This window comes from Blennius ocellaris, assembly GCF_963422515.1.
Source record: "Blennius ocellaris genome assembly, chromosome: 15".
NCBI classification, from domain to species: domain Eukaryota; kingdom Metazoa; phylum Chordata; class Actinopteri; order Blenniiformes; family Blenniidae; genus Blennius; species Blennius ocellaris.
Window position 1 is genome coordinate 12,221,603 of NC_137664.1, and position 113,710 is coordinate 12,335,312.

The 113,710-nt window shown below is 40.2% G+C and overlaps 6 protein-coding genes across 6 annotated transcripts; 5 read left to right on the forward strand and 1 right to left on the reverse strand.

Annotated features, from left to right (window-relative positions):
- The first annotated feature begins 1,304 nt into the window (after window positions 1-1,304).
- LOC308140365 (ER degradation-enhancing alpha-mannosidase-like protein 3) lies at window positions 1,305-10,550 on the forward strand. Its single transcript, XM_080510116.1, has 20 exons — window positions 1,305-1,632; window positions 1,745-1,790; window positions 2,958-3,058; window positions 3,966-4,005; window positions 4,116-4,228; window positions 4,363-4,516; window positions 4,748-4,882; window positions 4,985-5,090; window positions 5,212-5,309; window positions 5,491-5,616; window positions 5,884-5,967; window positions 6,268-6,351; window positions 6,492-6,616; window positions 6,703-6,868; window positions 7,049-7,206; window positions 7,313-7,430; window positions 7,852-8,025; window positions 8,374-8,539; window positions 8,652-8,843; window positions 9,450-10,550. Exons 1-20 carry the CDS (start codon window positions 1,514-1,516, stop codon window positions 9,710-9,712), a joined length of 2,568 nt encoding a protein of 855 aa, XP_080366242.1. The 5' UTR covers window positions 1,305-1,513; the 3' UTR covers window positions 9,713-10,550.
- A 3,486-nt stretch (window positions 10,551-14,036) lies between these two features.
- On the forward strand, window positions 14,037-40,641 carry LOC308140431 (neural proliferation differentiation and control protein 1-like). The gene is made up of 9 exons (XM_080510225.1): window positions 14,037-14,301; window positions 27,139-27,279; window positions 36,062-36,172; window positions 36,808-37,032; window positions 37,351-37,417; window positions 38,940-39,030; window positions 39,206-39,285; window positions 39,411-39,510; window positions 39,595-40,641. Exons 1-9 carry the CDS (start codon window positions 14,178-14,180, stop codon window positions 39,664-39,666), a joined length of 1,011 nt encoding a protein of 336 aa, XP_080366351.1. The 5' UTR covers window positions 14,037-14,177; the 3' UTR covers window positions 39,667-40,641.
- Window positions 40,642-47,674: 7,033 nt separating this feature from the next.
- Window positions 47,675-50,139, forward strand: pou5f3 (POU domain, class 5, transcription factor 3; the record flags this gene model as incomplete). Its single annotated transcript, XM_080509920.1, has 5 exons — window positions 47,675-48,418; window positions 48,539-48,650; window positions 48,842-48,972; window positions 49,735-49,899; window positions 49,978-50,139. 5 exons carry the CDS (start codon window positions 47,675-47,677, stop codon window positions 50,137-50,139), a joined length of 1,314 nt encoding a protein of 437 aa, XP_080366046.1.
- Window positions 50,140-51,754: 1,615 nt separating this feature from the next.
- fut7 (fucosyltransferase 7 (alpha (1,3) fucosyltransferase)) lies at window positions 51,755-52,819 on the reverse strand (the record flags this gene model as incomplete). The annotated part of the gene is made up of 1 exon (XM_080509921.1): window positions 51,755-52,819. One exon carries the CDS (start codon window positions 52,817-52,819, stop codon window positions 51,755-51,757), a length of 1,065 nt encoding a protein of 354 aa, XP_080366047.1.
- Window positions 52,820-58,336: 5,517 nt separating this feature from the next.
- clic3 (chloride intracellular channel 3) lies at window positions 58,337-63,282 on the forward strand. Its single transcript, XM_080510226.1, has 7 exons — window positions 58,337-58,468; window positions 58,551-58,666; window positions 59,686-59,795; window positions 61,526-61,651; window positions 62,020-62,114; window positions 62,212-62,387; window positions 62,510-63,282. The coding sequence occupies exons 2-7, from the start codon at window positions 58,631-58,633 to the stop codon at window positions 62,672-62,674; spliced, it is 708 nt and encodes a 235-aa protein (XP_080366352.1). The 5' UTR covers window positions 58,337-58,468; window positions 58,551-58,630; the 3' UTR covers window positions 62,675-63,282.
- Window positions 63,283-65,583: 2,301 nt separating this feature from the next.
- pnpla7a (patatin-like phospholipase domain containing 7a) lies at window positions 65,584-95,093 on the forward strand. The gene is made up of 36 exons (XM_080510459.1): window positions 65,584-65,670; window positions 66,109-66,163; window positions 66,900-66,974; window positions 67,292-67,379; window positions 67,531-67,613; window positions 68,012-68,112; window positions 68,236-68,376; window positions 68,473-68,632; window positions 69,146-69,226; window positions 70,537-70,665; window positions 70,844-70,924; window positions 71,615-71,747; window positions 71,877-71,948; window positions 72,091-72,167; window positions 72,318-72,473; window positions 72,622-72,699; window positions 73,470-73,675; window positions 73,780-73,911; window positions 74,091-74,214; window positions 76,228-76,341; window positions 76,653-76,719; window positions 76,894-77,043; window positions 77,635-77,698; window positions 77,972-78,140; window positions 81,282-81,464; window positions 81,728-81,846; window positions 82,042-82,198; window positions 82,956-83,072; window positions 83,259-83,328; window positions 83,526-83,642; window positions 83,790-83,938; window positions 84,061-84,213; window positions 84,648-84,767; window positions 88,059-88,143; window positions 89,073-89,188; window positions 90,599-95,093. The coding sequence occupies exons 1-36, from the start codon at window positions 65,663-65,665 to the stop codon at window positions 90,719-90,721; spliced, it is 4,053 nt and encodes a 1,350-aa protein (XP_080366585.1). The 5' UTR covers window positions 65,584-65,662; the 3' UTR covers window positions 90,722-95,093.
- Window positions 95,094-113,710: the final 18,617 nt, after the last annotated feature.

The window sequence follows — 113,710 nt, forward strand, 5'->3', positions numbered from 1 at the left end:
CGATATTTCTTCTGACCAAAGTTTGTTTAGCCAACTAACTTACTTTACTGACTGATTCCCCACCAGGCCTGCATGTCCTGGTACCCACATAAAGGTAATATGCACACCACGTTGAACAAGTCCTGAATATAGCCTTGATGACTTTCAAATTTGTGATATTTCTTTTTCTTTTTATATTTACACTCTAACCTCTAACAATGAATAAAAAGCCTCAGATTTCTGGTGATTTATTTGAGAATGCCACCCATACTATCTATCTATCTATCTATCTATCTATCTATCTATCTATCTATCTATCTATCTATCTATTTATCTATCTATCTATTTGAAAGGATTATCTTGTTACATGATACTTAATAGCCAATTAGATGAATTGTACTTAATGTTATTTTATGTTTTATGTTATTTTATAAACAGTTTATTTTATAAACAGTATATTTTACAAACAGTTTATAAAATAACATTTACAAAACACAAACCATCAAAAACAACAAGTGACGTTACAACTCTGTGACGTAAAACGGGGTATTTTTAATTCCTGAGTATTGTCTGTAAGGAATCTATCCTAGATAAAAGACCTACAGTCTACCCTTTAACATGTCTGGAACCCCAAATATAACATTAATATAACATTTGTACCAAATTAATAATCATAAGGTGTGTTTACGGAGGTGTTGAGTGGAGGGTTTGCCAGACATATATCTCGGTTGTACCTTACGTGGCATGAAACGCGCCTGTGAGAATACACTGAGGGTGTTAAATACCCGGTGATCAGCCGGTGAGCAACAAAGCCTGTCCCCGCTGACAGCTCGCTGCTCCACCGCACGGAAATGCACCGACACCCGGCGACGTGTCAGCGACATTCTTACTTTGTGACTGTAAGCTCACACGGGGAGCGACTTTCGGCTTTGACCTGGCTTACTGTCTTTATTTAGCGCGTAAGCCCGGGAGCTAACCAACTAGCCTCCGTAACGGAGGGCGGAACAAGTTGATAGCGGGTTAGCCACCGGGACGCTCCCAGCACTGGTAGCGTTAGCTGCTCTGCTCCGTCTGTTGTGAACCTGGTGACTACCGACTATTATTTTTCTTTTGCACATCTAAACACACGCGTGTGTGTTTAACCTATTCTGGTTGACTCCAGCCAGCCGGCGCTAAGTGTTAAGTTTTGTTTTGTTTCCCCGGAAAGCTAACCGCGTTGCTGCTATTGTTTACATGGACCGCAGCGAGTTGAAGCTGCTGTCTGGGGACATGTGGTGGTCCTAACACGACCCTCGCTGCAACAACATGGAACCGGGAGGCAGCTAACCACCACCAAGCACCTCCACTGACATGAGGACGATTTGGTCTCTGGAGGAGCACAGCTGTGCCTGCAGGACTGTTTGATCCTTATTTTTTAAATTAATTTTTTACTTTTGCGTGCGCGCTGGAGAAACGACAGGGGGTCTATTTCGACACATTGATCTGATGTGAGGACACACCGGGGGAGCGGGGCTTGACGTTTACCGGAAGATAGATGGAGCACCCCGCTGGGACAGGGATGATGCTGAAGTCTCTGCTGATGATCAGCGTTCTTGGCTGGGCAGCCTGTCAGGAGAGTCCGACCATGACAAAAGAGGAGAAGACTGTTATCAGGTGACGACTGTCTGCACACACATAAACATTGTTTACATGGAGCAGCACGGTGACAAATGTGTGACCACAGTTTCAATGCGTATAATTTGTGTTTCGTCATTTGTTTTTGCAGGCACCAGGTTATTGAAATGTTTGATCATGCTTATGGCAGTTACATGGTAAGCAAGAGTCCATCCATCCATCCATCCATAATATTTGACTTGGTTGTGCCACAGCAGATCCCAGTTGAACATGGGTGTACTTTGGGAGGAAAGACATGTTAGTGATTGTTGGATGCAGGAAGTAATCTGATATTGTTTGTGTGAGGCAGGACTGTAAGCGTTGGAAAATACTTGCATGTTTGATTTCTGTGAGAAATTCAAATAGCAGCATCCCCTACAAATCATTAAATAAAGACTGATCTTTTTTCAGTTAGTATTTATGAAAAAGTAGCCTTGCATCTATCAGATTCTTGAACTCTATGCATGTTGTCCGTCCTTAAAGTAGCTGGAGGCGGCTGGTTAACTTGGTAACTTTAGTAGCATACACACATAAACATCATTAAATGACACCAGGACTGTGGGGTTTTTTTTGTGGCTCAAAATGTAATTGTAAAAAAACACTACATGTTGTGCATTATTTGGTGTAATTATTTCTAATGTGTATTTGGAGAATATCAATTTCGTAGCTTATTGTGTGCACTCGGGTCGGACAGTAGATGCAGCTCCGACCTCAAGACTTTTCCAATGAACATTTTGGGATTCATGATGGGTGTTACTGTGGCATGAAATTTGAAAGCAGGTGGACATGAGGGCTTGTCCGCCTCTGAGCGCTTTATAAATGTTGCCGAGCCAGATGTTATGGTCTTTATTCAGGCCCAGCAGGTATACCTGCCATAGGACTGTACATTGGCTCAACTGATACACAAAAATAATCACGAGGCCAGTGATGTCTGAGGAGGAGAACTGTTATGGAGTGGAAATGTTGATGAGACTTGCAAGCGAGTAAAACATTGTGCAGCAGGATTTTGTTTTTGTTTTTTTTGATCATCAGGAGAGAGGGGTTGTTGATTGGTGGATGCTGGGTAGAAGACAACTTGCTGTTCCAATTATTACAAGCGAATATAACCAAATACCTCCTCCAGTTATATAGATAGATAGATAGATAGATAGATAGATAGATAGATAGATAGATGTGTGTGTGTGTAATGTCAAATCAAATGGGAAATTTGGTTGGGCAGGTCTGCAGAGTATTGATTGAAATACAAAAGGCTTCCTTTTCTGATTCAGAAGTGGTGTGTATTGTTTAGTAAGACCTGAAGATGATTGCAGGCGTTTCTGTTGCAGAAATATGCCTACCCGGCAGATGAGCTGATGCCTCTGAGCTGCAGAGGCAGAGTCCGTGGTCAGGAGCCCAACAGAGGGGACATAGATGACTCTTTGGGGAAGTAAGTGCATCAGTTGTTGACACAAACCTGAGATAAATCTAGTGAGGACGTCCCACTCCTCCTTCTGGCTTGTGTATTTTTAACTCCTGAAGACCCGAAGCGATAATTGTGCACATGCCCCTGGGACAAAGTGCAATGTTTATGCGCGTCTCCCTGTACAGCTGGACGAAGCGTGATTCTCCCATGTGAATTTAAATTATTTTTGTTTTTATGCGACACATTTCATTGGTCAAACGGCTTCAAAGCAAAGCCTCCATTTAAAATATGCCCACCGCCTTTGTTTAGTAAGTAGGAAGATAGAAATGATGCCCCTGCTGTTAAAGGAATTATAATTGTAGATTCAGTGCAAGTCCCTTTAGAACAAATACATTTTCAGTGTGCAGGTGTACAATGTTGCATCCTACCAGAGCATCTCTTGATAGAGTAACGCCTCAGTTTTAGAAAGTCGTGGCTTTCTGACCACACACAGAAAAGTAATTAACAACAGTGTACTAACAACACGTCATACTGAAGCCAAATGTACCTTTCTATTAATATTAGAAATTGCTCTGGATTAAACAAACAGCATTATGTAGAAGGATATCCACATCTCTGGAGCTGAAAGACGCTTTCAAATTTTGTTCTACCTTTCAAACCTCATTTGAATTCCGAGTGGATGCCCCAGTTTCTTCATACTTAAATTAGATGCTAATTCCAGTCAATAAAATCCTCCGGATGGCGATAAATCATGGACCATCACAGCAGTGAATCCGATTAAGCATCACACATGTTGCATAATGTGATTTCGCTGCCAATTAAACCGATCGGATATTTAACAGCCTGCTTCTCAATATGAATTTAAATGCATCAGTAGAAAAGTGAGACACCCGTCTACTATATGATTTAAATTTTGCCAATTTTGCCGTAGGTTTTCTCTCACTCTGATTGACACCCTTGATACTCTGGTGGTAAGTATTACACCTTGTTTACAAGCTAAACTTGCAGTTTTCTTTGCTCTTATCCCTGCACCGATTTTCTGACTGTCCTCCCTTTTCTTGGCGTAAATATGTGACTCTAGGTGTTGAACAAACTCGACGAGTTTGAGGATGCTGTGCGGAAGGCTGTGCAGGATGTTCGGCTTGACAATGATGTTGTGGTGTCGGTGTTTGAGACGAACATTCGAGTCTTGGGGTGAGGGGCTCGTCTGAGATTTGCCGGGTTAAAGTAAAAGCAGGATGTCTTTTTACTTGGATCTATATTTGAATCAGTAGGACATAGGTTCTCGTGTCTGATTATTCAAACCCACCATTTCCGTGTCTTCACAGTGGGCTTTTGGGCGGCCACGTGATGGCCGACCTTTTACGGCAGCGTGGCGAGAGGATGCAGTGGTATCGTGACGAACTCCTGCACATGGCCAAAGAGCTGGGCCATCGACTGCTGCCTGCTTTTAACACCACAAGTGGCCTTCCATACCCAAAGGTACTTTTTTTTTTTTTTTTTTAAACATTACAGGTTTTATTTTATGTTCTTCATGCAGATGGCGCCGACAGTCCGCTGTCTCGTCCTCTAAGCTTTCTCAAATGGCCCTTAAGCCTGTCTCAGTGGGTTGATGAAAAGAGATTCCTCAACATGTCCAATTCTGTTAAATCGCTGTAGAATTTTTGCCTGAGTTTAGTAACAACCAGTCATTACTCTTTGTTGTTTTTCCAGGTGAACCTGCGGTATGGCGTTCTTAACCCACTCTCGCGCACAGGAACAGAATCGGACACGTGCACCGCGTGTGCAGGGACAATGATCCTGGAGTTTGCTGCTCTCAGCAGACTGTCAGGAAATTCTGTGTTTGAGGTATTCTCTTCCTCTAAAAACAGGACTTTTGTGTTCTTTATGTCCTATAATATTAATTTAGGATGAAATAATGTACGAATGGTGTGGTGATGTTTTCAACAGGAACATGCCAGGAAGGCTCTGGATGTTCTTTGGGAGAGGAGACAGAGAGGAAGTGATTTGGTGGGGACTGTTATCAATATCCATAATGGAGAATGGGTCCGGAGGGGTGAGGCAATGCGCGCATAGTACATGCACTGTGTAAAAACATAAAACTGTCATCATTCCCAGCAATAAATACTGTATTCTCACTCAGATATGATGCCTGATCCTCTCTTGTGTGTTTGCAGATAGTGGAGTTGGTGCTGGTATCGACTCGTACTATGAATATCTGATGAAGGCCTACATTCTGCTTGGGGACAATGTTTTTCTGGACAGGTTCAACATTGTAAGTCATTCCCCCATTTAAACATGCATACTAAACCCTTGTATTTAGCACCAGCTTTGATATACTGCGTTCCTCTTGTGCTGTTGGCACATGTTAAGTCATTCTGTTCATATTGTTTGAGTTGGATAAGGTGTGATATGTGGATATATTATGTATTTTTAATGATGTTTATCTGCAACAGCACTACAGTGCTATTATGAAGTACATCAGTCAACCTCCCCTGCTCCTCAACGTGCACATGCACAACCCCACTGTGAGCGTGCGGAGCTGGATGGACTCCCTCCTGGCATTTTTCCCTGGCTTACAGGTGCTTGACACTGTCCTCTGGGCTCATTATAATAAGGATCCTAATTAATTTCAACCTGCTGTGTTTTGCATTAATGTGTATGTTGTAGCTTGGAAAAATAGTGAAATTGTCCCACAATTCCTGCACAACCTGCTGTATGCAGCGAGCACAAAGTTATTTGCAGCTTCTGAAGTAGATGAAAGTTAACATCAATTTTAGAGTACAATATACAGTATGAAACTGAGAAACTGCACAGTAGGGTAAATATGGTACTTTGTGTCGATCCAGGTTCTGAGAGGCGATCTGAAGCCAGCCATAGAAACGCATGAGATGCTTTACCAAGTCACTAAACAGCACAAGTTTCTTCCAGAGGTAAGGTCTTCTTTTTAAGTTCAGTGTCATCCAGTAGGAAAAGAATCTCCAAGCTGGACTACATGTGGACACTTTTCTATCACTGCATTTTATGATTTCCTAATGCGATTATGTGATATTCTTGATTTAAACTTTGATATACCGATTTATATAATGTGTGTTTTGGATACTTGAAGCTATAGAAGGAGCTATGTTTGTAAATTTTGTGTTTTTGAGAAAATGTACTCTTCGTTTGATGTGATTTCTTCATTACTATGCGTTGAGGCATTACTCACCTGTCTTTCTTTCTTTTCTTTACAGGCATTCACCACAGAGTTCAGAGTTCATTGGGGCCAACACCTACTGAGACCAGAGTTTGCAGAGAGCACCTACTACCTCTATAAGGTGACAAACCTGACAGGACACTGTGTTTCAGAGAAATAAAATGCCCAATAGAAAGTGGATAACAACCAGGCAAATTAATTTGACTCTATACAGAAAGCATTTAAAAAAAATTTTTCAAGATGACTTATGTTTCCCCGCAGGCCACTGGCGACCCGTACTACCTCAGAGTGGGGCAATCCATAGTGGAGAAGCTCAACGCCTACGCCAGGGTGCCTTGCGGGTTTGCCGCTGTGCAGGATGTTCGCACAGGGACGCATGAAGACAGGTACTCTCTGAGACGAACAGGTCTTAAATGCTGTGTTGTCAGAAGTTGTTGTCTGGTAAACGGAGCTGTTGTTTGTGGTTGTGTAGGATGGACTCCTTCTTCCTGGCGGAGATGTTTAAATACCTGTACCTGCTGTTCTCGGAGAAGAGCCAGCTGCCCATTGATATCGACGACTACATCTTCACCACCGAGGCTCATCTCCTGCCCGTCTCTCTGTCCACCACTCAGCCGGCCTGTCAGGGCAACACAACAGTAAGATCATATTTGAATGATCTTGTCGTCATCGTCATGTGTTGCCGTGTATTTCGGCACGTCGATGTTTTCGTTTTGCTTCGTGGTGCCTCATTGAGAAGTATTCCTCGAAAATGCCAAGTGGCTTTAGTGGATTTACAACTTTTTTTTTTCTTTTTTTTTTTTTAAACTGTGCTTCAGGAGGTGTTTCCTGTTCCACAAGAAGAAGACCTGTTCACACACTCTTGTCCCAGCACTGAGACACTTTTCCCGAACAATCCTTCCTTTGCCAAAACCATCCGGGACAGCTATAAGTATCTGACCGGGGTGGGACGAGCCTTCCACCCACTACCCATCAGGTGGGTCGAGTTGCACGGCCCTTTTGACTTTTGAGTACAATTTCTGGTCCCGTTGAGTAAAATGACACACGCGGAGAGTTAAGTTGAAGGTGTTTGTGCTTTACAGGGAAATAGAATTGCCGCTCCATGATAACGGCATGGAGCCAGTGGAGTTCCTGAAGAGCATGGGCATTTCTCTCACTCCGCTCAGAGAGGTCACGGGAGGAGTCGGTGGAAATCATGGGGTATGTTATCCACTTTTACTCTGCATTAAGCTGCAGTCGATCAATGCTTCAAGTCCCAATATGTTTTCCTGACATCTCTACCAATGCAAAGTCGTCACAACCATTAATGCCACAATAATGAGAAATAATGCAAACATCTTCCATTAAACTTTTTTTTTTGAAATTATTTTTCAGATACATTTGTGAGGATTTTCTTGCGTGATGCATTGTATCTCGGCCTGAAAATGGATTTCAAATATTGAAATATTGTGCATTTCTGCATTTGCTTTTCATGGAAATCCTTTTTTCCCTTCAGTTTGCCTTGCATTTCAATCCAGATGGAGGATTAAATGTGTGGAGAAAAAAAGTTATTTGTAGCCGTTTCATCATTTTAGTGGTGGACAATAGTGACAAGGCATCGTTTCCGTATGAATCCCGACAGGAACATAAAGGCGTGTACCGAGTGAAACTGGTTGCAGAAGTAAGTCAGACGCCAGAGGAGGAGGTGGTGGTGCCTCATGCTGTCCAGCTCATATCGCCCCCCTTTCTGGGCAGGACCGTCCTCATGGCTGGACCTGCCAAGTTTGGCATGGACCTGACCAAGCAGGAGCATGGGGTGAGAGAGAGTGCATGTAGTGCACCAACATCAAGGCTCCATGAAGCACACATCCACAGCTTTTGTCTTCATTTGTCTTTTGATATGCGCCAAATCACAGCTTGGCTTGCGATTGGCCAGGGAAAAAAATTGTCAATCAAATCAAGTGTTCTCAGCAGTTTGATCATTTGGAAATCATTTAACACGGTCTTCAACTTTCATTTGAAAAACGTTATTTTTTTTTTAGACTCGTTATACCTGCATGTATACGGTTTTCAAATGTGTTCTTGTGTTAATTTTCTTGAAACGTTGCTGTATTTTCCTCTCCTTGATTTTCGAAACGACATTAAACAAACTCCTGTGCTCCAGGTGAAGGGCAGCATCGTGAAAGCTTCCCCCTACACTGCATGCGGCCCAATAGATAACGCAGTGGAACTTAAAGGTCGTGTCGCTCTGGCTCTGCGTGGTGACTGCATGTTCGCCGCAAAGGCCCGCTGGCTGCAGGAGGCCGGGGCCATCGGAGTCATCTTCATAGGTACGGGTTATTTCTATGTGTACTGACGTTTCATCTGCACTACGTTTATAGTTAAATAGTCTAATTAAGTCTGTCTGTTCATCCACGTATTTATTTAATTTGTTGCTTGTAGACCACCGCGAGGGAAGCAACAGCGAGGAAACGCCCCTTTTCCAGATGGTCGGCGACGGCGACTCGACCGAGGACATCACTCTGCCTATGGTCTTTGTGTTCAGCCGTGAGGGCGCCGTGCTCACAGCGGCTCTGGAGGAACATCACAATGTGGATGTGCTGATGCTGCCGAAGGAGCGGCAGTTTGGGCAAGGTGAGGCTGAGAACAGATGGACGTGACTTAAATTGAGCAACTCCAAGCACAGGACGGATTTTTGCGAGTTGGAAGTTAATGTCGCTGGTAAACAAAATTTCCAATCGAATGCTGTTATTTGACATGCTTCCACAGAAGAATGTCATTATGACGTAAATAACCCTGATTGTAGGGTGGCCGGTCAGCATTTTCTTCAAATTTAATGGCTTGACAGGGCAAAGCAAAAAAAAACAAACTTGCGTAATGTTATGGCTGATTCGTGTAAATCTCTCTCTTTACAGCAGCTCACACAAAATTTACACAGGAATTTGCCAGATTGAACTGTGCATTTAGTTTCGTTTAGTTCCATATACATTTTTTTTTCTTGACAAATGAACCCTTTGTGGTATTACAAGATACATTTCTTGTTTGTACCATTTTATTTCCTTCTATTGCCACTGGCATTGTTCGGCATGTGTTGTTCTCAGAACCATAATTCACACACTGTTTGTGATATTTAGTAAATTCAAATAGTATCATAAAGCAGGAAAACCCATTTTTGTGGCTTTCCCTCAGGACTTCGGCAGCACTGCTCACCGAATGTAATTTCCTCTCCTCGCTCTCCAGATAAATCAGAAAAATCCATCAGCATGAACATAAAGCTCCGCCTGGCGGAGGAGGGGGAGCTGGAGGACGGAGTGGCCCGAGGCCCCACCCTGGAGTTTGTGTTGGAAAACGATGAGGTGCTCCTCAAAGAAGTGGAGGAATTCGAACCCGTCGAGACGAGACGGTTGCAACAGCATCAGAGGCTCTGCGGAGAAACGACGGAGACCGACGGAACCGGATCTGAAGATTCGTCTCAGACACAGAACTCCGACTCAAATCCTTGACCACTGCTGATCCCCGAGCAGCCGGGTTCCCCCGAACACTGTTCCTGTGTCGGCATCCGAGTGGCGCGTACCTCAGAGCCCCTCACTGCCCGGCAGCACCCGGAGCCCTCGCAGCCCGCACGTTTACACCCGACAGAGGCGAGACAAGGAGGGTGGTGCCCCCCCTCCCCATATCCTTCCCTCACTTTGATAACTCAAGGTGGTTCTTAATTTATTAGTGGAGTTGTGTGCGGTGCAGGAACGGAGGGGGATTGTGATGTGGTGACGTTAAACAAGACCTTGGACCAAAGTCTACAGGTTCAGAAGGACGAAATGTAGCTGCCTAAATCTAGACTTAAACCTAAACCTTGCCTTGTAGAGTTTCTGTCGTAGGCACGTGTGAGGTATTAATGGTGATATAAATAATGGACTGAAAACGGCACCTGAACAAACAGTTGAGGCAGCGAAAAGAAAAAGAAAATCAACCCTCAGCTGTGGTTTTTTTATGCAATCACGATTCACTTCAAGTCTAGATTTAACCTTTCACCTCTTCTGTTTCGACATCAAGTGGATGGCCAATAGGTGGTGCTAGCTGGCCAAACTACTCAGTAATATTATGAATGAAGGTTGAAAACTTAGTCTGGATCTTTCTAATGAGCACTTCAGGGAATTTCAAGAGTGAATGCAGTTTGCTAGTTAGACCCATTTGAATAAATCTGTGTGTGTTTTGCATTTGCTTCTTTGCTATAGTGTGTGTGTGTGTGTGTGTGTGTGTGTGTGTGTGTGTGTGTGTGTGTGTGTGTGTGTGTGTGTGTGTGTGTGTGTGTGTGTGTGTGTGTGTGTGTGTGTGTGTGTGTGTGTCATAATACCTAAGAAATAATCAAAATTGAAATATCATGTTTTTCAGATGAAACTTTCCCATTTTTGAAAGTTATAGGGGGAAAAAACCTGTCCTTTAACGTAATCCCAATAGGGATTACTTGAAGGGGGATAAGAAATTCAAGCAGAGAAGCTTGGGAATAAAACTGGTGCGGCTCTTTTTTCGAGTTTGTTCTGAAAATGTATCATTAGAAGAAAAAAAAAAACATCTTCTGTGGAGTTCCCCCTTTTGGTATTCTAATTCACTGTCTTACTATCATTATGTCATCTTTAAAAAACATAACAAAATGGGAGAACATGACACAAGTTGTGTCCCTGCGATTGAGTTTCAGTCAGTTTCCAGCCTGTGGTTCAACTTAACTTGACATTCAAGCAGAATGTCCACCAACTCATTTAAACTGCCAAAACTCCTCCTTTGGTGCACTGTGTGAGTGTCTGATGTTTAGTCTCGAGAGTAAATGTGGGCAAGTTGAATCAGATCAAGTGGAATTGGTCATAAGTGTTGGAAGATGTTTTGCCTCTTATCCACGTGGCTTCATCGCTCGCAATTGTTACGAGCCATCTTTTCGAGTTACCACACCATTTTTGTGGATGTTCGTCCTGAAATTGTCCGAAATATGTGGACTTAGGGTAGAACTAATGACGCCACTTGGATAAAGGACCAAAACACATTCCAAGATTGCAAGGGACACGTCGGGGTCCGGCTTGCTGGCTGCACTTTGCTTTGAGATGCCTCGTATTTGGATGAATTGAGAATATGCACGGACATAGGAGAGGCACGTTTATTTAATCAGCACCTTTCATACGGAAGGGAAGTCAGTGCTTTACAAGAACTTAGAAATACAATGAATTAAAGGTACATTACAGATTTGAGAGCAAGACAATAAATAGTAAAAAGAAATGCTATTTGAAAAGCAACAGTAGTAAACTCTTGCAGTCAACAGGAGTGTTTTAAGGTTTGATAGTTTCTACAAAGGGCTTGTCCAAACAAGCCGACTCGTGATATTTCGTAGATTTGCCGGGGTCCAGCATTGTGTTTGTATCCTTTGAAGTTGAATAATGAACTTATCTGGCAAAGCATTATCTATTTTATAAAAACGTAAGTGTGTTCATGAGGCTCTCACCACAAACAGACCATTTCACTGACATCAACATGTTTTCTTTTTGTTTTGTTTTTTTCAGCACTTACTTTATTCGCGTTATGTTGTGCAATTTTTTATTTTTTATTAGTTTTTCCGGTACAGGGAAATGCACCTTTTGTTTTCCTTCTCATGATGCTCATGAGCAAATATAAAAATCATCATCCAACTGGATGTTTTCTTTTTATTTAGTCTTTGTATAAGGCTTTGCCAACCCTTACACCTCAGGACTGTTTGTCACTGTTCATGCAATTGAGAGGACCATGTACAAAAAAGAAAAAAACTGATGATTTAGATTTTTTTTTTTCCTGTGTAATTATTTTTCATGGTGTTAAATAACCTGTTCTCTGGATCTCTGATGGTGGCTGCAATTCAAAAAGTGCCAAAAGAGACGAATGCCTCTGTGTCGTGATGGTTTACTGGAACGAGCTGAGGCGATCTTGACAATAAAGCCCAAATCAGATTTTCCACCACTTTCTCTATTTCATTTGTCTATTTGTTAATTTATTTCTGCAGGCATTGCACTGCAGGCACACTGACAGGCAGAGGTTTATCAAGTACAGCAGGTTTTAGAATTTACACCGTCGGTGCCAACTGGTTATGAAGAAGCACAATTACTTATAGGCTTTTGGTTAAGAAAAAAAAATTGTATGAAACATAGAAATCAATACAATGAAGCGCCACTTCTGTTTACATGATCACATGCATTATATTTTAAAAGAAACCCAGGCAAAAAGGAACGACCCTATTTTTCTAAGACTGTTACAAGCCTGTATTGTTGTCCAATGGAAAATTAGTTTTAAAAACTGAAGTGATCGGCTGGTTTATTCAGTGTAAACTCATCAGCAGAGGTCTGTGCACGGTTGTAACGTCATGACGCTCAACGTTCTATTATACCTGTCATCCCCGTCATCACATTACGCACGTCCTCCTTCGTTTCCAGTCCCTCGGTAAACTGTTGCCTTCACGTACCGTGGGACGTTCGGCGATTTAATAGTAAACAGAAAACGCTATCTCTTAAAAACAAAATAGGTTTTTGTGTTCTTGTTTTATTACGTTCGTTACTGTACGGGTTTTACAACGCAATTTGAAAATCTACCATAATTATATTTGTTTATTGCCATCTTATTTGTTGTAAACCTGCTCTTGCTAAAATTGTTTTAACCTCAAATATGATATGAAATTATCTCTCGATGGTTGGATGTTTTTGTCCTTCTTTTTCCTCATCATTGCAAAATTGGCTTGTTTAAAGGTTATTCTGATATGTGTTATTTGAATTAACATCCATCCATCTTCTACACCTCTTATCCTGTTCAGGATCGCAGGGTGCTCGAACCGATCCCAGCTTACAGGGCTATTAAGTTTTGACCGAAAACGGCTTTTAAAAATGGTTTGAGTAAAATTGGGAAAAATGTGGAACCACAAGAAAAGCAAAAAAATAAAATAGAATAGTATTAAAATGAAGAAGAGGGGAACCTACATAACATTGTTAAAATGGCTAAAATGTCATATTTGTGTGAAACATGTTGGAAAAAATGGTCAGACTTCTAAAATCACGTAAAAACAATTGAAAATTTCATGAAATTTTACCATCCTGAATTGTAAATGAAACTTCACAAATGCAACATAACATTTCATACGACATATGGAACTTTATATGTGTTCTATATATCTTTATTTGTTTTGTGTGTTTTTATTTAATTTTGTTGTTGTTGTTTTGAATAGTTTCATTTGTGCCCACATGTTGGAAATAAACTTTTTCAATCAATCAATCATAGCCAGACGGCTCGGGACTGAAATATATACAACTTTTGGAAAGGAGAAATTACATACGTTACATTGTGGATGACGCACCAATGTGAACCCTGACATGTAGAATGAATGGAATCATGTGTGAATGTCTGCGTGAAAGTCAAATGGAAAGTATGATTAGCCCGTAAAGGTTGCCGACCCTTGGGGCGAGACTGAATACAAATTTGATATGATGGTGACTCATTACTGCCATCTAATGCACAAAGATGACATTTGTTGAATTTTACATGCTGCCCCTTTAAAGCATCATAGCAACAGAGTAAAGAAAATACGATTCAGTCAACATTTCAAATGTGATGGGTTTATTTTTTGGTGCTCTTGTCTTCATTTCAACAACAACAACAACAAAGATTGTATATACAACTCGGAATATCATCGGATTGAAGAATGTTTTGAAACGTGACGGCAGTGTTGTTGTTTCCGAGGTGTCCCTGAACGCAGCCGCTCACTCATAGTCCCAGCCCTCCTCTTGGAGCTCCGCCGCTATCTTTAGCCCCGCCGCGGATTAACAGCGCGCCGCCGCTCGCTGCTCATCTCCGTCCTCATCCTCCGCTCGATCGCCCTCGGTATTCGACAAGCCGACGCGTACAAGCGCGCGGACATGGGGGAATGACAACGACACCTGCCGGTTCTCCGTCCCCCGAGAAGACCCGAGGATGCCGCCGCTGCTGCGCTCCAGCCCGCGATCCGGACCCCTGCGCCGGGCCTCGGTACCTCAGCTGCTGCCGCTGATCGCCGCCGTGCTGCTCTGCCTGGTCCCGGCCACCAGCAGCTTCCCAGGTAAACACCAGCCACGCACAAAGCAGTCAGACCTGTTAACCAGGGAGCTCGTGCCCGGTGATCCCGGACTGTCAGTTAGCTGGAGCGGCTTCTTGTCCAGAGCAGTCTTTCAATAACACACGTGTTTATTTATTCACTTTTTTTGTTTTAATTGTTCTTTCAGTGTCACGTTGTAGACGTTGCTTGTATGGGACGTCCTGCGAGTTTCGGACCTTTAACAAGTGGGGTTGGGACGTGAATAAAATAATAACAATAATAATAATAATAATTTAAAGAAAAAAAGATTCCTTTTTCTGGTGAGATTTCCCCCCTAATTTAGTTTTTGTGCTGACAGCGTTGGCTCGACCAAGATTTCTATGACACTCCTAAATATTAAATCTGGAAAGAGTACAAAAAATGAAAAAAACATTGCCCGGACTGCATTAATGTAGAATGAAGTCTCAAGTAATAATACTCGTATCAAAAAGTACCAAGAAGTAGTTTAAAACAAATTTATTTCACAGTATTTGTCAGACAAATGTTAAAGTATTAACATTGTCCAATGCATGTAAATGGAAAATAAAAGATTTTGTGTGAGAATAAAACACAATTTCCTGCAAAAGTCCAGTACAGAGCTTTAGATATTATTTCAACTTGATGTCAAACTCAATAGAGAATTCTGGAATAAAGAAATGTATAAAATTATAATGTATTTCTACCATATCTGCTTAATATAGAAAGGTATACAGATTTACTGGACATGGATGATCAGGAATGGAAGTGACAAATTACAAATGCTCACATTTCCTGATATAAACTATATCATCTACAATGGGCAGACATAATCAAGTATGGAAATATTGAATTACAGAGTTCTGTTAATTCATTAATGATGGACTGGGTGTACATTCACTCCTCTTCAACTTAGATACAATTTTTAAGAGCTGTATAGCATTTAGTTGTTTCTAATTGCATCTACAATAGTCAAACCTTTTAATATGCATTGCTGTTGCCAGTAGATTCATTCTTATGTAAAGAGAAATTTGGTTGTTCACAACTCAAATTGTAATGATTTTGGGGTTTGTTTTTTGTTTTGCATTTTGTCTGACAAATGTGCTTTACAGGTACTCGTTTAATACTTTCACATTGAATGCAATTCATTGGAAATGTAAATGAATGTGGTTAAATAGTTTGATTCTCTTTTAAGAGAAATACCTTTTGGTTTTACTTTAGTATTTCCTTTGACACCAGCACTTTTAATTGTAATGGAGTTCACTTTAAACAATTTAACAGTAACTGTACTTGGGTACATCTTTTTGTACGCTTTGTTTTCGGGAAGGAAGTATTTGTGATTTTTCACAAAATAATCCATCATTTTGTTAGTTTGTCATTTATACCAACTGGAGACACTTGATTTTTGCAATTTATAATTTTAACTGTAATGTTTGTGTGGGCGCGTGTGTGAGTCAGGTCTTTTTGCTGCGATGACCGCTGCTGATGTGTGCAGGAGAGATAATCTTCTCAGCTTTTAACAGAAAAAAAGAAAAACCCTGTGGGAGAGCCACCAGCTGGACACTCGCATGTAATCTGTAGCCTTTATCTAAAGCACACCGCCCTCGCTGTGTGCCGCACTGCACACCGACTGCATCGCTGGACATTTGGCTGAATCTATCGTTGTTACTGAGAAACGCATTCCCCACAGTCGTCCTGAGCACGGGCCACTTTGCAGCAGTCGTGGCTCAAGTGGAGCCTCAAGAGGTTGTTGGTGTTGGCCATGTCATTTGGGCAAGGCACTAAACCAAAGGTTGCACCCAGTTGGAGGGTGAGCACCTCGTATTGCAGGCTGGTGTGATTTATATAGAAGAGTCTCAAGTGGTGTAGCCAGCTGTGTCTGTTTGTAACACAGAACAAGTGAAGTCATGATGTGCGATTTTCATTGTGATCATACAGGATGGAAAGACTGATGCAGGTTTTTTTTTCATATCTAAATCAAGTCTAGATAATATTTGAAAAAAGTCCCACGTTGTCGTGTTCAGAACATATGTGACAAATTTGCAGAAACTAACTTGCGGTTATCGTTGCTGACGCGTTTGCTGGAAGCCAACAATAGCGTCTGCTCTCAAGTCGAAAATGACTCATATTTCAGTTTAAATCAAAAAATAATACCAAAACTAGATTAAAATCCAAGTCTGGTCTAATGTGCTTCATGTATGCAGAGGTGGACTCCCGGTAGTGCTTATGCAGTTTTGCTGTGAACCGTGCAATGAATGTGATTTTGTTTTTCAATCCATGAACAAAAAGTAAAGTCGATATGATGAAGTGTGAGCTATCACGACTCACTGTCTGTCTCCCACAAGTCTTTGCGTGTCCATTATTTGCTTAAATTATTACCTTGTTGATGAGACTCAATCTTCTTTCATGTAACATGATACTGTGACAATCAAAGTTACGGAAAGTAATTTACACTCCCGCAATAATGAAGGCTGTGTACTATAATGATGTGCTTTCAGTGATGTACTTTGGAAAATTTGCTTTGAATGAAAATTGGCCTCAAACTGTCACGGTGCAAAGCATTGTGGGATTGAATGGGATGATGGTCTGAATTTGGTGGAAGTGTATTTGCGCACCACTTCATTAAAAAAAAACCCAAACAGATTGATGAAGAAAAGTGTCCATGATTGATCTCTTATCACAATACAAATTTGACATTTGGATTCTGACTGTTGGAAAAATACATTTAAAACACTGAAATTCTATTCTATTCTGTCAGTATTAAAAATAGAGACGGCTGACGTTTCCAACAACGCACGTCTCCTGTTTAACATGTTCTACTAAGGAATATGCTCGGTGCTATCAACAGTCAGGGGAGTTGAAATGTTTTAACAAATGTTTTCAACACAGCACCTGTTACATTGGAGCGCAGCTCGTCGGTGCTGCGGTGCGACCGTGCCCGGCAAGTCTGTGGGCGATTGTTTGCGTATGTTGTGTTGGAATCACAAGACAAAGTGAAGTTAACGCCTCCTCCTCCTCACTCCAGTGTTTTGACAGAGATGCGTTGAGATTAAAGGTTTGTGAAAATGTATGGTATCGCTGCAGCAGGTTCCAGTGGATCCAGGATAGACTGACGCGTCCTCATGAGTAAATACGCCAGGAAGCTTTTACTGAACATTGAGTTCTTGGGATGGAACTAATCCAAAATCTCCATTTAAACGATTGACTCCCAAAAAGGATCTCTTTTCTGGCTGCCATGCAGAAATAATTACACAAACATGGAAGATTTGTTAAATAATTCGTCCTTGGCCACTTTTTTTTTTTTTTTACTCACCAGTTCTCGCCAATTTAATTTTGAGCTTTCCCACCTCATCTTTGCTGCTCGGTGTGATTATTGGAGCCTGATCATTGTCGGGGTCGTCACATTTAAATGCCAAGTTTATTATTCGTGGAGCTGACCAAGTACTGGTGTGATTGTTATTCAGGGGGGCCTCTGCCTCGCGCCGTTTCCTTCACTTGGATTAAGCTTTAACGATTCATATCTTCAGTGTCACACTTGATCTACACACACACACACAGCTACACACAGCTACTGGCCCTCGTGTTTCCCAATCACTGTATCCACGCAGCAGCGAAGGTAGTCATCTGTGTCATGGTGGCTATTAGCAGCCATGAAAAGTCAGGTGTGTTCACTCGTGTGCACCACCGAAGGGAGGGACGTGGAAACCGGTAGACGATCAGGTCCGCATAATGATGGCTATCTTTTAACAGAGTCGAGATGATTATAGCTGACGAGCGGGCACGTAAGATGTGATTTGATTTTCAAGTAAAGAAATGGGCTGTGAACAGGTGGTTTCTCCAAGCGTCTAAAAGGCCGTGATGGAAAAATCACTAAAAGTCTCCTGGAATGAGGAACCCACAAACACACAAACGAATAAAATATATAAGGGAGCGCAGCGATAACGTGAGTTAACAACTCGCCATCGACAGTGACTCACATGATCGTCTTCAACACGAGGCCAAATGGAAATGGCACATTTACATGGAAATACTTAAGAGTCCCGAGAGATCAGTTGGAAAGCGGCTCATTGTTGAAATTATTTTTCTTCAGGTTTACTTCAGGTTTTTTTTTTTACTATTGTTTGGTTTTTTTTATATACAAAATTCATATCTGCATTTCATTTTTGTATTGTAATTGTGTAAATAATTTTTTCCACCTGATTATCAAGTATTGGGTGAGATCTCACCATGCCTATGAGGCAAGGTGTTATGAATTACCGTAGTAACTATTTTAAAAAAGGGGCAGTGAAATAAACTATTGTTGCACTTTTGTCTTAATAGCAAGTTTGTATTGAGATAGTTGATTGGGGGGAAAAAAAATCTTCAAAAATAGAATATTACAATCAAGTACTTGCTAGTCCTCATTCCTCCTCTGCTGCTCGGCTAAATGTGCTGCTCACACCATGATTGGTGACAAAACAAGGCTTAGGTCGTTCATCATTGTCGGACACCGAGGAAACGACCGTTCTTGAAATGTTGAAAACGTGATTTCATCCATATTTATGAGGGATCTGACATATTCCAAGCTTTCCAGTTGTTTTTGCACTTATTATAGGAAGAATATCTGATTTTGTCTTGTTTTTTTTGACAACCAGCAAACTTTGAGAGGACAGATTTGTGAGGTAAACAGTTTTGTTGCATAATTTGTGTCTTGGCTTGCTTAGTGGTATAGTGGTTCGGGGATGGGGGGGGGATGTTAGTTGATAGGGGGAAACCCCTGGTTAGGTGAGCTCAGCACTTACATGAACTACTTTAGAAAACATGTCAGCAACCACCACTCATTTCGGTTTCAAATGGACCCGTTATGTCGCTGATGTGGTCTGTGAAGTGACGTTTACATTAGCAGTGCTTCTCGTGTCTGAAAGGAAGACGATTACTGCTCTTACGTGGTTGGCCACCAATGTGCAGGTTTTAAGAAACCACCAGGAAACCGGTCTATATCACTGATTGGTCGTCATTGTTGTCTCGCATTGAACATCTGAAAAAAGATCGAGGTCAACCAAGACTTTGCTGCTGCCACCTCCTCACATCTTTTTTTTTTTTTTGTCATCCAGCCTTCCTATTTGTTAGAGAGGACACTATTTTGGCCTGTAACTGCTCACTTCCTGCGGAGGTCAACAGAGTTGACACCGCTTCATCTGGAATGATTCGTACTCGACTACCTCATCATGAGCCACGTCGAGTTTTCTGTGTCGAGCCGTTTTGCGCGTGTCGGTTTGCAGTGGTGTGAAGCCACATCCTCGCTGAGATCTGGTGCACCGGCATCAATGCTGCCAAACACTGTGCAGTGTTTTATAAGAAGAAATAGGTCTCTTGGCATCACAGCAAGTTGAAACCTAATTGTGAGCCAAAGCAGCCCAAACACTGCAGGGTGACAGTGTCGGTGACACTCACAGAATCAGCGACTCTTCCAATAACTCGTCCAGCCGGAGGTCAGCAAATATGCTGACCATAGAAAATAAAAATGAACAAAGACTGAAGCAAGCAGCTTTTATTTGCGCGCCTCGCCATGGATCCCTTTAACCTTTGTTCTGTTTGCTTCACTGCTTCGCCCTAATAATAAGCATCCCCCGTGGAATGGCTTCGACTCGTCATTGTCTGACGTGACAGATGTTATTGCAGCACAAAAGACAAACGACTGACTGCGGGGGAGACGAAGCGTTACGGCGTCATACGAGTACAACGCGAAACCTTGTTCCACCTCCATTCTTCTGTTATCTGACATGCTGTTAAGAAAGAATTTCATTATAATCTTTCTTCCGTCTCACTTTTTTCCACCACCTGTAGGTTACTTCCTGCTCCTTACAGGTATAACTGTGTGTGTGTGTGTGTGTGTGTGTGTGTGTGTGTGTGTGTGTGTGTGTGTGTGTGTGTGTGTGTGTGTGTGTGTGTGTGTGTGTGTGTGTGTGTGTGTGTGTGTGTGTGTGTGTGGGGTGGGGGTGGGGGTGTGGGTGTGGGTGTGTGTGGGTGTGTGGGTGGGTGCGCGCGCGCGCGTGCGTGCGTGCTGAGAAACAGGTGCAAAGTCATGCCCCGTTTTCCACACAAAGTTTTACGTGTCAGACATCGCAGCAGATTACGGTGGGAAAAACCAACACTAGCGTACTAAATCTGATAAGACGCAGTTTCCATGTGTTGAATAGTTAAATTTATGTTTGAGTGCCGTTTTCTGAGAAGTGATGCAGTTGCTGTGTTTATTCCTGTCAACTATTTCCAGATCGCATTTCCGTTTACAACTACAGGTGGTTTTGATATTTTTACTGCTCGCAGCCGAGGAACAGGGAAATTCTATAATGTTCCTAAAACATGCTCATTCTTGTCATGTTGTCTAGTTCTTTTATAGTAATGTGCAACCCACTGAAAGGTAATACCTTATTACAACTAGTAGTTACCCCCTTTTAAAATGAACAAAATTTACCAGTTACTGGAAAAGTGAAATATGTGTTCGTCTGTAAAGGTAACTTACTTTACATTTGATTGCCGTTCTCATCTTGGATGGTTCACTGTTGGACCATTTAGCTGTATTATTGCAGTGTTTCTGTGGAATATTAGCTGAGCTGTCATCACTGTGTTCACTCATTAAGTTCCCCTCAAGTGTCAAGTTATTTGTGATTCAGATGTTTTATTTTGGTTTCATTTATTCAGTCCGTATGAAAGTCTGGTGATTTCCACAGCAAGCGCTTCCTCAAAATCGACACAACATTCAGCGATCATGCAGAAATGGCTTTGAAACTTGTTATTGAGAGTGTTGGATTAATAAAATAACGAGAGGAAGCAGCGAAAAAAACAAAACGAACAGAAACTTCAGTAAGTTATTCACTTATTAAAGAGTGAGTTGCTGCCAAAAGTAATTACGGTCATGCCCTAAATCCCACCGTATCAAGCAGTGACCATGTAATTCTTTCAATAAAACCCCTTAGTATTCTTCACCGATGCTTTTTCAGTGTTAGTTTCATGTTGCTTTCTCTGTTAACTTAATGTGCGATCAGAATATATATCATCAATTTTATTTCTGACTTAGTATTGCTCAATGTTCATGGATGGAAACATGCTATTGATCTCCACAAGCTAATCAGTTGCGAGACAAACTCATAAAAAGTCACTGGATTAAAACACAAGAAGAAACACATTTGTCCCTTCAGGAGATGAACACGCAATACAAAACAAATGGATGTGAGAACAGCAATGTCTTTTAGCGGTTACGACGTGTCCACGTCTGGTCTGCATTACAGTGAAAGTCTCTGTATCCCGCAGCACTATGCTCAGTTTACCAGGAATGGGCCGTCTTTTTAATGAACGCAGAAACTGCTGACTGTCCAGAATGCGGTCGGCGACCTTTTTAACGCGATGCGCTGGTTTGACATCCTCTTGTCGGTGAGTGTGCCATAACCGCTACGAGCTAAAACAAAATAAACTACAATACGACGTAAAAAAAACCCACTCTTCTCGGCGCACCTGAGAACGTTCCTCGCATAAATAAATCCTAAATTAGCATAGTTTCATGTTTATGAGAAATAGTTGTGACGACAAATCTGCAAGTGCGAACGTAATCCGGGCACATGGAATGAACCGTGCACGCATGGTGCAAATACTTTGGTGGGGATGATGACTGACTATACACAATGTTCAGACCAAGACTGACTAATTTGGGGTGTGTCGAGTCACACACCCTTGCCTGGGTGCCAATCCCTGATTTCGGACATGTGCCACTTCGCCACCACACCCCTCTGCCTATGAGGACCTGCATGAGGCTCCACACAAATATTTTTATATTTTCTGACTTTCACAAATGGCAACAGCACAGTTCAACTGGTTGAGTTCCAATGCTTTGAAATGAGGAGAAAGTACGATACAGAATCTTTACCCCTCTTTATATGATGTAATTGAACTTATGACGGTAACAATTCTATGTTGGCTCGCCCAACATGCGTAATCGATCTATCATTAATTCCCTGTCTGGTACAGTACATTCATTAACAGGGCTCGTTCGGGGTGTAGCTACTTTAACCTGGATGACGACAAACTGTTTTCTTTGTCTGTCCATTGTGTTTTCTGTCCATTTCTACATTTTAGGGATGGGGCATTGTGGTTCTACAGGATCCCATGAAAAGCACCACACTAATGACGCAGGCTCACTCGCACACACGGCCACATAATAAGTGAAGCACACCAACCATAGCTCTTTAATGTTTCCACTTGATTTGGAGTGTTTGGCTTACTTCCTGCCTTTTATCAGAGGGTGGGGAAGTGAACACAATGGGAGCGAGTGACCCCCACCATCTCTTGCTGTACCCATTTCCTCCTTCCTGTAAATTTCAATCTCTCCATCTTTCCCTCACTGGCACACATCCATCTACATATATGCACCTATAAAGGAACAGTTACAGATCAGGGGGACGTGTTATTTTGTATTTGTAGAGCAGCTTGATGGCGCACAAGTGAGCAGTGCCTTGAAACCGTCCAGCCGCTCTGTGCATGTACGTGTGCGTATGTGTCGGTCGGTGAGTGTAGGTGTGAGCTACCAGGCTGCTTGAGAGTGCCTCTGTTGCATTTCTTCTTGGCAAATTTGCTGCTGCTGCAGAGCGCACCTCCTGGAAACAGCAGCAGCAGATGGTTGGTCAAGTCACGTTTCATTCTATCCAAGGGACTACTTTCTGAGTCGCCGAGTTACACAATGTTTTCTGACGCATCCCCCGTCTTCACGTTTACCAAACATTCTGATTTAGCACCGGGAGTGAGTTTGTTTTCAAAAGGTTTGTCTTCTGTTTCTGTCTCCCCCTCTATTTTGTTTGTCTCCTTGATTGGACTCTCTAATTAGCACATGCGGTGTGTGGGAGGCACGCTGATGCAAGGACACCTCTTGTGGCAACTTGACATTCACTTGTTTGACTCCTTTGTTTATGCTGCTAAATATACTCACTGGTCACTTCATTACACAGCCTTGCTTTTTTCTCTCTCTCCCTCTTCAACTTCACACGTTTGTACTGAAACGGATGCAGGAGGTGTGTGTGTGTGTGTGTGTGTGTGTGTGTGTGTGTGTGTGTGTGTGTGTGTGTGTGTGTGTGTGTGTGTGTGTGTGTGTGTGTGTGTGTGTGTGTGTGTGTGTGTGTGTGTGTGTGTGTGTGTGTGTGTGTGTGTGTGTGTGTGTGTGTGTGTGTGTGTGTGTGTGTGTGTGTGTGTGTGTGTGAATAATAATTATCTGCATTCATGTGACTGCAATAGGTTTCAGCACATTAACTTCCCACATAATGAATAACAGATGGAAGTGGCGGTCAAAGGTGTTTGGATTCTTCCTGCATTGAAATAATCAAGACTGCAGATACTTTTCTCCAAAATAGCCAATGCTGCTTTCTCAGTTTCATGATGGGAATATTTTTTCTTTCTTGTTTTTGCAAAAATAGGATTCACGCTAATACTTGAGCACTGTACAACCAGTTTCAAATGTAGAATAACAGGTAGAATTTAGTTTCCTTCACACACAATCAATGCAAAGAAACAAGCTTTTGCTATTAAATTAAATGTACTAGCATTTTAATCCTCTCATGTCATGATATAAATGACAAAATGAATGTCTGGAATAACGGGACATGTAAAGAATGTTCATATAGCTACTTTGAGCTTGCTGGGACAAGTCGTTCCATCTCGTTCCACATATACGAACACAAATATGCTCTACAGACATAAATTCACCTCATATGCTTACATACACACTCCTACCAAGCCAGAAATTGAACTGTGAAATTTCTTCGCGTGAGGCGAAGGTGCCAACCACCACATTACCATCACTTTCATCCTCCACATTCAGTGTGATTGTCTCTAAAAAAGAACATCTACAAAAATGTTTGTCCTTCAAGTACTTCTCGAAATCCATCCCTCTGGATCAAAGTAGTATCTTGATGTCTGCTGAGAGGTTGTTTGATCTGTTCCATGATCTGGCATTTGCGCCTGATATCTGGCTTCTAAGAGGCCTTGATCAAAGAGTTGTTAAATAACGAAAAGGAAAAAAGAACAGAGGGATAATTTGATAGAAGGAGTTGTGGGTAATTTGAGAGAAATTAAATAGGAGCAGAAAAGATGAATGTTTTCACTGAAGGAGGTGTGTTTGGAAAGTAACCAGTAGTTTGGGATCATAAATATGTTGACGTGAGCTTCGTTTACAGATGTCCGGGTTGCTTCCAACATTCAACACTTCGACTGAACATCATTTTTCTCCTTTTCATTCAACAGTATCGCACTATTTTCCTTGACTTGCACAGTTCCAACTGTATAATTTCAACAATTGGTCTTCGACTTTAAAAATGTTACAAGGACGGCAATCTGCTCTTATGCTGCGTTGTAGAGGAAGAATTAAGATGAACGGTCAAATCAATCCTGCAGCGCGTTTGAAGCAAGCAAAATCCATGCTTCTGTCTAAAGTGAATATCAACTCACTCAATGACACGACACAAATTTGTCTGCTTGTATAAAGTAACGCAAGGACAAACCAGCTTGTTGTATTGACTGTTTTCTTCCAGTAAGTTCACGGGTTGACGGAAATCAATAGGAAAAATGTAAGCCTTGATGTCTGTAGGGAAAAGAAAAGCAGACCTGCAGCAGGTTAAATCAGAGGTCTAAGTGGGAGAAATAAAATGTACATAAAGAACATGTTATCTTGTGACTTGATCATATTTCACACACATGACTTTTTGATTAACAGTGTGAATGAAGCAGGCAATAAATGTGTTGGTAATGAAGTTGTTCCTCCTCTGTGGGAACAGAAACAAGCAGCACTCGTCAGGGAGTTAACTACCTGCTTGTTGGTTTTATGATTCAAGGCGCTTTGTTAAATATTTACTTTGCGTCTCACAAAATGGCAATACATTAATAAATCTTTCACTATCAGCTGCTGATACTTACCTCAAAAATTTGAAAAACTCTTGATCGCCTGCCCCGAACTAATATGTCCTGGAGATATTGATCAATCATGGAATTTGGTGTCTGGTGTTTTCCTTTCTTGTTCATATTGTTGTAGTTTTTTTTATCATTCATAATTTTCAGTCATTTGAGGGAAAAAAGTTAGAAATGTGTCAAGAGAAATGCATTCCATTTGTATGAAACCTTATTTACAGATTCGAATTTATTCAAAAGCCATGCTTGACTATGAATATTGAGCTTTAGTGTCTGCTTTCCTCCGCTCTATAAAATATAACAAAGATCTTCCATCTTTTAATGCTTTATATGTAGCTTTACAATATATATCCTTTAGTATTTGTTGTTGCATTTATGACATGAACATCTATTATTCAGGATCCCTCAAAGAGATTGTTTACTTTAAAATAAAATCCAAATAAGAATCTGAATACTTGTTTGTTTCATATGACATTTTGGGAAAGCTGCAAGGAGTCATGACAGGACGAGGTGAGAGTTAGAAAGAAATATAAGTGGCAGAGCCCTGGTCCAGCTAATATATGTAAAAAGGGATTTATTTGTGTTGTTTGACACAACCGACACAAAACAAAAAAGTTCTCACGTTACACATGCGTCACTCGGCCGCTGAGTACCTGGCATGTGGACGAGAGCCGGTTGTGTCACCGAGTGTGTCATCATGTGTAGGTTGTACTATTGGCTTTGTTTTCTGTTATTTGTGCAACTAAACAGAGGGAGTTTGGTTGTTTTCAGTGACGGAGTCCCAGTTTTATTTTATATTTCTTTGTTGTATGATACAGATATATTTTTTTAAATGTTAGGTTGTTTGAATTCAGCTTCACAGTGCATCAATAGCCATGTATTGTCAACCCTTGAAAAGGCAGTATTTATGTAGTCAATGTAAAATACAGCTGACGGTCTTCTGCTCCTGCTTTATCCACCTTTACCTCGCCAGCCTTCCTTGAAAACGTCACATCTTTTCTGCCCCCTTTGTCACTGTAGAAATCACAAAAATATCTGTATTCATCTGATATGTGTAATTCAGTACTCGGTGGAGGTAAAAATAATGCCACAGACCTTTTTTTTTTTTTTAGGGATTTTGAATACATTATGATTGTTAATATTCGCATTGAGCCTGTAGATATTTTATCTCTCATAACATCATTTTCACTCTGACGGTCTGTCACCATGACGCTTGACCAGCCCCTGACCTTTTATCCTTCAAAAACACTGGGTCATCCTGTCTCATCCCAGCTCGCATTAGTCTGTTACTGTCAGGATCACCCTCTGCCCCCCGCGGTGCTGTTCACCTTTAGCCAGCCCGCCGAGCAGCACTGCTGGGTTCATTATCCGCTTCGACGCGCCACCTGCCCCCCTACTCCCAGACACACCTGCTCTGGCTGTGTGACCCACTACCCTCCCTTTGCGTTACCGAAGCTGTGTCTGTCTATGTGTTTGTGCGTTGTGTTGGTGCATTATTCAGCTCTGTCCTTAATGGGGTCAGGAGATTATCCAACCTGATTGTGAAAGAACTGTGGTAGATCTCTCTTTACTTAGGTTTAACATGACTTTGGACAGAGGGACAGGGTGAGGCTGATGCAAAAAGGTGACCTGAAATGTGCATTTCATATGGTCAGTCACTTTAAAAAAAAAAAAGTCTGGACATAAGCTTGATTTCTCAGTAGATGCACATCTAATAAAAGAGGTGTCCCACTTATTCAAGGTGAAATGCAGCTTATTCTTCTCGCATTAATGTCCTTCACTCCGCATAAAGAGTGACATTTAACTGCCTCATTAAAAGCTCCCTTACTGCATCACATCAGCGGGATGAGAAATTGATGAATCTCTGATTCTCTCCCTCCCTCTCTCCCTCTCGCTCTCCCTCCCCCTCTCTCTCTCTCACAGCTCACAATAGATGCCCTCAAGACTGTGCCAAACAGAGACGCCAAAACTGTCGGCTTGGCTCTTCGTACTGTGGTCCCTGCTACCGTCTATTTGAGGAGGATATACAAGGACGCTGCGTACTGAAGAGCCGCGATAAACACGGTACGGAAGAAACAGAAGGCCACATTACACACACAAACAGTTCCACCTTGTAGGCTTTGTATCTTTCTTTTTTTCAAATTCAGCTTGCTTGCCAAGGTCCAAGCATTAATCTTAACTGGTGAGAAGAGACGTATGGCGCCAGACTCGGCGAGAAGCTGATTTCTATGCGGGTTCCCATCATAAAACCCCACAATACCATAAAATGTGTCGGAAAAAAAGCACAGTAGTTGACTTTTAAACAGTGTCCCGGTAAATTTATTTTAGACTTAATTAAAATAGATCCCCTTACTGTGCCCCTTTTATACAGCCGGCTCAAGTCAATTCCACCTGGCTCGGTGGAAAAATGACTTCTCTTCTGGCTCAGAGGAACTTCAGCAACTTCAAATGTATTATTTTACCCTTGAAGGGTGATTTGTTATGCAGCAATTACAAGAATGTAAAAAAGAAAAAAACAGTAAAAACTGTTTGAAAAATAAACGACAACAAATAAATAGTATAAACACAGTAAAACTGTAGGATCACAAAAACCAACATTATAGACTTTATTGCTGTTCTTGAACTGCTTTTGGTCTCATTTTTGAGTCTGTCTCAGCTTTGTTGGTCCAATTCCCATTATATTATTAATACAGTGTATAGTTGGGGTGAGCAGGTGTGTTTTAAATTTTTTTACCTGCTTCTGTTTCTCAGCAAAATCCCAAATCCACCCAGTCATAGTCCCGTCTTTCTTTGCGTGAGACTATTTACAACTGTGCCCCTCCTTTACGTCTTTTGTTCTTTTTAACAAGTTTCAGTACACATTCCATGTACAGCACAGATAGTGGTGTTAATATGTCTCAGCCTTGTCAGGACTGTGAACACTTGACTGGCAAACAAAGTTCATTGTTCCGTGGCAAACAGGGTTTTTAATCTCTGACTTGTGTCTATATGTATATCTAGTTTAAGACAGAAAGCTCAGGACAAAATCACTCACCGGGGATTTGTCATCTTTACTTAGTGTAAAACAAAATGTTTAGGGATGGCTCCTTATCGTGGTGCTGCATCAAACTGCGTCGAAGGGGTTTCTTCCTGGTTTGGTTGCGAGTTGCCCTCTAGTCCACCTATCTTCTCTTTTGCGGAATTAATTTGTCCATTGAGGGAGTTCAAATTGAGCTCTCCTTCATGGTGATTGTTGATACTTCACCCGGCAAACAAACATAAACGCCTCTTGCGGTCTGAATAAAGCAGGATCTATGTTCATGTGGCTCTTACAGTAAAACTCAACCAATTATCTCCAAATTCACCCACCAGTCTTCACTTATTCCAACCCCCCCCCCCCCCCTCAATAATTGCAAAGAATAAGTCGTCCTTGAAAAACGTCCACAGTCACTTCCACCTCCTCCTCTGAGTTTTGTCACAAATGGCACATTGTGCACAATATCGCCGAAAGCGAGTCCAGCCACCACGATCCTAACTTGAGCAGGTGTAGAATATGGATGAATGCGTAAAACTATGGTCTCATATTGTTGAGCTGAAAATTGTAATTGCGCAGGTAGAGTTTGATTTCAATTGTGAAACATGATCGTTTAATACATCAGTCTACAGGAGCGACTTTTAAGACGCTGATGACAGAAAGCCGTCATGTTGTTTCCTTTACCTCAGTGTACTTAACACTCGTACGGTAATGACTTCTGAAGTGACTGCACAGCCTTCACTGGTGATTCAAACGCAGCAGGAGGATGAAAACGTGTCACTGACAGTGTGTCTCCTGCAATTTCTTTTTTTTTTATCTTGCATTATGCCCATTGACTTCTACATTGTTCTGTTTGTAATACTTCAAATAAAAGGACTGCAGGATTAGTCCTCTTTGTGTTACTCGTTTCTGCCAAAGGTGGAAAATTGTGTCTTCAATGAAACACAATATTATCTCTTTAACCCACGGAGACTTGAGGCAATACTCTGGTTTATTGCTTTTATTATTTTTTGCCACTTCCGTGCAATTCTTCCTCCGAATATTGTCTTTCCTCAGAGTTCTCTGCTGGTCATTAAAATGTGATCGATAATGTATATAGTAGCACAGTAACATGATATAGACGCATTCTTCATGTGGCATTCAGCTCCACAGGGAGGATTGTATATGGGCTACTGCTCCAAGTCTCGGTGTGTCTAAAGAAGCCTTATTTGGTTCATTTTTCTGATAGAGATGGATACCCCTTATATATTGTGTAGTGATTAGCACTCTCATGTTCCCTGGTTTGTCTAGAACGTGCTTGGGATATTTTATGTGTGGCTTTCTCTAGAGTACACTTCCTCCAGTAGTTTAAAAACATATAATACATTTTTTTTTAAATGTTTCTGAGCCTCATGGACCGGTGACCTTACCAGGGATCGGTTCCAGGGCCCCGGGACTCTGAGCGCTATAGAAAGTGGATGAATGGAGAGATTTTTTTCACTCTTCGTGATAAATGATGCAAACACGTAGTGCTTGACCAGAGTGAATTAAAATTTCATGAGTTCCCAGATTGTGCTTATTGTAATTAAACCTCTACTTTCCGAAAAATAACCTGGAATAAGGTGGAAAAGATACAGAAGCTGCTTCTCAACTACTACACTGCATGTTTTCATGCTGCCTGACTCACTGTTTTTATTCCTTTGCTCCGGATGCTAATAACTTCATTTCACATTCATTTTTGTTCAGTGCCTCTTTTCTCCCACAGTCTTATGGTCTTTGCTCTCTCTTCTGTATCTCTCCCATCCCTTTTCTTTTTTCTTTTTTAATCCCCCCCTTGCCCCTGTCGAGTTTGCAACACACACACACACACACACACACACACACACACACACACACACACACACACACACACACACACACACACACACACACACACACACACACACACACACACACACACACACACACACACCGCCCCCGCACTGACGGCCTTAATCACAGAGATGACATGCACACCCCCCACCCCCTTTCTGTTTCCCTTCATCTCCGTCACTGAATCTAATATCAGTCAATGAAAAGGCGAAGCGGTGAAAATAAATCTTATTTCTCTGATTTCCGTGACATTGCACTGCTGGCCATGTTTCAAGAACGTCCTGCTGAATTGGGAGAGAAAATTAAACATCTTTCCTCTGCTCTAATGTGTGCGTGTGTGTGTGTTTGTCTGTTGGTGTGCTCATGTGGATCTTTGCAAGATTAATAATTGAGATGGCATTACGGTAGCCAAGGATCCAGCACAAACTTGGCTCGGAGTATTGACGCCGGCAAAGTAAACGTGATGGGGAGATGCTTGTCAGGGTTGTTTTGTAGAGGAAGGTCACATCATGCAGGAGAAGAGGATTTGTTGCAGTGCTCTCAGGATGATAAAGTCTGTTCAGTTTTTAATGTCGCAGAGTGTTTCTGCATGCGCACGTGCATGTGGCGTTTTAAATCTGGTACATCGTAGGTCCCTAAGCTCACTGGAGTGGTTATATAAACCCGAGAGCATGAAAATCCACATGAGGGACGGATTCAGTCCCATTTTCACACATTATAGACTCAAACCTGCATGAACTGATGGCAGTATGAAGATGTCATTCATTTGCAGAGTCGATGCCCAACATTTAATTTGTCAGGGACGGCACGAGGCTCTTCATGTATTCAAATAAATTCACTGTCGTCCGATGTGTTGTTGTGGTAGTTCCTCTGAAGTCACTTGTTGCCGTCTCACTACAGCAATGATGGCTACATTTTCAGGGACGAATCAATATTAATGTAAATTTGAATTGTTCAAGAGACACATTTTCCGAACTGAGTTTCTTTTGTGCGTTTTGAGTCGGTCGTTTGTTCAGCCTCTCCGCTCCTCTGTAAGATGATCGCAGTCGATGCAGCATTGACATGTTGTGTTTTGTTGTGCACATGCATGAAGGAAATGCACAATTCAGCTCAGTGGCCTGGATTTCTTTATCGCTATACTAAAGATGACAACGACGCTTTGGAGTTGATGCGAGACTTCATCCTCATTTTATAACATTCAGGGTTCAAGCTTCGGCCTCGAACGCCTGCAGCAGTTTGCATCAAATACAAACACTGTAAGTAGCACATAGTCTGGCCTTGTGCTTCAGTCAACTAAATATCACAGTCTGGATTGACCATAGAGTTCTTCCTACGATTGTTTGACATGCAAATATATCTTCAACATAATAGAAATCATTGTATGTATTGATGAATATTCGTTTGTATCTATACCCACAAAAAATATTTGTACAAGTATTCATTCACTGGTCGCATCGACATAATTTTTTTTATATTCATTTTATTTTATTCCAGAAATTGTATGATGACGGTAATGATATTCCATTCAGCTGCTTCCTATTACACAACTCACCACAACAGGTTATTGCAATTTCCTCACTTGGCAAGTTTTTACTCTGGATGACTTTCCTACTGCAAACAGTTTAACTTTTTCTTCTTTTTTGTTTAACTATGTTTTTTCTTTTCACATTACTATAATGTTCTGATATGATGAGGTGAATTGATGGTCTTCTTCCTATAAAATAGTTATCAAATTATCAAAAATTACCTTGGTGCTTAGTCAAATATATTATTTATATCACACACACCCAGAACAATACAGTTTGGTTAAAACAAAGGCACAATAGATCAATGCTTTTTCTATTGCGAAACTAGAATTCAAAGGATTAATATTAATCACTGAATCCCTTTGTCAACAAGCTCATATTCACTGCATTTCTTTGCCCTGCAGCTGTTTTGGTTTTCATAAATTGAGGTTTACTGGGTTTTCTATGAAAACTGTTGAGCATGATCAGCCCATGGTGAATGAGTCGGTTCAGTAAGGGGAAGAGCAGCTTGTCCTGTAAGTGGAAACCTGCATGTATTTGACATGGAGGTGTGCGCTGCCATCAGTAAACAGAGTGTTTCCTTGAAGGCATGCGCTCAGATTAGAAGATTACAAACAGTCGCGGTACGTCTTCTTCCTATGCGGTCACGTTGCTCGTGTGCTGAAAGCGCTGTTCATCTCGAGATGTCTTCCTCTTTTTGTAGCTTTCCCGGCCGCTCTCGCTCATGCATCCATATAGCAACCTGTTTGTCTTCTCTCCGAAAGCACACATGCGTACATATGCATCACACAAGGAAATAAAGCAGTCGACAACAAAACGAGAACAGCTGTTGAAGCAACGCGCGACCTGATCAAATATCCTGCAGCAGTTTACTTTGGTTACATGATGCATGGAAAGCACACAAGTGGAGGATCAAATTCCCCTTGCATTTTAAAAACTAATCAAACTGCCTCAGTTTAAGTCTTTTTATATATATATATACAATACATAGCCACACTATTAAAAATGTTTGTAGATTTTAGCAAGTATACTGTGATGAGGACATAGGTGTGTTTTCTCATAATGAACATATGATATGAAAAAACGTATTTTTAAATTCAAGGTAAGAGATGAAGGTGAAGAAAAAAATGATAGAAATAAGTTTTTCTTAAAATGACACTTTTTTTTTTTATTATTCATTGACTTTATGAAAGTTAGATTTGTCCTCACCAGAAATGGTCTTAAAATTGTGCATAATACTAACATGTTGACAAGTTGGAACACCAGAGTGAGCTTTTACTATGACATGCAAATTAGAAATGAAGCAGGTGAATTTAAGAAGATTGAGATTAGCATGCACAAAATGGGGGTCCACACTGACTGTGATTATTATCTTGAATATTCATAGGTTCAGTTCTCTTACTAACTCCGACAGAAACAAAGAGGCTGACACGCCACGAGGAGATACTGAGAACTAATGGATTTCTAAGAGGCAAAAAAAAAAAAAAGAGAGAGACCATTCAGTCTCGACTGTTTTATTACAGCTTCTGAGACTTTTATTGCTTTTTTTTTTTTTTTTTTTTGCCCTCGTTCCTATTGGTGGGTGTGTTCGCTCTCTAAACCAGCAGATGAAAGACAGGTGGGGATGTTTATTGGGCTTAAATATTGCTGCTCAGATTTCATGTACTGGCTGAAAGCTGTGCTCTCAGCTGTGACTTTCTCTATAGCAGCTGGGAGAGTGACTCACGGCTTCGGTTATAAGGTAACTAACCTGAGAAATAAATTGGCCGGATGGCATTTGTGCACCTCCCCCTCTCTCTGACAAATACCTTGTAAAATGGATACAAGTTTCTGGGTTTGTGGTGACCTTTTTTTTTGTGCTTTTGGCCAAACTTTACTGCCTTGTAGATATTTTCCTGCAGATACTGGGGAAAAAACCCTGCAGCATCCTGCAATTCAGAAAGATGTTAAAGTCTCCACTAGGGGGCAGCAAACACAGTTAATTATGAGCTTTTTCTGGGGTGAAGTATCAGCTCTTTTTTTAAGGCACTTTTGAGGCAAAATGACAGAAGATTGGTAGATTTACTTTTTCTGACCTTGTTTATATCAGGACTTTAATGGATGTGTATTTAAATTAATTCAAGTGGTATTTCTTGTGGCTGCGCAGAATAAATATATCTGAATGCAGATGCTTTTTCAGTTATCCATTTTCTTTTCTTGGGGTCCTGAAGGGGTTTCAGCTGACTATGAGTAAAGGTGGGGACAGGGCATGGGGGGCATCACACAGCCCAAAAGCCATACATTTCAGGTTAATTGGTGTGAAAATCCACACATGCAGAGGGAGAACATGCATAATCCACAAAGAAAGACTCCACCCCACCCCACCCCCCCCAGCCCTGACCACAACCGGGAATTTACTCACTGTTATCCGAGTGCAAGCAACACCATGCAGCTTCTATTATCCCTTATTTAAAGTAGGGTTTCCCAGTAGAAATGTCTAGAATTTACTCTAAATGTACTAAAATGCTGCATTTCGCTTCAAACCAATTGCATATGAAAACTTCAACTAATTTCTACAGATACATTTCAATTTTACTTTAATTATACATTATTAATGTCCAATGTTTCAACATTTACAAATATTAAACAATGTATTTCATCTAATTGTTTTTAATCAAATGCATCTTCAGTTTTATCATAAATATATTTCAGACCTGTTTAAGTAAAGCACACTGAGATATAATCTACAAAACTTCAGATTTATTCTGTACACCGTGTTGCATGCTTTCGTGTTTCTTTGTTTTTAATCTCTATTGTCATTAAATTTACTGTAAAATATCATCTTTTTTTTTTAGATACAGGCCACTTGGTTACACAAAACCACTCGGATGAAGTGATGTGATTTAGATTTTATTTTAAGGGTGAAGGGAGGGGAGGAAGTGTGTGTTTGTACGTGTACACGTGTGCTTTGGGGGAGGAAGAGACAGTGAATGGTTTTTAAGTGGGAAAAGAAAACAGCACAGATGTGTGTTACCCTCAGTCCCTGTTGAGATGTTTAGTGTTTGTTTGTTTGTACCCGGCTGCCCCCCCTGGGTGCTTTCAAGAGGTTATGGGTCATTATCAAGCCAGTGACAAACCTCTTGTTATATGAGGAGAGGTGAGTGTGCTTAGTGAGCCGTCATCTGCACTTTTTTTTTAAACTTTATTTAGGTGAAGTAACTTTTGAGTGACGTGGTCTTTTGAGGAAATCTCAACAATTTGCAGTAAAGGTGCACTTTTGATTGTACCAAAGAATCTCCTGTCTCCTCTGTCTGGCCAGCACACCGGCACAGTTGGCGCTCTCAGCCACCTGCAAAGTACAGATGGTGCGTCCCGCCTCCACAGGCACCTGCTATGGAGTGCACTAAATGGCCATTAGTGGAGGGGGGCAACGGAAAAACAAAGCAGCCAGTGAAAGTACCGGCATGTCATATCATACAGATTAGCTCAGCCAGATGGCCATCCTTCTGGAGTGTAAAGGGACACAGTAATCATTAATGTAATGTAGGTACGTCAACACATTTCTTTAGGTTGACTGCTCTTTTTTTTTTGTTTGTTTTTTCAAATGTATCCACACTGATTCTCCAAAACATTATCTTTGATATATAGCAGAGAGACTTTACAGAGGGAAATAACAGTGTGATGACCTCCATTAGCAGTGAGCTCAGAGGTCTATTGTGATCGTCGTGTCTGAAGCCCAGCGAGGATGAGGTCCGGCTGATTGCTCCTGGTCCCCCCCTGCAGAGCTTCCTCTCTGCGGCCACACACACACTGCCAGGTTGCCCCCGTCGCCCCGGAGACCTCGGCCTCCTGCAGCAATGTGGCTCTCTGTCTGGCCTGAAGTGTTGTTAACACCAGTTTAGTATTGTCTCCGTTCTTTATCAGTCCTCCAAACAAACAACGTGCGCGGGCACACTCCCCGAAGCAGGAGCCTGAAAACACATGCGACTTCATGTACGCCTGCCGAAAACATATGCACACGCTCTTCTTCCCTTCATCTTCATGAATGCTTTATCCTACTCGGAGACAAGAGGAGCTGCAGCCAATGAGAGCTGACTATATGCTGGGTTCACACTCCAGAAAGATCCATTACAGGGAAAACTAAAGAGTCAAACGCATATAGTCAATTTAGAGAAACTCCAACAGCAAACTCCACATAGGAAGACACTCGAGCTTGAAATGAAACCGGAGATATTCTTAGTTTGACGTGACCGTGTTAACTACTGCACCATCTTGCAGTCCACCATCATAAACAAGTGGATTTTGACTCCTGCATATGATCATGGCCAACCATGATGTAATGTGTGTATATATATATATATATGTTTATTCCACTGCTCTGTAATCGGGTATCATATGTATACATATATGAATATCTTCTGTTCTGTTTGTCTTGTTAAAGTCTGTTTAATTTGATGTGGTTGTGTCTCTTCTGTAGGAAAAATCATATATACTGACCTGGAAGAAGAAATTGATTTCCTTCACTCTGTCATTGCAAAACAAGAAAGCTCAATAGTGAACGCTCTCAAAAAGGAGTCCAAACATCCTGGTAAGAAACCTGCTGCAGAAAGCATGTCAGCTTTTTGAAATGTGTTTTCTAGACAATCACATTACTGTTTGGCACTTTACCAACTATAGCTCCACCAGTAAGTTCTAGCATTAGACAATGCAGTAGAAATATTAAGTTTTGACATGACATAAAACAGGGTGACATTGGCTAAAAGAATGTGTAATGCAATTTTTCATCCTAAAATAAGTAACGCGAGTAGATCATGAGAATATGAGGGGATATTATTTTCAATCAAAAGCCTAAAATGTGGACTTGATTTTAATGGTTTAAAGTTCAACCTTGAATTTAATGACGGGCTTAACTTCCTCTATTCTCAATAATCACAACCGAGTTCTTCACCCTTCTACAGTGATAAAACAAACACCATATACAGCATTGTGCAAAGACATTGAGTCATTTAACACCAGCACGAAGGTGTTGCATTCGATACAAATTTATTCTAAAGAAAAAGCCCAAAAATACACCCACAGTTTTAGAACTATCTTCAGTGTAAAGCAGAACAAGGCTGGAGTATCTTCCTGTTGATACGTCGAATACATTTTGCACAGTTCTGCATGTTTTTAGACTTCTTTTATTTACGTGTACATGATCTACGCGTTCTGTTGTCTGTTCAGCCGTCATCAATTTCCAAGCCGACGTTGGCAGCAGGAGGACAGACGACTCCAAACATTCCCAGAGGACCCAGGATAGAGTCTCAAATGAATCCCTGCGTTCCACCACTGCAGCCCCTCAACCTGCAGCCTCCTCCCTCCCAAGCACCCCCACCCCTCAGCCCCGGGCCACCGGCCGAATGGGCCCCATCGCTGTGCCAGCACCCAGTAACGACAACATCATCGTCAGTGAGTAGGCTCTGAGTGTCTGTTTGAAAACCAGGATGAGGGCGTTAGCGGAGTGTCTCATGTCTTATCAGGTACTTTGATGTACAATGGCTGCAGATTTTATCAGGGATTTTTTTTTTTTTTTTTTAACACATCCCAAGATAAGGCTTAATCATTTTTGACCCCTTTCGTCTCTTCTTCTTAAATACCCAATCAGCCTGAAGACTACAGGAACTCCTCCTGAGCAAATCAACCTAAATTAAATTAAATGTAACGCCAAGCCTGAATGTCTGATTGGGTAATCAATGACACTGTTTTGTCTTTTCTGTCCATCTGCAGTTATAATCTCACTGTGTGTGGTGGTCGGCTCTGTGGCTGTCATCATGGCGACAATCTGTGTCATCAAGTAAGTATGGGCGGAGAAGGGAAGATCAAATGTGAGACAGAAAACAAGAAAAACTACAAATTTCACTCATGTTTATTGTTCTCTCTACCTCACAAATTAATACTGTATCAGTGGATTGGCAAGGAATGTTTCTAAACACCACTTGGATATTGATAATATTTGGTTCTGTGTTTCATTCCATTGAATTATTCTAATGGAAGGAGAATAAACATACAGACAGACAAACCCCATAAAGAAAAAACACTAGATTTATTCTTTTATCAATGGCTATATATATATATATATATATATATATATATATATATATATATATATATATATATATAATTATTATTATTATGCTTACTAAAAAAATTGTATTCCCGTAAAACCTCCCCTAAAATGCCTGCACTCGATGGTGTTCATTAAAATGTGCAGCTGGTATAAATTCATCATGTAGCTGCAGACATGTCTCCTCTGCAGCGTTGGTTTCAGTTTGATTGGTTGGAGCTGTGCAGCGCATGTGCATCAGTGAGTCAAACATGTTTAATTGAAAAATTAGGAAACCTGAGCCACTTTCATGAATATGTTGCATATATCTTAAGCCGTGTGCAGCACATCACTTAAATGCATTACCTTCCCATCACTCTCAGGCTTTATATTAAGATATCTTGTAACACCATGAGCAGGAAATTGGGCTGGGTGTAAATAAACGCCCTCAATGAGCTTGTCCTAGTTTGACATCTCGTTCTCTTTTTTTTAATTGTGTCTTATCTCTTGTCATCAAAAAGGAATTTACATCACCCCCTTCACTTTTCTTATTTCACTATTATCTCACTTTTTCTGCTTTGAGTTTTACAAAATTCTCCTCCGAGAAACTATTAGTCTATATCAAACTAAAAGGTTTGTGACACAGCTAGCGTATACATTTTGTTTTACTGACAGTTTAAAAAAAAAAAGTCCCCTTTTGTTTATCCCCCATCACCTGGTTGTTATCTGCTTATTAGATTTGCACATGTTCTCTGCAAGCCTCAGGTCTGAAGTGAGGCTACAAGCCAAATGTCCTTATTTCCCTACCATTTGCATTTGAACAGTGTTGATCTGTGATGCATTGGAAGATAATCTGACATGCATTTGGGCGACTGTTTGCTTTGTGTCTTTTTATGATTGTAGTTGATTTTGTGACGCATTAAGATGAAGCTAATTTAATAAAAGGTTGCCTTTCACTGTGAGAGGAGTACAAGAGGCTTAAGCACATTAGCTGCACTGCATGGTGGGAAAAGTGAAAGTTACAGCAGCTTAGCAGATATAATCGGAGTGGGGGAAATGAAAGGTTTCTTCAGCTTGTTTAATATATACTCACAATCTTAGTTTGTCATGAATTCTGAGCATAAACCAGATTTTTTATTTTTATTTTTTTAAATGTATGTATTTACCAAACAGTTGAGGCGCGATCTGGAAGCCGTGTGGCTGTTTGGGTCTGTAATGTAGCCTCAGGCATTTGTAATGCAGAGCAGACTGATACTGGGGTTGTGCTCCGCAGGATGCAGAAACATTCCCATCTTGCTGAAAAGGTGGATTACCCTGCTTTTAAAGGGACAGATGCTCCCGCTCCCGCAGCCAACGGCACTTCGGTAAGCGTTCCTTTCCATCTGCTAGCGTTACAGCCTGTTTGCTTCCTCTGCAACAGAGAACAAGATGCTGCCCTGTGCCCCCCCCCCCCCCCCGCCCATAACCTCACCCCGTCCCCCACCCCCCGGGGTTCTTCTGCTTTCAAACATGTCCTCCACACTTCTGCTCTTTCCTCAGATGGGAGATAAGACTCTAGCACAGAGTGCTCAAATGTATCACTATCAACATCAGAAACAGCAGATGATCTCCATGGGAAGGTGAGTTGTGTTATTTACTCCGCCTTTCTCGGCTCTCCCTGTCGAGCGTTCCCTTTTCCCCCAACGCGTCACGTCGCTTTTCAGCTCCATCCTTATCTCTGATGTCTGTTTTTTTCCCCCTGCAGTCACAAGCCTGAAGTGAAAGTCCCCGACACCGATGTCACATCGGACGAAGAAGAGGTGGGAGGGGACTTCACAGTGTACGAGTGCCCCGGACTGGCACCGGTGGGGAGACACACCCTCGCATATCGCACAGCAGTCTTTTGTGATGCATGTTTTTGTGACTAACGATCTGCTTTCCCTTCACAGACGGGAGAGATGGAGGTGAAGAACCCACTGTTTGATGATTCAACCATACAATACCAGGGGAATAACAAGTGAATGTTGAATACTTCACGCACACAATCCACTTATCCGGAGAATAAATCTCATTGCATGCATTAAAATGAAGGATTTTGTCCGAGGATGAGCTGATGAAAATGACGATTCTCTCTTTTGCCCTTTACTTACCTCTCCCCCAGTATGACTTTTAATACTTGTGATGTATATTGGGTTCCTTGTTAATTTATTTCTGTCTTTTAATGTAAGGTTTTTAAGTCCTGCGAGCTTGCTAGATGCAGTATGACTTTTATAGCTGTTGTCCTCTTCAGACTCCTCGTTCCACCTCTCTGTTACTTTCCTACATTTCTGCAGCTGTTTCCAAAGAATGTGATACAATCGACCACACAGATACATTTCCGTCAAGTAAAGAAAGACAAATAGGTTCCCTTCCTTGTTTTGGCTTGCAAAACAAGTTTCAAAATCACATTCCTCAGATCCCCAGGAACTCTTTAAGGTATTCACCTCTTGTTACACCTCTGTTCCCCAACACAACACAAGGTTTAGCATTAAAAATATTATCACTGGTGTTGCTGATTTTTTTCTTTTCTTTCCTCAAATCATATATAAGCTACACAAGAAGATTAAAGATTATTGAATGTAGATATCTTAATTATTGATGGAAATGAAGTATTCGGTGGCGTCCGTTGCATGGTTTGACTGTCCCGTGTTTGAATCATGGCAATGCTTGGATAAATTATCCTGTTTGTATGCATTTTATTGCTGCAGTAGCAGTGTACAGCAAAAAAGAAGTAACTTCTGAGTACTCGGAGTGAGATCTTTAGAGGCGGGCTGGACTGGCGGATGCGCAGGTGGTGAACGCCACCATCGTGCAAGGTCTCTCTTCCTGGCCCTAGTCACCATCCCAAGTTTATCTTGTGCTGCAAAATGTACATACAAAGAGTGGCAGTGTTCACTTTTTATAGATATTTGTACATGCAGACTAAGGATTGGAAATTAAAGATTTTTACCACATGAAAAAAAGGTTTGGGTGTGGGGTTTTTTTTGTTTTGTTTTGTTTTGTTTTTATTTCTGTGGTAAAACAAATTGTTTGCTCAAGAAATGTCTGGGGAAAAAGGGGCGATACTGTATTTTCAAAGGGTTTTATTGCTTTGTAAAATTACTGTTTAATATACGTTTAAGTAATACAAAATTTGACTTACCATTTAAGTTTATGCTTACTATTTTACTTATCTGATCTAGCTGAGATCAAAATGTATATGTGGTACCAGGATGAAATTGAGTTCAATATGCCTGAACTCGCGGGTCGCAGCAACATGCTGGGTAATTTACATTGTGATCCTGAAGTCAAGTTGAACCCCAAATACTTAGTTGTTGATTCCATATTTATATTTATATTATATTTATGATCATTTAAAGCTATTTTCTAGTAAGCTTTCCTCATATTGGACTTGCTCAAAAAGACAGTCAGTTGCTTTCCAGTCCTAATAGAGATTTAAGCAGCCATTTCACCCTGTCCAGTATGTCAAAGTGTCCTCGAGTGTAAAGCTGTTTGAGACTGTTTTTGCGGTGAACTTTTGTTATACTATCAGTGAAGTACATTCATCATTAGAGCCACAAAGTTAATTGTATCAGAAACAAGATTTGCAGTCATGCAAGGATATTCCAATATTGACATAACTCTAAAATAACGCAGATCTAAAATATTTTAAATGGGTAAAAAAAAACAACTTTACTTTCACTCAAACTGTATTCTACATGTGCAGTACACACAGCCCTTTGGCATACATCGCTTATATATTCTAAAGGTGGCAGCTCTGTTTTTCTATGAGTACTCGTTGCTGAACCTTTAATAATCTTTGTCATATTGAGGGATTTCAGTTTGAACCACCATTATTAGAATAAAAACATTATTACCGGTACAAGAATTTGACTAGTGCAGAGTAAGAATTATAGCTTATCAAAACAAGGTAAGCTCAGGTCATTTTGAGCAGAACTGAATTGTTTTATTGTGCAGCGACCACAGCAAAGTTCATTGATCCGCTTCAAAAGAAGATAAAGGACAGCTCACTTTACTGTTTGAAACCCTCATTTAAAAAAAGCAACTAATTATAAACCAACAAGAAAAAATTGACCTGATAAAACTGACAAAAGGACAAAACTACAGTTTCCTGTGCATGGTCTGGATTTCGTGAGGTTTTTCTGTATTATGATCCAGACATGGTTCAAACACAAAATTATTTAACATTTAATTAAAGAAAGATATGTTTGAAGAGGCCAAACACCGGAGGAAGGTCTCTGTAAAATGGTGTTAAAAAAAACAAAACCTGTTGATCCAAGTTTTTAAAGATTGTTTTTTTTTTTTTTTTTTTTTTTTTTTTTTTTTTTAAAGTAAACTTGTAGTTTCAGATAAAATGTTTACCCCATGTTTAAAGGATATTTTGTTTTTAAGTTGTCTTCTCTCCATGTAGTTGGATTATTTCCTCTGCCTCAAACTTTTACTAACTTTGACACCATGAAGTGTCCCTTTTGGTTTCAAGACAAAACCCACTTCAAGTGTTTTGTAGATACCGGTGTATCTTTAATGCTCGGTTGGGAGGGGGTGGGATGGCCCCCGTCCCTACTGGAGCCCTACGTGAAAGGCAATCAAAAGCTCTTTGTGCCGCTGGAGGACAGTGGTGGGAGGCAGGTCAAAGGCAGTGTCATCAAAAATGGCTTCAAAAAGCCACCAGACTGGTTTGTGGGGGACAATTGGGCCGCTCACCAGGAGCCGCAACGTTAAGATTCCTGTAGAAGCGCATACTTATCAGATCAGTAAAAGTGTGGATTACCCAATCATGGTTTCAGTTGCAACTCAATATTTCAAGTCCATCAGGTTTTTTTGAGGTTGTTTTTTTTTTTTTATTTCTTCGGTTGAGCTGAGTGAGTGTAAGAATTTGAAGTAGCTCCTAGCCTTAACTCATCTATACTTTTTGACCCTGACAACACAATAACTAAAAACTGTGTACATTTGTTGTCCTATCATCTTTTGTGCAATCCTCCACTTGAAAAGCAAGCAAAGCTGTTAAATCAGTGTAATAAAGTGGAAGTAGTTAAAAGGAGACACTAAAGTAAACTAAAGCAGTTATGGTCCTCATTTGTTTCCCGCTGATGGATTGCAGCATCTTAAATTATCTGATGTCACTCCACACACGGCCAACTCCAACAGTTTAAAAAATTCTGGAAAAAATTAAAAAACGTTTAAAGCCATGATTTGACAGAGAAAATATTTTTGTATGTCGACATCTACCAGCATTTGTTGACTCTGGTCACCTCTGGTAAAATAGTTACAGTTAGTAGATTCCCTTGTTTTTAAAGGTTTTGAAACATTCAGATGAATTTGAAATTTAATGATCAAGCTGTTAATTACCGGCAACAAATCGACATTTCAAGTCGCACAAACTTATTTTCTAGTTGTAGCACATGCAAACGACTATTATAAAGAAATTGTTTTCACATCTTTTGTAGATGAGCATGCAGAAAAATTCTGTATTACGCTAAGCTATATGACTTTTCTCATGAGCAGCTTGTTTACCAGATCTGGGTTTTTTTTGCTGATCTGGTTTAGAAAGAGCTTCTGAGTCACGGTGTTATTTTTAGAGCAGTCATGGATGTAAACAATCATACATGTTCTAGAACAGAAGTAAGAAATATGACGGGAAAGAACAACTGAAATGACAAGAGTAAATGTTAATAAATTAAAATGTATTATATATTTTTAGAAATGGAAATGATTTAAGTGACACTTTATTTTGCTACTTTTATATTGAAATCCCAAATGCAGACTGAGATCTCTTATGTGAGAGCTCAGCAAGATTTTTTGCCTTTGGCGAAGGTCAGCCATTAGACTGTAAGGAATCCCCTCTGTGATTTTGATTGCCACGTGAACTTATTCTCAGTGTTGCGGCCTTTTACATCTACAGAACTTAGTGGTGCAAGAAATAGTCTCAGCAAAATGTTGTTCTGAGCAACAGATAGACTCTCTTGAGGTAAACCCAACAATAAAAGGATCGTTTTCTGCGGTGCCGTGACCTGCTGAGGACTTCAACACATTCACACTTCCACTGTATCAACAGGCCAGGTCTTTTGTCTCTCACTCCCTTTCTTTGTTTGGCCAGTTTTAGCTGGAGAGACTTGAGTACTGAAGAGAGAGAGAGAGAGAGAGAGAGAGAGAGAGAGAGAGAGAGCGGAAAAAAAAAAGACAAGTTCTAACACATCTGAGGGAGGTGGGAAGGTTCGGCTAATGCCTCAGAGACCTCCCCTCCCCTCCCCTCCCCTCCACCTCCCCACACACATCACCTCAACACTGTACCAAACCATTTAACACCCCCCCCCCCCCCTCCCCCAACTCCCCCCTTTCCTTTGGACACCCAGAGAGCGGCCTGCTCTCTTGTTCTTTTCTCTAACAGAGCCAGTCTGAATCTATCTCTCTCGCCTTTTGTCTTTTGCATTACAATTAGCCTCCCAAGTCCACAGCCCATAACAATCAGAGGAGCTCCTTTAAGCCATTGACCCTTGGTGCTTGTTACCGCTCCCAAGTTGCCGACTTGTGAAAGCTTATGTGCTGCTAACAGTGTGATACGGCCGTCTCTCACAGGGCAGACTTATGCCTACGTTCTCAAACCTTCACCTTCCTCTCAATTTCATCATGACCAGTGGTAATAATAGAAAATACATATGACTCAAACCATCATTTTAAACAACTATTAAATTGCTGTATGAAGAGGAAGCAGCAGATAATTGTAAAAGTAGTGTATAAAACAAACTCCCACAGTATATTTAAAATCCTGATTCAGTCACTGTTACTGGGCATAATACAGTTAAAGGGATTTTTAAAGGCCCTACAAAATGAGAGTTTTATGAGGTGAGTAATAGAAAAACAAAAAGCAATGTCCCAGAAACAATCACATTTCTAGTTTCTGAAGGTTTGGATTTTTGACTACAATCATTAACGTGACGTTACGAAGCACGTTGCATGTGAATAATGTGTTGCACTTGGAAAAGGAAATAATCACTTGGTCATCTGAAAAGTAGCTTGAACACAGTCCTGAAGCAAAGATGTACTCCATTAAGATTTACAATAGACGTGCTAAACATATGGCCTGTGAGCAAAAACTGGCAAAAATGGTAAGCGGTCATTTTAGCTTTAATGTTCCAATAAAAGCTGTTTCTAATTTATTAATTTGAGATTGCACTGTTTTAGTCACGGACGTTTGTAACCAAACCGAGAGACCAGTGATGATGCTGCAGGGAGAGTGAAATAGAATTAGCATCAAACCCATACAGAGAGTGAATATATGAAAACATGCAGGCTAAGGACTGCAGAAGATGTGTATCAAGAGAAACAACGATGGACATCAAGTCCAAGGAGAAGCACTTTGTCAGGATTTCAGATGATTTGGACACCGAATGAAACACAAATTCAAGCCATCTGTTTCATGATTGACGCAAATGTGGGAAATGTTTTGACTTTTCAGGATATTTTATTGTGGGTTGATATTTTTCATTCTGTAATTCTTCTGTAATTTAAAAAATTTACAATAAATACATTTTTTATAAATCATTATGCTATAATCTACTGCCCTGGACTACAGAGCAGTAGATTATATGAACTGAATTTCACACCACTGATTTATTGTGTCCTACCGTATCAGGCTTTCGTTAATTGAGAAAGAAAGATCAAAATATGATGCATAATATTTATCTGACTCCTCCCTTTTGACAGCAGCCAAAACAGCAAGTCATTGCAACTTACACAGTAGTACTTTCACACTGGATGCCAAAACGTGGGTGACCCTCATTCAAGGTCATGACTTAGCCAGTGCATCACCACTTAATTAAATAAACAACTACTAAAAGGTCTAAGTTAAATATTATTAGGTTACAGTGACATTATTCACAAAGATGCTTGTTTCGTATGATGAAAGAAACTGAACTTTTAATCAAAACAGGTATTATTTTTTTTACATACACAACACACATTAAAGCAGCACAGAGAGTTTTATGAGTTTAGAGACACTGTAAAAGCTGAACCAGTTTATTGACCTTAAAGTAATCAATTACATGGCTGTTTTAAAATGCCATTAGTTTGTACACACAGGCAGGTTTCTTAGACGTAAAGTAATACGTGTGAAGTAGGGGCTGAGATGGTCACCATGAAAGCTTTTTTTTTTTTTTTTTTAAAGGTTTCATACAGAAGATTTAGTGATAATAAAGAAATTCAAGCTGCATAACCCACATTTAAATGTTTCACAACAAAAAACAGACAAACAGTAGTTTAATTTAAAAGTCACTGAAACACTTGGTTGTTAACCTGAACTTGAGGGTAACCAAGTAACTGTCTTATTAAATCAGCTTATCCTTTTAAGGCAGAGAGATTACCTGTTTGGGAAGTTTATTTTGTTGAAGGACACCTTGATATGCCAAGTACAAAGCACTAACTTTGTAAGATTTTTGAAATACATCACTTGCCATCACAACATACACAACTTTGTAAAATTAGAGAATAGAGGTGTATTACATTAATAAGTGGAAAGTTGGATTAGCTGCTGATTGTTCCGACTAAATATCACACATTAAAAAGCCGTCAGGCAGGCGCATCATCCTGACCGGATTATTTGACCGATACCGACAGGTTTCATGTCTGCAGGACATCAAGCAGGATGTAAAGGTGGGACGTGCAGGACACAGCTCAACTCTGGCCGGGTTTAGATGATCAACAAGAGGGGGGGCTGTGCGGCTGAATCAAAGGCTTGAAACTTATTGTTCTCACGTGAAAAGGAGCCAATGGCCGACCATCGCAACCCGGGATCTGGAATCCACAGGGTGCCCCGGGGCCAGGTCGCACAATGGCACCCCCCCTCCTCCTCCCCCGCAGTGCGTCTTCCTGCTGCAATCTGCGGCCCTCGATTCTCACCGGGGGAGCGCATCTGTAGGTGCTCCACGCCTATGAATGGCCTCCGATCAAGGCTGAATAGGAAGAGTTCACCTGAAAACGGGGAATTTTCCACTTCGGGGGAAGTTTGAAAAAGTGATAGATAGATAGATAGATAGATAGATAGATAGATAGATAGATAGATAGATAGATAGATAGATAGATAGATAGATAGATAGATAGTATGGGTGGCATTCTCAAATAAATCACCAGAAATCTGAGGCTTTTTATTCATTGTTAGAGGTTAGAGTGTAAATATAAATATATAGAACATGCAATAAAGCATTAGATGCCAAATTTTACGTTTTCGCTTAATAAAGGGTCCAGTTGTTGAAATCTAAAGGCAATACTTCTCCTGTTATATATGTATTACCAGGTCTGTGAGCTATCACAATATTTGCAAAACATGAAAGTCCCCTCACACTAACTCTTGATTTTAATGTGCCTTTTTAATGATGGATTTTAATATCAAAGCCGTCTACTTAGTGACAAATTATCCAAACAAACACATCATATATAATTCATGTAGTAGATGCCTAGATTGACTTGAGCAGAGATGACTCCCTGTTTAGCATTGTAAATATGCCATCCGCGGAAAAACTGTTCCAACTTGACAAACTTTAAGTTTCTTTTAGCTGCCTTGATACTTAAATTCGGCTAAGATGGAGAGTGTGGCATCAAAATGGCCTTAAAGTTTAGGTGAAAACACGCCCATCATCTTTTAAAAGAATCAAGGTCATTCACAAAATCGCGATCAGCCGTGCGTAATTTTACGCGCCGGCCAATGGGAGACGAGATGCGTTGGTGGTCACACCCACGTGTTAACGTTGAAACTCGTGGCGCCTTTGCTGCGGTTCAACAGTTCAGCGTGAAGACGATCTAGCGGGGAGGCCTCTTGAGATTCGGAGGAAACCAATGCTTTGGTTGAGGCCAACACAAGCAGCCGTTCTGATCGGACTGGATCGTTTTTCCAAAGAAGCGTCTTTGGTTTGAACTCGTTTCTTGAGTGAATTTTTCTTCCCAGAAAAAGGACTTTTTTTTTTTTGTTTGTTTGTTTGTTTCTACAACTTGTGAGATATGGCTGAGAAGTCTCCGCACCACCTGGAGGGCCAAAGCATGCCCTATGACTTCAGCATGCCCAGCGTCTCCGGCCAGGGTTTGGGTCAGGAGGCCGGCGCGCATTACCAGTTGTCTCACGGTGGTCTGACAGACCCAAGTCTTCTTTACAACAAGGCCTCCTACAGTCTGTCGTCGGCCCAGGCCTTCTTTCCATTCCCACACGTTACTGGCGATTACAGAGCACCCGACATGCAGGCTGGTGATTTTGGCCAATCCAAGCCTTGGTATCCATTCGCTGCGTCCGAGTACACGGGCCAGATACCCGGCGCGGCAGCCGCTGTCCAGCCAACCAACCCGAGTCCCCCGATAGGGGAAACCCGTGAACAGATCTGCCTACCTGAAGTTAAGATCGAGAGGCCCGACGCCGGTGAATACTCGGCAGAGATGAGGGCTCTGCACGCCTACCAAAACCAGCAGACTTCCACCGCCATGCCCCACGGAGTCTTCTACCCTGCGCCCTGGAACCCGCCCTTCTGGCCCAGTATCTCTCACATGCCAACAGCCGGCGTTGATCACCAGAGTCCTTCAACATCCTCGTCTTCCCCGTCCATGTCTCCTTCACCTCCGAACAACGGGCTTCCGGGAGCCGCGTTCAGCGCAGCGGGCAGCTCTCAGGCCGCTGCCGGGTCCCAGCAGCAGAACCCGCTGGCCCCGAGCCGGAGCAGCGGCTCCTCCAGCGGCGGCTGCAGCGACTCCGATGATGTCAGTTCGGTAGCTTTCTTTTCTTTATTCTTTTTCTTTTTTTTAAGAAAATTGACATCGATAATCTGTGTTTGTCCTGGCGATGTTTAAAACTGATTGGAACTGTTGGGTGTTTTGCAGGAGAGGATCACCAGCGAGGAGCTGGAGAAGTTCGCCAAAGAGCTGAAACACAAGCGCATCACTTTGGGTTTTACGCAGGCTGATGTCGGCCTGGCACTGGGTAATCTATATGGTACGTTCAATTGAATACATTGCACCTTATTTTTCAATAATAGGTTAACTTAATCAATAGCTGTTTGTTGAACTACGCTGGAAACTATACATACAAAATGCGTTAAAGATTGTTTGGTTTAAATGTTTGCTTTGTGAGCTTGGATGGCACAACAACAAAATAATCCGATGTATTTTGTTTTCTCCCATCAGGTAAGATGTTCAGCCAGACCACAATCTGCCGTTTCGAGGCGCTGCAGCTGAGTTTTAAGAACATGTGCAAGCTGAAGCCTCTGCTGCAGAGATGGCTCAATGATGCCGAGAATTCAGAAAACCCTCAAGACGTAAGTTTCTTCCGCTCAAAGGTTTTCCACTACATAGAGGCGTTGCAAGTTGTTTAACTAACCGCTAGACACCTGGGCTCAACCTTGCGATGCGTAATGCACCAACAGCACCACCTAGCGGCCATTTAAAAAAATGCAACTTCGACGTACACGGATGAGGTTTATCATAGATTTACTCGGATTATGTTTACTGTAATATAAATTCACACATGGGGGGTGCGCGGGTGTACATGCGTTCATCTTCTGATAGTTTGCAAACTTGTGTATTGACTTTTTTTTTTCTTAATGAACACGAGCTAATGAGTGTTTTCAGTGCGTCATCATGCAACGGATGTCTGCGTTGAGTAACATTGGTAAAGTTGTACTATCAGGCTATTAATGCATGGGTGGAGGTGGCTGCAAAATGCTACGAATGGACAGTTTCCCAAATTTTTAATGCGTTTGCAGAATTGTGATAAATGAACTTGTATTTAATTCTCTTTTCATGGAAATGTACATTTGGAGCTGTACAGAATTGCATTTAATGGCTATGCTCCCTTTACTGGTACAGATTGCTCAATGTGAAATGACTGAAATGGGTTTGGTACCCTTGAGCCACAGTCTTGACCTCAATATCTCAGGTATTTGGCGACAAATTGGCATGAATATGAGCCGAGCATGCATTCAGAAAATGCGGCTGAATTGAAACGAGTGACCTTTCCTCAAAGTATACATTGTAGAGTGAGTTTCCCATATCTACATGTTGTGCACCCGTTTCTTCAGATGTACAAGGTTGAGCGTCCACATCCTGAGACGAGAAAGAGGAAGCGGAGAACCTGCCTGGAGGGACCAGTGCGCTCTGCTCTGGAATCCTACTTTTTCAAGTCTCCAAAGCCCAACACTCAGCAGCTCACACACATCTCTGGTGACCTGGGCCTGGAAAGAGATGTGAGCACAAACTTTCCACAGATGCCATTTTAAAGTATTTAGTCACTTATATTTCCCAATAACAGTTTCATTTCACAGGTTGTGCGCGTATGGTTCTGCAACCGCAGACAGAAGGGAAAGCGCTTGGCATTGCCAGTGGAGGAGGAGGAGGAGGAGGAGGTGGCGAAGGAGGCCTTGGAGCAGGGATACCCACTCTACATGTGCCCGGACATCTTTAAGCGCACAGGAATGCATCTTTAGGCCCCTCTATTTGGTAATGCCAGCCAAAGCCACAGTTTGCCATCCTAAGGCTCCATCTAACCCCGAGTCAAGTTTAAAACTTTTGTGACGATCTATTCTACTATCATGTTTCTCTACTTTTGAATTGTTGCATTGAATGTGCCTTCCTCTTCTTCTTTTTTTTTAAATTTCTTTGTGTGTGTAATTTTAATCTGCGCCAGTTGCACAGAAAATGTGCTACTGCTAAGTACTGTCCACGTTTGGATTATGAATGGGGTTGTAAATGCTTACAGGGTCTAAGAGCCAGGGTGATGTGCTACATCCTGGATGAGTTGTCTGTGGTGTGAACGAGGAAAAATCTGGGTTATCAAGGGCATGGCAATGTGAGGGATACCTCCTTAAACAGTATTCATTTTTTGACAATATTTGTGCAATACTTCTGTATGTCTTGTCTGATTAGAGAAGCTGTGGTTTGTCTAAACGGTCACTGAAATTAGAAAATGCTCTTTTCGGATGCAACTTCCCCATGACTTTTGCACAGTGTTTGATTTTAAACCTCTTTTAAAAAAAAATTATCACGTTGTACCAAACCCAGATTTTTTTTTTTTGCCCTGTGTGGTTGTTTGCCATTCACTTTTTTTTTCTTTTTTCGTTTTTGCATTATTGGTGTTGTGGGATTTAAAAATGCTAAGGAATGTTTTTTTGTTTCATTTTTAGCTTTGTAAATATTGGAACCTCATGACTTATGCTGTTACAACTGACTTGAAAATTCACTGCAAATGTGCAATCCTGTTTAGCTGATTTTCAATGTGACTTCAGTGAGATTGGAAATTGATTGATGTTGATGTTGGAAAACCTGAGGTCAATGAAATAAAAAAATAAAATTGTCTAAGCAGTCTATTTAAATGGTGTATCTGTCAATTTACCATTATCCACCTATCCGGAGTGGCTTGTAGTGATGAAGGTTGGACACCAGGTGGCCATGTTGAATTTTGTCTTGAAACCTGGTCTTTACTTTTGAATCAGATGAGATGGAGCCAGTGATGTAACTCAAATAGTTAATTTTAGCTCCTTGTGTTCAGTTAGTAATTTCTGACCAGTGTTGTCACATTAGATCTATGATTTATTGCAGGAACAGAAAATGATGGCAAACAAATACAAATTTGGGCAAACCCTTCAACACGGCAACAACTGAACTTTGAAAACAAAATCCTAAAGTCTCACCCATCACTACCATTATTTATAATGGTAGTGAGTCAATACTAACACTTTCACTCTATTAGTACAAACTTTGAATCAAGTTTTCTCCTTGAAAATCACCTGAGGTTTTGTGATACCTCACTTTATTGCATGCTGGTTTAGTGTGCAGACACAGCAGTTATATCTAACCTCAGCAGGAAGCATAAAATGTTGAGAGCAATCCAGAGAAAGGTGTCAGTAATAAAGTGCTAAGGCCAGTAGGAGTTCAAACTTAGTCACTGTTCCTGATACAGTATGAAGTTGTGACAATGTAAATTTTTACACAATTCCATATAGATTCAGTTTGCTTCATTTAAAAAAAAAAAAGTTGTGATTGTCATAACACTAGCACATGTGTCACAGGTGCAGAACACTTTACAGCCCCACATCTAAAAGGTCAAGTGTTATTAGCATTGACCCAGGCCTCCAGGTCTGAGTAAACTTTCTGCTGAGGTAAACGGTTGTACTGCGGGCAGATCTTGCACAGTCTTTCCCTCCAGTCTGTGTGCAGTTTCACTCTCCACTTGAGTTTCCAGTTAAAATAGTCAGTGTAGCGTTTCTTGTCCCCAGCGAGACTTTGTAGATACTTTCCAATTTCTCTCACTGATGTAAATTCGTCGACGTGGATGAAAGATTTGGGTGGAGCCACTGCTGTGTAGTCGCTTAATTGCGGGCCCAGCACGACAGGCACAGCCCTGCCGAGGTAGGCATTCCTCCACAGCTTCTCTGTGATGTAATCTTTGCTGAGCGAGTTCTCAAAAGCCAAATAGAAGTAGCAGCGAGAGATTGTAGGCAACAGGGCTTCGGCGGGGAGGGGTGTCTTTGTCCAGCGCCCATAAACTTTCACAGGAACCGTGGCTTTAAACTCTTTGTACACTTTGCTTCTTTTGTGGCTCCTCCTATAGTTACTCACCACCCAACAGACCAGAGAGCTCTTATTGAGAAAGACGTCTTCCGTCACATATCCGTCAGCCTCTTTGGGTAGCAGCTCGCCGTAGGGTACTGTGACATCAGCGTCTCTCCTGTAGCTTATAGTCATATTGAAGACATGTGCAAAACGCCTCAAATTCCCATTATGAGCAGGTGCCTCCAGGGACATCCAGGCCCACCTCTGACCCTGTGGTCGTGGAAAATCAACAGGCAGCTTCTGATGACCCTTTATCAGCTCCTTGTTGTGGAAAACCACCACATCAGCAGAGGGGAAAAAGGAGCGTTGGTCCACCAGCTTACAGTGAGGGATGCGGTAGAGGTCCCAACATACATCACCTTTCAGGCTGAGGGAGGTATTGAATGGCCAGTGCCACAGCAGGACGGTCACTGTTGTACTGCCACTGTCGTTTCTGAGGAGATTCACTGGCAGCAGACCCCGGTAGCTTGTCAGCCATCCATTGAGGAGACACAGCGGTAAAAGACAGAGGAAGGAGAGCAGGAGCCGCCTCTTCATCGGACCAGATAAAGGCATCTTATTGAAGGCCTGCCACCCAAAAAATGAAATATGAGATTTCTGCAGCATTTTTTTTTTTTTTTTCATTTTGCAGACATTTGAAGAAATGGCAAAAAAAAGGGTCACCTATTGTTTGTAGTTAAATAGCACAATAACATTCAAAATCATACAGGATGATGTTGCTGACATGTTATCTACGGTAATTTATTTACATTTAACTACATGCTTGTAGAAAATTGCAAATAAAGAGGATATCAATTATTGAGATCATATACCATAAAAATGGAAAATTAAACAATTTCAGACATATATGGGACAAATATTAGAGTTAATGCAAATACAGCAATTATGTGATATATATCTGGGGTGTAAAACTTATGACCTGTGGTCTTAAACTGGACTGTCAGATAATAAATGCGAAATATAAAATGTGGTTTGCGCAATGTTGCAGGGAAACTAAATGCCTAAACCAAACCAAATCAAATTCATAGTATGATTGTTGTAAGATACTGCAGATCTGCAATTTAAATGATGTGGCAGCAGGAGTGTGTATCATTTTACATGCATTCTTTGACAATTTTGAGACACTCTTTGGGTCAATTTTTTAAAATTGGACATGAACAACATATAACATTGTTTATACTGTATTCATAAAATTTACATGGCTATGAAATTAAGGGAGAGGTACATACTGTATTTCCAAGTAATTCAATAAATCCCCCATAAGAACTTGTTCTGCATTTAAGTTTCATAATTAAAAAAAAGGTCACTAATGGCCCACAAGCCGAAACCATAACCTTGTGAAAGTAAGGTTTTGAAAAACCTCAGGGTGTGGCAGTGATGGCGCTCATGTTGTTAATAAATGACTCACCATCAGTTATTTCAACTCCCCATCAGATGTCCAGCGTGAAGAGGATTTAGATGACAGAAGGACTCTTTTCTCCTCTGCATGTTTCTGGAGAAACTGGTGGAGGCTTCCATAGTTCTAAACGTTAATGAAAGCATTAAGCAAAACCCAGCACAGGAGATTTAAAAACAAAAAAAATAGAAAAAACCCCCAAACTTTTAGTCAGCAACATTTCATTACATCCAATGCCCCAGCTTTAAAGATGGCTCAATCTGAGCTGTGACCTTTAACCTAAATTCATTAATATCTTTATCATATGATTAAACACTCAACGATTTTCACTCTCTTTTTTTAATCTTTTGGTTAAATGAGTTTAACAACTGTATGCATATTCTCTAAATAAAGGTATTTATGAAACTGCACACATGTATAGAATGTAAGATTTCGCAACAAAAACGAGAACACGTGAACATGTGAACCACAGGATGTCACTTTGTATGAAAAGAGGAAAAAGACTTCCAGGTCAGTAACAGAACTATATGTAATGGATTTAAAGTGAGAGACACGTGTGGCATGGTGACTGAGGGAATCCTTAAACTTAATAGTGCGAAATACATAGTATAACGTGTACATCAAATAACAATTGATAAGTTCTGATGACAGGAATCTGTCTTTCTTATGGTTCCTTTAGCCTTTAGTAAATTAGAAACACTGTGACATTTATTCTCTTTTAATTTATTTACGGTATTATCTATTTATTCTCTATGCTTTAGTCGTTTTAAAAATGTCTGCATGTTAATCCTGTGCTTGCATGTTGTTTTTTGTTGTTGAGGTTTTTGGTTTTAGTTTTTTCTTTACTCACACAGTATATCCAATTGCAGCAAGTGATTGCAGACTGTATAATAATAAGACAATAACAATACCAATTCCCATAATAGCTTTGCTGAATCCATAAAACATGAGAGAAAGCCCCAAAATTTATTTCTTCATCTTGTTCAGTTGAAACCAAAGTGTGAACAGGATGTGGTGAAAGATTGATGTGTTTTACCTTTTCTAACTGAACGTTTCTTACAGTGTCACAGTTCAAACTGGCAGCTTTTCACACACAGACTGAGCACTTCGTCACACTATAAAACTTAAAGACAGAAACTCAACATCCTCCACTGACCTGTTCGGAAACTGGTTGTCTTTGTTCTGTCCTCATTGGCATCCAACATCCTTTTTGGGGGGTTGCTGGCTGGAACAGAAAGTTATGGTGCGTCTATAAACATACTGCACACACCCCAGCTCATCATTGTATGCCACATATCCACACTTCACTGCAAGTCCGTGTCGTCTTTCGATTCCTGCTCTGTAATTATGCCCCTTCAGTCCTGTTGGCAACTCGTTCCCCCAAAAGAAGAAGCACATTTATTCAGAGGATGTTATACTGCGTGTGTGCAGTGGTGGAGAAAGAGGAAGTGCTGAACATGATTTCAAGTGTCAAAAAAGGGACACGCATAAGACATTATGCAGTAGTGAGTTATGATCAGAGAAGGTGCAATAAGCTGCTGCTTACAAGAAGGCTATTCCATCCTGTAAATAAGTTCAGGAATTTCATTAAGCATAGAAATGTGTGCGTAAATAATCTGAAACAAACATGCTTAATAGAAAATGACATTATATTTCCTACTTTGATGAGTATATAGTATTTTTTTGTTGAATTTACAAATCAGACACAAAAGGACACATTTGACTATATTGAACAACTTAAACTTAACCACAAAACATCCTTGTGAGGTTAACTGGTGATCCTGCGACAACTGTGAGTGAATGTTGCAGAAGATGAATGGATCGTCCGCTTGGCTATATTATTCTCTTTATCATTTGGTTCTTCGGTAAAGTTAATGAGCTGTTCAACAAAAATCCTAAACAACTTAAGTGATGCAAAAGAATAAATAATTTAAAAAATATATTATTAGTTTGTCAATTATTTGGTTATTACATAGTAATAGTATCACATTTGCAGTTATTACAGTTATTACATTTGCTTCAGGTTTTTACAGTGAAACCCATTCAGAAATATTCTCAAAGTTGAATCAAACACATGATATTTCTAATTGAAACCTCCTCAATGACTCTTTGAATTGGCTGATATATAACAGAAACAGTATGGTACACTAATACCATGCAAAAAAAAAAAGAAAACAGAAAATTTTAACTTTATTTGAAGTTAAGTTCTTGGATGAAACTACACTGCTTTAAACATGAGTTCTAGATATGAGGAGTTCATTTGTCATGTGTGACACTTCTGCAATTCTTGCAAAGTCTGTAATTGAAACCAGTTCCTCAGTTAGCTGAGAAAAGCCTTGCAAAGGGTTTTCAAAGCAGGAAGAGCAAGTGTACACTGTGCAATGACGAAATGATCGAAGCATGCGTTCGCAGTTTCAAGTGCACATGCACATTCCTTAATCACAGTCATTTCGTCATTCCACATAATGTGAGTGTGTAAGCACATTTAGGCCCCCCAAAAGCAACAAATACGTTAAAAGAACATGTTTTTTTGTTGTTGCTGTTTTCCTAAATAAAATAAAAAAAGAAGATGTTGCAGGTAATAAGAGACCCCAAGGGAGAGCCATAGAGCTGGATCATCATAACTGCTTCAGCCTATAACGTAGATGTTATCTCTATAAAAGTCTGGTAGGAAAAAAAGTCCAAACAGTAATGTCACTCCTATGTCAAAATGTTGTCCTTAGAATTAAATTGAATTAATTTAGATGCATAATTCTGTTAATTTAGTTTAGATTGTATAAATCAATAGAAATACACTAGTATATTTAGATTTTTGGAAGAATTTTCTGTATTGATTGACACATTATCAAATCAGCATTGACCTGCATGTACCCTTTCATACGTGTTATATCTTGCAGCAACTCATTTATAGTTGAAGGTTCAATCCCCCCCCCCCCCCCCCCCCCCCCCACACACACACACACACACATTTAATGGCTAATGATTGACATCTTATGCTAGCTACACGGTTTCAATTTGAAATCTTGTAAAACTGGTGGCCACTCTTTTGCCACTGCTCAAGGGACATATGGTGCAAAGTCATAAAAAGGAATTGAAATGTAATTAATTAAACTAAACTAACTAAAAACGGTCCAACATGAAATACACCACACGTGTATCTTTATCAACCGGTCACATCAGTTCATAAACATTTCTCCCGTGTGAACTGTTCTTACCGTTTCAGGTTTGGTTTCAATGGTAGGTCTCAGTTTTCAGACAAACATGATGCTTTATTTGAACTGTCTGCATGTTCCACCTTTAGAGGCCCACAGTAAAAAAAAAAAAAGGCTGGAAATGCAGTAGACATTATGTTTTCAATATTGTGAACATATGTTGTTTTTTTTTGTTTTGTGTCTGTGGTATTTTGCACGTTTGCATTTTCACGTGAGCACACAATTGCAAACATGGTATTTGGGCTTTTGTAAAAATATATGATTCTTCATGGCATTTGACTGTCAAACAAAGAACTAAGAGACTTAATATTCACGTAGCTATGTTTGTGTCTACAAAAGTGAGTTATATTAAATTAAATAAATTCTTTTAACTAATCATGCACACAAATAAACAAAAAAATCAGGTTGATTCTGGAGGCCATGGCCATGTTTGTGTCAAAAACAAAGAGATGAAGGTGTCTGTCTCAGTACGAACGTGGCCATATAAAAAAAAACCCCAAAAAACTACACTTTTATGTGAGAACAAAGACAAAACAACAGCAATTAAATCAAGGATTAATTGCTTTAGTTAACTCTGTAGAATCTATGACTTTGACTCATGGAATCCAGGGCACAAAATAACAGACGATTAACGAACTTAGATCACGCCCTCATGATTTGACGGAATGACGCCGTCCTGTGTGGCATAAGCCACAATCATCAGCATTTTTTTATTTTTTATTGTCTATCATCCTTATCTCCCTTCTCTCAGCTCACAGTCTTGTTTTCTCTTTATGTCAACTTGTGGAAGGTGTTTCTTCCCTCCTGTCTCCAAACACAAATACCTCAGTGTTCTTGTTGAATACTTGCTACATGAGAGCACTATGTGTCTGTCATGAAAGTGGATCGACAGCTAAAAGTAGGCTCTGACACAAGCGCTATATAAACACATCAGGCTGAGGAAGTCAAGGTATGAGCCAGAGATACCGAAACAGTCTGTCAGGACAGAGAGACAGAAAGAGAGAGAGAAAGAGAGAGAGAGAGAGGGGGGAGCGAGAGGGGAGAGGGTGGAGAGAGACTGAGGCATTTCATGTCAGGTGTCAATTTTTTTTTATTGGTGTCAGAACTTTTCAAACAATTCCAAGTGCTTGGATATATTTTGGGTCTGGAGCATTTTCCCTTCTCCATCCCATAAATCCAAGATATTTGAGTTTGAGGAAATGGTCAGATCAATAAAGAAATGTTAACCTCAGGCCACTAATACACTGAATTGTTCAGATTTTGCCTCACGAACCCATAAACTCAATATATTTACAAGCAAACATCTTTTAATCTCTAAATGGTTTTAATAGGACAAGGAGGAGGAGGGCAAACCAGGCCAAAGGCAGAGTGAGACCAGTCTGGACGCTGTGAGAGAGACGTAGAGAAAATGCTGGCAGGCGAAGTGATCTCGATCTGCTGGTTGGACTGGTAAGGCTGCTCGGAGTGTTTAGGTGTGGTGCGAGGCGAACAAAAAACAGACAGTTGCAGAGAGCGAGAGAGAGAGAGAGAGAGGAGGCAACACTGGAATTAAATAGTACAGGCGGAGGGGCCTTCTCACATTCAGCGTCCACGAACGTGAGTATGACCCTGTGTATGAGTGAGTGAAGATAAATGACGACCAGTTTACAATTACAGCTCTGCCATGTCTTTGGATTAGGAGTGAAAATCATAACCAGTCTGTGGATCAGGTGGAGACATTACGGAGGACATTACGAGAGGGAGGACGGGAAAGGGAAGATGGCTGAAGGCCCATGTATTGAACTCTTTATTAAGGTAAGTAACATAGGGGATTTCTGTATTGTTTCGCAATGGTTGTTAAAGGGCTCCGCGACATCAGAGTGACTGAAAGAAAATAAATGTTGTGTTGTTTGCTTGCGGGACCAAGCGCATTGACCCCTCTAATGGACATGTTGTGTGCACAGCCCCCTCTTCACCACAAGAAGTGATATTTGATGTGTTACACAGAAAATCTGGGGCAAAAAACTCAATCATTAAAATTGAAATGTATAGTTTTTTTCTCAGATAGCCGGAGTGCAAAGTTACTACTAATGCTGTTTCTACAACTTATTATTGAACTGATGCATAATGAAACAATAGTTTTTTTTTTCCTGAAGTTGCAATTTGGTTTTCCTGTGATTTTACTTGAATGCCACAAATTTAATAGTTTATCAACTATTGACTATATGACTCTTTTGTTTGACTCTTTGACGGTTCAAGCATTTGAATGAGATTTTTTAGTTGTTTCTTGGCTTATTTTAAATGCTTGGGAAGTCCCAGCTTGATAAGAGATATGAGTAAAGTTCATTCATAGCGAAACTGAAGATGAAGTTGATAAAAGCGTGTAAAGCCTGTTCAGTGTTGGATTGCTGCTGAAAAACGATAAAGTGCACATTACTTCCTGATGTTTATCACAGTATCGGTGTAAATATAGCATGATAGCTGCTCTGTTTAGAGACCAATATTCAGTTCTTTCATTGATTTAGATTCTACATAATCGCATTCGATGGAGAAGAAGACTCGATACAACAAAGATACGAAACAGCGTTTTAATAGTAGGCTGCTTAAACTGGGTGGCAAGCAGCCCCAACCTTTCATTTGGAATTCCTCAGCTGCTGTCCTAAACAGTCAGAGCAGAGCAGGCTTGACAAGAATGTCTTTGCAGGAATTCACAGTTTGGTCAGATGCATAGCAACATGTTTACTAACATGGATATACCATTGTGACATCTCAAATACATCGTCGTATTAGTTTTCATGTGCAATCCATGTGGACGTCCTCTCTTTGTTTTTCAGGCCAGTGAGGATGCTGAGAGTGTGGGGAACTGCCCATTCAGCCAGAGACTCTTCATGATCCTTTGGTTAAAGAAAGCCAAATTCAGAGTCACTACGGTGGACATGAAGCGGTGAGAGAACTTTTTTGTTTTTTTGTTTTTATTCCTTCCGAAGTTGCTTATCCTCTGAGCATGAAAAAAGCTTTGGACACAATGCCACGCAAAAAACCCAGTATCAGGCAATATCTTCCCTTTCTGGTGCAGTCTACTCAGAATTACTTCACTTCAGTTGACCATCTTTCCATGCATCCATGCACATCATGTGTTCATGTTATTATGCCGGAATGAAAGTGTATCCTATCAATCTAAGGTGTTTGTCCAGATGTTGGTTTTATGTTACTTGCTAGTAGTTCCTCAACTGTAATTATGAAAGAGAGCTTAATAAACACACATAGGCATCCCCATACACATCAATGCAAGGATGTGCACAAGCACAGATGTGTCACACCTTTGGATAATTACAGATCAACTCGCGCTTTTGGACAAGACTGCCCATGTAATGTTACATTAATTAAACTCGTCCAGCTTCAACAAACATGCTGCTTGCTTTCATAACTAGTAAGCAAATTATTATTGTTATTATTATTATAATTGTTGTATTTTTTTAAACTTTCAAAAGATTATTACTTCAGCGTATTAGTTGTTGCATTAAATTATAATGTGATGATCAGTGTCTGATTTAGAGCCTTCATCATTCCAAACAGGCCTGGCAGTGTATAAGTCAAGCAAAAGACAACAATGTTGAAGAGAAAAGTACAAAATTAAAACACACAGCCTCTTAATTATCACGAAAGAAAGCCATTAAACTGAAGTAAACCAACAAAAGAGAAAAAGAACACAGGCAGATGCAAATCAAACACAAACAGACACAAAGTAATGCAATAATTACATAAATACAAATATAAATACAAATACAAATATATATATATATATATATATATATATATATATATATATATATATATATATATATATATATATATATATATATATATATATATATATATGTAAAGTCAAAATGACAAAAAAAAACCCATACACAAAGTATACAATAAAGCTACACATACCCAGCACAGCATAGATCTCATGCTCACGTTTTCATGCTGCCCCCATGTGGGCAAAAGAGCAAAGTTAAGAGCGAAAACAAGCTATTACAAAAATAATAATAATGAAATATGATTTAGAGTTGTGGTCATAAAGCAGAGTAATTTGCCAAAAAAGTAAGATTGAAATCATCACAAACAGATATGTTAAAAAGTAAAGTGTGAAGGTTCGTTCTGGAGGGGGTCTTTCAGACAGACTGGAAGGAAGTAAGAAGGAGAAGCAAGTAAAATCCTCCCGGGGAGCAAAAATGGGCATGAGGGGCGGGCTAAGAAAGTATATTTTCCTGGAGAATGAAGACATTTTCAGTTTAAAACTATTTAACATACGAATTCAGACCAGTCACAATCGAAACTAGATAAAATCAGAATGAGTATCGCAATATATTGGAGACTTTGAAATATAAACTATCAAAATGTTTGCTATAGTACAATGGCTGATCTCAGTGTTTTATCTGCATGTTCTAAAACTGGTTGACATTTCATTTCCTCAAGAAAAATGGCAAAATTGGACAAAAGAATGTGACGCTTGTTTGCATTTACATTGAATTTGGCATGCTTGAAGAGTTGATTTAATAAAAAAAATAAATAAATAAATAAAATAAAATAATATATATATATATATATATATATATATACATATATATATATTAGGATCAACAATCAACAATCCTAATTGTTGATCATCATCTCTTTTCACAGTGCACCTGATGTCCTGAAGGATTTGGCTCCTGGCTCTCAGCCTCCCTTCCTCATCTACAATGGTGAAGTCAAAACAGACATCAACAAGATCGAGGAGTTCCTGGAGCAGACCTTAGCTCCACCACAGTGAGTGTCATGCATCATACTCACACACATGGAGATCTTTGATGATTCTTTTTTAGTTATGCTGGCTTTATCACAACTTTAAAGGTGCAGCATGCAAAGTTTGAGTAATGCCACATTTGTTCACCAAGAGACAGCAGTGACAACGTTTTTCTTTTGTTTGTAATTACCAAAATGTTGGCTTTACGCTTCAATCTGTCACATTGAAGTGACGACTGATTTACATGACTGGAGGCATAGAGGCATTCGATCATGGAATGATTGCCATTTATTTAACTGGCTTTAAATATACTTTCCTGTTAAGCACACGTCAAACTGCCTTCTTCTGTACTTCAACAGACATTAACAACATTTTCTATGATCAATGACAGCTATCCAAAACTGAGTTGTCGATTCAGAGAATCCAATAATATTGGAGATGACGTCTTCAGAAAATTCTCAGCATATGTTAAAAATCCAACTCCGAGTAAGTGAAATGTAATAATCTCATCGTTTTCATTTTCTTTGTGAAGAAAAACGTCGTCTTTAGCATGGAAAAAAACAACAATCTTTTTTTTTTCTAGCGCTAGAGAGAAAATTTCTTGCAACACTGGTGGAACTGAACGCCTACCTAGAGACTCCTCTGCCTTGCGAGCTGGACGAACACCCGGACTGCACCAAATCTAAACGCCAATTCTTAGACGGTGACACGCTCTCGCTGGCAGATTGCAACCTGCTCCCCAAGCTCAACATTGTCAAGGTCAGCAGAGATCAGCACTGCCTATAAATGCTTGTATTTGCAACATTCTGGGTCCACTTTTGTGCATTAATTTCTAACATGATTTTCACAACATATTCATCAAAAACAATGTTTTCTTTCAGGTGATATGCAAGAAGTATCGTGAATTTACAGTCCCTGCAGAGCTGAAAGGTTTAACACGCTACCTGGAATGTGCCTACAAAGAAGATCAGTTTCGCTACACCTGTCCCTGTGATAAGGAGATTGTTGACGCCTACCGTTGTGTGGCCAAGCAAGTCAAGAAATAGATGTCGAGAAGGGGATGAAGTCAGGTGTCTGTAAAGAAAGTGTGGAAGGAAAATTGCAGAAAACAAAGACGAAAAGTGAAATCTTTATTTACAAAGTGGACATGATGCATGTTATATTTGTGTGTCGGAAGTTTCCGTGTTACTCAACAATAGTCTTCGCAGTTACATGTTCATTTATTCACTTTTACATAAAATGCCTTTTTTTTTCTCAAGAATTGTTCCTCAAATGATATACTGTTTTGTATATACTGTATGTATTGTTGTATTGGAGTAGATTTCCTCCTCAGTCTTTGTAGGATCAAGAACACAGTGTAGGTTACAGAGGAAATGTAAGTGTATTTATGTGGAACACCAGCAAATTCGTCACATTTTGAGGTGAAATCAGATTTTAAACAGCTTGTTTTGTTTCATGGCCAGAAAAACATCTCAGTAAACACATAAAAGAAAGAATTTGGGGATGTAAATGGGACCCCTTTGCATCATTATGTAAATTTATACATGTGTTTTAAGAGTGACCGAGATACATTGAACTTAACTGAATGAAAACAAGGTGAAGGAAAAGGCAAGGAGACTCTGATGTTGACATTAAAGTTTATGTAAAGAAAATATAGATTTGGTGTTGGTCAGATGAATATTATGTGTGATCATGATGATGATGATGATGATGATGATGATGATGATGATATGTAATTTCCACACAGAAAACCCCTAAACCTACACTGGATATTTCCCCATGAGACGCAAGCGCTCACCATCACTTTTCTTGTTTTTCACCTCGTGCTTGTGAAACGTCATCAGTGGCAATCATCAATGACAGATATTATGTCTGAATTATGATGACAGTTTTTAACATGACAGAAGACAGAACAGAGTGCAACATTTAATCCGATTTGTTTGATTAATATTGCATTAGCTCAGTAGCAGACCTCTGACTCAACGCCAGCAACACAGATTTTAATTTTGCTTGTTTGTGGATAGAAATAGAATAATTCATGTAGTCATTCTCAGAATAGCAATTAAGTGAAACAACTGAAAAAAGAAACACACGCCTGAGAGTTTTTTTTAAATTTTTTATGGCACACAAACATGCAAGCAAAGATTTAACGTTTCAGTCAGTGTCAACCAACTGTACACACAAACACTATGAAGGTTATATTCATAATCTTAAAGTGCTGAGTTATTTACAAACACTTGGAGAAACCCAAGAGTCTAGCATGACTTGATGAGCGTTCCAGCAAAAGGTTTTGGGGAGCTGAATGAATGAGTTCAGATGGAAAATAATGGTTTTATTTACTGATATCTGAGCCACAGCCACTGGTGGGGTTTGACCTGTGAGTTGATAGGTAATCTTTTGGTTTAGTTGAGGGCCAGGCATAGAAATACTTCCAGATACAGAATGACAAGAAATAAAGATAAATGAATGAAATAGGAAACAACACGTAAGTGAGTAACTAAGTGAGTAACAAAAGTAAAGATGGTATAATGTAATATCAAAAGTCTGATCGAAGTCAATTTATGAATGTACATAATGATAAGATAGTAAAGGGATATATCAGGCAGATTAGTTTACCCCTCTTGAGACAGCATTTTGTTTTGTTCTTTAACTGTATAAGATAAATTATCTGAGTCTCCATTATATCAGAAAACATGTGTATGCGTGTGTGTGTGTGTGTGTGTGTGTGTGTGTGTGTGTGTGTGTGTGTGTGTGCGTGTGTGTGTGTGTTAGTTTTTTGCCAGTCAGACTTTTACACAAGTGTTTTATTTAATCAGTTCTTACTTTCTGGTATGCTGGTTTGAGTGCTTGCTGGTTAAGATTACGATCTAGACTGCAGAGAAGTGTAAAATATCTGAGCTTGGCGTGACTGACTTTTCTGACCTTTACAAAGTAAGATCCCTCAATATAGTCAGGCTTATTCTAGCTGACTTAAACAAACCTCTTCATAGCAAATCATCTTCTGTAAGACACTCACACAGCCAAAATAAACAAATTAAGAAACTATTTTCCCCCCACAGTGAAATTTCTGAATGAATTTGTATGTTTCAGTGTAATAAATCGGATTGTGTCATTGCCATATATTTCTTTGTTTAATATTGTGTGGATATAGGCTGCAAAATGTTGGCCTTTGTCAAATAATAAAATACAGTTAAACTTGGACTTAAACATAGACCAGACTAATAATGCTTGCATAATACATTCAATAAAAAAAAATAAATAAATAAAAATGTCTCATATTTATGCCATGACAAGCATATTCAACATGTTTTATAGAGGCATGATTTTTTTGAGGTTTTTTTAATCTAAAAACTATTTACAGCTATCAAACAATGTAGGCAAGATACTGTGCATTGCAGTATTGGATGTAAATGTCAAAGCATTTTAGCTCAGTGTTTTTGTAGATTAACTGGGATAAATTGTAGCACAGTGGTTCATTGTTTGTTTTATTTCAAAAGCATTCTAACTTAGCATTCACGGAAAGGAGTAGGAAGAAGAACAAGCTTATTACATCGTATTTGTTTGCATCCGGTGAATTTTGTTTTCAACCAATCACATACTCATGAACCACAAAACAAAGCAAAGAAAGCAACTAAAGTGTAAATAAACATGTATATAAACACAATGTAATAAATAAAAAAACACCTACTGGTTAATCCACCCTCTTTCTTCTCTGTACCCGGTGAACATCATTTGTTTGTACAGTTTGAACTGCTTCATGGTTATAGTATTAATGTTAAGAAAGCCACTAAAAATTAGTAAGCACGGAGAATATATGTTTTTCTTTTGTTGTTCTTTTGTATTTCGTAAAAAGGAAGAAAGTGATGTACTGAGCCCGTTTCTGATTGGATGAGCCATAACGTTACCCGGGCAACGACGGTCTGGGGGCGGGGCGAAGCGAATGACAGCACAGAGAAAACTTTGTTAGCTCGCCGCTAACTTAACTCCATCGTCAGTTCAAGGATGCTCCAGGCGTGAGGCGGCGCACAGGAAACATGGCAAAGTAAGCATCGCATTTTCCGCCCACATACCGACACCCGCAGTGTTTGAATGCCACGCTGGTTGTTTACTTTCTCCGACACGACGTCAAGCCTCGCGCTCACTGCTAATGTTGTTCTAGCTAGCGCTACGGCTAACCAGCGTTGAGAGTCAGCTGCTCCACAAAACATCCGCTCAGTGAAACTCCAGTACCAACTAGTTGTCTTCGCTCTCTGTTTACGATTTTGTTACACCGGCAGCTAGCGCGCTACCGGGAGAGGCTGCCATGAAAATTGCCAACGCACAAATTAATGTTCCTCTTTTCTTCCGATCGCCTCCTCTCCTCCGCGTCTTGTGATCCCCGAACCGTGACCTCGTTTCTTGTAAAGTTTGCGTCTTTTCAGCTCAAAGCTCACTTTACACCCAACTCGCAAACGCAGCCATTAAGCTGTTTGCTTTTCAGGATGAATTGTTATGGAGAAGATGCGGAGCATGATCTGTGCACCAGGGCCACATCAGTAAGCATCACAACTTGTTTTTTAAAAAAGTCTTTCTCACTTTAGATTATCATTGACTTGATGTTTACCATAATGCTTTTGACTGTAAACCCACAATATACAATCTTGTCTTTGTTTTCTTCTATTTGATGTTTACATAGACTGAACTTTACTCTTATAGATTAATAGTCATGTACATTGCTTAGAATTTGCATAGTACATGCATTTTATGGTATTGTCTACATGTATATGCAGTGATTCGGAGTATAACGCATATGATATTTAGGTGAAAAACAAGGGAAAAAAAACGTCACAGCTGTCACCTCACAGAATCTAACAAACATTAATCTTCTTGCATATTTGTAGAGCATACAAGCTGTAAGCAAGGTATACAAGCCGTAAGCAAGGTATATTTTCATACTCAAGGAAGGATTTCCCATTATGAAGGCTCAATTGATCAAATAAAGTTTGGACATTTTAGGAATTAGGTCTGAATCTGATGTTTACTGTTTTACTGTTGTACAATTTGTTTTCTTCTCACTGTAAACAATTGCTTGTAATCTTTTGCACACAAGACAAAGCATCATTTTTCATAAATAGCTGATACTTTCAAATCTCAGAATTATCTGGCTGTTCAAATACTTGGTTTAAAAACAAGAAATCGAGTTCAAGTGGTAACTTAATTTTCACAGGTATAGTTCATTAAGCATAGTAAGAATAAACATTTTCATATCTTGTTTCTTTAAATGCTATCTAGCTGCTGTTGAACAGTAAGAATGAGTTTGGAACCCGACTGCATCAGTTTATGGAGGCGAGGATGCAGACCACCATGGTAAGAAGCAAGACATACAGTTTATGTTTTCTCCATGTTAGGAAGACAATGCTTTTATTGAGTGATTTAGTAGTTTGTGTCTACACTTTAACTGTGCGATTGCAATGTTTTCTGGTCGTATTTAGAAAATCCGAGCTCGTCTTGGTTCTCAGTGATTGAAAACACAGATCACTTAACATCCTTCTCACAGTTTATATACATTATTTAACTGTGGGTTAAATGTATGGGTGCAACGGTACCAATGCTGCATCTTCAATGTCGTGTCCAGGGTGCGTGCTCGCATGATCATACATGCTTTGCTCTGTTGTGTCTTCCAGCTCACGGGTGTGTTGATTGGTGCTGCAGTGGCAGTCTCACTGATTGGGATTGTGGTGCTCTTCCTTTACAGGAGATACAAACGTGCCCGTAAGCCCCGTGACCTCCTGTTGTTACACCATCTTACTTATTTGTTTTACATGTACACCCTAGTTGTGGGAAACCTATGTATTCCTGTATTTTTCCTGGAAATGTTTATTCAGCATTTCGGGATGTTTTTGTTTCTGGGTTTTCTGACCAGGTGAACGGCAGCCTGGTGTGCCTCACTATCGCTTCCGAAAGCGAGATAAAGTGCTCTTCTATGGAAGGAAGATCATGCGAAAGGTTTGCTCTATCGCCAGTTCTGACGATGAATTCTAATCTTTATATCTGTGTTTAGAATAAATTGCATTTCTTTCTTTTGCTTTTAGAGACATTAGTACGATACCAGTTTTTTCTCTGAAATAAATAAATTTTGTCCTGCAGGCTTTAACATCATTAACACCCCTGTTCATGTTGTGCTGCGGCATGAAAATATGTCTTATGCATAGTGAACAACAGTAACTTTGATCTCAGTCATAGATCTCAACTTAATTGGACTGATAAAAACTTTGTATGAACATTTTGCCATACACCTTTCATTTTTCTGTGCCTTTCTGTACACTTTTGGTTTAGTGGTAATAAACCATTACTGAGTCTGAAATATGTTTCTGGCTATTTAAAAAAATAAAATAAAATTCTAGGTCCAGACGCTGTCTGCAATTCCTGCTCCCACGTCTTCCTCTGTGTCAAAACAACCTCAGCGAATACGCAAGAGAACCAAAGTTCTGAGCATAGCACGCAAGTATGCACAGTTAATCTATTATCAAATGCTGGTGGGCACATTTTTGTAGAATCTAGTCATGTACCATTGATTTATGTCATGTTGATATCATTTTTTTTATTTATTTTTTTACCATGTTCAAAGGATTTTGAGGATTCGTAAAGACCCTCCCACCCTGCAGCCTAAGGAGCCACCTCCCTCACTGCTGGAGGCCGACTTGACAAAGTTTGATGTGCAGAGCTCAAATCTCCCCTCTGAGGTCCTGTATATGTTGAAGAATGTCCGGTAAGACTAGACTTGCCTAACCCCTACGTATGTGGCCTTCTTTCCTTTCTCAAACCCCCCCCCCCAAAACAATGTGTCTTTTGAATCTTGTTGTAGGGTCTTGGGTCATTTTGAAAAGCCTTTGTTTCTGGAGCTGTGTCGCCACATGGTGTTTATTGAGCTGCAGGAGGGGGAAGGTCTCTTCAGGCCGGGGGATGACGATGACAGCATCTATGTGGTCCAGGATGGACGACTTGAACTCTTCATCCAGGAGAATGTACGTGAATGACAAGAGTTTGTTCGTCATCTTGTTCAACTAATTAACAAACTGTATTTAATAATCAGGAAGCTTAGTTTGCATTCCCTCCTCTGCTATTTATGTGGTATCATGTTTCACGCAGCCATTTCATCTGTTATTTATGTCTTTTATTATTTATACAAGTATTAACTGTCCAAGCTAATACCAGGACAGCTCAACCGTATTATTGCTGGTCATTCGTGTATCACTATTCTTACTTTAATGACATGCCGAACAAGCTATACTTATTTCGTTTTGTTTGTGTTCTCTACTTTCCAATATCTATAAATACGTTGCTTGAATGATGTGAACAGGAGAGGGCAGTATTGTAGCTTTCAAAGATTTTTACCAACAGCTTCATTGTGTGACCTCCACAGTTGACTGACTTAAACAATCCTCATCATTTCTGCGGTTTGAGGACTACCAGTTTATTTAAATAGAGCTTAATGTATATGGCTCAAATAAAGACTGGGGTCATTTCTTGTCTTCTAGGATGGCACAGAATCTGTGGTGAAGGATGTGCTCCCAGGAGACAGTGTTCACAGTCTGCTCAGTATTCTGGACTTCATCACTGTGAGCTCTTTTTTATCTTTCCTCCGCATGGGTCTTCATTCGCGATCTGATAACCCGACTATTTAATTTATGTGTTCATTGCTTTTATTTTCTTATTGTGCCACCACATTTTCTTTTTGTCTTTCTGTGCTCCTTTTCTGTCTTTATTTTACAACAACCAAACGCACTTGCTGATGCAAATGAGAAACAAACACGAGGAAGACTAATTGTGTGGAACAAACAACTTTTATCACTGATCACAATGAGAAGATAAAAGCTTTGTGATGTACCTTTTTGTTAATGTAAACAAAAGCTTTACAGTTATCTAACAATTCCTCATGGTGTATGTTAGGTCAAAGGTTTAACTTTTTATCAGGCAAGTAGTCACCTTGCCAATTTCTTAACTTTTTTCCAGATTAATAATCACTGAATACACACATGTGGGTTTTCAGATGAAAACCTTTGGCTGCTCTCCTTTGAAGATACCATCATCATATGAACACATTTGTGTTTTGCCCCTTTACTTTGAATATTTTCCATATTTTGAGGCAAATAGTCAATCGTGTGCATTGTAATATCATTAAAAAAACAAAAAAAAAAACAAGCATCCAGTGAGTCTTAACAGAGGATTTATCTTCAGATAAAACATGAGATTGTTGGTCTTTAGTCCTCAATGACCCTTCACTAAAATACATTACAAATACAAAATGCATTGGATAGCACAAAAAGTTTTAGCTCTAAATTCTGCTATCTCTGATTTATTGAGGTTTACACTTTAAAACTATTATTTTTTAATATAATACAAAACTAAAATATAGATTTTTTTCTAACTTAAAAAAATATCACTAAAGTGACAAACAATCATTTGTTTGTCACTTTAGTGATATTTTTTAAAATATTCTTCCATAAAATAGTTAAATTATCATTCAGTATTTATGTAATTTCTGTATAAATGGCTAAAACGCTACAAATCACCAAATCCAAGCCAATATAGTAGTTTAAAATAACTCATCATTCATTTAATTATAATCCTGCTATTTTAATTAGCATTCAACACTCTGCCTCTCAAAAACTTAAACAACTTGTAAAGTAAAATGTTGTTGTGGTCATGACAAGTTCTAGTATTTTTAGAAATGTAATTGCTTGACTTATAAAGATTAAAACTATAAAACCTTGAAATATTTCAGTTTATGTATAATTAATCTATTCAAACAATATATATGGATCTTTCACTGAAATAAATTGTTCGGAAAAAAGTCATTGTTTCCATTGCAATTCAATGTTTTTTGTACTCCTTTGACTTGATATATAATGTTTCTTTCTTTCGGCAGGGATATCCAGCACCATATAAGACCGTGTCAGCGCGGGCAGCCACTCGCTCCACCATATTGCGCTTACCAGCTTCAGCCTTTGAGTCGGTGTTTAAGAAGTACCCTGAGATTCTTGTGCGCATCATTCAGGTAGCAGGAAGCTCAGCCCAAGCCTTTGTGTGTTTTCTCTGTGGGGAACTTCACTAAACACAATAGTTTTGATTCCGCTCGGATGTGTAGCTACAGTACATCCTCTGTACTGTACTGTAAGTGCTCTGCTTCCTCTAACTTGTCTGATCTTCTTGTTTTTGTTTTGTTTGTGTCGCAGATAATCATGGTGCGCCTTCAAAGAGTCACCTTTTTGGCGTTGCATAACTATCTGGGCCTAACAACAGAGCTGTTCAATCCGGTAGGAGGGGAATTAATTAGTGCATGTATTTGTGTGTGTGTGTGTGTGTGCACACGGTCACACAGAGAGGATCAGGATGGATACCCGAACACAACTTTTAAATCATCGGCACATAAACAAGCACGTAGAGGCGCGCGCGCGCACCCACAAGCTAATTTCACACAACATTAAGCACAGCATCATAACTCGGTCCTTAATAAAGCGCAGTGTAAATGAATAAAGATGACTGTAACCCCTCCACATAAACAGGGAGAGCAGTACCCTTTAAACCATGCCGCTTGTCTGATCTAAGACAGAAATCCCAAGTATTTAGTCAGAATTTAACATGTGGTGATGTGTTTCTGCATGTTCTTTCTTAACAATATTTATGTGATTATGTAAATCTCCGAATTGTGTCAAATGATTATTTGTGTCGCACCCATACATAAACATTGAGTGAAAGTTCTTCTTTGGCTAATAAACGATGTACATAAGTCTCTTGTCAAACACTGATCTGTTTCTAGGAGGTTATTTCCATGAAGAAGTTATTTGTTTGATAGGTCATTTTTAAGTCTATGTACCTCAACCGAACAAGATTTCTTCATCCTACTTATTCTCTATGATGTTCTTGTTTTGAGATCTCCTCTTGTGATTTATGCAGAGATGTAATATGACCTCAACTAAAATGTGGACTTTTTGCTTGATTGACAGGAGAGTCAAGCTGTGGCCTTAACCAATATCAACAATGTGATGGCAGGAGAAGCAAATTCTGTAAAGACAACTCGGCGTCTCCATTTCCAGGATGAATTACCCGCTGGGACCACCGACGGCCTCATGGAGCCAGGTCACTCAGACATGCAATCCAAACCCACTCTTGCACACATTTTTTTTTATTTTTTATTATTTAGAATCCTGCTTTCCATTTTTTTTTTTTAACTGACCCAGTGCTGGCACTGTGCTTTACATTTAGCAGATGGTGTGAAGGACAGCCCTTCAAATAGCCTCAGGAAGCCACGATCCATCTCGGTGCCCACCGACTGCACAGGTCGGTCACTGTTTTGGACAGGAACACTCACCGTTTGTCACGTGCCGACATTCATTTCCTACACAGGCCCGTCATGATCCACCGATCTTAAAAACACAGATGCATACCTCTAATTCATAATCCTTCTTATCCCGAGTTACAGGGATTGACCTGAACATAGTGTGTGAACGAGCTCGAGTCACTATCGATGAAGCTCCTCCCAGCCCCGTCGCTCACAAAGTAAGGCTCACATTGATTTCTGTTTCACACTGCGTGGCGGTTTTCATGTTTTATCGTAAGCTCGTGCCCCAGGAATCCTCTGCATCTTATGCTGCTACTTATCACAATCCTGTCATCATAATAAACTCCTTCATGTGCTCGTCTCTCTAGTCCAATCTGAAGAAGAGTGTGACGATGCAGCAGGCGCCATCTGAAGTGTTTCACTATACAGACTGTGGAGGGCACTCTGATACTATCCACCTCAGTAAGAGCAACACAATCTTCCAGGCTGCTAAGAAAGACCTGCTCAACATCATCCAGCTGCAGGTGAGAATCGAATTGGAGATAATCAAAATATGCCAAACAAATATACTTTTAAATTGTGACACATGCATGTACAATAGCGCATCTATGTCAAAAGATGCTTTTGTAAGATCATTTTAGGGAAATATCGAAATGATTTTGTCTCCTGCAGGACCCCAGTCTGCTAGAAGGCAGAGTGACTCTTCATCAAGTCAAAGCTGGCTCTGTGGTGGCTCGCCAGGGAGACCAGGTCAGACCAGCCGCTTCGAGAGCAGTCACACTTACAACTTATTATTCTCGGTCTTCATTCACATCTGTCAAACAGTAATGTCACGTAAAGTGGCGAGTGTAGAAGTGCTCATCAGGAAAGAATGAGAAAAATATTGGATTTAAGTGAAGTGTTTTCAACTAGTTACTTAGAGGAGTTGACAAGTTACATAAATTATATTAAAACAATCCTAACATCAGGATTTTTCCTGATACCTGAGCATCGGAACAGTCAGTCCAAACAAAAGAAAACCCAGTGTATTTGAATCTATTCACATAATTCTTTTGCAACCTGTTTGAATGACATCAATCTGTTTTTATTTTAACCCAATATTTATACGATCATCTAAAGTAGCAGTGTTATCCTGTACTTTTTTAGTTTTTATACATTGTTGGGGTCATCAGGTGTCTGAAGTTGAAAGACCCGAAACACCCGATGACCTTAGGTAGTATCACTGATGATGTGTCCAAGTGCACCGAGAAATGTATCCCAACTATCATTTACTGACAAGCAAAAGATGTAAATTAGACAAACATTAGAGGAAACAGACAAATGTGAAAATCTGAAACGTGAATGAAAATGTAGTAAAAACAACAATTAAACACATAGAATGTTAAAAGATTTTGTTCATGGGCAAAGTACTAAAATAGTTTTATCATTTGAGGTCATTCTGTTAATAACTGCTTCTTGGCAGTCATGTTAAGGCCATAAAATCTGTCCTATTCACCCTTCCTACCTCTTTGGTGTTCTAGGAGGTGAACATCCAGTTTGTGATCTCGGGCCTCCTCCACGTTTATCAGCGGATGATTGACAGCGAAGTGGAGACTCGCCTTTTCGTCACGCATCCCGGAGAGCTTGTTGGTCAACTTGCCGTCCTGACCGGGGAGCCTCTGATATTCACTGTCCGAGCCCAGCGAGACTGCAGCTTCCTGTCCATTTCCAAAAACCACTTCTATGAGTTCGTCGCAATAAAAACCAGAAAAAAAAAGCAAAATGAATAAACTGTAATAATGATCATTGGATCAACTTTGATTTGGTCTTTTTTTCTCGTGTATTTCTCAGGATAATGCGGGAGGAACCAAAAGTTGTGCTGAATGTCGCTCACACGGTGGTGAGGAGGATGTCCTCCTTTGTCAGACAGATAGACTTCGCCCTCGATTGGATGGCCGTGGAAGCGGGAAGGGCTGTTTACAGGTACTCCACTGATGTTTATCTTGGGGGAAAGGCTGGCCATACGCATTACTGCATCCATGTGTGGCTATGGTGTCAGATAAACTACAGTAAACTATAGTCTTGAATTTGGTTTTGGCTTGCAAATCTTTCTCTAGATTGACAGCAAACTAAAGTTATCTGTTTTGTTTTTTTTTTTCCAGGCAGGGAGAGAAGTCAGACAGTACTTTCATCGTACTGAGTGGTCGACTGCGTTCTGTAATCATGAAAGAGGATGGCAAGAAGGAGCTGATAGGAGAATATGGGCGTGGCGACCTGATTGGAGTGGTAAGATACATAATTGTATAGCAGGAAAAACAGATAATATTTGATAGTAAATGGAAAATGATGTACTTTCTAAAGAGTTTTATCCCACTCACTTAGTAGTCCAACCATCAATATTAATGACTGTATCAGGATCAACACTTTGAGTTTCTCCTCGAAGTTGATCAGAAATGTACAGTCTTAAAAATGCATGAGAAAACATTTACAGTGATTACTAACATATTTGCTGTTATACTTGCAGAACAAGCCATTGCCAGTAAATATAACCCATCTGGCTTTATCTTTTGAATATTTAAAGTGACAAAGTAACACAACATTAGCTGCAAAATGGCTCATATTGCTTCTAATTAAAAGCAACGGAGATCAGTTTATCTGTTTGTGCTCCTTTATGACACAACGGGCTCTGTTTCTGAGATGAGTCCAAAGACATTAAGACGGAAGTTTGCACCCAAATCACCAGCCAAACTGCCAGAAGAGAGTGGGTGTGCACATGGAAGTTGTGGAGTCATTTTTCATCTTTTTGTCTGAAAATAAATTGGGAACTCAGCTTCTGTTTCGCTATCCCAACAATACTGAATACAGTCCACACCCACAAGTATTTCACAACAACAGACTCTGTTGTTAAAGCACGCTCAGTTGTGCCATGCCTCACTCATTTGAGTTTGCTTAAAACAAAGCAACTGTGTGGATCTTGTACGAAATATGTTGCTGTCAGTGGGTGCTAGAAGCCTGCAGCCAGAATTTTAACAAGTACACTGTGTTTTCGCCACTGTCACATGCACCTCATGAGAGTCTTTCTACCTTCATCCAGGTCAACACAAGGTGGTTTACTATTATTTGTTTCATTTAGAAACTTTGAGAGCTGAATTGATCATTATTGCAATGTAGAATTGATCATATAGTGTTACCACAAAAACATAATATACAAGTCGTTGTGTTTTTTTTTATTTTTTTGTTTCCTGATGATCCCAACAGCCGTTTTCAATAAAAAAGTTTTATAAAGTGGAAAAACAACAGGAAGTCCACCATTCAAAGCCAAAAATGACCACTTTGCATGAGTCAGTGTGGAACTAATATTTGCAGCATATATTTGCTGTTTGTTTGCTGGAGCCAAGAATGCCAGTGGTAGTTAGGCATTATTTTAATATTAAATTATTATTATTTTCAAGAACAGTTGATTGTGGATAATCAACTTTTTGTGTTGTTGCATGTTCACGACAAGAGTAATTGTTCCAAAACATTGTCTACACTAGAATCTTTATATATAACAGTCAATTGTGGTACTTATTACTGGTGACTCATGATTATTTCGGGAGGAAATGATTGAACATCCTGGGTACCCAATTGTAAAAATAGATCCCCCCCCCAGACAGTGAATGGTATAAATTCTTCTGTCGGCGCCATACCATCTAACTCAAGTGGCTCAATGTATTTGTTCTTGATGTCAGAAATCCTCGTCACATTCTGAATTGCTTTTATCTCTCTTACAGCTTCCTTAATTAGCCTGTGTTGACTTTACTCATTTACAATTTGAATTATGCATAAGACCGCCACTACAGTTTGTGTTTCCACATCAGAGTTCAATGCGAGGAGAAAAAAAAATCTTCCGTTATTACCCTCGCCTAATTTTCCATTGGCTGACATGGCTGTTCTCTGTCACAGTGCTTCTAATAATACCTGCATTGATAGATGCTATGGTTACTGTTACCTGGAGCATTGCGGCATCTGCGATAGTGATAATAAGGCCGTTATAAAACTGGATAACATTGTGAGCCATATTTAGCATTGCTTTATTGACGTCAGCTCTGAATGAGATGTAGAAAGATGTTATTTATAACAAAAGAACAAAAAAAGAATTTAACCCTGTCAGCATGGTACACAGCTCTACAGATATGAAATGTTGTAATTCTAATAGGTATTTATAGAAACCAATCAAATTAATTAATTATTATGATGAATTGTGTTATTTTGACTCAATTATATGCTGTTAATTTTAAATTTTTGTTTTCTTTACAGGTGGAGGCCTTGACCCACCAGAACCGAGCCACTACAGTACACGCTGTGCGAGACTCTGAGCTGGCAAAGCTGCCTGAAGGAGCTCTCAGCTCCATCAAGAGGAAGTTTCCACAAGTAAGTCCAACAAATAGTGTCAAATGAAAATAATGTGGAAATTTAGTTGAAGCGTATCTTTTACATGAATTGGATATTTATTGGAAGCAGTGGTTTTCAAGGTCTCTGTGGAGCACGTGAGAGGAACTACAAATACACATTTTGATCATCAACAGAGCAGTTTATTTTGAGTAAAAGGTTCAGTTTTTTGATTATTAATAAAAAGTCAGATGGATTACCTGGCCTTGAATAGTATTTCAAAGGAAGCATTACTCTGTCTATGGTGAGAGATTTAACACTAGTCTAATGCATCAAATATTTGCACATCTCAGGTTGTCACCCGGTTGATCCACTTACTTGGACAGAAGATCCTCCAGCAGGTCAACGGCCCTCTGACAGGTGTGGGCACATTCACGTGTCAACGCAGTTTTTTTGGCTCATCTTGATGCAGCACATTTGTATGCAAGCTGCATCTCACTGCCACTTTGGTTGCTTTGGGCTTCGTTGCCTCTTTCGGGGCTTGACACAGCTGTTACTGAAGGAGAAGTTTATAATTCTGCGATACGTCCTCAGCTCGCAGCTTAGCCCTTCACACACCGGGAAGCAAGTGGGATGCGGGGAACCCAGCCTCTAACCTCTCCACTGTGGCAGTCCTGCCCGTATCGGAGGAGGTGCCTCTGACTGCCTTCACCTTGGAGCTGCAGCATGCACTCATTGCAATCGGTGAGAAAATAGATAAAATAGTTCATGTTACCAAATGTTTTGCTGTCGATCACAATTCAGAATATATATATTTTTTGTCTTAATGGGGTCCCTATACTGCCTCAGACACAGTCTGATCTGTTATTGTCCAAATTCATAGCAGTAGAATGGAGACATAATTAGATGTGCTGTGTCTGTGTGGTGATATTGTGTTTTTAATATTAGATTACCTGCTTATTTCTTAATTTGAACTGATACTGGGCCCTCCAGACAGGTCTGTTACTGTGACTGCAAAGCGGTGTATGAGCTGTGGCTAAAGTATGATGATACAGGCAAATTAACTTTGAATTAAGGAATTGGGTTTTCACTGCAGTGAGCATTTGAAACGTGAGGGAGTGACGCCGTGTGTGTTAAAGTAAAAGCTTTTCCCTTTTTCTGAAGACAGCGACGCATGTTTGACTTACAAAGATCTGATGTTATTGAGTGGTCGCTTCCAAACAATCAAATTACCTTGTGTTTGTTTTCCGTAACGGTTTCTCTGATCAAAGTCACATGGATGTATCAAGTGCTTTGAGCAGACATTGATTGTAAGTGTGATCTAATCACACACAGGTCCCACTCTTCTGTTGACCAGCGATATTATCAAACAGCGCCTTGGAGCTGCAGCTCTAGACAGGTATGTTGTGCGCTTGACTGAGAAATTCTGTCTCTCACAGTTATATTGTGGTCGATTTTCTCCGGAAAATGCTTGACTTGAATAAAGCCACACCTCTTTTTTCCTCTGTCATACATTTTTGCAACATGATTTATTTAGGCTTTTCTGCCGTTCTAACTGACTAATTAAATTCAGTTCCAGTATTCTCTATTGTCACAAAAGGAAGCAGGGTCTACTGTAAGCTGCCAGGGAGGCAGTGCTTGCCTGTCATTAATGGACTCCCGTCCTCTTTAGTGTTCATGAGTACCGTCTGTCCAGCTGGCTGGGCCAACAAGAAGACATCCATCGCATAGTTCTGTACCAGACTGACTACACACTGACCCCATGGACGCAGCGCTGCATCCGTCAGGCGGACTGCATCATCATCGTGGGACTCGGGGAGCAAGACCCTGCTGTCGGCGAGGTGAGCTGGTGGCGATGAGTGAGGTGCCGAAGGTTAACTGGCAGATATAGTTAAATGGAGGGTGGTATTTAACTTGATTTATTTTTGTTATTAGCATTAATTCCTCTTAACAAGTGACTGATAGTGGCCAGTTGAGTAATAAAAAAAAAAAAATGAATCTGTCAAGAACGGTTGATATTGAAACGGTAATATTGTATGGCTGTACTGGCAACCTGTCCGCGGTGTACCGGCCCCCACCAAGAGTTAGCTGGGATTGGCTCCAGCGCCCCACGACCCTGCACAGGATGAAAGTAGTTGGACGGTTGGATGGATGGATGCCTAATTCCTTTTGCCCATCCATGTTGTATATTAATTTATCAAAGTCAGGTTCATTGGCTGCTGCAGCAGCTCATCGGGTGCATCCTGGGTATATCACTTTCATGAGTTTTTGTCACAATACCAGATACACACATACCAGATTTGATTGTGTTCCACGGTTTGTCAGTTTGAGCCACAGAGAGACGCTGTGTTTGTGTGACTATTGGATACCGAGTTGGTGATTGCCTGCGAGTGCAAGATGAGTCACATGGAACTTTACACTTATTTATCCGTTTTTTTATTTTTTTTATTTTAAGGATACTTCAGAACCAGAGAAATTACTTGTGACAAATCACAGTTATGCAAATATATGTATAATTAGATAACCCATCCTGCAGCTGCCCTCACAATACTAGCATTGTTGAAATCATGGAAGAGGTAAAATGGTGTTTTACATCACAACAGCCTCTGCTAAAAAACCCAGGATGGTTTCAAAGAACATTGATTGGTGGTTTTATGGAATAAAATTTGAGAGAAGTCAGAGGAAAATGGCCAGGCTGAGGGAAAATTAGGTTTACTCACTTTTTACTACTGTAGTGAGCATAATGGCGCCTCGTAAAACACAGCACATCCAACCTTGGGGTGGACTGATAACAGCAGGAGACGACCATGCCTAGTTACATTCCCGCCAGCCAAAAACACAAATCTGAGACTAGTGGGTACGAGCTTACCAGAACAGAAGACGGAGGGAGACATAGACCAGCCTGGTTTATCTCCATTTGTGCAAAGGCATACAGATGGTAAGCTCAACCGTTTATGTAATTGGGCTCGTTGTGGTGGCGCGATGTTTTAGGTAATAAATGAGTGCTTGAGGCAGCTTTGAAATCTTAAAATTTTACGACCATGCCAAAGTCTGTTGTCTTGTAGATGTTGAGCATGAGCATTTCATTCTGAACACAACTGCACTGTCTATCGTCTTGCAGGGTAGGATGGACACTCCTACAGGCAATTCAGAGACCTAAATGTGCAAGTGATAAAGCTTTGTGGAAATCTTATTACACACATGAAGAACATGCAAACTCCTTTTGGAAATGTCCTCAACCTGAGAAGAACGGTGAACATTTTTTGCTGTGAAAGAACAACGCTAGCCGCAAACAGTTGTTTATGGGGTGTAGGAGAAAAACCAGGATACCCATTGAAAACCCATGTATCCACATGGAGAATGTGAAAACACCTCACAGAATGGCCAACATGCCTTGACTCGACTCTGAGATAGTCCAGCTGTGAGGAAAGAGCGTTAACCATTACCCCGGTTATTTACTTAGAGTGACTATTATAATTGAGTCAAATTCAACTGCAGTAGAAAAAAGAAACGGCAACAAAAAAACAGAACCAAGTATTTAGTTGGCAGCTTCTTGTGCGATTTTATGCAGTTTGTAACACCTGTAACATTAATGAGAATCATTAGAAAGAGTTTATTACCTAAATCGTTATTGCTTTATTTACACCACCAACTTGGTTTTTGTTGTTATTTTTTACTTTTACTAACCGAGCCCAGCAGGCACATCTGTGTTTTCAGGCTATAAAATCTTCATAGTAGAGCATGTGTCTGTTGTGATATTAAGGTCAGCTGTGAGCGTTATGGTCTTGAATGATGGTTGTCCCCAGGCCTTTACCCTTCTCAGTGGTCACACAGGCAGTGAACAGTGGATGCTTGACCCTTGGGCATCACGGGGGAAATGAGCAAAGGGTAGATGGATGGGCACTGTGAAAGGGAGACGGGATGTGAAGTGTCCAGCTGATGAAGGGAAGGTAATTGCCTTCGCGAAGAGAAAAGAATGTATTCCCGTTTAACAGGAAATGGTGGGAGAAATGGTAAGATGGATCAATATTTGCTCTGGCCAGAATGAGTCATAGCTCATTGTTGATTTTATCTTTCAGGGCACATTCACTTTCTCACCTTGCACATACGCTAAACCCTCACCAGAGATGGATGCCTGATTGACATAGTTGCAGATCTGACCTTCGTCTTGGACTTTTTACCCTTTCTCCTTTTTTTTTAAAACCACTCAGAAGCACCATATATTTAACACTTCCATTATGAAATGACATCTTACTCGTTGTTTTACTTATACTGTTTGAGTAAAGCTACATAAATAGCTTCTGGCGAGGTGTGTCACCTGTCAGACTCCTATTTTATTATATAGCAGGAGACGATGAAACAAATCCTATAGTCTATGTCTTTATGAGTGAACTTCACTGCAACTGGAAGTATTTAAAATTATAACAAGTCCCTATCAGAACCCTGATCCTCCACATTATGGAATCAGTCTGACATTACATGAAGAAATATCTGTACGTGGTTCACCTCATAGTTATAAATGCACTCATCCAATAACTGTTATTGCGAAGTGTGGCGACACCAAATCCAAATTTTCCACTGTTGATTACCTCGACTTTTTTGTTACTTAAAAAAAAAAAAAAAATCCTCACCACCAGTATGTTTGAGAGTTTAACTTACTGCAGTTATTACAGTTGCCTTTTACTTTGATACATGCATGTTCAAGTCAATTTCACACAAAATCACCTTCTGTTCTTGATCCTTGATTTGTCCTGAAAAACCACCCATAATCCTTCCTGAAAATATAGTCACCTGTCTGCTTGGTTACTATGATACTCAAAACTAATGTTGTCTGGTGTAGTCATGAGTCTGTGGCATTTATCCAGGCTCCCACTAAAAATTGTCATTATTCCATCTGTGCCAACGTGACGCAGGAGCCGCTTTGAAGAAAGCGAAGAGGATAAAATGCCTTAAAACATCTGTGCTTCCTGTCTTCCCTCTAGCTGGAGCGCATGTTGGAAGGCAGTGCAGTGCGTGCCCAGAAGCAGCTGGTGCTGTTACATAGGGAAGATGGCCCCCCACCCAAAGGAACAGTGGAGTGGCTTAACATGCGAAGCTGGATCTCCAGACACCTCCACCTCTCCTGTCCCCGGAGGGTCTTCTCCAAAAGGAGCCTACCCAAACTGGTTAGAATTAAAGTTACAGTCGGAGTATTTCCCCCTTTGTTTTGTTTTTTTCTTCTCTGTTTTCTACAGATCAAAGCACTTCAGTTTGTCTGCTTCTGGCTGAGTCACTCTTTGCCTGTCATTTAGCATTTTCTCATAATTTTTTTTTTCTTTCTTTGAAGATCTACATAATTATTCTCCACCATCTGCTTCATCTCTATCTTTTTCCACTGTGCCATTCCTCCTTGCTTTTATAATGGTCATTTTGTCCCCCCCCCCCACAGTTGGAGCTGTATCAACGGGTGTTTGAAAAGCCGGCGGACCGCCATTCTGACTTCTCCCGCCTTGCTCGTGTCCTCACTGGAAATGCAATCGCTCTCATTCTGGGAGGGGGAGGGGCCAGGTAATGTTCATCCCACAATGCCACACGAGGCTGCGCAGTGGAGAAGTGTTTAGCTCTGTTGCCTCACTGCGAGAATGTCCTCGGTTTGACATTTTGTTTTTTTTTTTAGATTCAAAGTTTGTCTTTTGGTGTATGTTTGTGCCTCACTTCGACGTTGTGTTGATTGTGTTTTTTATGCTCTTTACTTCAAATCAGGGGTTGCTCCCAGGTAGGAATAATGCGAGCACTCTGTGAGGCCGGCATCCCAGTGGACCTCGTTGGTGGCACTTCAATCGGTTCCTTGATGGGGGCGCTCTATGCTGAGGACCGCAGCCACAGCCGCATGAGGATTAGAGCCAGAGAATGGGCAATGGTGAGAGTCAACGCTCTTGTGACTTTAGTTGATTGAAGTAAAAACAAAATCAATGAAATGGCTTATACTCATCAGCAAAATCATTACCGTCAACATGGTCCAGAATGGTCATATTGACCAGGAATTAATTTCAAAAGATTGAGGAAAAATCCATGAGTTTCTTGAATTTGTGTGGATTCCCAAATATTTGAGGCATTTCTGTTTCTTACTTGATCCACAATGAGCTCTGAATGGTGTCTACTTGGAACGAACCCATTTCTTTAAGATTGGGATAGGATATCATCATCCTCCGGGCTTTAATTCTGTGTGATGGCTAATTTGAGACACCTGCTCTGGCTCCAGGTCTGCAGGCATAGCATGTGGTCGGATTAGTCTTCCATCAGAGTGTAGAGCCCCGCCTCCTCGGGCTCTGTCCTTGGTTCTGAACCTTCCCCGCTGAAGCAGCTGGCTGGATTGCTGCTCCTTGATATCGAATTTAGAAAAAAGCCCACTGTGCCATGAAAAGAAGTCATTCTCCCCAAAGTCAGAAGAATGAAGTGGAATAATTCACTGAGAGTGAATTTATCTTTTCAAGATTTTTCAAATAGTTAGGGAAAAAAAAAGTCTTTATGAATTTTTGTTGGAGTTGTATAATGTGTCAGAATCCAGCAGATTTATTTTGAAATGAAAATAAGCTTTAACCTTTTTGGATTACTAATACTTTTTACTTGAAGCAATAACATGTTTGACATTCTTTTCTGTGTGAATTTGCTTTCAGGAGATGACCTCCGTCTTTAAGAAGGTTCTGGACCTGACGTACCCAGTCACCTCCATGTTTTCAGGCGCTGCCTTCAACTCCAGCATCAGCAATGTCTTCAAAGGAAAACAGATAGAGGTGAGCAACATGAGGAATAAAACCAAACGGAAAAAGAATGCAAAGCAATGGCAATTATCTTGAAATATGACATATTTGTATATCCATAGTAGCTATGAGATAGAAGTGCTGAAAAGTGTGACAGTCAGCGACCATTCCATGTATAATTTGAACCACTTCCTTATATATATATTTTTTTTAATTTAGGACCTTTGGATCCCATATTTCAACATCACCACTGACATCACTTCCTCCACCATGAGAGTACACACCGATGGTAGGTAGTGTTTAATTTTATTGTCTGCTCAATGTGCATTTGCCACAAAAAGATAGGAGATAGTTTCATTTATATTTGCATACATTTTGATCTCTAGCCACTAATGAGTTTAATAAGTTGACATATAGTCTGAGGTGTTTTATTGGGACTCGCCCGTATAGCTAAAGTACTTAAGAGTTGACTGTTTGTTGTTTGAGGTTCTCTGTGGCGATATGTTCGCGCGAGCATGTCTCTGTCAGGATACCTGCCTCCTCTCTGCGACCCGAAAGATGGACACCTTCTGATGGATGGCGGCTACATCAACAACCTGCCTGGTTGTTAAGTTAACATACTTTTTCTCAGTAATCTTCATGCATTTAAGCATTGCATTTGTGTCATTATTTACTTTTTAATGTTTGAGGTCCCCCCCCCCCCCTTTCTAATCTTGTCCTGTGGTTTTTCGGTTTCCTCCAACTCCCTAGCTGATGTGGCACGCTCCATGGGGGCCAAAGTGGTGATCGCTATCGACGTGGGCAGCCGGGATGAAACCAACCTCACTAATTATGGCGACTCACTCTCAGGCTGGTGGCTGCTATGGAAACGCCTCAACCCTCTCGCGGAGAAAGTAAAGGTGATGGATTGATTAAGAATAAAGACACAACATTCTGTGCGAAAAACTAAATGAGTCCTATGAATAACAATAAGGTTATATTTAGAGGTGTCGCTCGGTGATCTATAAGTTCGTTTCTGCAGGTGTTGAACATGGCAGAGATTCAGACGCGGCTGGCCTACGTGTGCTGCGTGAGGCAGCTCGAGTCTGTGAAGAACAGCGATTACTGCGAGTACATCCGACCTCCAATTGACAGATATCGCACCCTGGAGTTTGGCAAGTTTGATGAGATTGCTGTAAGTTTTCTCCCGTCATCTCTGTGTGGCACCCTGCATTATTATATGAAGTCTTTATCTTTCTAACATGTACCTGAAAAAGCCACCCCCCCAAAAAAAAGATGTCACAATATGACATAACTTAAAAGGAGTAAGAAGAAGTCTAAACTTATTTATCCATTCCCTTTTCCCTGATAATCATCACCTTGTAATTATCAATAAACTTTTATGTGTTTATACTCAACCAATATCATTCTATATATCTTGTATATAGTCATATTATACATGTACATTTTGATAAACCACTTGTCGACAGATAGCCCCAGTTTTTTTTTTCGGAATAAATATTTGAACCTAAGATAGATATTATTCCCGGGCTTTAAACATTATACCCATTAGTATGTGAAGTAATGACGATATTTGAAAATTGATGCTTGTGTGTTTGTTTTGTTTAGGAGGTGGGATACCAGCATGGTAAGACTGTGTTTGATGTGTGGCGTCGCAGCGGTGTGGTGGAGAAAATGTTGAAAGACAGACATCAAGAGGAGTTCCACAACACGCAAAGCAAGAATAATGTAAGTATGAGCAGAATATGTAGGCACATCACAAAAGTGTATATCATTACGAAGTCAATTAATATGTCGGGTATTTCTACTACTGTAACATCGACAATTAAAACATTTTTTTATTTTGAATGGGATGTTTTTGGAAAATTGTCGGAGAGGAATGAGCCATAATGAATTACATGGAATTATTTACGATACTTGCCTATAAAAATATGGTAGTTTTTGACATATTTTTGCCTGGGCAATATAACAATATAAGGAATTATTATTTTTATATAGTAGTCGTAGTGGTAGTATTAACAGCAATAATAATAATAAAAATGTGTATAGTGCTTTTCAGAATACTCAAATACTTTACACAGTCGCATTATAAACTCAGTACACATTGAAAGAGAGGAATGGCATAAAAAACATACATAGATAAATAAACATAAACATAGATTTGTACAAAAAAGTACACAGCCTCTCATACATTATATTTATGTCATACATTCTGAACATTTTTTCGCAGGTGTTCACATTCGTCAAACGTTCTGTATTTCAGAGTATATCACTTCTATTACTATTTTTGCGACTGACCCATTAAGATGTATCCGCCATTCATAACTGGAAAGTCGTGAGTTGACAGTCTCATTAGAGTTGCTCAAAACTTTACAGCTGCAGGGTTGTAATGAAATTAAAATCGTATTTTGTTCATTTGTGTTTGGCTGTAAAGTAGAAAGCTTCACATAGTCTAATCCAGTTATTTATTCAAATGCGTCTACTGGTTCTTTTCTTGATGTCTAACAATTGCTCTCCTCACAGCAACAAATACATACAGCGTTTCAGATTGTCCAGCATATTACCAGAGCTTGCTTTGTATTCCTGTTTTATGTTTAGACTAATGGAAGTTGGACTGTGATTAAACTCTGGGGTGCACTTTATGTGTTCCTGTTCACTTGACACTATATCTCATTTCCCGAATTATGTCATGGACCTGTCATATCTGTGTTATGTGCTGGTTAAATCCACACATCAGATTACTATAGTGATAATTTAACAACTCAGACCTCATTGTTGCTCATAAATTGTGCAAAGTATTCACAACATGGGCCGATATTTCTTCTCAGCGCATACCAGTGATGGTATGTTATATTGTTATTGTTGATGGGATGTTGTAAGGAGGCAGCAAATCTGACGTGTGCTGCATTTTGTGTTTGGTCCATGTAAACAGGTCTTTTCTTTGTGGCCGGTAATCTGCTTATTTTATTGCACATCAACGTTTGAATGCTTTCAATAATATTTCCATACTTCAACCTCGTAAACAGAGTTTATTTTAATATCAAAATAAACTTGGCAAGTTTGAACACAATCATAAAGAAACTTGGAACTGATAAAGGAAAGTATAGTAGACGCAATTTAAAATTTAGACTGCTTGAACTGTATTTTTTTTTCACTGTAAAATCTGCAATTAAAAAGGTGAACTATAAATTAGTTGCCTCATGTCAGTCTTAATAACTCATAATAAGTAAGCCTGGTCTACATTGTTGAATTAAATGTGAGTTACAGAGATATTAGATGGAGTTTATAGGTGTTAATAAAATTAGACTGCAGCAAACTGGTAACTGTGCTTAGTCTGTGGGTCAGGTTAACAAATAATTGTTTTATTAATACACATTTTTAGAACACAATTTATTGCAGGTATACATGTGTTTTCAGAAGTGTGATGTAATGTGAACCGCAGCGGTTGGTGGACCAAGAAATACCTGAAGATTAAGGAAATGCATTTGTTTTTTTTAAGAGGAAATCATATTGCATAGAAAATAACATTTAAGTTAAATGTGATCAATGTATTAAAATGCATGATGCAGGCATAGTATTTTATTTGTGGTTATGATTCCCACTATATAATTTACAATAAACTCACATACATTGACAAGTCTTTCTTTTACAATATGTTCTATTGTGTTTTAGAATATTGATTATTGTAACTATTTAGTTTTTGTTTGTTTTTTAGTCAGCTGAAGTTTGTTGGCATATTTTTGGCCTTGCGCAACTCCAGATTCGGCGTAATAACATTAAAACGTGTGAATTACTTTGGTCTTAAAGTGCACAGCAAGAGTAAATTAACTGTACACCCGCAGCAACGCCAAAGAAAGACAAAGCACCCACTAAACAAGAGGCAGCGAACATACTGAAGACAGATGAGATTCCTACCTTCGTTCTGGGCAACAACATGCGGAGAATGAAGCCGGGATTAGCAGGATTGATACTAAAAAGAAATCACAACATGAACCCCTAAAGCAACACAACAACAAAAAGTGTCTGAGCAAATAGTTGCGAGAAAGAAGGAGCCGACGTTAAAAATACTGTGAGGGCCGTCTTCTAAATAGCTCCCATTCTCATTCTTTAAAACAATAGCCATCCCACATGAACAGTTAATGAGTGTCTTTCTATTTTCAGATGCTACTGTATGGTGCAACTCTCAGGGGAAATAATGGAGCTCCTCCTGTGATAGATTTGACATTATATCTTCAGTATTCTTGCAAAATATGCAGAAAACGGTCAGCAGTGATTGTGAAACAAAGTGGGGGTTGGATCGACGAGTATGGGTTAAAAAGAAGGAAAAAAGTACCCCTAGTTGAAACAAATGAACATCAAACTGGAGCCACAGTAAGGCTATACTTTGTATTTGACTCTTTAAAAGTTTGCTGCTTATATTTTGATTTAGTAATTAGCTGTACTGCATGGAGTGAAAACAAGTCGGAATAAATCACATGTGCTTTGAAGAAGATCATGAAAGAAAAGGTTTGCGTAACACACATACAGCGTCTGAGCTGCTTAAATGAAGACAAAGCGATCACATTCAGATCCGCTGTCCTCATTGAACCTCTGGAAGGCGTTTAGGATTCCAACAAAGTGCATACAAAAGATCACTTTATACTCTTTTAAACTGATGAGACGTGGAGAGAAAAGAAAAGTCAGTTGGTCAGTCAGTTTTCACCAGGATCATAGTGACTTAGCACTTCAAGAAGCAGGATGGATCATGATTATATCTGATTATTGTAATGTAATTTTGATTTACTGGTCTAATTAAAGAGTATGCAGACTTGAAATGGTTGTCAAATGTGGTTAAAAAGACTGTCCGCCGCTTTTAATCTCGATTTATAATACATTTGGGAAATTGGCTTGCAGCCTCAAAAATGGGGAAAGATCCATGTTGTCATATCTGTGAGGGCCAGTTGGGGTTTACAATAACGACTGAAAATGGAATCGCACCACCGTCTGAATGACACTTTGTGTGGGCTTGTGTGTTTTTAGGTAGTGACGTGTCCCAATGCATCCTTCACTGACCTGGCAGAAATTGTGTCCCGCATCGAGCCTGTCAAGCCTGTTCTGGTGGACGGTAAGAACGCACACACACACACACACACACACACACACACACACACACACACACACACACACACACACACACACACACACACACACACACACACACACACACACACACACACACACACACACACACACACACAATGTGCAAAAGTGTTAGGCTGTTGTCGAGGAACATAAAGGCAGAATTTTCGGGGGGATTGTTTCTATTAACGCAAATTTATAAGTGATGACATCAATAATCAAATGTTTACCTTCAAAGTAGCATGAGTTCTCAGCACGCTTCAGTAGCTTTTAAAGCAGTTTTGTCTTAAAACACTTCAGAAGGAAGCACAGATCTTTTGTGAATGCACTCCGGTTCAAATCGTTCATGAACCCACACACCCTGGTTTATGTTTGGATCGAGGCTCTGTGGGGCGGAAGACCATGGTTTCCACGACTCATTGTTCTTCTTTACACTGAAGGCAGTTTTTAATAAACGTGGCCTGTATGTTTGGGGTTGTTGTCCTCCGCTGCACAATACATTTGCAGACAATCAGACGCCTTCCTGCGGGTTTTATTTGAACACAACAGCCTAAAACCTCTGCCTGTACTGTAAATAAACTATGTTTGGTTAAAAGAAAAAAAAGTTTGAGTGAAACTAAATACAGCAAAACTTGTGTTTACCTCAGATATACCCCCTTCTCTTTTTTTGTGATTCCATTTCCTTCTTTTTATAACCAGTTTGTCATCCATCACTTGTGGAGGTGCCCTGTTGGACTTCTCACAATATTGCACATTTCTGCTGTTCTGACTCATTCACCTGCACGCCCACTTCTATTTGTCACTCCTTCTACGCTCCGCATATTCCAACTTATTCACCCACAATGTGCTTCCTGTCCTCCCCCTATCTCTTTCTCTCTCTCTCTCTCGCGCGCTCTCTTTCCTTCCCTCCATCAGACGAGTCAGACTACCAAACGGACTATGAGGAGGAGGCCCTGGAGAGTGCGCTGTCTGACATGGAAGTGTACAACCGCTATGGAGAGCACACGGAAGGGGAGGAGACCGCCGACACGGTACACATCTCCCATTGGAGTTTGGACGTTGCTGCCCTTCATGTTCTACATGCAAAACTGATTTTGTTTAAGCCATGTCCAAATAAACAAGCTTTGTTTGATAAAATGCTGGAAAGATTTTGAAAAAAAAAAAGTCTGCATAACAGTTGCAGAGATACTGAGTTTAGTCTCTTATGGCTTCAGTCTTCCGAAAACAGAGGGATGCTCAGGCTGGAGTCGGGCATATAAATGCGTGATTTATGATGCTAACTTGCTTATAGTTAGGTATATAACAATAACATGTGATGATTGCTCATTTTGTAAAGAAATTAGAATAGAATAGTCTTTTATTGTCATTATGTCGCAATGTGAAAATACAGTGTTAGCAGCAGTGAAATGTTGTTCAGTGACAGCAATGAAAAACACACACAATGTTTTAAAATATAATACAGCCGAGGTAAAATATAAAAATTATTTTAAAAATGACACATTGTATGTACTCCTTCTGCTTTGGACTAGAACCAAGTCAAGAACATTAATTAATGCATGTAAGTGATGCTGATCTGGCTCCATTGTGATGCAACCAGCCTTTAAATGGCACCTGAACCGAATGAGTTTGATAAATCTGCATCAAAACAAAGGCAAACATTTGCAAATGGTGTTATTTAATGGTTAGGATTACATTACGTCAAACTGTAATGAGTATGAAACTTGCATTAGGACATGGAGAGACATGAACGCAGCTCTACCTTTTATTGTCCAGTGTAAGCGACGCCCGTGTTTGATGATGCCATAACTTTTTTTAGTCGTTTGATCTCTGAAATGCATCAATATGTACACAAACATGAAGGAGAGGAATAAATTATGTTGCAGCCAATTCTAAAGGGAGACGCACACGCACATGTTGCTAACAGTTAATGAGTGATTAAAGCAAATTTTGCATATGGGTTCATTAAATAACATGTGGTGCAGATACAGAATTATTAGACATGCTGGTGAGGATAATGTCACTCCCAGAGGTTTGCATGGTTGTTAATTGATCAGCTGATTGTATACATCTGAATTCAGTAAAGGGATATTATAAAGAAATCTGCTGTCATTAGAGATAATGACCACAAAGTTTTCAGCTCTACCCATTAAGATCTACTTACCTGAGTGAGTCACATTAATGTGTTATCAACGGCGCCTCCAGTTCAATAATCAACCAAATGCATAATTTACAGTCGGTACTCATTAATTTGCATTCAGGTCATTCTTCTTCATTTTGTAAGTGACGCACATTTTAATATTGGCAAATTAAAGCTAATTATTAATGCTTCTATAACCAAAGTGTAATTTTGTTCATATTTCAGGTTTAAAAAAAAAAAAAAAAAAAAGTAACTTTAATGCCTTCAACAGAGATGTAAGTTTACTGTCATCCTTTGTCCTCAGGAGGACGAGCTGGAGGGGAGACGCGTCTGCACCATTACCTCGCGCACCAGCTGCCCCGCTCCGTTCCCCGGCGTCCCTGACGAGGCGCTGGAAGAGCCGTCACAGCAGCGAGTCCATTCTTAACAGTCCATTAAGCGAAGCCCGGTCCGATGAACTCCACCTGAACAGGTCGTCACAATTTAACCTGCCTGTCCTCGCCACATTTTTTTCTCTCCAGTCTGTCCAACACGGCTCCGCCTTCTCTCAAGTGACCATGGTTGCGGAGCCGACTTCTGTAACCTGGCCTTGTTAACTGTGTGGCTGACAAAACGCGGCTCCCATAAGGCGCGGAGCATAACGCACAGCGCCACAGAACAACAGTGAACACAAACATGCAGCCACACCTGTATTTTCAGAGAGCAGAAGGAAGGGCAGTCGTTTCTCATATTGAGATCGTTCCTTGTGGCTGGACACGAATCACACCAGTTCAAAGGAAGTTAAAAGACGCGGATTTGAGGAGATACTATTTCCATGAAATATTTATCACTTCTACGCCAATGAAAGCTAAATCTCCTCACTTAGGATGCTTAGATTTGATGAATCTTAACTATATTTAAACTCGGTAACGATCACTCCACTCAAATTAGGCGACATTTTTTTCTGCTCGTCTGTTTTCTTGCCATGTATAAGGTTTGAATTTCACAAGTTTTAACTTCTCCATTCCTGAGATCTCTATTATACACACTAATGCATGAGGGAGAGGCACAAAATGTTCACTTATCTTCAAATTCCTATATGCACTTCAGGCCACTGAAAATCAAGTATTGAAGGAGGAGCCCACTTTTCTTTTCACTGTTACAATGTGTAATTAATTGTTCAATTGAGTTGTTTTTATATTTTAAACCGTCGCAATGACATAAAGTACTTCACTGGTTTACTGATAGTATCATAGCAGGTACTGTTCCTCTTTTTTTTCGGATTGAGAGACAAGTTGCTCTACTGTTTAATTCGGAAGAACATTGAACGATTCATCTTGAGGCGGCAGAAATCTCAGAAATTGATTTTTTGATTTGTTTTAACTTGTGCATATTAAAACAAACTCTTTTCCAACCAATATTTTGCTTTTATAGCAACATCTTTCAAGTATGCTGCAGGCTTCCACTGGGGGAAACAGCAAGAGCAATATGAGGGTCAGGGAGAATCCTTTTTCCATCATGTTTTTTTTTTCCTTTTTAATTGTGTATAAAATCTTGATAAAATATAGAATATAACCAATAACTATTTCATCAATAGTCATATTTTTTGGGCTGATTACACTAGAGGATTATGCGAGATCATCTAATGTTTGAAAAATGACCTTCAAAAGTAGAAAAGACTTTACAATTAGATCTAAACACTTACCAGATAGTTTAAATGAAAAGGCTCTAACTGGCAGGAGAAGGGTTATGCTTTTCATTGCCTTTGGATCCCAAACAGCCATGAACAATATCATGATGGTATCATTTTTTTTCCAACCCAAAAAATTATTTCATGACAAAAGTAGTGGGCTTCTCCCCCCACCACCTCCACTTCTCATATCCAAGAGATTAAAACATGAACGACATGCTAAAACACCCCACCTGAGGGAGATTAAAGGTCTGGTTTTTGCTTTTGTCGTCCTTGTGCGCCTATTTTTTCACTATTGGTGTTGAGATAGAAGTCCAGTCTTGCCTGCATCACTTCTCTGTGATGCTGGCTTTGGTGAGATTGCCTTCACATCAAACATGCCTGATCTTCAGTCCACTGATCCTCTCATTGTACTGATGACACATTACAGTATTCAGCAGAGTCTCTTTAAGACATTTTCCCATCAATAATTCATGCTATTTGAGTAAATAGCCATGATCAGACATGGTCTGCGGCCGCTCGCTGTTTGCTTTGATGTTTGCCCAAATGACTGGACCCGTGTCTCTTCACCCTCGAGCCTCCTCTCTCACTGAAGAGGGCAATTTCAATCACCAGATGTGCCGTAGCTCTCGCCAAATCGATATGCGATGCCTTTCAGGTTGTATTCTGGATAATGAAATTTGTTTTGAGGTTAAAGTGAGGCTTCAGCAATCTGAGGTGGTTTCTTTCATGCAGATTCCCTTGCACCCTCACCATCTTTTGAATGCCATTGACCAGGGTCTTTTTTTTTTTGTATTAGATTACTAAAACGTGGACCAACATGTGAGCATGGTACCCTTTCATTCCTGCATTTGAGCCTATTTTAGATGATTCCGCCGTTTACAAGACACATGGCCGATGAAACTGTCCCGATTTGTGTAAAAGCATGATAAAAGCATAGAAAGATTTCATGTGGTCTACACACAAATGTGTCCTTGTGTCATAAAGCATTAGGAAAGGCTTTAAAAACAAAATAAGAAATAAAGCAAAACTTTCATTTAAATGCTGCACTCGTTTGGCTGGGAGCTTTGCAAATATAGTCCTTAATGAGGTAAAACCGAGCTAAAACAGGTGTGGAACACACTGCCGATTGAATACTGGTATTGGTTTTTTATTTTTGCTCATATTTACCACAAAGTAAGCGACAGATATGTAGAAACGTGTGGTTGTATTTCAGCTGAGCCACTAGTGAGAAAGCTTCACGTTAACAAACAATTGATCACAACAAGACAAGCCCAAAACATAGGCCAGAAGACTTCCATTATTAAAAGGGACCGTGTGGAAATTATGCGAAGACAACATTCATCAAAATAAGCGAATTAAAAGAAAATGATCACAATGGAATTTGAGCTAATGTCGTGTCGTAATCTTGGTTGTTTATGTTAGCATGCTAACCAGTTAGCTCCAGCCCATCCTCATTACAGTAATAAAACAACTAACAAACAGTGCAAATTGAAAAGAGCTGGACTAAAGACTTGCCAGTGCACTGACTCATTACTGCCACCTGATGTGCATTAGTGACGTTACTTAAATGTTCACATACCGTACCTTTAAGGTTTCACTCCCCGAAAGGTGCTCCGTTATGTATATTTTTTTACCCTCATGTCTATGTGATAATCTTCACCTTTCAAAGAGCACTGATTTAAAAACGGAGCAGAATAAGCTCCACGGTCGCGGCCTCCGGCTCAGTTTTTATTTTTATTTTTTTTGTACCCAGCGTGCCAGGGACACACAGGGAATTAATGATCACAAGCCTCGTCAAAGCCTCAAGTTTCTCTTTTGGCTGGCGAAGACGCCCCTCTGCTCACCTAGAAATCTACTCGATTTACTGCAAGCCACTGAAATAATCAGATACTTGTACACATTTATTTTAGAAGCGTGAACGTAACTAATCAAATGTTTGATGATAGTTAGGCTAACACTGTGTACTGTATAGTCCTAGACAGTTACATGCAGAGGTCACAAGAGCTGGACAATCACGTTGTTACATTATCTGAATTACCATGTAATGTTAATCATAACTGTGTCTAAAATGATAGAATTACTAATTATTTGTTTCCTATCAAACATACAAAGATGTTATTCTCTGAATATTGGGGGGATTTGGTGAAAAGGCTAAACTGTGGAGTCCAAAGTAAAATCATCTGCACCATTAAATTGTACTTGACGTCTGATCCAAAGATGTGAAGACTATTTATCCTGATTGAACTGAAAGCAGAAGCAAATAGTTAATAATTAGTTGTCTGGCAATACAAGAAATGAGTCCTTAACATGGCGGCAGGTTGATATTAATAATAATATACTTCAGATTAAAAATGATGCATTTAAGAGAACTAAACTTAAAATATAGAAGTTTTTGCTTGAAAGAAAACTCTATGCAACCGAATGTCTAAACTGTCAGATCATTCACTTTTCCATAATGGCAATTTTTTTTTTTTATTATTTGCCTTATTAGTATTTTACTTAACGGCTAACTTACCTCACAACACAAACGTATCTGCTGAAAGTTAACCGTCCAGTTCGAGCACCGATCAATACTTTTCCATTTGTTGTTTTTCTTCCTGTGGACTTTCACTGTACATTTCCTTGTAGATACTGGTGCTGCCTTGCCTGCAGCCTTCCTGTGTAGACAGTACGAGGAAGCCTGTGATAAACACTATGGGGATCCCATATGGTGTCGGCTAAATGAAGTCTGGACGGGGAACGTGTGAGCAAACCGCAGAGAGGAAAACGTTCGCTGTTTACCTCTGAGCTGATGTTGGTGTTTTGTTTTGTTTTCTGTTTGTACTTGAACTGAGTGCTGAGAATTAATGTTGCCTGGCAGAATGAATGTTTCTCTACTTTATTAAATGGGACGTGGGTATTGATGAGGTGCGGATGTAATGTGTGGAACTGTGCCAAGATATCAATGTTACAAAGCCTTAGATGACTCCTGTCGGGGGGGGAGAAAACAACCACTCGTGCCCTCAGTTGGCTTCCATCTCGATGATGTCGATGATCAAGTTTACTAACAAGCCTGTAACGTATGACACAAGTCTATTTATATGGTTTTGATAAGTAATTTCCTAATAAACCACTGTTTGTTCATGCAGCATGTATGTTTTTACTTTTTCAACCTGCCTCTTCATTAGAACTGTGATTATTCACACTTGCAATTTGCAATTATTTAAATTTTCTAATAAAGTGTCGATTAACTTTGAACAATCGTCTTGTCTTTGAACTGAAGGGAAATGGTGACATATGATATGACCATGTTTGTGTTAAGCTGCAAGAAAATAATCACACAAATCAGTTTTATTTTCTTTTTCTCATCTGTGTGTCTGTCTGTTGGAGTATTAATTATTTTTCTGCACTCCTCTTGACTGCAGGTAGTGATGAGTGTCGGGACAAGCTGTGACTTTCGTTTCCTTTAAAATCTCTTACTGGTCCGAGTGTTCAAACCAGCAACTTTCCGCTCATGAAACTGTTTCGCAAACCTTGAGTTCCCTCCGTGTTCGTACAACAGCAGGACCATTTAAATAAAAGCAGTTGGCAGTTCCCTGCTTTGTCTTTACATTCTAGAAAGTCTTTTCTTAAATCGTTTCTCGTGGCTGGAAAAGCGTCTTGCCCCCCCTTGTGGCAAATATGATATTCTATTAATGTGTTGGAATAGATTTATATTGGAATGTTTCTTTTCGAACTCATTATGATCCTTTTCATCATAGTTACTGTATGAAGGATTGTGACTCAGCTGCTAAAGCGGGAAGACTTCCATCTTGTGTCGAAGTGTCCTTGAGCAAGACGAACTCCCTGCGACAGGCTTTCCTTTGGAGACCGTACAAACGAGTGCATTACCATAAGATATGAGATAAGATGTTCATGAACGTGGGATTTTCTCAGTCTCAAACAGACGTAGCGAACAAACTATTTTCTCTTTGAAATGAAAGAGCTTATCATAAATTAGGAGCTACTGCACCTGCAGGACTGTTTACAGCACGTGTGCTCAGAGAGCCATGGGTCACACATACCAATGTATGATTAATCCCGCCTTATTGACGTGGCCTACAAAGAGCTTTTTCAATATCTTCCACCTTCCCCAGAGAAAGGCAGACTTGCATCAGCTCATTAATGAGCACACAAGAGGGAATTTAGGTCACCAGAAGGACTGAGGGAAAAAATTGGAGAGGGGAATAAGTGGCCCTCCCCTCAATCGATATATCACAGGGAGGAAAATGGAGGGACAAAAACGAAAAAAAAAAAAAAAGGGGGGGGTTGAATGGGACAGGCCCCCTGGAAATGAGGGTCTTTTGACAGAAGGGATGAGGTTGATGGCAAACAAAGAGGGGCCGTGTCGTTGCCGTTCGTGGACATTGACCCCATGTGCTCTGAATTACGGTGGACAGGCACCGAGAGATTTGGGAGCCATTTATGGAAAGAAGGGGGAAGTTTGTGACCCGAAACAGACAGTTTGATCAAGGGAGGGTCAAACATCCTCGTACTGTATACGGCTCCCTCTCTCTCTCTCTCTCTCTCTCTCTCCACCTCGACATATACAGCACCGCTCGTTTCCCCTCCTCCTCCTCGTCCCTCTGGCTTCCTCGCCTCTCATTCTTCTTCCTTAGCCCGCAGGCTTTTGGGAAAAAATGGGGACAAAAAGGACTTAAACAGGTAAGTGGGTCACACTTTCTGTCACCGTCGTGAAAGTGCTTCTGTGACGTGTGAATACTAAAATAGAGCGTCAAACTCTCTGAAAGGTCCCCTACGTATCCCAAAGTGCATCAGCGCGGCTTGTTGAAAACACTTATTTATCGTTGGTGCGAGTTCTAATTAACACTGGATTGAAAATAATCTACTCAAAGCTGTGCTATTCACACTTTCTATTATTTATTTATATTCCAAAATACTTGTCTAAAAATGGCCTTAGGAACTTCTGCATTTTCACATAAAAATCATGGAAAACTACTACTTTGAGTCCAGTACGGCCGTGTGTAGGATAGAGATCCAGGTTAGACGACACTCACACGTCCGCAGACGCACATGAAGCAGCTCGGTGTGACTGAGCGGAGGCCTTGCAGGTGAAATCAGTCTGCCGCAGTCACTTCTCTCCGCTACCCTCCAGTTCACAGCTCTGTCAGCTTGCAGCTGTCACTTGTGTAAACCTTTTCCTCGCAATATGTCTCAGTATGAAGCGTGTTCTTTGTTCCAGGAGTAAAGAGTCTCTATGCAACATGCGTCCCTCTTCTTCTCCCTCGTCTGACGGACTGCTGCACCAAACCAGACGTGACAAAGCCACACATTCATCAGACAAGTATTGATACTCGTGTAGACAAAAGGAAAAACTAGAAGTAAAAGTCTGTGCTGAAACTGAAGTATATTCAACTGCTCTCTCTCTCTCTCTCTCTCTTTTTTTTTTTCCCCCAGGGGTTGCCACAGACAAAAGTTATCTGTGCGGCCCGGAACTGCAAATAGTTCATTATATGCAGACATTGTTTTGGCCTGTAGAGTGGAATTTGTATTTAATGAAAACATATCTATTTGCGAGGATAAATACTTGCTGATGAGGATACTGAAGGAGCCGAGAGAGTGAAAAACTGTAAAACAAATTAATTCCCCGAGTGTTGAAATCTGCTGTGGAAACAAATCATAGAAATGCTGCAGAACTGCAGGGAAAAAAATGTATATGGCTTCAGCTGTTAAAACTGTATTTTATGAACATGCAGGATAGGCAGATTTTGATATGGTAAATAAAAAAAACAACAAAATCAGGCTTCTTCGTACCTGATTCAAACGCATGAGGCATTAAGTTATGAATGAATAACCACTGCTTCATAACAATTATTTTAAATGGTACCGAAATCGATAAGGAATCAATCAACTGATGATTTATGAGCAGCTGGTTATGAGCAAGTGATAATTAATTATGCTGACATTTCCAGCTTCCTGTGTTATTGTTGTACCCATCCATCCATCTTCTACACTGCTTCATACGTCAAACTTATACTTGCATGTTTTTGCATTGTTTGAGAAAAACCATGCACATACAGTCAAATGTGATCCAGTCCATGTTTTACAATCGCTGTCCCCACTTTGGACTCTGATAACTTATTGTATTTCATTTTAAAATACCCAATAGTGTAAAAAGAACAACAAAAAAAGCCCCTGTGCCAATTATTTAATCCTTCTAATACAAAAAAAAAGAGGGAAAAAAAGTCCAGCTTCACAATAGTTTTGCTCCAGTTTACTGTCTGTGGATCAGTGGAAGTGTGTCACAATAGAAGAAACATTAGCTACTTGACAAAGATTAGTGTCAAACTGGAAACACGTCCAATATTTAGATTTGAATAAACTCCTCTGAGAGATAAAATACTTGAACAGCGGGAACCATGGTTGTGTCTTCTGTCAGCACAGACACAAATAATAATCAGCACTAAAATTCACATTATAATTTAGAGCTGTTTGGTTTGTTCTGGTTTGCAGAACTGTTTTGAAAGAACTAAATTCTTTGATATCATTATTAAAAAAAAAAAGATCAAAAGATTTTATATATATTCTTTCACATCCCCAGTAGACATAAACAGAGAAGACTATAAATGGATCTTAAAATGATTTAAACATTTGTGGTAATACTATTGATGAAGGAATAGTAATATTTTATTTTGAGCCTCCATAAGTATTTTCTCCTCTGAGTTCAACTGATGGGTCTTTTAGGTAAGCTATTTGGTAATTCTATAGAATTTTAATTATCACTTTATATATAAAGTGATAATTAATTATTAATTTCAATTTTATCTTCAATTTGCTTGTTTCATGCAATCACCAGCTAGAAATCTGAACTTAGTAGTAGAAGTATTTATTAAAGTAGTATTTCAGAAGCTGATGACATTTTTTTAAATGAGCAGTAGATTTTTTTTTTAAAATCATATTATGAAATCGTAGCTGCAGCTTATTTATCTGTTCATTGATCAAACAGTTAACGGTCATATCATTACGTCCCCATAGAGATAATACTCCAAGTAGGCCAGTGCATGAGGTTGTGTCCTGTACTGTACAGAAATTAACACCTGAGCAGATTTTCTGTGTGAGAGATGTGAAATCCAGCAAAGGACAAAGTCATTTTTCACAAAAAGCACTCACCTAAAAGCTCTGTCAGCTCTGGGCTCAGTAGGGTGCAGTAATTTAAGGTTGTCTCTTATCTCCTCATTTCCCCAAGTTTTTTTTTTTTTTTTTTTGGTCTGGGTTTCAATCTGGCTCAGTGTGAATCGGTTGATCACGGCCTCGGGCCGGTACAGGACGGCAAGATAAGAAGAAAATGAGATTGTCTGTTGTACCAGTTCAGACAGGCTACTGCTTTACTTTACAATCCACGATGGTTCATCCCCGAGACACAAATAGGATGTTCAAACATTTGTAATAAGACCGAGTGATCTGAATATATGAAGACATGTTATATAAGGTGATATATTATTATGGATCAGTGTGCATATATACATATAAAAAAACATCTCTAATTCTTTATATATGCGCACAGCCAACACTATTTTCACATGCACAGCTAAAATTCACATCAACACTTTTATTCAGGCTAAAAGTCCTCCGCATACACTTCTGCGTTGTTGTGCTCTGTTGTCCTCATTCTTAAGTAGCTCTCTACACCCACTCTGCGCGCAGAAGGTTATGGATTTAATGTGGATATGAGAAACATTGATTCACTAGTACTTACAGCTAAAGAACCATCTTTCCAAGGGCTCCCTTGTCGCCTCCAGTTGGCTCAAGAATAGACCAACCGGTCAACGAAACTTGTTTAGAGGAAGGCAGAGTGCAAACACAGACGATTGGCCAGCGTCGTGACAGCACTGACCACTGTGTTGGCCCACAACCACATTCATTATTTCCGTCCGAAGAAGCCTGTGTGGGAACTACATGTAAAATATGAAAGGAAATCTATGAACAAAAAACAAAAAACAAACTATAGACACATACACAATACAGGACACACTCGCTTCATAGATTTGGATGGAAAACCATTTCCTCACACTTGTTTGTGAGACCCCTCTGCATATATGTCAGGGTTTTTGTGTGTGGTTACATGTTTGTATGCATCTACTGCTGCAAATACAAATGCACCATGTATGATAAATATGTTTGAGCTTCCTGCCTGTTTTATTCATTTAAAGCTTTTTGGCTGGTGCTCCAAGGTAAATATGCAAACTCCCATAGCTTAATTTTACTATTCAAAAGCAATCTTGCACACATACAGTTTGTTGGGTCCAAAACCTTTATTAGAATTCTCTGCCCTTAAAAGAATAGACATCAGTTGAAAAAGTAGTTAAATAGTTATATTCGGAAATTATACCCACCAGCAGCATTTAGAATGTGTAACAATTGATAAATATAAAGAACTTCATCACAGTGATAACAGACAAATGGTGGCCCCGATTTTAAGCAGCTTGTGTTATATATAACTCAACCCACTGTAAGACATCAGTATTGAATGAGCTTTTATAACCTCTAACAGAAATCCAGTGAAAAGTATTTTCCATTTAGAAACAGTGTTAGAAGCTTGAATCATGAAATAAGTGTAAATCTTACTAATGTTTTATAGTTTTATAATTGGATTATAGTAAATAAATGGCACAAAATGACACTACATATTACTATAATTATTCTTTCACCAGTGCCCTTTACAGGGTGAAGTATTGACTTTCAGACCAACAGACCTGGGTTCAAATCCTGTTCCTGGGGCAGGAATATGGGGGCTTTATTGTCTCAAAAGTATTTGTCAATGCATGTGGAGAGTTGTCTGCTTCTCAATCTGTCTGTCTGTTTAGAAGAATTTGTCAGTGTGAACCGGAATCCGCAAAAGACGCCCGGAACGTTGTGTGTCTGTAATCTTTAAAACACGAGATGATCAGTATTAAAATGTGTAGGAAGTGCATCAGGTGTTAAACGAGCCAGGTCTGTGGTCCAAGTTATACAGCATGTGCTCAACACTGCACTCGACAGTGAGGCTGAGGTGCTGCTCATCTCACATCTGCCATTTCAGAATCAGAATCAGAAATACTTTATTAATCCCTGGAGGAAATTCTTGTAACTTAGCTACACACTGAATGAATAGGATAGAAGTTGAGGTGAGGTAATCAATATCGCTAAGTTAAATAAGGAGTAACAAATTAAATGTCAATGTATACAGGGTTCTGTGTCATATCGGCAAGGTTGAATATGTTATTGACATATGAATTACATCAAGTATTCTTTGGAAAATGGTGACGGACAATGAGGAAGTAAAAGACAATTTCTTGGCTCAAAAACTCGGAGGGGAGCCAGCTCTTTCTAAAATCACTGAAATTATACTGAAACCACATTTGAAACACAAGTGCATTACAGCAGTTAATGCAGAAGATGTGACTGGTTCTGTCGTGTATGTGTGGGTGCGTGCGTGCGCGCGTGCGTGCGTGCGTGTGTTTGGTAGCATTTCGTACTGTAGCTTTTCAGTTCCATGTCAATAAGTTTGATTTCATCAGCATAAACGCGGTCTCATTTGATTTAGCTCTTCTCTCTGTGCACTACTAAAGCACTCGTACACATAACAATATATAGCCTCTGCGTGACTCAACTCTTTTCATATACTCCGCAGTACACCACTTAAACGCCTTCACATCACAGAAGGAAAAACAAAACTAAACAAAATAACAGACAGTTGAAGCAGTCACACATACAGTCAGCTATCCCGGATTACCTGATTTCCACTGACTGAAAGTAAAAAAAAAAAAAAAAAAAAGAAAAGAAAGAAATGCATCAAATTTGCTGCCCACATGTAAGCATTTCATTTGTCAGAAGTGAGAGGAAATATTTCTCGAGTGTTACTGTCTCTGAGGAAATTAGAGCATTTGCTGCCAGGGAAACAAGGATGCACAATCTCTGGGAATAAAGAGACAACATCTGCGCACCTCACGAGTTTCCATATCGACAGTGATCACAGGCAGAGTGTTTGAAGAAGCTACGATGTTCTGCCAGAAGGAGAAGTTGAATTACAAAGATCAAACAAAACACACTCGACTAAACAGGAGTCAACTGAACAACAGAAACGTTTATTGTCCTTCAGTTGTTATTAGCATCTTTTTTTTTGTCATTTTAACACATATTAAATAACAATGTGCCGCTTTTTATTTGGAAAAAAAAAAGTGGGTTTCTTTCATTTCTGTCTGAAGTTTAACAGCAAGGACTTGATTGTGAAATGCAGTGTTCATGAATGCACTCCTACTAAAACAGCAATCTGATAAATCAGGTATAATCTCTTATTTGTGCAGGAGCTTGTTTACAAAAATCCATCATAATGTCCAAAGTTATGTCTGCTTTCAATATTCATAAGATATTGTGCTTCTGCTGTAAAACTTTCGAGCCAAAAGCCAAAGATAATTATGTCCTTTGAACTGAATGTCTGGCATATTTGTTCCGTAATCAACAAGACGACAAACTGCGATGATCGACTGATCATCAATTAATTGACACTACTCAGAAATTGTCATTAAGCTATAAAGTTGATTAAATATACAATGTGAATTTCTTTGTCACATCAACGATACTAAAAATAAGAGACAAATGACAATCAAAGTGGCCTTTGCGTGCAGGTGTGCATCAGAACATGACCACGGATTGGATGCTAACAGAAAGTAGAATATTTTTACCTGGTGAATCACTTGTATATGACGATGCAAAAATCCCCGCTCTGTTCGGGTTTGAGATTTCCACGTAGGAGTGTACGTCCTGCAAGTTGTGTACCGTGTGATATACTGGCTGATACGCTGCTTTGGAGGTCAGGCTGAAAACAAAGACGGAGCCACAGCTGCTGGCTGATCCAGCATAAGGTCTGGGCAGAACTTCTGCTTTTCTCAGCTCTCTGAGGCTAATAATATCCCACTAAAGCTGCTGATTGGGAACACGAGGTGAGAGTACCTCGCTGTCCAAGCACGTCAGCAGGGTTCGCAGCTTCTAAAAGAGGAACAACTCTTCCCCAGACAGAAACATAGCCCTGGGTTTTGAATATTCTCAGCACAATAGATAGAAAGAAAAAAAAAACTCCCACGTGCTTGCTGGAGCCTGAAAAGAGCAAATCCAGAAGGTGGTGACGTGAATAATGTATTTTTACAACCAACTTTTTCCAGTCGTATTTTGGGGTGAGCTTAAGATAAGTGGAAGATATAGTTAATGCTGGCGTGGACAACTGCAGAGGACGACGTGCACTTTAACCTCATGTCCAGCCAGGATGGGGACGCAGCAAGTTTCACAGTAGTCTAATTGTTTTCTTTTATTTCTGGTGTTTTTGAAAAGTGAACCTCACTTCAGGTAAAGTCTCAACTATGCATACAAAGGTATAGAACTTATAGGATCCTGATATCCATTAGGCATTTGGATGGTTGTCAATGACAAGATAAAGCTCATAATCTCATTTTATATTTTATTTTAATAAATATACCACAACAAAGTCCATCTGAAATCATTAACCCAACCATCTCTCATAGGACAGTGAACTTTCCTCCATAGTCCAAAATGAATTGATTGATGCAGCCGTTGGATGGATTATAGTTATCGTTCAGTTTGTTCAGTCAGTCTGGAAACCTTCACGCTTGTAACCTGCCCTCATTCCCAGTCAGCTGAATGGATGGATGGAATCCTTATGTAAATATAATTTCTTCTCTTCCAGTGATAGCTGTTTTCTAATCTTGTTTTGTTTCATTATCACCTTGTCCATCACCTGTTGAGCATCTTGAATTCTGTTTAACCTGCATGACAGAAGACAGTCCCTGTCATGCAGGTTAACAGAATTCAAGACGCTTGTCCATGCAGAATCGACCAATCAATTTTTATGGACAATGTCATGCAGGGACTTTGTCCATAAAGATTGGTTGGTTGGTTCTTTGCATGTTATTTCAATTCTTGGCAGAAACATGAACAGATTTGACCAACATGTAAATCCAGATAAAACTCATAATATTCTCCTCTATTCTACCTGTGTAGCAACTAAGAGAGAGATGCACAGTGACTCATTGAAAGGGGTTAAGGTACTGAATATAAAGGAGGAAATGAAGAAAAGGCATCAAGTGAGTAATGGAAAAACCACCTCCAAATGCAGGTCACTAGAAGCATCTTAAAGACATTAAAACCGGAAGGAATAACAAACAACTTTCAACCTTCTTTCCAAAAAACATTTTACATAAATTGATGTGGTCTCATTCCATTTGGTAGAAATACTTAAGGTAATTGCTGCTTGAGGACGATACAGTCATAAAGCACATATACTGACTCACAGATTGGGAATGTCACTGTTGTCACGTTTTTTTTTTTTTTCTCCCTCGACTCACTGTGTTTCTCGATGAGGCTCGGTGGAGCAGAGCGCCGTGACGTGGGAGCAGCACTGTCCTTCTCCTCAAAACAGGTGTGTGTATCAGTGTCTGGCTCTGAGGCGGTCTGTCAACACCAGGGTCTCCCATAGCTCACACACCCAGCTCGCCAATGATCGCTCATTTATCACTCTCCTCTCTCTCTCTCTCTCTCTCTCTCTCTCTCTCTCTCTCTCTCTCTCTCTCTCTCTCTCTCTCTCTCTCTCTCTCTCTCTCTGTCTCTCTCTCTGTGCTCGCCTGCCCCTCTGAACCCCTACCCTCCATCTTTCATGTCTGCACGCCTGTACATATGTGGCTCCTTCCAGCTGGATTCTCTCTCTCTTCACCCTTTTTGCCTCCTTTGTGCTCCCCACCAGTGAAAACATCCTTCATGTCACTAATCCAGGCCTTGAGCATTTTATTTCATTCCGCCCTTTGGCTCCCGCTCCTCAATTTTTCTATCTTTACTCTTTTACCTTTGCTTATCTTCCCCTTCTTTGTTTCCATTTTGCACTCTGAAAACTGCCTTCAGCTCCCTTTTGTTCGGCGTTCCATGAAAACGACCCTCTTCCTACGATAGACTGCCTATCGTAACTGCTCTCTTTCTTCGCCGGCTTGCAGACGACCGAGGTCGTTTGGCCCAGGCCACCACACTGCCCTTCGAAGTGCTGGTTCCTCAGTGAGTGAGCAACCCCGCCAGATACAAATGACCTTTTTTCAGCCCAGTGGTGAGAAGGAGCAACGACTTGGGAAGCATGGAGGTGTAATCAGATCAACGTGCCCTTTGTCATGCTGCTGTCTGCCCTGTCAGTCTGTGTCCCTGGCTGCCTGTTTGTTGTCTGCTGGCTCCTGGATGTATATTCTACCTGCCTGTCAGCTGTCTTTATGTCTTTATGGCTTATCTTTCAACTTGCTTGATCTGTTCTGCCTCCGAGCCTGCAGATATTAAGAAAAGTACCAACTGTAGCTGTATCTTAAAATCATATGCAAAACTGGGCAAAAGTTTTCAGGATTTTAAATGTTTGGATTCTTGTCGATCACAAAAATACCCTCGGTGGGACATTGATCCCACTTTGATACAGCAGCATGAAAACAATTTCAAACATACAGTTGGAGTCCAGAAATAGACGGTATGTCCCCTATAGAGCTCTGATCGCAGCTTAATGGCGTCAGAATAAGACAGAAGAAAGACACCCACACAAAAGAAAGAAACAAAACAAAACTGTAGCTGAGATGTTAACCAAGATTTGTATTGTGTTGTTTCAAACATGTCAGATCTCTCAAAAGACTGTGAGAGCAAATTGCATGCCATTTCAAACTTGTTTTTGGTGAACGCTCCCGGCACATTCGTCATCACGAAAGCAGTCTCGATTCACTTTACATTATCCATCGCATTCACACACAAAATCTGCTCAGTGGTCTCACCTACGTTTGCTCGATTTCCTGGCAACTTACCCGAAGTGTCCGCTGCCTTCACCCTCAGTCAGTCGGGATTGACTCCAGAACCCAGATAGATGATGGATGGATCGACTCACAATCGCCCAACTGGCGTTTCCACCACCTCGCATGCAAACAGTCATGCACGGTGCTCGGGCAGCAACTTGAGCTCATCCCAGAGTGTCCTGGAAAGGGTCTTGCCCAAGAGCACCTTGACACATGGACAAGGCCAGATGAGTGATTGCACTGCCAACCTTGAGTTTCAAAGACAACCCACAATACCAACTGTGCCCGATCTGTCTTGGTGTTTGAGCATTTTAGACAACTTTCATGTTTACAGACATTTAGCCCAGAGTGAGCACGCTTAACATGACAATAAATGTCATGCAACACACAGACAACTTCTGATTAAAACTATTCATAGAAATAATATTTTGATTTGAAGGAGGTCTCCCTCCATCATTATACTTTAGATTAGAACATGCTGAGCTTGACACAGGTTTTATGATTTCAAGAACATTTCACATCTTATCTGTTTGTCAAAGGTTTTCTTTGTTTTCTTTGGGATGACGACACTAAAGTTATGGAATTACACCATCCAAAAGTAACTTAAAAAAGGTTTTAATAATATAAATGTGGGATTATATTATCAAGTGGGGTTTTTTTTTTATTACAATGACTTAAAACTGCTGAAGGCTCTTGAGGGAACATTGGGATTAAAGTTCAAGGAACAATGAGTGTCTAAAAATATGGCAAAAATGTTTGATGAGCATTACTGAAGCAGTTTTTAAAGGTTTACTGGAATACGTTTTCGCATAATGATCTTCAGATTAAAAGTATGGTCGTCTCATTCAGATTTACTGAAATCCTACGAGATTTTCACCAACAAATAAGTTATAAAACTGACTCCAGCACAATGGTTAGGCCATATTTCAAAACAGTGGTCACCTCAATATCACAAGAGAACCGAGGCTTTGCCTGCTCTGCGCTTTCCAAAATTAGATTTGCCCGTGTTATTTTTATATTTTATCCATTGTAAATAAAAGACGACAAATTAGTCTTTTTTCTAAACAGTTTTCCACATATTCTCATGGTGTAAACATCTTGCACACGACACATTTCTTTGGTGTGCACTGTCACTTTTTTCCACCTTTTTTTTTTTCCCTTGGTGCCAATCCATCAGCCTTTCTGCCTCATTTTCAATTCCTTCACATATGTTTGTCTCTCGAGCTGCACCGGCCCGCCTGTGGAGGAAATCTGTGCACAGGACCGACAGATGTTGTCTGGCACTCTGGCTTCACATTCAGCTTCATCATGATGTCCCCGAATAGCTAAATCACCGGCCTCCCTGCAAAGGACACATTGTTCCTGATGGTCTTTCTTTCTTTTTTTTTTTTTTGGGTGGGGGGTGCACCGGCAGAGTTCACTGAGAGCCGGGCGGAGTGTCTGGAAGAAGCCTGCTGTCGGCTGATGTCTGGTCTCATTGCTTGGCTTCAGTTTTACAACCTCACCGTTTCTCCCTCAAAAGCAGTGGAAGTGAATGAATTCTGGAAAAGGCACATTTGTCTGGGTAAACAGAGACAAACGTCTCCATAATTCATCATCCTATCCTCCGGGAGGACAGCCAGAGAGGGCCCAGTCACTCAGTCTGAGGTGTAACGCCAGTGTAGCAGTGTAGTACTGCGGCAGCTTTCACCTCAGGCAAAGCTTTATTAAACCCAAGGGAAGCTTCCTGTGGAACAACTCACTATTTGTTTACATAAAAATACCTGCTAACTTGGCACAAGTTAAAACAGCGTGAGTTCAAGTGAGCTAATGCTGCATGAGAGGGCTGCAAATTACACATCCAGGCTGTTGTAGTTATAAATATTGACAGAACAATAAGCTGGTTTATGGCGTCTTAGATTATTTTCCAGTTTAGTACGATGCAAACACACCCCTAGAGCAGCCTATTCTTGGCTACGGTGCAGGGGCAGGCCATTTCCTGTCTTTACAGCTGAGTGAAGATGTAAGTACCCTCTCGAGGCATTAAGGCGCACAACCTCAAGAGGTGGCGTGACCTAAAGTGTTCAGTAATGCCGTCGAGCAGGCACTTTTTTTCTTGTCATAAATTACTGTGCTGGTGCATTCAATAAAAGAAACACGCAGTGCTTTTAGACACTATAAAATGACAAATATCAGATTTAGTCGACATTAGTTTTCCAAATTAAAAGACAATTCCAGAACTTGAATCTTTAAATAGGTGTAATAGCTTGGACACGTTGCAGGCCTTTGTAAAGTGATTCCTGTGCTGAGCCTGCAGGATTGAATCGATTTTCAAGCAAAATGTCAAACATTCCCACTGAAAGCTTATCGAAACGTGCACTGTGAGACATTTTAATACAACTTGGCAGCAGTAAGCAGTAAGAATTAGTGGCAGCTTCAATTATATGTTTGGCTAAAAATAGTAAACATTGTGTGAGTGAGAGTCAGTCATGCTAGGAATGATGGCAGAGGTGTGTAATTTTGCTTCTGTTTCATTCTCCAATATCTGAAATATTGGAGAACTGGAGACCTGCAAATCCCAAAGAATTTGAATTTTTTTTTTTTGAGTTACAGGTGGGAAAAGTTTTGAAGACAAATTTAAGGTGAACGTTTCGGGGTCATGCTGGCATAATAAAGATTTTTCAGTTAAGATTTCAAGATCAAAACTATATTACTTCGCTGTTACTACTAAGGGCCCTCGGCTTCTGCAGCTTTTAGCATGTGTGGTTTCACAAAGTCACCCTCACGGTATGTCCTTGTTGTTCATGCTAAGCAGCTAGAAATGAGGTAGTTAACTTTCATTCTGCATGAGTAATCTCTTGGCTTGGGTCTCAGGTCTCAGAGTTGTGCTTTGTTCCGCTTACATAAATAATGTGATCTCGAGTGAACAGATGTTGCTTTTACTTTAAAAACAAAATTAAGTTAATATTTTCTCTTTGTCTCCAATTTTTCTGTGGGCCGGATTGGACCGTCATGTTCAGGTTCTAGCCTTAGGGCGGCATGTTTACCAGTGCTTCAATGATGTTTTTACAAAAAATACTCTAAAATGATTAAAATAATCAATTGACTTTAGTTTTAAGACCGTGTTTCCTGAGAGTTGCTAATATGAGACTATGTTTGTTGTGTTTACTGCAAAATTATGTTTATTTAAGGGGAGGTGACATTATTCAATGTTCAGAATTCCCAGTTCCGAGATAAATGGAACACTTATGATCATTAAGATCATAGAAGAAGAATTCATCCCACTGAGGATGAACCCTATGGACTTTAGAGAAGTACCTTAGATTGTACGACATAGTGCTACTTTCCGTGCCCGCCCATCAATCTACTAAACTGCTTTGTCCAACTCAGCATTTCAGAGTAGCTGGAATCGATCCTCGCTGACTATGAGTACACATCACCGGTCCGTTACTGGGCACACACACCGACTGGCTTCATCGTCCATTTTTGGACTGTGGGAGTGTGTGTACTGTACTGGACACATCCCAGGGATATTCTAACTGTGAGATGAGAGGTGAGAGCACAAACGGCTATGAGGTCTCTGCTTTTGTGTGTGAAGGCATTTTGAAACTATTCATGTGTAAAATGACACAAATCCCATGATTCCACACACAACCTGGGCTCCTTACACAATAGTGATCCGCAGTTTATTGTTTACTCTTTGGATTCCACCTCCTTCAACCTCTTCCCTCTTCATCCACATTTTATAACATCCCCTCTTTCCATCAATCTCCTCCTCCTCCTCTTCCTCCTCCTCCCGACTCTCCCCGGTCTCTCCTTTCACCTCTCAGGGAATCAAACTGCTGCTCCTCAGCCAACCGGAGAGCACGGGAATCTATTAGGCACCGTAGTGGAAATATGTCACCTGGGAGCCGATGTTACGAGCGATTTAGCGGGGAGGGAAGGATGAATAAGAGGAGGGATGGAAGAGAGGGGAGGTGTGCTGCAGTACCAAGGTGAGACAAGGTGGGGATAGGCATGGGTGTCACGTAGAGAGAAGGCCTCCCCTCTCTTCGTTCTCTTTCTCTCTCCCGTTCTCTCGCGTGCTCTCATGCACACGCACACACAAAACACCATAGTTGAAATGCCATTATTCTCAGAGGTGCTTCTGGACCAGTAATGAGATTGGAGGACTGCCTTGTTAGAGTTAAATTACACTTTACAATCCCGTAAATCCACCTGCTTACCCTGCAGTGAGCTGAGTTACATGACAACTCATCTGCTGCTATATGTCTGAAACAGAGTGACTCATTTCGGTCAATTCTCCTGGGACTGATTTCTTTCTTCTTCTTCTTTTTTTTTTTTAACATGATGCTGGTGAATCAATGTATTGATTGAGTAGAATCCTTTTGGAAACACTTAAATGTGTTTGGGAAAAAAAAAAGAGCCTAAAACCTGCTTGATTTGCTTTGACACAGCTTTAGATGATAAAATGTGACAGATTAATGGACTTTAAATTGGTGATCAGACGGATGAGAGAGTGCTGGAATAATTTTTTTTTACAATTTTATAACATTTATTCCCTGGTCTTTTAAAACCCTCGTGCCATAATTGGAAGTCTTTTATTCATTAAATCTTTATTTTTAATTGAGCCGTAGAAATTATTTCATCATGACTTGACTAGAACACTTTGGGGTCCACAGGGTCTGGCTCTGCTATTCTCACTCGTGCTATACAATGTGAATGAAAGTAATTAGCTTTGCCATCAAGCCTCTTTCAAGTCATTTGATATGTAGCATGGTGAGAAGCTCTTTGGTGAGCTGTATTGTTGATAAGTGTTTGTTTGTTTTGTTTTGGGTTGTTTTTTTCTGAAAAGTTTGTGAAAGCTGTATCATGAGTCAGCATCATGCCTGGAGAACAGTGGTTCTGCAGTAATACACTTGTACTTGCCAGAGCTGAAAGTAGCTGGCAGGCATTGGTGGCTTCACAGTTCCTCAATACTGGCATAATCAGACCAGTGAGACAAGCTGTGAAAAGTGCTCAGGCGCCAACTGTGAGGGGTTTTGTGGTTTTGTAACCGCTCAAAGTTAGTTAATAAAACACCTAGTGATTGTACTTTTCGTCCCACATCATCTCAGAGAAAAAAATTTTTTTCCCCCTTGGTTAGTAAAGTTTCTAAAAGTATAATAAGAGTTTCTCATGTGGAACCAGTTGCCAATTTCAATTGACAATTCTCTACTTTTATTGTCAGGCTCAAAATGTTCTTATTTGATAAAACTTAGGTCACTTTGGCCTGCTTTCTAGTTGAGCTGCTATATGTTTGGATTGCTGGGAGGATTTTACTGGATGAAGCATCTCTCTATACGTTCATCTTTCACAAATACTGGTGACATTCTGACTCTCTAAGTTGTAGTCAAACTTATTGTACTCCAATAATTAAGGCTGACCTGCACACACTAGTTATGACATAGAGTAATATTTGTTTTTGTTTTTTTGTATATTTGTTTTTTTTTTCAAAGAAAACAATATGGAAGTGTTTTCTTTGTAAAACCAAGAACAGAATGTGAGGTCTCCTTCTGTGTCTGGGTAAAGTCTGCGTGTCGTACCTGTTTAATCTTTTCCTGTTTTATTTTGAAACTCACCTGTTTCACCTCCATTGTGCATCTCATTTATGAATGCGCTTCACCCGTTTCCTTCCCCTATAAACCCCCTTCCCTCATGTCTCTGTGCCAGATTGTCTTTGTATCTTGTGTTAAAACATCCCACATTTATGTTCTCTTTGTGTTTGATCTTCTCATGTTTTGGGGCTTTGTTCAGGTTTTTGGACCTTCCATTGGATAACCCTCTTCAGGACATCTTTACTTTGAATTATATATTTCAATAAACCTTTGAATACATGAATTAAGTCCCACATTTCACATGAAAATTACTTTTCTTGATCTTGATTTTGAGATTTATTTACTTTAATAATAAAATTACAAGAGGCAACTTCACTCATGACTTAAGTTAAAATCTTTGGCAGCTGAGGAGGCCAAAGCAGATGTATACTTCAATGAAACATTTATTCACTTTATGACCTGGCTTCCTATTGTCACATCTGAACAACCTTGAACAAGAATAGCTGAAACATTTTTGGAAATGGCCAGTGATTGAAAGTCAAGGTCAATTGTAGTTTGTTGGATTACGTGAAGGTAATAGCTCGGAAAATCATTATACCTTATGTCACATTATAATAGAGACAAGCATAAATCCTATTCACACTTTGAGTGCAGCTGACATGCTGGACAGTCAAATGTGCTGCTTGTTTCAAAGCATTCATCTAAATAGTCATTTTGCCTGCCATGTAGAGTGTCATTCATCTGGCCCGTGCTGCCACACCTTTTTATTTTAAATATCAAGTGTTAATGTGTGTGAGCGAGCAGCCTCTGTTGTCAGAGTGTGCTGCAGGGGAAAAGACGTCACAGTTTGACCTCATGGCGGAAGGAGCTGTTTCCTGCCTCTTCTCGGCTCGGCCGTCATGACAGGGAGCCTGCTTTTGTTCAGGAGCTCACAGATGACAGAGCTGACAGTAATGGTTGCCTTTGTAGAGCAAAGGGCCATTTCGTCACTGTCAACACCACCCAGAGTGGCTGCATGAAACACTTGTGCAGAAGCAGTTCCACTAGAAACCTATGCATGCTGCAAGCATTGAGACCGGTGGCATTCCGGACTTTTCTCAAACCTTTTAAATGATGAGCTTTGTAATGAAGAGAACAGTAGCCACCAGAGATAAATGGTGCAAAATGCTTCGGATTTACTGAATGCATGTGTGGGGTAACAACTAAATACTGCCAGGTGTTTGGTGTGGAGGTCAGAGGAGCAGGAGATGTGCAGTGTGAAAACCAAGGGAAGAAAATGATAGATGGCCTGAACAAATGGCGCACGGTGGGGGTTGTTCTTCATGTTGCATTGTGATTCCCCGTGGTCTCCCCCTCATCACACCAACAAATGAAGACCTTTAATCCCCCGCATCATCTCCGGGATTCCACAGGTCATTTATCGCAGCTGCCTGAATGTCACAGGGGCGTGGGTGGACGACGTGACTGCGGGATTCCGGTTAACTGGGGAGAATGACAATTACCATCCTGCTGCCTTTTCCTTCCACAAAGTAAAACATACCATGGTGGATGAGTCACTCGGAAAGGGGGGGGAGACCCCAGTTTAGCCCTCTAATGAAGCTCATGTCCATTGGCGATAAATAACGAGGGTTGCCCCGAGTCTCAGGAGAGGTGTGATGGAAGCGGAGGAGGGGATTTGTGTATGACGCAGGTTCACTTTTTTAAGACTCGGTGGACATGCAAACATCCGAACACAGGCGTCACTTTTGTCGAGGACTGTTATAGTTGCCGTCTGTCTTTGTCAGACATCTTATTTCATTAGTTGGTTTCATTTCCCGCCGGTCCTTATCCACCGCTGTCTATTAAATTCTTCCATCCCATCTACCCACTTACAGCTCTCTATTTTGAAGTCTCTGTTCTCTTCTGTCTGTTTGTCTCCTTGGACTCGTTTAGGGTCAGCCATATTTTTCCCAGACTGTGCCAAATGCTCCGATTAGGTCATTCTTGTCATTAGTATTCACAACAGCCATTTCTTTCAGTTTTTTTCCCTTCCTCCTGATACAACAGAGTGGCTATTTTCAGGATTAATAAGTGCTAAACAGACTGGACACATCTTCAGCACCATGGACAGAGAAAATGCTTCCATATGCAGCAGTGGTTTCAATGTGTATGATACGCCTGTCCTGGGGTGGGCCAGAAAGTTAAACAATAAAAAAATACTTCTTTATTTAAATCATCCTAACACAGAAAACAAAAGAAAAAAAACAACAACTTTAGGATAAAATTATTATTGAGTTTTAAAAGGCACAATGTTAGGCCAGAATTTACTGTTAAAATTAATAGATAAGCTTCAA

Excerpts from the sequence above, each read along its gene's own strand:
- LOC308140365 (XM_080510116.1), top strand. The coding sequence starts at position 1,514 with ATGGAGCACCCCGCTGGGACAGGGATGATGCTGAAGTCTCTGCTGATG. Across the intron at positions 3,059-3,965 it reads ATAGATGACTCTTTGGGGAA|GTTTTCTCTCACTCTGATTG; the intron begins GTAAGTGCATCA and ends ATTTTGCCGTAG. Across the intron at positions 5,617-5,883 it reads CATTTTTCCCTGGCTTACAG|GTTCTGAGAGGCGATCTGAA; the intron begins GTGCTTGACACT and ends GTGTCGATCCAG.
- LOC308140431 (XM_080510225.1), top strand. The coding sequence starts at position 14,178 with ATGCCGCCGCTGCTGCGCTCCAGCCCGCGATCCGGACCCCTGCGCCGG. Across the intron at positions 37,033-37,350 it reads TAACGACAACATCATCGTCA|TTATAATCTCACTGTGTGTG; the intron begins GTGAGTAGGCTC and ends GTCCATCTGCAG. Across the intron at positions 39,031-39,205 it reads CCGCAGCCAACGGCACTTCG|ATGGGAGATAAGACTCTAGC; the intron begins GTAAGCGTTCCT and ends CTCTTTCCTCAG.
- clic3 (XM_080510226.1), top strand. The coding sequence starts at position 58,631 with ATGGCTGAAGGCCCATGTATTGAACTCTTTATTAAG. Across the intron at positions 59,796-61,525 it reads ACTACGGTGGACATGAAGCG|TGCACCTGATGTCCTGAAGG; the intron begins GTGAGAGAACTT and ends CTCTTTTCACAG. Across the intron at positions 62,388-62,509 it reads CCAAGCTCAACATTGTCAAG|GTGATATGCAAGAAGTATCG; the intron begins GTCAGCAGAGAT and ends GTTTTCTTTCAG.
- pnpla7a (XM_080510459.1), top strand. Across the intron at positions 73,676-73,779 it reads TCCAAAAACCACTTCTATGA|GATAATGCGGGAGGAACCAA; the intron begins GTTCGTCGCAAT and ends TGTATTTCTCAG. Across the intron at positions 77,044-77,634 it reads GCATGCACTCATTGCAATCG|GTCCCACTCTTCTGTTGACC; the intron begins GTGAGAAAATAG and ends AATCACACACAG.